Source organism: Scomber japonicus, chromosome 16, assembly GCF_027409825.1.
Source record: "Scomber japonicus isolate fScoJap1 chromosome 16, fScoJap1.pri, whole genome shotgun sequence".
Taxonomy (NCBI): Eukaryota; Metazoa; Chordata; class Actinopteri; order Scombriformes; family Scombridae; genus Scomber; species Scomber japonicus.
The window spans coordinates 8,918,623-9,035,785 of record NC_070593.1 but is presented as its reverse complement, the minus strand read 5'-3'; the positions used below and the strand labels follow the sequence as shown (position 1 = coordinate 9,035,785).

Here is a 117,163-nt window from a genome sequence, read left to right as displayed (position 1 = left end):
CAGATGTTTTCACACGATGGAACCAAGAAGAGTAGGTTCTTTGCATGCATATATTATGTGTCAAAAAAAAATATAATCTCTTACCCTTTGCATCTTTAGGTGGTTATAATAGAGAAACCCTGCGAAATTCATTTAGTATTGTTGCATGGGATGTACAGTGTGTGACTCATCAGACTATTAGTTCACCTCCAGTAATGTGGGAGCATGCTTCTCTCCATTGATACATGTATATGTGTGACACTTGAGTTTTTGAAGGATATTTAGGTTGCAGTTGAGGGCTAATCTCCAAGGAAGAGCTTTCACATAAACACTGTATTATGTTTTTGCTTCTGGGATGAGCAGAAATATCTTTATAGAGCACCATGGCCATATGATTTTTGTTGTACTGCTACCGCTTCAATCAAGAGGGAAAGCCAAAATTCCAGCTGTTGTTAGGCACAGTACTCATGCATTATTCCCCAACCACGATACAAAAATTGGCTGCATTTTTCAGGCTGCTTAGTTGATTTAGACTTAAATAACTTCACACGGTACATATCAACATGTTTACAGAAATGAAGAGCACTGCAAAATGAGTACATTCTTGGCTTTTGGCCCTGATGCTGGGAGCTCACTCTCTGGGCCGGGGACCTTGTGAGAGGGGCTCCACTTCCAAAAACAGCAGAGGGGGGAAAGAAAAGAGTGAAAAAGCCTCATATATGTTTACTGGACACACTGCATTCCTACTTATAAAACTTTTTTGTAAGGAGAAACTTTTTATTGAAAGGTCTCATCTTCTAATTGTTTCCGTTTGCAGCAATCTTTAAAAGATGCAGGATCCTCAAGAGAGGTGCTTGATAAAGCTTTTGAAAGAGCGTTTCGGTGTGAGTCGGCAACTTGCTGATGATGCTGGTGGGTTAAAGCGTTTTTGGAAATTCTCTTTCAACAGTTTTGCTTCCCTATTTCTAGGCTATGCAAGCATGGACTGAGTGTCTGCTTGTAGTCCACTTACAGCAGTGGAGGTTGCAGAAGCTTTTCACTGTTCTGTCTATAGACCCACACATTATTATGTCTGTATTATTTATACATTTCAGTCCGGTCACCATGTCAGATTCTTTGTCTAGTAAATGTTTATATCAAATATGAAAAATCATAATACAAGTGACTGTATTCTTTTATACATGTGGCATGTGTTGCACCCAAAATGAATTCTGTAGTGATTAAAATGAATAAACCATCAACAGGCTTTTTAAAAAGACACAGTCTAGCAGGAGTAGTTAATGGAAACTGATTAATACTGCTTAAAGGATGGGGTCACATTTTTTCCGACACTTTCTTAAAACAACAGTCAAGTAACCATTGCTCGCTATAATTACTTTCACAGTGGGCACTTCCTCCTAATGCACTTTCAATTTAGGGTAAGGGACAAAAATCACAGTCCTCACTCTGTGCAAAAATATATTAAAAGGTTACAGTCGTTTTAGTACAAAATCATCATCATTCAAACGCTGCTTAACAGTGAAACACAAGAGGGAATTTTACACTAAACAAGCTCAAACTTTGGAAAACATTCACTTTATCTGACTAACTCATACTTCTGGAGCCTCATTTTAACTATATTTTTGCACATGATAAGAATTGTGGATTTTGTCACCCCATCACTTATACTGAAAGTACACTAGGTCGGCATCTTATAACCACCAGTATGAATAGGGAGGAACGATTACAGTCAACAAAACCTGTTGTCAACATTCATATGGACACTTAGATGTTGTTTTAAGATAGTAAAATGTGAACTTATCCTTCAAGCACATTGTTGAATGAAGTGTTGATCTGGGTGGATGAATGGATATATCGACCAGGATGCATGAAAACACCACTCAGTTTATTGCAACAATGGTAACAATTATTTACATTCATAACAGTTCATGGCTACTGGATGAGAACTGCAGAGCATTGTTGTAAGCATTTATCCCACAGAAGTCAAACATCATCACATATAATCAGTTAAAATATTAAATCTATCAGGCTCAGAAGACTCTGGTCTCACAGAGTCAAAGTCTTCCTCTGTGGTGTCAGACTCGAGGTAAACACACAGTTAAAAAAATAGTAATGCCATATGGTTCAGTTTCTCAGATGCGGATTAAGACTAGTCCTAGATTAAAGACAATATTCTGTGAAAAGTATCCATTGAGAAAGAAGTCTTAATCCCTGTCCTGTAAATTGGCCCTGTAAGTATTAATGCATAATGTATGAATCATTAACCATATTATCAACTGCAAGCATCAAGACAGAGTTTTCACATCATTTTGGCATTTTGTACATTACAGCTATAAAATTAAAAAAAAAAAAAGAGAGAGAACAGCTGTGAAACATATGTACAATATTTTTTTAAAAACACATAAAAGTTATAATGACACACCAGACGTTGGCCATATATCTTAAAGTTGTAAATTCTGTGACTTTTGACATACAAACATCTACCTTCTGTGTTGTTTTTAACATCTACTCTGTTCACCGTCATTAGTTCTTTCAACTAATAACTTTAAAATTAGTTTTATCACCTCGAAGAGATTTGTTTTCTTTCTGAAGGATGCTGCAGAGGCTGATAATGAAGGAAATCAGTGACTTTTAGTGGCTAAATCAGTTCAGGTATTTGGAAGCTCAACATGTTTAATTTCCTGTGAATAAATGTTCTGAATCAGAGGTTTTCAAAGTGGGAGGCGGGGCTCTCCTCTGAATACACGCTGCTAATAGGAGGCACTGGTGTTGCTAGTGAGATCAGTAACTAACCCTTAAAAACATAATGAAATATCACCTTGATAAGGTAATGTACATCTGTATGCTGGTAACATATTAATACTATCACATAGGCATGGGATGATAACCATGTTCAAGGTATACAGCGATTTGAAAAAGCCACGATAACCGAAACCGCCAAATTTGCTGTCATACCGTTCCTAAGGTATGAGCTGTTTTTTGTCTAGTCAAAGACAGAAAGTGCAGGTCAGAAATCCCTCAGGTGGTGCAGCTGCAGCGTAGAGTATCACGACCCCTCACACTGTCATTACAGTGTATATTCAGGTTAAATTAACATGTCTGTCTTTATTTTTCCTCCTTTTAGGAACATTTTAGAGCTGTAATCGCACTACTGCAATACCGTGAAACCATGATATTTTTTCTTATGGTTATCATACCGCCAGAATCTCATACCGGCCCATGCCTGCTGTCACATCACATTAACAAACACATACAGTAATACTAAAATATACAGTACATGGCATACATATGATCATTATTCTCAACCCCCCTTTCTTTCTTTTTTGGGCGGCTGTAACCAGTAACATTATTTGACTCTTTTCTACTGGTATAGACAGAACTATTATATGTGTGTAATCTTGTCTGAACTTTAAATCAGTTTATCTCTCTACAGTACAACTCTCTCTCTCTCTCTCCCTTTGACACCGAGAGTATCGTACAGCTTGAGCTCCTGTGACTCAAAAATGTATTCTCAGTTTATTTTTGTGTTCAACAGGTGTTTAGTTTTACAGTCTGTGAACTGGTCGTGTCTAGATGGTAACTTAAGATTTGCATGTTGTTCGTCATAGTAAAAAATGAATATGTTTGGTGTAGGCACAAAAAACCCACTTGGTTAGGGTTCAGGAAAAATCATGGTTTAGGTTAAAATGGTCGCTCTGTATCATGATATCATTCACGAATCTAGGGTTACCATCTTGACCAGAGCAGCTTCACTCACAGATGGTTCATATTATTAACGACACTTCCTGACAGTCGGTAGTCCACTCAATTTATGTCAATGTTTACAGTTGCCTGCGGACTAGCGGTATCCGCTTGGTTTAGGCATGAGCAGTGAGATAGTTTTAGGTTAGCAGTCAGTGTGTGTGTGTCATGTAACATGGGTTAGGGTTACACTGACAACATCTTGGTTTGGGGGGCGAGGGGGTCGAGTAGTAAAGTGGGTGTGTCGGGGGCAGGTGTGCAAGTTATTAAGGAGGAGATTAATGATTATAGACCAATTTCTATCATTTGCACTACATTCAAAATATTTGAGAAGTTCATTTTTAATCTATTATCAAAGTAAATTAATGATATCAATATTGTATCTCTATTTCAGTCCAGTTAGGTTTTTCTTACCAGTGATGTAATTTCATCTTTCGACAGAGGTCAATTTACAGGTGTGATTTTAATTGATTTAACCATTAATTTTGATTTGGGTGACTATTATCTTCTTCTTGATAAACTTCATGCTGGTTGGTGTTTCTCAGCAGGCATTATTTTTGGTTGAATTCTTACCCTCATAACTATAGCCAGTGTGTTTCTTTTCATCACAATTAAACCACACCACACGGATCTATTTTAGGACCTTTAAAAATGAGATGCTGCAATTTGGTATAAAAACACCCGAACAGTCCAAATAAGTTTCAGCTGATAACAGTGCTATTAAGAGACATTGTGTTCCTGGTGACTAACAAACCATTTAGACTGAAAAAAGTAAAAAAAACCTGTATGATAGCAACATATCAATATCATTACACAAGCATTATTTCTGTCTCATAATACTGTCACAAACTTATTGGCTGCCAACAAACTGACATTAACAAGCATTAATTCACACACACACACACACACACACACATACAATAATATTAAAATATACAGTAACTGTGCACATAAACATCACCTCTTTAGGTTTCTTTCACTGGAGATCACTTTAAACATCTTCATCTCCTGTCTGACTCCGGACTCTTTCTGGATCCTGAAGCTGATGGATTTTGATAAGACTGGTTTTGGGAAGATGACTGAAAGACACAAAAACCCAAAGTAACATTCAATCAGTCGTTGAACATTAAAGACACATTTTTAAAAAAAAGAGAAGATAGAAAATAAACAACAAAAAGAAAAGAGAATAAAAGAAGAATACAGCTGCTGCAGAATGGCACTAATAACTAAAAATATGTTTTGTAAATAAAAATAAAATTTAAGTATTTATCAAATTTTCTTTTACATCATGGAATTTAAAACTATTAGTGAAGGACAAAACACACAAATTTAATTATCTATAATGACAAGAAGATTCAAAAGCCCTTTTGCATTTTTATTCAAATGCAAAGGTAATTAATAACTTCATACATTTATTTACAAATGAATTAATTACTTTTTAAATTAGTTGAATAATGCATTATAATTAAAAGCTAAAAACTATTTGTAATCAATGTGATGGCACATTACATCCTCGATGCCCGAAGCAAAGATGTAAAGGTTAAAGAAACGTGTGGAGAGAGCAGCGTGTAAACACTGAGGTGAGCGTCACCTTGTGGTCAGGGGCGTGATGAAGACAAACTGTCGAAGGTGCTGCCGCTCTGACAGCTCCAGGAGCAGATCCAGAGAGATTCTCCGGCTGTGCATGTCCTACGCAGAAAATTGACTCATTAACGAAAGCAAACCAAAGTCACGGTTGAGCGAAGCAACAAATTATGCGTGTTCCAGATGAAACTGCGTGTCTGATGTCTTTGTGCACTCACCATGTAGACGTCGAACTCATCGAGGCATCTGAAGGGTGACTCTGTGATCTCCCACAGGGAGAGCATGAAGCAAACAGTGGAGAAGGAGCGCTCGCCACCAGAGAGGGACCTCATGTCACTCACGTCATCATCCTCTCTGCCAGGAGGATTTACCTTTACGTGTGCCAGAAGAGGATTGAGTATTACTTGTATTGAGTTTTTCTTTTCAATCAATAATCAATGGTCCAGTGTGTGTATTTAGTGGCATCAAACATGTTTTCATTAGTGTATAATCGCCTGAAAATAAGAATTGTAATTGTAATTGTAAGTTTTCATCTCCTCAGAATGAGCCCTTTGTATCTATGTTGGGAGCAGCTTCCATGGAGGCTGTCATGTTTCTACGGTAGCTAGCCCAGAAAGGACAAACCAAGCACTGCCTCTAGAGAGGGTGTTTTTTTTGTAAGTTTTACGGCTACCATACGTTCACCTACACACTTGGAAGGGGAGTGGGGGGGTGGGGGGGGGGGGGTTCAGTTGATCCGCAACGTCACTGCTTGATGCCACTACATCCTAAACACTGGACCTTTAAGATCATCACCGTCCAGTGCTTTCACCAATCTTTTACATTCAGTATGATGTAATGTGGTATAACTGTGCTCAGTAATTCTTTCTATTATGATTTCTCCTAACAACAAAACACAATGATCATGCTACACGAGAGAAATGCTGCAAAACAAACCTTCAATGCATTTCATAAATATAACTGATAAACAGACGTACTGAGATTGTGAGTGTTTCATTGTTGTGATCAAAAATCATTGAGCCGCAGCAGTTCATCTTTATCAGGAAGTTATTGAAGTACAACTTGCATCTGACAGAGAGAGACCTTTAGGAGGAAGAGGAAGAAAGCGTCAGACAAAAGCAGCACTTGTCTAAACACTGTTATCGTGTGTTTATGATTCGTTCTTCAATCTCACTCGACTGTTATTTACCTACGCATTATTTTGTATCTGTTCTGCCTGTCTGACATGATGTTATCGAGTCGATCGATGAATCTCCGCAGGTCTCTCACTTGGTTGGTCTTCTCTCTGTAGAGAGCCAGTGCCTCTGCGTACTCCCTAATGAGGGCAGAGGGAAGAAATTGGCACAGCTTAAATGTTTCTGATTCCTGCCTTCAGTGTGCACATGTAAAACGAGGACAGAGGATGATTTAGTGATGGCCAAAGGGCAGATCGGATGGAGGTATCTTTTAAAAATATCAGTAATCTCATTGGATGAGTTGAACCGCACTGGCAAGAAACACCAACTGACTAGTGAAGCTGAAATACAGTGAAATGAGAGAGAAGGACACTTAGTTCAATAAAGTAGAACTGCAGCTTATGTGTCAATATATTTGTCATAAATTATTGATCAATTACTTTTAGAGAAATAATAATGTAGTCTTTGGAATGATAGTGATAGAAAATAGAGAACAATGTCCATTACAAGTTCTGAGAGCTTGAGGTGCAATGTTTAGTTTATGCTTGATTAACCAATTTCAACAATTATTGAAATTGTTGCTTATCATTTTTCTGTAGATTAATTGACTAATTGTTTCTAATTGCTCCAGGAAGAAGCAGTTATTTAAAGATTACCTCCAGCTGTGTTTTAAGATATTGAATACAATCCTCTGCTAGCAGTAATGAATTGTTTTTTGAAAGGGAAAAAGTTCAATTACCACTAAAAATCCTTAAAATGACTCCTCCTCTTCTTCTTTTTCCTTCACTGAAAAATCTATGCATGTTCATTTCAAAAGTTAAACTGCTAGATAAAAGATGTCTCCTACGTTACTGAAAAGTCCAGTCCAGCTCAGTGTGTGTGCCATGGAGGCTTCATGTTTCCATATCACACTTATAATAAAATGTATACTGAACCACGATTGGCTCCAAACTAGTTGTCATGTGACCATAAGCCCAACCCCCTAAAGATGAACATGAAAACCTTCAAGTGTCAAACTCTGCATAAACATCATTCTGCACAATGAAGCCCAAACATCCAACTGAAGGAACAAGAAGAAAAACACATTTTGAAACGGAGGAAGACTTTTAAGTTTATACTTTCTCTACATATTTTGGAAAGCTTATGACTTCTCACCTGACCACCTGCTCCTGCTCACCGTAGCAGCTCTCGTATATTTTCAGCCTCTTCTTCAGCCGAGAGATTTCTGCGTCGATCCTCTTGGTGCTGCTGGTCACCTGCTGCCGTTCGGGGCTGATCTTAGTAGCTTTGGCCACATATTCCTGTCGTCACATGAAGTCTGATGAGAGGCTGGGAATTTTGCTTGAGACAGGTACAGTAGTTTTGGAGGCAGTGAATCTCCTCTTTGGTTGAGTTTACTTACTGCTGATCTGGATAGCTTAGTGTAGCTTAAGTGCTACAGCTGGTCTTAATCTATGTTATATCTCTAAAAATAAATCCCTGAGGTAAATGTAGTAGAGAAAATTTACAGCTCATATTATTGTTACCTGTAACTCTTCTTCTTTTTGGGAAAGTTCATTTTTCATAGCTTGGATGTTTCCTTCATGAATCCTCAGATTGTGTTCGAAGAGCTTAAGGGTTCGTTCATGTCTTTCACACTCTGCCTCCAGTCTCAGCTGGTCGTCCTTTGAGCCAACAAACAATGATAATCAGTATCACTATTGACACTTCTGGTGGAAAGAGTGACGTTAAAATACATCTTCACAACACCAGAGAGGATTATTCAAGAGATAACTAATGTCAGTTTATAAAGCTTTACATGGAAACAATTCACATATCAAAAGGTGTTTAAAAGCAGAGGACAGAACCGTTGTGTGAAAACCACAGAAACCTGCGAGCAGCAGCGGTGAAATGTTGTTCAGTTTTTTTGGTTTCTGAAACTATTTTTAAACTCTGAACAAAGTGACAAAAGAATGCTGTGCTGTACCTTCAATGGCTCCATATCCTCAGAGAGCTGACCAATCCTTTCTCTAACAGACGAATATTTGGAGTCTGTGTCTTCTGACATTTTTCGATGCTTGTCAAATTCTGTCTTGGCCTCATGAACAGATTGCTTTTCCGCCTCGATTTTCTGTTGGTTCTCTGCAGCGACTTCTTCCTGCAACGTTTGAAGATTTGAAAACATCACACCTTCAAAATCGACGGTGGGATTTATTTCTGTTTTGAAAGAGAACAAATAAAAAGTACATAATCACCAAAGAGCTGATGTCATCAATTTGCTCGTCTCTGAAAATCTCCAGCTCAGTTATTGCTGCTTTAACTTGATTCATAGCTGCCTGCATTGAAAACATAAAGAAAGCAAATTCATCAGACAAATATGTAGGAGTACCTCCTTTTCCTTTACTCTTAAGTTGGACCATGTTCTTCACACTTTGAAAGAGCATGGTCCACTAACCAGTGTTGCCTTCAGGGTCATGATGGTGCTGTTCAGTCCGTTCTCCATGCTCAGGATGTCTTCAGTCACAGAGGTCACCTGGAGCTGAAACTTGGACAGCTGAGCCCGGTGATTCTCCAGGTCTGACTCCAACATGCTGTGACAGGTAGGATCGATTTTTTATCTCAAATCAAAACTTCACTCAGGTGTGAATTTAACCATGAAAAAACCTATGACACTGAAAATAAAGTTTCCAAAAAAACTAATGTTAGATCACTTTTGGAAACTGCTTTTTACTAGATCCTGTTTAATGCCATGAAAAGAAGAATCTATATTAATAACCCATTTAAATTGCTTTTTAAATTCCCTAGTATATATATTTTGACTAGCCTTTTGTTGGTAATCCTATAATGACAATGAAATGAAGAAAACACAAAATCCTTCACCACTCAAAAGAAAGCAATAGATGACAAAGTACAAGATACCCAGTTGTTATTTCCATTTGACATAAAGAAAGGTATAGCAGCAAAAATGTGATACTTAAGGATTGAGTATTTCACTCAGTTTAAGTACCAAATGGCATCATTGAAGCATGGAAACAGACAAATACAGACTACTGTATACAAGATAATGTTGGTAATGTCATTGGTCTCTTTCTGCTGCAATCTGTCCTGTGTTCACAGCTGATATTTATGGCAGATTCATCGATGTGGAAGCTCATCTACCTTATTTCAGTCTCGAGATCCCCACCAAGAAATTTTGCTATGTTGAAGTCAGAGGTGTAGTAACGGTTTGGGTACACCTGATCTCCCTCGGCAGTGAAGGCCTCACGGCAGTTTTTAGGCGGCCAGCCATGCTGCATGACCTTCCTCGCTTTTTCTTTCTCCTGCACAAACACAAAGAAGAGGTTAGATTGACTGGGAGCGAAATGAAAAATAACTATGATGTCAGTCCTGCAACAATCATACCTGAAAAAAAACAACAACATGTTTTTGTGAGATACTAACTTTAATTATCAGAATCGACTCTATCCCTCTCATATCAATGAGGCAGTTGATGATGATTGGGCTCGTTGAGCTGATTATGTCCAGCAGACCTGGATACTCTGGATGACATGCCTTCCTACAAACAGCAAAGCAGAAAAACTAAATGTAACTTCAAAATGTTTCAAAAATGTGGCTCAAAAAAAGTCAACAAACCCCAAAGCTGCTGCTGACCTTCCATGAATGTTGTACATTTTTTCAGAGAAAGGACTGACGATGATCTGCGGCCTGTTGCCCCTCGGATAATATCGAGACATGAGCTCCTGAAGGACCGCCTCGTCCTTGTAGTTGTCACAGCAGAAAGCCTTCATGAAGCTCCGCAGACAGCACTCCACAGCTACAGCTAACGTGGGATCCTTCAAATTGATGCACGCCCCTGAGAGCAAACACAGACAGTCAGCTGAAATATGAATGTTCTGCTTCTCTGAAAGTCTATTAGTTTAAATTGGATTCCCAACATTTGTTTAAAACAAAAGACAAAATAATCATTTAATGCATTCAAAGTCAAAAACAACAAAATTATTGTGCATTGCAGATGTTAAAGTATAGTCAGGTCATTTAATTCCTCTGCTGATTAAATGACAGCTTTACAGATGATAAATGGACATTTTGGGAAATACATTATTTGCATTCTTGCTGAGACTTAGATGGGAAGATCAATACCACTCTCTAAAACGAGAATGGTATTGATCTTCTCATCTAACTCTTGACAGGGAAGCAAATTGTGTATTTCCCATCATTGCACTCTTCTATTAAGTACCACCATATCTCTTCTGTAAGGCCGAAGTCAGCAAAACACAAAAACATAAAGTCACCTATTGGACCAACAGGTCTCTTCACAAAGCGTCCTGTGGCGTGAGCCTCAGCGATAGCGCCCAACAGGTCGGGCACAAGATCTCCGAATCTTTTCAGTTTGTTTGATCGACTGGCGAGGAGCTGGTTCTTCCTCTTCAGTTTGGACTCGTAGGAAGCCTGGACAGTCTTTTCTTCCAGTCTAGTCAACATGAACGGAGCTTAATGACGAAACTGGGCTCTAACTCACTTTCTCCTTGACAGGATATTTATAAGAAAGAAAATATAACTGCTCATACCTCAGCTTGTCACGTTCCTCCCTTCCTTTGAAAAGAGCCTCATGGTTGTTCTTGATCTCAACATTCAGCTGTGAGCACTTATTGTCGAGCTCTGCAAGCTGCTCTTTGAGATGGGATAAGGTCCTCTGCTGTTTCATATATTGCGTCTCTCCTTCGCTGTTCAGGCTCCCACTGAAATACAAATATTGGAGGATATAAATGTTCATCGTGCATTTATATGACTTTCTTTAGGGTTTCTCTTTTTACATTGCTTCTCTCCCACCTTGTTTTTGCCTTGTTAACTTTCTCCCGGAGAAGATTTTGCTCCTGCTCTGACTGTTTGAGTTTGTTCAGAGCCCGAAAGTAAACGAGCTACGGAAGAAGATATGTCACTATAACCCATACAACTCATATGCACTTAAGATGTCAAGAAATGTGAAGAAATAAAAACCCGGCTTGTCATATTTTACGATGGGTACATTTTGTAGTACCTCCTGTTCCTTGTGAGCTTTCCTGATGACCTTCACTTGCTCTTTCAACTTGAGATTGTCTCCAAACAGTGATTCTTGTTCCTCTCTTAGACTGTTTATGGTGTTTCTGATGCACTGAAGTGTTTTCTCTACTTGTAAGAACTTAGTCTGTGTGGAAGATAAGAGAAAGAATGAGTGTACCATCGCAGGCAACGCCCAAAATAAATGATTTGCACATTAAATCCTGTTTTTTTTTCTATTACTCACCTGACAGAGCTGAAAGTTGTATTGATGTTTGTAATTAGTCTCTTCCTTTTCAATGTCCTCCTTCAACTGTTGTACAAACTGCTCCTTCTCTCTGACCTGACAGTGATTAAAAGAAGACCTTGGTCGTGTTCAAGTGCGAGATGCAACTGACTGCAAATTATAAGCTCAAGGTAAATCTCTTTCTGCTTTTTCCTCCCCTTTTCTTAAAGAAGGCTTACTAAAATGTACCATATCTAACCAAATCTTACCAAACACCATGCCATTGCTTTCTTCAGATTCTCCAAAACCTCCTTCATCTCACTGATGGATGACAAATTTTCATATCGTTCTTTCCTCTGCAGAAACTCTTGCTTCAGGTCCTTCAGACACTGAACAAAAAAATGATAGTGATATTTGAATCAAGCTGAATCCATAAACATATCAGTACTAAGAGAATAACACATGATTAAGTGGATACTATACAATGAGAACATACTAACATTAGAGCTGCAACTAATGACTCTTTTCATTATTGATCAATATTCTGAATATTTTCTCGAGTGAATAATTTTCTCATTATAATTTTCCAATTTTCAAGGTGACGTCCTCTAATATCATGTTTTGGTCCAACCCAAAGATTTTCCGGTTACGGTCATGTTTGACAGAGAAAAGCATTAAATCATCACATTTGAGGAGCAGATTAAAAAACTGATGAATTGATTATCAAAATAGTTGCTGATTAATTTGGTTGATCAAGTATTATTAGATGAATCGAACATTTAATTAGATTTTCTTGTTTGCTTACATCAATAATTTGCCAGTAAATTTAGACGTGCAGGATACAGATATGATATGGAAATACTTGAGGAGATAAATCAATAGTAAGAGGTTTGTGCATTAAATACCTCCTCTTGTCTCTCCACCTGCTGTCGTGTGACTGTTTTAGTGTGTTTGATGTGGATGTAATCCCTCTTCATCTGTTCCAGCAGAGTTGCTTTCATGAAGAACTGCAAATTAGATAAGCAGCAAAGAGGCAAGAAACCAAAACATTCAATTAAAAAATGACATTAGTTTCTTTCAGTAGAGGTGGTATCTTAACTTTCCGTGCTCACAGTGAACACAGTGTACCTTATACTTGTCTGTTTCACTTTTTGAATGCAAGAACTGTTTACTCATTTCCTGGTTGAGAATGGACACCGGGTTATCCAGCTTTAATTAAAAAACAGCAGAAAAGATTATTAGTGCATCCACTGGAAGTAAAAAGGCTGCAGAACATAAAGATCTACTTTTACTAGCTTGACAGTAAGTACCTGGATATTGAAGTGGTCCAAAATGGCCGTCAGTTCCTCCTTCTTGTTTGAGATGAGTTGTCCTAAAATACAAGTTAGAAATAATGAACTTCATATCTCAAAATCATAATACTCTTGGATCATTGGATTGGTTAATAGGGCTGGGTATTGGGTACAAAAAATACAATAAATGATGTTACTAGTACCGTTAAAGTGACACCAATACAAACAGTTCGTATTTCATCTGAAACCTTTTTCTATTTCATTTGATACACATCATGTGAATAGAAGCATTCAGTTGGAACAAATGCCACCACTCCTCCCAATGCAAATATTTTTTATACAAATACACTTTAAAGGGTGTTCACATTATCAAAAAATGTTGTGGCATCTTGGCACATTGAAACTGTTGACTCCCGCATACACAACAGGTTCGACTTCACCACCATACACATTACCAGTTGCAGCTGCTGTGGCAGTTAGCCAATCCCCCATCGCAGCGAGCGCTTCCAGTGTTGGCAGGGAGCAAAAAGATCTAAATCTAGGTACAGAAATGATTGAACACAGGTATCATTTGACTAGAGAAGTTTCAGTACTACTAGGTATGGAGTTGTTTTGGTAGTTACTTTAAAAGTATCAGGTTACGATACCCAGCCCTACATTTCTTAGACTGTCATGTTATCTTGTTGCTCAACTATAGGAGCAAACTTTTATTTAACATAACATAATCTAGTGACATTTACAACATATGGAAAACACCAGTCCTGCTGTGAATGTAAATATTAGACACTGATGGCACGATGTGAAACGGCTCCATGCATATAAAATGTACACATGTGAGTTTATAGAGGGAAATTCCTAACCAAGAGTAAAGAATGTATACAGCTTAGGCAGAGAGTTTAATTAAAGTACTTTGTCTTCACTCCCCAAGTGTGTCTAATGTATCTGCAACTCAGGGACAGTTGGGACAAACTCACCCTGGCATGAAGAATATTTGTAATTCAGCAAAGTCACCTGATTTGCTCTTCAGCCTGCAGGTCCGACATCCATCAACTGAGATGCGATGCTCGATGGAGATGCAGTCACCGAAGATTTCTCTTTTATAAGCATCTGCTCCTCTGTTCCTCAGCTTCACTGTTATATCTGCAGTACTAAAGAGAAAACTTTATTGTAATGGCATATGAGTAGAAATACCTCGCTGATGAAGAAAATTAAAGCATTGATTTGTCATCGAGGACTGGGTTTGATTGATTATGAGCTCTCACTTACTTTTCACCGGACTTCACAAAATCCTTCAGTGACACTCCTCTGTTTGTGATAGTGGCCTTTCCACCGAGGCCCACGATCAAAGCAGTCAGGATGGCACTTTTTCCACCTGAGAATTAAATTTGAAACAACATCGACGAGGGATTAAATCACTGCATGGAGAACATATCCCAGTAAGCCTGCACGGAGAACTAAAGTCTGTATGTAAATAAACACAAATCCATGACCTGCAGATATACATTAGGATGTCTCGCTTTGAATAAACAAATTCTAAGTCAACTAAGAGTGGTGTAACTTCTTTCAGTAAATTATAAATTGCTATGATCAAAAACAATTAATTGTATTTTCTATTGTTATTTTCACTCTACAGATGAATTAAGTCACGAGAACACGTCTTTTGAAGTCCCCTTCCACTCAAAATTGTGTTTTGTCACCTCAACTAGAAGGCAGTTTGTTTGTTTTTTAACATGATTTATCTCCGAAAAAGGGACAAATTATATCTCTGTGTTCACCTTCTGAGTTTAAGACGTGCATGCAACTACAGTAGTTTGGAAGCCAATCTTGGTCCAATATGTAACCTACTCAAATGTGACATGGAAACATCTTAAGTTCAGCAACTACTTAATAATAACACTATCACACTATCAGACATAAATTACTGCAAGCAGATTATTATTATGTGTGAAGTCTTGTTTGGACAAAAGTCACTCTTATTATCAAGAAATCACTAATGACCACAAACTCATTCCCAATAAACATATTATATAACAAAACTAGAGCCTGACAGTATTGGTGTATGTGCTGTCCGATATGGGCCAATATTTTCTTTTTTAAGTTATATAAGCAGCATTTTCTGTATCTTTGATCATTTTTCTTAATTCAAGTTTAATATATATGTATGTGTGTGTTTTTAATGTGTTTTATTTATTTATACTTATCTTTAATTATTAAATTCCCAGAGAAGTTTACTGTTTCAGTGCACTGATGTCATTTTATACAATAAAGTTTATTGTTGAACTGTAAAATATCAAGTGTTTAATAACCCTATTTGAGGCATCAATGCAGAAAATGAGTGTTACTTATGTATATATATATATTTTGTATAACATTATTGGCTTTAAAGGCCAGTATCAGTCAGGCCCAAGAACAAAACAATCACTAAAAAAGTCAATGTCTCATTTAGACAAATATCGAATTAATAGAATAATCTCCAAACAATATACTGAGGAGATAACCCTAATTCAGGATGGCTACACTAACAATCTTAGTTTATAAATGACACCTCTGGAGCGCCTTGATAGCAGAGTGGTTAACACGCATGCAATTTAATGGCAGCGCCTCTGGTTTGTTTCCAGTAAGGGACCTTTGCTGCAGGTCACTCTCTCACCCGGGCTTCCTGTCAGTCTTTATGCCATCTACCCTCAAAAAAGGCACCTCTGATATTAATTAATTGTTTGACATACAGAAATAGATTATCGAGTTGCCTCTTTTGGTTTTTTATAGGGAATAGATGCTGCTTAAATGGATTTGCTTGTCACCCTGGATGGGTTGTGATATGTTAAACACACGAGTCAAAGTCAACAGAAAATCACGTGAAATTTAGAAATCTGGTTCTTACTTCCATTGTTGCCAACGATGAAGTTCACATTGGGCCCAAACTGGAACGGACCGAGCAAATAGTGACACATGAAATTCTTCAGAGTGATGCTTTCAATGAGGCCAATGTCTCCCTGGAAATACATGCAGCAGATATTTTACATCTTTTAATGAGTTTCTGAGGAGTAAAGACTAATAATTTATGCTTTTAGGGAAATGACTCACCGTGGCAGACAGAGAGAGTTTGTTGGAAGATGGTCCCTGATGGTTTCTATCATCTGGTACATCTTCCAGACCCACAGCTGTCACTCTGCGGCTCTTGACAGTTGTCGCGTCACTGATCACTTTGCCTTTCCTCTTACTCATTGTGAAACAAGTCACTGAAAATAGAAAATAGAACGAACAGGAAGGTAAAAATGACACCGAACAGCAACATCAGAAATCATGCACAATTTCCAACTGTTGGCATTTATTTTCTATAAAAAAAGTCCTTCCTCCAAAACAACCCAACGAGCAAACCCCATTTTCTATTTATAATGACATAAAATAGAATAAAAAGGTTTCAAATTTGACAGACTAGTGAAATTAGATGAACTAATGAATATTTGGCCTTCATTCGGGAGGGCTTTAATTGTTCCTCAAATTAGTTGGATGATTATTTTTCTGTCGACTCATCTAATCATGAACTTTCAGCTGTACTAAGACTTTCTTAAGGCAATTTTGACAGGCTTTGCATCAGTCTAAAGGCAAGTTTTTTTGGGGGAGGGGGGGGGCAATGAAGAATTAACACACTTTTCTTTTGCAAGAATAGCTTTTATTTATGCTCACTGCTCCGTGCTGTCAAAGTATATTTTACTAGTTCCTTTTTTTGAGCAATACTTTTGAGATGCAGTCTGGGCTGTGTCTACTATTTTGAGAGACGTAGAAAGGTGACGTCAGAGCTACTGCAGGCCAGGGTAATATGTTAAGATACTGAATAGCTATAAATAATGCAATTACCAAACAAAAAAAAAGTATCCTAAAAAGTGAATGTGTGAAAACAAAAAAAGAGAGAACCTTTTGACTTCGAGCCAGGAAGTCACAGGCAGAAACCGGCAGGCTCAGCAGCAACAGGTGTTATTATGCAACACAGCTCTGCAGATAAAACATTTACTCCAGATTTTGAGTTTTCAAATGATTTCTAACTGATTCACACTAACATTAAGATTTATTAGGGATAAATACACCTATTTCAGAAAACTTTGTATATGTTGGAGGATATGGAACATGAAGGCTGCAGCTCTGAATGACTCTAAGTGAGACAATTAGTCTAAATGATAAATATCCCAAGCACATTGTGGGATATCTATCATTTAAAGTGACCTAAACATGCTGTGTTTTGACCTAACTCTGCAAAGATGTTTAGCAAACCCTCAGATCAGTGAGCAAATGCTTTTCAAGACAACACAATAAAGTCCAGAGCTACAGCACTCCTACAGCAACAAGTAAATACACTCTTTTAGCTTTTAAGGATCACAAAAATGATAAAAGCTTATTATATTATAGACTTCTCCTACCATTGTGCGATTGCCTGCGTGTGCAGCCTGCAAAAATAACATGGTCAAATAGGCAGCACCGTTTTTTTTTGTGTGTGTGACTTCCTGGTCGGAGTGTTGTGAAGTGAACTGCAGCTATGACAGTTTTATGATGTGACTTTACACTCAAACGCGGAACAGAGGACGCACTGTGTAATTGGCCCACCCCCCCACATGCGTTTGCCTAATATACAATGCTATGAATGCATTTAATAAATCAGTCATTGTGCAGCTCATAAAAGGCCTCCCATCGTCTAATATTTGCAGTCTTGAACCATTTTTCAAACTCTTATTCAATATGTTTGATCTCCTGCATGTAGGTAGACTTTATATTAAAACGCCCAAAAGGAAGACGAGCAATCAATAAGCATTAATTACACGTGTGTGTGTATGTGTAGCCGCCCCCAACTCCTACCATTCAACTACAACATGTGTCGTCTGCTTCAAACACGGTAAGAAAACACAAAGCCACTCGTGTTTTAAAATATAATCTAATCTGCAAATGTTCACAAATTTAAAGATACTTGGATAGGGACACATTTTTTTCAGGTCTGGTTTGAAATAACAGGTGCAAACATGAACATTTTAAGAGGTCTTCCTGGCTGTGTAATCTTTCCTCCTCTTCATACTGGCTATTTAAAGACACCCCCCCTTGCAAATGTGCTTTCAGTGTAAGTGATGGGAGCCAAAATCAAGTATTTAAAAAGTGTACCTGAAGCTTATATGAGGCTTCAGAAGTCTGAGTTAGTTATATCAAGTGGATATCTGCCACATTTACAGTCTTTTAGCATCCATTTCCCTCTTTGTGTTTCCTCAGTCCATGATTCACTGTTGAGCTGTGGTGAGTAACAAAGAGGAACATTTTGGCACTAAAAAACTGTAATGTTGGAAGCTACTTGATTTGACTCATTTGGACGGCTGAAGCTTTGTATTAGCCACAGATAAACTTTTAAATAGTTTTAAATACTTTAATACAGACATATCATGTGTATATCCCCTATGGATTTAAAAATTAGTCTGTTTGCTGCACAGTAAAAAAGATTTTCGACTGGAGGCCAGAAGAGACATAACTCCAAATATTTTTTATGATATCCATAAAAAACTTAAAATGTTTTATTGTGAGGCATATTTAAATATTTTATACTGTCTAATATTTAGGTTTTTGAGTCGTGCAAATGGGGTTTAGAAATATACTGTAGATAGATTCTATGTCTACAGATTTACACCTTTTTAAAAAAATATTTCAAAATGTTTTTATTGTACAGCAGGTGGAATTTCTTTTGATCCCTATAGTCAAAAGAGATGTTAAGATTCTTGAGTTAAACAACATCTGGGGTTCTGAAATATCACTTGAATTTGTCTTTCAGAAAATCAGATGAGCTCAATGACATAAGTATAAACTTTCCAGTTCAGCATTTATGTGAAAATTGTCAAGCTATTTTTTTTAGCCCAGCCAATTGGTTTTGGAATACAGCTAATTTGTTTCAAAAATGTTGTTTGGTCTGGCTGCTGGAGAGTGTATTGAGATGTGCCCTATAAAAGCTGCTTCCTTTCCTCATACCATATCCTCAAATTGTGGCCCCTTTTGTAGAGAGTTATGGTTGAAGTGGGTGTGTTTTGATGCTCACTGTCTGCAGACAACAGCCAGAGCAAACTGAGCAACTATTTATGCATTAAAAGTGTGGCATTGCCTTTTAAGTGCTTTTTAATAAATTACCTAAAGGCCTATTTTGTTACATTAATACATTTCTTTGTTCAATTTTGCAGGTATATTTGAGCTCCGAGCTTCACCATGTGTTCGATTCCTGGGCTTCCAACACCTGGATCAGATGTACCTGTTCTCATCACAAGGGTAAACCCAAACCCTAATTGTGGTCTTGTTGAACTATGGGTCCACATGGGTGATGGAGGGAAGCATGTTTATGAGAAACTGAAAGAGGAAATTCAGATTCCTAAGGGGAAGTTTTGTGGATCAGAAGGAAAACCAGGGGACCTTTGTCTGGTCTGCATCAGTGACACCTGGCATAGAGCTCGAATTTTATCGATTCAAAGTGAAACCTTCAATGTTTTTCTTATTGACCAGGGACAGCACCATAGCACCACCAGTGAAGCTTTGGCATGGGGCCAGAGTGACAGTTTTCTCCTTCCTCCTGAAATTGAATCTTGCATACTCGCAAATGTTATCTCCCTTGAGAATATTTGGCCTGAAAAAGCCACAACGTTTTTGAAGTCTCTACCTGGCAAGAAGTTTAAGGGGCTGGTTCAACATGTGCTGATGCCAGACAGGATAATCCTCCTTGACATACCAGTTGTTTCCAATCACATATGTAAGTTTGGGATCGCAAAGAAGATTCCAGTGGAAGAATTTAAATGCCTTGTACTTAAATGTCTACATTTACCCAAAGGAGATGCTTCTGAGGCCTGCCATGTAACACAGGAACAGAGTCTGAATGTCATGCTTGAGAAACATGACCAATACTTGTACCCAGAGCTGCTAACTGACACATTTGAAACTGTTACTGTGACGGAGGTTGTTGATCCACAGAAATTTTTTTGCAAACTTCACATTTTTTCCAAGACAGTGAAAATATTATCAGAACAAATCCACCAGCACTATGAAGAGACTTCAGATTTTGGAGAGGCACAACCACAGACCAACGGGGATCCATGTGCTGCTAAAGGATCAAATGGCAGATGGTGTCGCTCGTTACTAAAGCAAAACATTGTGACTAGCGATGCTGTAGAAGCTGTAGAAGTCTTGCATGTAGACGAAGGAAAAACGGAAAGTGTCCCAGTTGGAGACATCAAACCACTGCTTGGAAAATTCCTGAGAATGCCAGTTGTCACATATCTCTGTTCTCTAGATGGAGTGAATGATAATGGCACAGGATGGACTACAAACCAGACTGATTACTTGAAATCACTACTCCTGAATGAGACAGTTGTGGCTGGCTTTAACCACCACAGTAAACCTCAAGATGTCTATTCTGTCACTCTTTATGCTGCTAATGCTGAATGCATAAACAACTGCTTTTTAGTGAACGCAGAATCTTTTCCACCTTGTAAGACTGAACAAGACTCAAATGTCCAGAATCACTCCATTCCCTCATCATGTCTCAGTTCATTTGTAGATGAACTGTGTGTGGATTTGCAGAACACAGTCAGTTTAAATGTTGATGCTTTAGAGGAAACCATGCCAAGTACCAAGAACACACCAGTTAATGGCGGGGAAGATGAGACACAGACTTCTGGCCCCACTGCTCACCCTCTCAAAGTTAACTCTGAACATCCAGACCCTCTAATACATGAAAATGGGCATCTTTCAACTTGTTGCTCCTCTGAGGTGCAAGATGCTCATCGTGATATGTTTACTGAAAGAAGTTCTGCCAATGTAAAAGTGTCTTGCATTCAAAAGCTACAGAAGATCTGGTGTCAAGCAACTGAAAATGCTGACTCTCTTAGTCTCCTTATGGAAAATCTGCAAACCCACTATGCCTCTGCCCAACTTCAGCCACTTGTTCAGTCCATCTGTGTTGCCCGTAATCCAGAAACGGGCATGTGGTGTAGAGCGAGGATCATTGCAAGTCACCACTCCCCAGTAGTAGATGTTAAATTTATAGATTATGATCAAACTGAAAAGGTCCCTCTGCGAGATGTGTACCCCATTGACCCAGCTTTCTTAGATGGAGTCAATGGGCTTTTTCAGTGTTGCCTATTCAATCTGAAGAATGGTACTAATTCCAATGTTGTAACTTCAGGTGCCTCTTCAAACGGTGTATTGAAAAGTAATTTAAAGGCCAGAACATCTAATGAAGAAAGCCCATCCCTGTCCCAGAAATGTTCACAGGTTGAAAGTCAAGTCCTTTCCCTGGTCCCATCAAATGCATATAATTATTCCACACATGATATTGAGGTGGGTGGAAAAGAAAAAGTGTGCATTACCTCTTCAGAGAATGTAAATCACTTCTACTGCCAGCTAGACAGGAACTCTCACTTGCTTGACAAAGTGATGGAAAATGTTAAGCAACTAATTTGCCAGCCACAGTGCACAGATTGCCAACTTGGACTCAACAGTGTTTGCTTAGCTAGGTACACTGATAATCAGTGGTACAGAGGGCAAGTAATAGAAATGTCACCCAAACTTAAAGTACACTTTGTGGACTATGGAGATACCCTTGCAGTGAGTGAATCTGATATCTGTGCTTTTTCCTCTGAAGCATGCATTGCCATGTCTGTTCCTGTGCAGGCTGTTCCACTTGGACTGTTTGATGTCCCAGCTGCAGTACCACAGGAAGTCAACCAGTGGTTTGAAGATAATGCCATTGGCCGTAATTTTACCATTTCAGTAGTAGCTAAAGGGGAAAGAGGTAAACTAATTGTTGAACTCTTTGAGGGTTCCTTGAATGTAAATGGGAAAGTCAGAGAGTGCATAGCAAAGATGAAACAGAAGACAAATGGCCGAGTTAAGCAGACTGACCAGCAGTGCTGTAAAGGCTCACAACAGGCCAGTGCACCAGGTGTAGACGAGCTCACGAATGTGCCACCATTAGAGGATATGACAGAAAAAAGTAAAGTCTGTAGCAATGGAATTTGTTCCAGTGATGAGCTAAAGATGGATTCACAATCCACAAATCTTATCTCCATACCAAAGGTTGAACATGGAAGGACTTTGGATGAAGGAAGAAAACCAACTTTGGATGTCAAGGACAAAAAAGAAACCATGGTGGCACAGACATTCATACAAGGTCTCCAAACAGACTCAGAAATGGCACAACTTTGCCTTCCTTCGTGCCCTGACGCAATGGAGAACATCTACATGTACAAGTGGCCAAACATTTCTCAAAACAAGACAGAGGAGGTATATGCTTCCTGCATAGTTGGACCCAATTACTTCTGGTGTCAGTGTGCCAACACTGAAAACCTGGATATAGTTTCAAGAGTTGCTCAGGAGGTAGGACAGGCACAACAGGACACAAAATTCCCCAAGACTTTGGATAGTGGTAGTCCATGCCTTGCTCTCTTTTACAGTGACAACAAGTGGTATCGAGCACAGGTAATTCAGAGAACTGGAAATACACTTAATGTTCTGTTTGTGGACTATGGCAATGAGTCTGAAGTCGACATTAAGGATGTGAGAACAGTGCCTCAGAGTCTGTTGGAGCTGGCTCCTCAAGCCTTTTTGTGCACTTTGAATGGGTTTGATGAGTCTAAGGGCTCCTGGGATGACAGCACTTACGATTACTTCTACAATCTCCTGGCTGATAAGCCTCTCAGAGTCACAGTGTTACATATGAAGGACAAATCAGAGAGTGGAGTTCCTCAATATGCAGTGAAAACTGAGTGGGAAGATGTGGTTGTGAATAGCATGATACAGAAATACTGGAAACCATTTCCCACAGAACATGGTAAGAAGGAAATTGTGACCGAAATTGAAATGGCCACCTCTCTCCAAGGTATTCAAATTGAGTCCAACATGGCACAACTTAAAGAAAATGTGACTACTTCTGCCTACAAGAAGTCAAACATTTCCAAAAACAAAGAAGAGGAGGTATATGCCTCTTGTATTGTGGAACCCGGTTTCTTCTGGTGTCAGTACGCCAACACAGAGGATCTCTGCAAAGTGGTGAGGCTTGCACAGGAAGCAGGACAGGCGGAGCAGGACGTGATGTTCTCAGAGACTCTTAGTCCTGGCAGTCCATGCCTTGCTCTGTTTTCCAGTGACAACCAGTGGTATCGAGCTCAAGTCATTCACAGGAGTAGTGATACGTTTAATGTTCTGTTTGTTGACTATGGAAATGAGTCAGATGTTGACATCAAGAATGTGAGATCAGTACCTCACAGTCTGCTGGAGCTGGCTCCTCAGGCCTTTCTGTGCTCCTTGAATGGATTTGAAGAGTCCAAGGGCTCCTGGGATGACACAGTGCATGATTACTTCTATAATCTTCTGGTTGATAAACCACTAAAAGTGTCAGTGCTCAACATGGAAGATTATTCAGAGATTGCAGTATCTCAGTATGCAGTGGACATTGAGTGCCAGGGAGTAAATGTAAATGCAGCAATGCAGGTATACTGGAAACCAGTTGCCAAAGAACATGTTATGACCGAAAGCCCTGAAACAGAAACTTTCCTCCAAGATGGTAAAACCGAGTCCAACATTAAACACACTGTTTCCAAAGAAAATGTGAGCACTTGCATGTACAAGAAGCCAAATATTTCCAAAAACAAAGAAGAGGAGGTATATGCCTCTTGTATTGTGGAACCCAGTTTCTTCTGGTGTCAGTACGCCAACACAGAGGATCTCTGCAAAGTGGTGAGGCTTGCACAGGAAGCAGGACAGGCGGAGCAGGATGTGATGTTCTCAGAGACTCTTAGTCCTGGCAGTCCATGCCTTGCTCTGTTTTCCAGTGACAACCAGTGGTATCGAGCTCAAGTCATTCACAGAAGTAACAATACGTTTAATGTTCTGTTTGTTGACTATGGAAATGAGTCAGATGTTGACATCAAGAATGTGAGATCAGTGCCTCACAGTCTGCTGGAGCTGGCTCCTCAGGCCTTTCTGTGCTCCTTGAATGGATTTGAAAAGTCCAAGGGCTCCTGGGATGACAACACTTATGATCACTTCTATAATCGTCTGGTTGACAAACCACTAAAAGTGTCAGTGTTCAACATGGAAGTTCATTCAGAGATTTCATTTCCTCAGTATGCAGTAGAAATTGTGTGCGAGGGGGTGAATATAAATGCAGCAATGCAGGTATACTGGAAACCAGTTGCCAAAGAACATGTTATGACAGAAAGCCCTGAAACAGAAACTATCCTCCAAGATGGTAAAACCGAGTCCAACATTAAACACACAGTTTCCAAAGAAAATGTGAATACTTACAGGCACAAGAAGCCAAATATTTCCAAAAACAAAGAAGAGGAGGTATATGCCTCTTGTATTGTGGAACCCAGTTTCTTCTGGTGTCAGTACGCCAACACAGAGGATTTCTGCAAAGTGGTGAGGCTTGCACAAGAAGCAGGACAGGCGGAGCAGGACGTGATGTTCTCAGAGACTCTTAGTCCTGGCAGTCCATGCCTTGCTCTGTTTTCCAGTGACAACCAGTGGTATCGAGCTCAAGTCATTCGCAGGAGTAACGATACATTTAATGTTCTGTTTGTTGACTATGGAAATGAGTCAGATGTTGACATCAAGAATGTGAGATCAGTGCCTCACAGTCTGCTGGAGCTGGCTCCTCAGGCCTTTCTGTGCTCCTTGAATGGATTTGAGGAGTCCAAGGGCTCCTGGGATGACAAAGTTTACGATGACTTCTACAACCTTCTGGTTGACAAACCACTAAAAGTGTCAGTGCTCAACATGGAAGTTAATTCAGAGATTGCATTTCCTCAGTATGCAGTAGAAATTGAGTGTGAAGGAGTGGTTGTGAATACAGTGATGGAGAAATACTGGAAAGGATTTCCAACAGATCATACCTTCGCAGAAAGTCCAGATTCTGGTTAGTTGACTATACTTGGTGTCATGTTTTTGAGTCTTGTTTGTAACTTAGATTTTTCTTTATGGATGTCATTTTTAATTCCATTTGATCTCATCTTTAGTCAACCAGGATGAAACCAGGACCATGGACGATTGTGCTGGGGTTTAAAATCATCAAAAAGCCATCAACTATAAATGGTATGACTTAAAAGGTTCTTATCCTACAATTAGTCCTCTTTAGAACAAATGAGGGTTCTGCTACTACAGTAACAACCTTTTCAATAATAGCAAACAACTGATGGGTCAATTAACATTTAGGCATGTAATACATGTCATACAGTAATCATACAGTATATCCCCATAAATTAAAATTCATGAATTGACTTATATTTCATGTTTTCAAAATGTTATGTATTTTATTCTTCCAGGATTGGATCCATATAAACTGCTGCGGAGAAAGCCTTTTGTGACACAACAGCAACGTTTTTTGAACAGACTATGTAGTATGTTTTCCTTGTTAGACATTTTACAAAGTTAAACAAATGAAATTGAGCTTTTCTCATTGTGACACTGTATTAATAAATACCCTTGTGTGCATAAATGAATTAGTGTTAACATATCTATTTCAATGGATTGTACAACTTTAAACAGATTATTCTTGTCTTTTCAGTGGAACAGGGAATAATAGGCTTCTTTCTCTTCAGCCTTTCACAATGTTGAGTTTTAAAGTCACTGGGCTCATGTTGAGATGAAAGTGATGATATCCATTATGAGATTGAATCTAAAAACTGAAAAATACCATTGAATGTTCAAACAAAAGTTCCTTTTTTAGATTAGGAGAGATGCTATAAAGAGATTTTAGAAGTTGGGCGATGATGATTACATTTTATAACATTTCTACTGCTGATCTTTAAATATTCAATTAGCCTGTATCCCTTTCTATGTTTACTGTTGGGACAATGTTAATTTCTGGGAATGATGAAACTGTAGACAGATTGCGAGATCAGTTTTAACAAATAAAGCTAGTTTCTTTAGACATGTCACATTTATAAAATTTCCCAATCAACAAAGTTTCGGGTCCAGTAAGAGATTAATGTGGGTTTTGTGGTGAGTAGGTTACAGATATTGTGCCAGAAAGTGTGGACTGTAATGCATAATCAGTTAGTGAAAAAGGGATCGCACTTTATTCTACTTTAGAGACAGCTCTCTGATAGTTTTGGATTGCTGGAGAGGTGCTCATAAGGCAGTAATATCATTCTAGCATTAGCTGACCCACTTTCTTGACACAAATCTGGCCAAAGTTTGATCAATATTAATATTCATGTCTGATTCCCATTTCTCATCATGCAGGTATATTTGGCCCGTTCAAAGTACAATCTTGCAATGAATCTGTTTGTACATCTGTCATGAAACAAGTTAAATCCCTGTTTGTTGGTGCAATGTCATCTCAGGATGACATTGCAAGAATATTTTTATTTTCCCTTGAGCCGTGAGGGATTTATTGCCATTGCAGTTTTCTAAATATTGTATTCATTTTTCATTCTTTCCTTAGGGGGTTTAGATTACTGTCTAGAGGAAGAGGTGAAGTTTAATTGGATTTAAATGCTGTCCTGCATTTATGCAATATGTAGAGTATATTTAATACCAATGTTCAGGCATTTGAAAGGTTAGGCCAAACATAAAGGTATTGCACTGCTTTTCAGTTTAAATTGTTTTGTGTCTAATTTTTTTTCTATTTCTATTTTTATAACCTCAGGCTTTTAAAGCCTATATATATATTTCTATATATATGTTTATTAAATTCAATCTGAGTTCTGTTTATTTAGCCCACAAGAGACACACCTGGGTTTAATCCTCCTCTCACTGACAGCAGGTGGCAGCATTACTGTTTACAGATTCAGATCCAGGGTTTTTGCTACATGTTGTGTTGGTCAACTGTTGCTAGGCGACAGGTGTCACACCATGTCAGAGTTGCATCAGGCAGCAGCCGCAGGAGACTTTGATCGAGTTGAGGAGATTTTGAGGCAAAATAGATGCAACCCCAATCAGAGAGACATTGACTGGAGCTACAAGACACCACTCCACTGGGCCGCAGCCAAAGGTAGAGGTAGAAATGTACAGTATCATTTTTCCACCTGATGCAGGTTTCAAATGTCACCACTCAGATGCTGCTGTCGTTGACTTGTGTTATAGTATTGGCTTAATAAAAACCAGAATAGGTGTTTGAGACCTAAGATTGCACAGCTTCACACATTAATGGAACAAAGGAACCAAGTTAGTTATTTTTATCATGGCATGCTACATATCTTTGTGCTTTCCATAAGACTAGAACTGAGCATATTCGCCTGTTTTTTACTCCTGTGTCATGAGGTTTAAACAAAACTGAAAACATCAATACCCATTCTTCTTTTTACTAAAAGACCGCTCAGTAAATTTGCTAGTGATTTGTTCCAATTGTGTTTTTTTGAATTGATTAAAAATTGATTAGAGCTTCAACTATTAATGATTACTTTCATTATCAATTAACCTTCTGTTAACACTGTTGAATATGAGTTTATAAAATGTCAAAATCTTGAAAAATGTTCATAATAAGTTCCCAGAGCCCAAACATGTCCAAAAGCCAAAGGTATTTAATTTAAAATGATATAAAACAGAGAAAAGCATCAAATCTTCATATCAGAGAGGCTGGAATTAGGAGATGATCAGTGTTTAGTTGTAACTTGAGTTTTCTGTCAGTCGACTGATTGATTAATCAGTGTGCCTATAATGAAAAAACCCTCTCTTTTTTTTTCACAGGACATACAGAAACAGTCCGGATCCTCATTGAGCATGGAGCCAGGCCATGTCTAAGGACAGAGTATGGATGGACTTCTGCTCACTTTGCTGCAGAATCTGGCCGACTAGCTGTACTGCGGCTGCTGCACTCCCTCCATGCTCCCATAGACAAGGAGGACTGCAGTGGAGACAAGCCTCTACGGATTGCTGAAATATATGGACACCAGGACTGTGTTCAGTTCCTTAAAAAGTATGAAATGAAGCCCAATATTATTCCAGTTCTTCCACTAATCATGTTGTTATTCTTTGAATTATACTTCCATGATTTTCACACACTTTGAATTTTTATTTTAGATATACATTTTATGTTTTGAAATACACATCATAAAGCAGCCATTTTGGTCATCCGTTTAATAAGCAAATTGCCTTTCTCTGTATGCCGCAGAGCAGAGACTGAGTACCAGGCATACCGCAAGATGGCAGCCCAGAAAGGCATTTCAGTGGACGACACAGACGAGGAGTGGGCAGAGCAGGGCAAAGAAAATGAAGAAAATAGGATCTGTGAGTGACATCGCTGTAGCCTTTTAATTGCCAGGGTTATAGCATTAAAGTGCAACAATCAAAAACGTAAAATGTAATTTACTATACAGTATTGCTCAAATCGCATTTTATATTAATTAAGGTTTAATTTCAGGATTATCAAACAGTATAGTTTATAAATTTGGCCAAAACACAGATATACAAAGTTGTGCAGTTTCCGCCATCAAAAATAAACTAGAATCACATCAGAGTAAAATGTAGCTTAAGCTAATATCATTGGATTTGTTTGTAAAATGTAGTTCATCATGATTGAAGGGTACACGTTTTCACTTCTTCCATGTTGAGTCTGACTTTGTGGAACTGTCTGAGATGGATGCTACAACCTGGAGAAGAGAAGGAGAAGGTTGTGTAAGATGTATCAATACTCATTGTAGTATTTCATATGACTAAATCCAGTTGTGGTGCACTTACATCTTTTCTGAGATGTTTCATCAGTGCTTCACGTGTCTGTCAAAAAGGCATTAAAACATTTTTAATGATGCTATACTATCTGTTTGTGGTTAATACCCTTTCTATTTTCTACATAGTACCTTTTAATACATATTAAAGACCTACTAATTAACCCTCCTGTCGTCCTCCCGGGTCAAATTGACCCCATCTCTTTTGACTGTTCTTTCTTTCCTTCCTCCTTCCTTTCTTTCTTTCCTTCCTCACTTCCTTCCCTCCTTACTTCTTTACTTACTTACTTACTTACTTACTTCCTCCCTCCCTCCCTCCCTCCTCTTTTTCTCCATCACTCCCTCCTTACTCCTTTCCTCCTTCCTTTCTTCCTCTTTTCCTAAATCCCTCCCTCCTTGCTCCTTTCCTTCCTTCCTTCCTTTCCTCCTTCCTTCCTTCCTTCCTTCCTTCCTTCCTTCCTTCCTCTTTTCCTCCATCCCTCCCTCCTTACTCCTTTCTTTCCTTCCTTCCTTCCTTTCTTGACCTGAGGACAACAGGAGGGTTAAGTAATACACTACAAAACTACATAACTGATCCAGAAATGCAAGATGCATCATTATGAAGGTAGGAATTATCTTTTCATAAATAAAAGTTCCTTACCCGTTTTTCCGCCAAGCATGTGGTCAACAAAATGAACAAACCCTGCAAATTAAATTACAAAGGTTAGTGTGCAAGAAATACTTTTACTGGTCCAGATGTTTAACAGAAGATTCAATTGACCATACCTGGAGTGAATTCATCAGGGTGAAGGCGTAATTGACCACATCGGCAGGCACACCATATGAAAGGTCAAAAACTGTTACACCAAATCCAAGAACCCATGTCCCACCAAAGATTGGAGTCAGAAGGATAACGGACCTCAGGACCGTTTTGACAGCTGCTTTTTCATTCCCATTAGATTTAATTATATTCTTAGGATGTTCCAAAAGCTTCATGATTACCACCACCATGCAGAAAATGTTGACAAAAACAATTATACCAACTGGTATGATAAACGTATGGATGGACCCTTTCAGCAAGCCCTCATAAATCAGCCAACATGTCTCCTTGGAGTAGTATTCTCCTTCTTTACCAGCGTCATTGGTAAGAAACGTGATAGCAACGATAAGAAACGGGCACACATAGCCCAAGATTAAGGCGAACCTCAGGTAGTTCTTCTTGCTCACATTATGGAAAGGGAAAAGTGTTTGATGAAGAATCGTGGTGCTCAGACACAACATCCAAAAGAACATGGCCAGATAACAGAAATGCTTCAACACCACAGAAGTCTTACACCAGATTGGACTAATAGACTTCGGCGTAGAAGATGCTACAAAACAACAATCTGCAATCAGCAAACAAAGAGAGATGTTTATGTGGGCAGTGTGCCGTAAATGTAAAGCATCTGACTTAACTAAGGCACTCCAGACACTCAGTTCTATTGCGAGGCTGAGAATGAGTGACACGATCGATATAGACAGTCCAACGTAGGTTATCTCTGTTAGCCCAGCGGTTGTCAATGGTTTCACTGACATTAGAATAGCAAATGAGGACAAATGGTCGCATGTGCACTCTCCCTCATGATAAGCACCACCCCACTTGCATCCTTCTGATGACCATTCTCTGGTAGAATTGTTCCACGCAACACATTTTATCTCAAAGTTGCGAGTCCTTGGAGTGATTAATGGAAATGTAAGTTTAATTTTAAGTCCCTTCGTTTGCTTTTTGCCAGTAGTTGTTGACACAACAATGCTGTTAGTCTGGTAGTCTGTCAAGTTGGGCAAATACCTGTTCAGTTGTTGAAACCCGGCTGTTTTTACACTGTCAGGGTCTATTTCACTAAGAGAGACACTGACACCAAACACAGAGTGGCTACAGCTCCCCTGTTCGCAATTGTTGACTTTTAACTCTAGATTTGATTTACTGTAGTTATTTGTTGTATTTGTCACATCAATTAACTGCTCAACAGAACTCAGATATCTCTCAGCCAATGTCAAATTTTCTGAATTTTCATCATTTTCTTTCCATGTTTGTTCAAGAGATGAGTCCAGCATATTGCTGGATGACTGCAGAACATCCTGGAAAAAAAAAAAACATATTTTAATTCATTTTGATTTAAGTACAAGATGTTTGCTCTAAGTGAAAGAAAATTTATATCCAGGTTGCATTATTTATGAAAAAGCTGAATAAGTGGAGTTACATATATAATTTGGCCTTTTTAGATAAAGCAAAAATACATGAATAAATATATAACATATCATGGTCAAATCTGAATGGTGGTAGGTTTAATAGTCCAGCAAACACTTGTTGAGAAGCTTTGACACAGCAGAGGAGCAGCAGTAGGATATTGAGTTTGCATTAGTATTAACTAATCAGTGAGGCTGTCACATGCATGTCTTGTTTGCTGTGAATCCCTGTTATGTATGAAGGTAATTTGAACCCAACATGGGAACGGAGGACTTTGCCACTATCAGTAAGAACTACTATATAAGACGGATAATCCTTTGTGGGTATTTGGTGGTAAGCAACGGTTTTGGACAAGTAGAGCTTTTGACCTGACAATGGTGCTAAATTAAAAAGTCTTAGATAAAAGATAAAAGATTGTTTTACATTTAATTCCCTGGGGACCATAAATGCATCTACCAAATTTCAAGATATATCAATAAAAAAAAAAAGTCAATGTCACAGTAGCGCTAGAGGAAAAGTCGGGGTTCATCATCTTGGTTCTAGTCATTAATATGGCTAAAAATTGGGTATGAATTCATGACATTTTTAAGTGAGAGATAATGAGATATTAGTATCCTTTTTGCATCCATATGGATTGATCATCAGTAATAACATCAATCAAAGATTCAGTAATACTTACATTCACTGTTGTGTCATTGTTTATACTTTCACTATTTTCCTGCAGCTTGGTACTCAAACTGGTGAGTACTTCAACAGATGCATTCATATTGGAAAAAGTGTTGATAGTCTTTGTGTTATTAGTGACTCTTTCGAGACGTTTAAACACACTAGCAGCATTTTGATCTAGTAGGCCACGTCCACTGTCAGCAGTCTGTAACAACAGCGATCATTTATAGGTGATTAAATGTGTCAGTTAGGGGTGAGGATTCATTTAGCACCAGGCTATGGTCTTTCTGTTACAGTTGATTATAATTACTCTTGAATAGCAGGCTAGCATAAATTGTCACTTTTCTATTAAATAATGTGTATCTTACTTTACAATATATTGTGATTGAGAGATTAAAATGTTAGAAATGTTCAAAGTTAGGCTTACAATCGCGCTTTGCAGCACACGGTTCACTTCCAGGTCCACACACGCTGACCTCACCGCTCCCCATGTCAAATTTGCATTGCTGAAATTATTGATATTGTCAGAAAATTAATTTCATTTACATTTTGGTCAATTTTTAAGCAACAAAAAGTATTTGGTTTCAACTTTCTATGTCTTTTGGGTTTTGGACTCACATTTAGACAAAAATTAAGACATCATGTTGGGCATTTCTCACAAGTCTCAAACATAACATACAGTACTAGTAAAGAGTTTGGACACACTTTCTCTTTCAAGTGAATGGGAAGGCGTGTCCAAACTTTTGATAGGTATGCTTTAATCATTCTTCTTTTTTTTTTAAAATCAGCAGATCATTTAATTAAATAACATTTTTAGTTGCAGCCTTACCAATGCCTCTGTTTAAATCCAACTTCTTTGTCACATCTCACTATTGCAGTCACATCAGCCGGGGTGTCTTCCCATTCATTTTCAGCGTTACAGATTTTTTCATTTTCTGTTTTGTAGAAGCAAAGTTAATTACTGATTAATTAAAGACTTTATAATTAGTTCTGTTAAAAACTACAAAGGTAACTTAAATGTAACGAGGACAGTTGGAGCAGGTAAATATCATTGAAGAGAAAAATCTTTCAAATATCACACAAACATTTACTGTGTCCCTTGTTTGCTCATTCAATATTCCCGACATCCAACCTATGAGTCGGTCACAAAATAAATCTGAAGGGTCAACAGATGATCCTACTAGGTTCCTTTTTTACAGTAGGAACAAATATCTGCAGAAATATATTACACTCAGGTTTACTTACTCGTGAGTTGCTTTACTTTTTGCTTTACTTTTTACTTTTTGCTTTACTTTTTTATTCACTGTACTACATAATAAACCCTCAGTAGCTTACTATATATATATGAAGTAAGTTTGATTATTTGATTTGAGTCTCTTAGGAATCATAAGCATTGTGTATGTGTTGTAATTTATACATCTATCAGAAACAAAAAATTGTACTGTGGATTGTTTAGTTGCACTCAGTGGACACAGCAAATGTTCCTGACCTTTTAACAAATACATACCTTTTATTGTACGGACAGTAATTGTAGCATTTCTGGTTTGATTGAGCCTATTATAAAATATGCATGTTATATTTGGTGTAAATGTTTTACACTCAAATAATGTCTCAGCTTCATAAATAATGTGGTTTCCAGAAGGACCTGCAAAGATAACATATGTGTTACATGTATATCATAACAAGTTTGCACATGGTTTAACTGGATTGAACTAAATAGACTAAGAAGATGAACCAAAGAAAATATACTCACTATCTGACTGTTTTTTTCCTGACATTATATTTTTTGGCTCCCACTCCACTTTGTAACTTTCATTGCTTTTCTGTATCTCACATTTGACTTTCACAGCGGCAGACTTTTTGCAGTGTGGAAATGATGGAGATGCAGAGATGTAGATGTCTGGCAGGAGAGCCACGTCCAATTTAGTGCTTGCCTTGTGTAATATTTTTACGTTCTCTAAGTGTTGCCTGTAGGTACATGTGTACTCTCCTAAAGAAAAAATAGGGATAAGAACCAGTTAAAGTTATGAATTCCTATTCTTAATTTGTCTTTAACCTTTGTATCGTCCTCCCGGGTCAATTTGACCCTGTCTGTTTTGACTGTTCCTTCTTTCCTCCCTTCCTTCCTTCCTTCCTCCCTCGATCCCTTCCTTCCTTCCTTCCTTCCTTCCTCCCTCCTTTCCTTCCTTGTTCTTCCTTTCCTTCCTTCTTCTTTCCTTCCTTCCTTCTTCCTCCCTCCCTCCCTCCCTCCGTCCCTCCCTCCCTCCCTCATTTCCTCCTTCCTCCTCTCCTTCTTTCTTCCTCCCTTCCATCCTTCCTTCCTCCCTTCTCTCCTTCCTTCTTCCTTGACTCGAGGACAACACGAGGGTTAAACAATCTCCCCAGTATGACTTACCACTGAAACACAGGATTGTCCCAGATAATGTAATGATCCTAAAGATTTATATAATGATCACCAGTTTCAATTATTTCAACTTCCTTTTATGAATAATAACATTTTGTTTACAATTTTTTTGCATGGCAGACTGTTAAGCATACTTCATTACCCATGAGCCTCAGCCACCATTCCTATTGAGAAGCTATGGGTAAAAGTAGCATGTGCTGATAAAGTTAGTGAGGAAAACACATTTCTCAGACCACAATAACATATATATATATATATATATATATATATATATATATATATATATATATATATATATATATATATATATATATATATATATATATATATATACACATATGTTCTCAACTAATTTGTTACTACTCACAATGGCCTGTCTATTATTTGAAATAATGTCTGCTTTAATTCACTCGACTTCACTACACACAAGACAATTAAGTGAGGACAGATCAACACAGCATAAATACAGTTACACATTTAAAAAGAGGTACTAGAGGCAAGATTTTGACAGTAAAACAGTAACAGGAAAAGTCGATTGTTGATTGAATTATTATAATTTTGTTTTGGTAGAAACAACTGCTGCATATGTTTGTGTATGTATTGTTTCAGTTGACTTCGTATTGTCGAAGTTGTGAGGATGCTTTCTTATTTTGCTTTTGTTTTATTAGCCAGCTAATCGGTTAAATATGTAAACATACCTGCCCAGCGCTCTGTTACATCTCTGAGTTTGACTGTGGAATTTTTAAATGTTGATGTCACATTGGACACTGTGCCATCTGTTATTTCATCTTCTATGTTGTCCGTAGTTCTCAGAGTCCACTCCGCTGTCACTCCCAGGCTTTCCATCACTGAGCAACTCATAAATTGCTCAGAGGAGTAAGGCACAATGTGAGATGGTGCTGTTATCTGAACAGAACCTGTAAGAAATAAGAGTTCAATGAATAAGCTACACCCAGAAGGCTTGAGGTGTATGAGTCTGTCAGTAACTTCTTTACTTAACCCTCCTGTCCTCTTTCTTTGCTCCCTCCTCCTTCCATACTTCTTTCCTCACTTCCTTCCATCCTTCCTTGCTAACTTCCTTCCTCCTTTCCTTCCTTCCTTCCTCCTTTCCTCCCTCCCTTCCTCCCTCCCTCCCTCCCTCCTTACTCCTTTCCTTTCTTCTTTCCTTCCTTCCTCCCCTCCTTACTCCTTTCAATCCTTCCTTCCTTCCTCCTTTCCTTCATCCCTTCCTTCTCTTCTTACTTCCTTCCTTCCTCCTTTCCTTCCTTCCTTCCTTCCTTCCTTCCCCCCTTCCTTCTCTCCTTACTTCCTTCCTCTCGTCCTTCCTTCACCCGAGGACAACAGGAGGGTTAAAGCCATCACAAAATTATTAATTTTTTGAAAAGGCAATATATTTATTATTTTTTAAATTCAGATTTAGTTTTAGTTTTATCTGCTGAGATTTAGAAATGTATTTTACTGGGATGTGCATATAGGAAAACAACTTTATAAAATCTCGACAGTAACATCTTGATGGTAACTATGAAGTCTGTGAACTATGTTAAGTTTCTAGAAAGATACATCACACAGTCTCCATTGGTGAAAAAATAGTATCAATGCGCTGCCTCTCCTTGATGCATTTCACCAACAAGTAATAATTGAGTTAATATTTCCTCAGATTTTACTTTAATTGAACCCTGCATTAATTGATTTAGTTGCCCACTTAAACATCTAGCAGCCATACATAATAATAGATCCATTGTTACATGATATACAATTATCAGTCATGTACAGCTTTAATATGTCTGATCACAGTTCAAATTGGAATACTAATGGAGCTTTATCTGCAGTCTTTAGCTATACCCATAGTTAATGCTAACATGTTTAGCCACACACTTCATGTTTTGACCTGATGATGGCGCTAGATGAAACATCAAAACTACCAAAGTCATTCAAATTAGCTCTACAGGAAACATGACTGTTTGTACCACAACATTTGTCCCAATCCATACAGTATGAGATATTTAAATAGATAATCAAAATCTTTGGACTGCTAAAGTCAATGGGATTCATCCTGTGGGCAACATGTCAATTAAAATAAAAAAAATGTTAACCTGATGGTGGCGCTAGAGAAAAAGACAGGGATCAACTAAGTAGGGAGAGAGCAGATATTGTCTAGGAACCATGAATGACACACACTTGTTGTATAGATATGATTAATTACCTTGAGTCTCCAATTTAAACGTTGCATTCAAAATCCCAGCCAGTTGTTCAGATTTATCAACAAACTCTTTTGCATTTAATTTGGTAGCGATGGTCATTTCTAAGTCCGCAATGATATTTGACTCACCAACTCTTAAGTGAAGGAAAAAAAAGAATCCAGATTTCAGTCATATTCTGAACGTCATATAACAACAGAAATGTCAGATAGGAAAAAAAAGCACCTTTACCTGTAATTGTCAATTTTCAATTTTTCAAATCCAGTCAAAGTGCTGTACACTGTTTTCACCTGAAAGGCAACAACTCATTCACTAAGCATGTTTTAACACAATCTTATTATTGGCAAATGACAAGACAATGAATTGTATGATTCCTAAACTGATTAAGGTAATAAATAATAGTTTTTACCTTGTTCACCAGGTCTTCCCGACAAGCATCACCATCAACATATAAACAAGTCGTGTAGGATTGGTTAATCAAATGAAGCGGTCCATTGATAATAACTGTAAAGAAAAAAAATTGTACATTTTTTGAGATGCTCGATACACACAACTACACACATACACACATACACACAAGCACAGAAAAATGGCAGCATACCTGTAGATTTTGAAATACATGAGGGAATCGGCTCTTTGTTGAAGACTTGTTTGTCACAGTCATCCTGATCAGACTGACACTGACTCCATTTGTAGCCATCATCACACTCACACGTTGCTTTGTTCTCGTTAGTCTCACAAGCTTATTAGGAGAAAAAACACACAGTAGTTTTAAGCAGGCATCATCATCTTTTTTATTCTAATAACAACTTTAGCAGAACATGCAATATTAATATAAATATTAGAAAAGTGTTTACTTGTTGTGAATTTCAGGCCGTCAACATTCAGCCTGTCGTCACGCACAAATGGTGTCAGTAGCTCTTTTTCAACTCTCTCAACTGCATTTTGGTCTATGGTCAGTTTGACATAGTACATTTGGGTTGAGTATTCTGAAACATGCAGAACAGACAGATATCATCTTAAATACTACACGTTTTTAAACATCACGTACACCATATCTGTTTAAGGATAGTATTATTATTAGTCTGAAACATGTTGAAACTCAAATATCAAATTACCTGTTCCTGTAGCCTGTGAAAGTCAAAAGGAAATCATTCAGTTTAAAATAATTTGATGTTGCAGTTTTGAATTTTAAGACCTGATCCGTAGTCCTGTGACACTGACTTACCTGGAAGATGTTCAGTCCCAGGGTATAAAGAAATATAAAGGTCCACATCCTGTATCCTGCAAATCATTTATAACATCATAAGTCATTGGTATCGGACTACACTCAGCGAGCACTTTATTAGGAACAGCTCTGCCATGATTTCTACTTTTATGAAGCTTATTATGATCATAGTGGGAGGTGGTGGTAATAGGAACACTTTTCAATATGATGCACCCTAGTACACCACCACCACCACCACCAGCACTCACTACGGCCTCAATAATAAATAAACACAAGAGGTGATAGTGTCAAAAAGAAGAGAAAATGTATACACTGCTCAAAAGTAGAATTCATGGCTGTTGGATTGCATGAGATTGTGTTTCTAAAAAGTCTTTGGTGAGCAGATATACATTTTCTAACAGTGCTCCCCAAACATGACCCCTTTTTTTACTTGAGGACTAAGAAATTAGACATTTTTAGAGGTCTGGTTGCTTCCTATGTGGCTTTGTTACCTTTAAGTATTATAATATATGTAGGTTTGGTTTAAGTGTTTCAAAACAGTAACAGCTACAAACTGTCTGTGGCACATTTCCCTGGGCTTATGTTAAAATAGTATAGCATTCATAAAAGTCATTGTAGTTAGTTTTGGAGATTTTTTAACTGTATAGACACAGTTTGTTTTCTGAGTATTCATTCAGTCTCAGCAGAGAGATAATAGTAAGTAAATTCATCCTCAAAAATCTGGTTAATAACATGTCTTGTGTGGTGTTGGTATTCAAAATTAGAGATGCTACTATATCACATATTTGATATTTGAGATAGTTTTGTGATTAAAGGACGGTGTCACAATTTTTTCAAGTCTGTTTTAAAACCATTGTCAAGTACCCAAATGAACACTTGAAGTTTTTCTTTTGTTCATATTGACCATTAAGATACTGCCTCACAATGCAGTGCAAAATACATATACCTCCTCCTCCTGTGCAAAAATGTATTAAAGAGTTTTAAGTCATTTTAGAGCCAAATTCCTCCAGATATCTGCTGGATATTCACTTTATTTGACAAACTCAGGCAGCTAAAGCCTCATGTTGTCTTCAGCGCATTTCATGAGGATCTTCTAATAGTCGGTATGAACATGAGGAATGATTACAGCGAGGAAAACCTGTTTCAATGTTCATTGCAAACCCGTCCTTTAAGTTGTTTTATATCATTCAGGTTTATTCAAACTGTCCCAAGGATTTTTTTTACAGTAGAAAATATAATTTAAAAAAATCTAGATGCATCCAGGAGTCATAATATATACTGTAAGTTGAATAACTGAATAACTTGGCTAGTTTTATGATACTGTAGATATATTTCAGTTTTACTTAAAAACAGAAGTTCAGGTGATCAAATATATTTTATATATATGTACTATATATATGTACTTTTTGTAAAAATCAGTTTATTAGCAGCAGATTAGTTGGTGCAACACTGCAAACATTTATCATGACCTTATCGTAGTGTGATCAAACACTATAAATAATAATAATAATAATAATGATAATAAAAAGGTTTTAAAGAGGCTAAAATAAGCAAAACTAACTTCTTTTATACCACATATATATTATAAAAGATAATGAATAAAGAAAGTTTTAACCTGTTTTCCTCGATTCGTATCAGAGAACCATCACTGCCTCACAACCTTCGAAGAACTTGTTTAGATGAAAGTTGGCACCACACTGATGGAGCTGTTGCTGCAGTGATCTGTTAGGAAATGAAGAACACAGAGACGGGCTCCCAGCTAACTAGTGGACTTATTATTAGTATGTGATAGAGTTCACAGGAGATATATATGCAAAGCTAAAAAAAGGCTGTTATGCTGGATTAATTTGACTTTCAAATCTGAGGGCATCTTGTGTGGGCATCATGATGTCATGTCTAGAGGCTAGTTTGTTTGTGTGGTTATAAATACAAATAGTGTCTTGAGTCCATATTTCAAGTCATAAATGCATCATAAACTGCAGCCCTAACTTTCCTGAATTAGTTTAGATATTTTGGTTAACATTTGATATTTTATACGATGGTAGCAACATGATTATATTTCAAAAAGATGAAATTATTATTATCCAGTGGAAGAAATCTGACATTTTAAATGAGTGATAATAATAATAGTATTTAGTATAACACCTTTAACAGGAATATAATTCACAAAGTGCTTTGCAGAACAGAAAAAAAGAGCATAAAAACATCCAAACATTAAACAACAAAAAAAAGCAAAGGCAATAAAAACATACAATCAATGCAAAAAAAAGCAATGAAAACTAAATTAAAAAGCAAAAGACCATTAAAAAAAAAAGAAAACACATGTCAAACAGAGGACATATAAGGTGAGGGACAGCAGCCTACATCATGTCTGCTTCATCGCTGCTACACAGCTCCAGCGGGACTCCTTCATACAGAAATATTAAAATGATATTTAAATGAGGGAATTCACCTATAGTTGTGTTTTTAATGAGGGTTAGTACATTTAGTGTACATTTATTTTATGAGGGGCTCATTATGACTTTGATTTTTGACCCACAGACTCGATTGTTAAAAATAAAACATAAAGCGATAACTCCATGGCGATCCTGGTCCTGGTCTGCCCCAGTTCACGACAAAGACTGCTGTGTTCCTGCTAGATTATTGACTGAAAAGGTGACATGCCTATACTCATTATGCAAGTTGTACATTTTACACAGATACTCGATGCATGAATCCATCTCTCCTCTTTTCTGAATTGGACTTTCATGATTTGAGCATTTGAGCAGAGTACAGAGGAGCTTTGTGCAGCAGGACTTCCCTGTATGGATATTACTACACTAGGAACCGTCAGGGTCAGAGTTGATGATATTGTTAAAGTTTATGAAAGAAAATATAAAAGAAATAACAGTTTTACACCTGAACTTTTCAATAATCAATGCAGTAGGATTACATATTGTACTGTATGCAACAACTGGCTCCAATCCTTCACACTGGCACATTTTACTTTTAATGGATTTCTAGCAACTGGAGTCTGACTAGGTATCTATCAGATGTACAGTAAGGTCAGGTCGGTATATAATTTATACTTTAAGGCTTAAAGGGGCTTTTACATACAGTATAAGGTCCAGTTTACTAGTCACATTGAACAGTTGAGTAATGTCATCTGTGGCTCTCTGTAGGAGCTTTGCCAAGTCTGTAAAAAAAAAACCCTGACGTTGTCGTGGTGATGACATCATGGTTATCTCATGTTTGAGCGTCTGTGTTACCTACAGAGGTGTGGAAAAAGACACTACCAATTTGGTTTATGGGAAATTTTTTCGGGTTGGGGCTTGACTAGTATGAAGAACCAAAAGTCAGTATATCGTGGCCTGTTGCATCAGATATGAATCAACCCATCATGTTTAAATCCATCGTATGTAACACCCTTAACTTCATGGAAGTGTAAAGCAAAATTATTGTTGTAGTGCCCATTTTTAAAAATGATTTTACAGTTTGTTTTTTAATATTTTACCTGGACAAACCTCTTTTATATTAACAATCTCTTTTTCAAAAGAGTCCAAGCCAAGACACTGTGTCAAAGTAAAATAAAATCATGAATAAAACTACAACCACTGCTAGAACTGGACAGAGAGTCAGTAGCAGTTTGACATAAAATAATCTTCTAGCAACCCTGCTGACAGTGGAAGATAGAAGACATACAGACTTCCTGCATCAAAGCTTTAACCCTCGACAGAGAAACCAGTGACTGTCATTTTAACTCATTTTGTAGCAGATACCAAGTATTCACCCTGTTTCCAATTGATAATTTAAGTGTTATATCACCCAAATGCCCACTGAAAAAAAAAGAAATATTAGCATTTCAGATGGTCAGATTGAATAATACTGGGCTCTGTTACAATTTATCAACCATGCATGACTTTGATAAAGCTGTAGGAGCAAGAAATCCTGAAGACACATGTGCAAATCAATATCTTTTCAAATAAACTAAACTTAATGAGGTGATCCATTTAGATTATTATTATTTACCAAACATTAATAAAGCAAGAAAAGTTGTATATTACATGATTTAATTGAGTGTTAATTATTGACCTTTTAAACAATAGTTAGTTCAACAGTAAAAACTACTTTGATTTTCATTATTTTACCAGTTGTACAAAACTTAAGATATGACAACAAAAAAATGCAAAAAGTACCTAAAAAACCCTAAAAAGTGTTTTTGGATCAACAAAATTCACAAGTACATTCTTTAAAAAGCGAGGCACCATCATCTCATAAGAGTATGACCAACGACCATCCATACGTCTGCAGTAGTGCTAAACAGTAGTCAAATATGTAAACAGGTATAAAACATTCTCCATTAACAGGATATTCAACAGTATAGTGCAGTATTCCTTTACGTGTATACAGAAACATGCAAAACCAAACATGACTTTCTGTAAAGCATTATTAAGCTCAGCAGCATTCAGTCTTTTCATGAAGTCAGAAGGTAAAGAAAAAACCTCTAGTGCTGACTGAAGGATGTTTAGCCTTGATCTAGTTTTGAATCTGAAGTTCTTCATCACAAAACAAAAGGCAACAAAAGTAATAATAATAATAAAAAAAAAGTGTACATCTTTTATTCCAAGTGCAAAATGTTGAACCGTTATATATACAGCCTGTGATATCAAACAGCTGTTTCATGCTCCACAAAAGGTGTGTGACCGTCAGGGAGGAAACTGTCCGTCTCCTCCTGTGATGACCCGGTCAGTCCGTTGCTTTGCTTGTGTTGTGGAGGCTGCTGTTGTTGTGGTGAGAGCTTCAAAAATAAATAAATAAATAGATTTATAGAAAGACAGAGTAAGAAGCTGGTGTTTCAACTGATTATTGTTCATTTAAAAGGCATCAAACACATCAGGTTAAATAGAGAAATAAATACTGATAATAGCAAGCATAAAAATAAATTAAAAAGCAGCTCAAGTAAAAATAAACACACTCCTTCCAAATTTAACATATTTAACCAGAGACTGAAAAACCAAAAAGATGGCAACACTGCTAGATCTAATATCATGCACTACAGCAATAAATTACAAAATGAATGGAGTAAAATGCTGTGCAGTGGGTTAGGGTTAGGGTACGTAAAATATAATAAATACAATATTAAATATATATATATGGATGTGTAGGTCAAAAATGTAAGGTCAGGAAAAATCAGCCTGTCAAAAACACAAGACCGAGGAAGCAGGAAGCATGCAGTAAAATTTTAGAGGGAGCTGTTAGATGCAAATAAGTGAGAACATGTTTGTGATTGTTATCTGCATAAATAAAAGCAGCAGTGTTTTCTCTCAGGGCTGAAGGTGTTTTATATGCGGGTGCTGCAGCGTGCCAGCAGTTGTAAACAACAACAATATGTAATTCAACATTTAAGAAATAAAGGGCGTTTTCTTACAAAACAAACATTAGAACATATTTATTTGCATTTATTTATACATATAGCCACAGTTTATAGGGGCAAGTTGTAATATTTTATTTTAGGACATTCAAAAGTGAACTAAAATGACTTTGCAGGCTTTAATTGTAATTGTGAGATTTCTGTGAAAGTTTTTTTTTTTGCTTGACTTTGTTTGATCTTTTCTGAAGAGGGTCTGCGGACTGAAACGTGATCAACAGTTTGGACCTTTCCAAGATAAATCCCCAACCTGACGTATATTTCTATATTTCAGTATAAATATATTCAGAATGACAGTATATTGCATGTCATCGCATGAATCTACTTATGACCTGCTTCCTCTTTTTTACCCCCTTGTTCATTTACATAAGGTGTGGATTTTTCCTGTATTCGTGGTTTCTTTAAACCCCCCCCCCCCCCATGCAACAATCAACAATCTGCTAATTTTGGCAGGAAATAATGAAGAACACAACTTTACTTATCATTAAAACATCATTAAAATAAATACAATTTAAGTTTTAGTGTTATACCTGCAGTCATTCAGGGGAACTCAAACATCTTACTCATTCTGAGAGTGGGTTATTTTACTTACAGTCTGTCTCTGAGGAGTCACACAGCAGCACAGCTTCTTTTTGAGGCGCTCAGGTAGAAAAAACAGCAGTTTCCCCAACAAAGGATAAAGCGTGCCCGGTGCCACATCCTCTTCTTTCATAGGACCTAACACACAGAAACACATAGATTTAAACTATTAAAAAAGATGCAATACACAACATTCAGCCACTAGATATATAATCACACTGTAGCACCAACATCTCAGAACAACAGAAAAAAGAAATATATGATTGTCATTTACTCAGTGAAGTTGGGAACAAAAGTAGTTATTTTATAGATAAATAGATAAATCGTGAAACTAATCAAGATTGTGTTAGTGTGTGAAACATATTTTAGTGTACTGTTTAGCTGTAATATGAGAGAGATTGTGATGCAGCAGCCATCTCAGTAACGGACTTTAAAGGCACTCACATGCACTTATTATTTTTTTTACCTAACTTAATTTGATTCTTCTTCTTAGTCTTTTATCTGTTTTTTTTCTTTTGTAATTCACTTTTTTTTAAATTGTTTTTCAATACAAACAATTTTATCACATAGGATAAGAAATGTACCATACAAGAAATAGCACAAAGACAAAAAAGAAAAGGGGGAAAAAAACAACAACATATTATTATATTTGAAACAGACCCTACCAATAAAAGTAAGAAAAAAAAAAATAAAAATCACCAAAAACAAATAAATGAATGAAATTAAATAAAAAAAAGAAAAAGAAGTCACAGGGTAAGCAGTATCATCATCAAAAATCAGCATACATCTGTTTATGTTCATCATTATTGTTGTGTGCATCTTTTTGTCATGTGTTTGTTGAGTGCATGTGTTACTGTTGTGTGTATAAGGAGAGCAGCAAAGTAAGAATTTCATTGCATTGTCTGAACCTCTGTGTTTCTACGATGCATACAGTATGACAATACACTTCTAAAACTTAAACCTAAACTCTTAAACTAACATGAATGTGCGGCTGGACCGGCTACCAAAATCAATAACTGACAAGCTCGGATAACAAATGAAATAAATGAAGTCACTGCTCAGGTCACCGCTCCTTCACTTTATCATTTCATAGCAAATCATTGTTGGCTGACATCCAAGTGAGGCTGAATGTCAATTATTGTAACCTTTAAAGCCGGGGCGGCTGTGGCCCTGGAGGTAGAGTGGGTCGGCCACTAATTGAAAGATCGATGGTTTGATTCCCAGCTCCTCCAGTCCACATGTCAATATGTCGATGTGTCCTTGGGCTCCCGATGTCTGCCCCAACCGTGTGTGAATGTGTGTGTGAATGGGTGAATGTGACTTGTAGTGTAAAAGAAGCGCTTTGTCCATTTTACCATTTAAAAATTGATTATAAAGAACAGTGCTGGACTCGAGAACTTGCCTACCTGTGAGAAAACTGATGATCAGTCCGACTATAATGACTGTGCAGCAGTTGAATCCGCTGTACCACATGTAGGACAATGAATAAAATCTCTTCAGTCCAGACGGCGAGCTAAAGAAAGAGAAACAATTAACTTCTGATACAACAACACAAAAAACCCAACAGCTTCATATTGTGCATGTCTGATACCTCAGCGTGACGTTGCTGAGGGCGGTCTGAATGACGGCGGTCGTGTTGTCCGACAGAAGCATGGCTCTACAGTCGGGTGGCAGCAGTCTAGCGCCGGAGCTACGAGTGATGATGCTCCCGATTCCCACCCAAAAAGCCACAGCCAGACCTGCCCCCAAACCTGCCACCGCGCCCTGGAACGACAACATGGCAAAATAAACTTACTAAAGATACCGATGGGGGTGATGGTCAGTTTTAACTGTTTGTGCTTCAGGGAGGATTCAAAATCTACGTTACTGTCCTGCTAAAATCTGGAGTGAACAACATGGTGTATGGGTCAGTGACAAATAAGGGTTGGCAAGATGAGCAAGTCAATAATATCTTTAAAAAAAAAAAAAAAAAAAAAAAAAAAATCTTAAAAGCAGCAGCAGGTTTGTTAAAATGTAGAAATTTTTTTACCAAAAGACTGAATGCTCCTGAAAATGTCAAATGGTGTAACCGCATGATAAATATTAAATATTTTGTCCACATACAGTGGATTTAAGTTGACTTATATAAATAATTACTAAATTATTAATAAAAAAACTAAATGAAATTGGTTTCCTGATAACAATAGTATTCCATTACCTTTATTTAATATAAAAGTTATAATGTTAGATCATACCAAACTAGTTGATGTGGTGTTTTATTGAGAATTTGAGGGGTTTAATTATTTAGTACAAAGTTTTTATGGCATAATCCTCCTAACATAACACAGAAATTTTATGCTGAGTCCACAAAAAACGAATGTGTGGAAGTTACTCATACGTTTATTTTTAAACATTTTAAATTTGACTAAACCACATGGAAACAGAAAACCGTTGCTGACCCATATATCAAATTTTACATATGCCAGTAAAAACAAAACCAACTTTCTCAATTTAATTACTCTGCACAGCTGTTTATTTTTACAGCAGTCATAGAAGTAAATATAAATAAACACAGCCGCCAACCTTTCCATCCCTCTGCTTATTAGATTTTGTATGTATCTTTTCGGTGGCATGCACTATACTGTCCGTATTATATGTTTTTAGCAGAACCTTTGACTTTTTATGAACCTTTATGTCCTAATTATTATAATTATAATATTAATATTATTATTATCATCATTATTATTGTCATGATGTCTTATGTTTTGATGCTTTTATCTTGTAGCACTTTGAGATTTGCTTTAAGTACGTTTATTACCGTTTACCAATGAAAATTTCCAAATATTTCTTAAAATTTGAGGATTTGCTGCTAAGAAAAAAGGACGTGATGAGCATCTTTCACAGTAAGTGAAACTAATCTAACTACTAATCTAACTAATCTCCCCCAAAAACGTCAGATTAACCAATACTTAAATAATTGCTAGTCGCAGCTCAAGATGAATTATAATTCTGCCTGACTGATTTGATTCAAAGTGATATAATACCTCATTTTTATGAACTTCATGCCTGTCGTGTTAAAAACAGGATGATTATTTCCTTTTAAAGCAGATCAATGTTTAAGGTAATCCAGGTATTGAACACAATATTTTACATCATGATCATTTTAACAACAGTAAGCATAGCAACACCATATCAAGATGTTAATTATTGTCACATGCCTAACGAAGCAACTCATCCTTTTAGTCGACCAATAAGCTCCTTGATGAGGTTAAACTCACAGTGGAGTTGGCCCACGGAAAGAACATCCCGAGACAAAACACCCCGAGAATAGGACCGCCGACCATCCCGAAGATTTTCAAGGCCACCTGTAGTTAAAATAATAATAAGAGTCAGTGCATGTTAAGATAGAAATGTTGGTTATGATTTAAACTTAGGCATGAGCTTACCTGAAGAACCGAATCACCCATTAGGTGAGTTAGATAGGCCATGGCCAGACACAGAAGCCCGTAGGACATCGCTTATTGAGGAAGACAGAAGTTCAAAGTTCATTACAGGGTCAACTCTGTGTGGTGCGTTGGTGAATTTAAAGTAAAAAGCTTGGAGCGCTAACCTAAGGCTTTGGACAGCAGGGTCGCTCTGGCTTCTGTCATAGCTGGGAAGTGCGGTTTGATGAGGTCCTCCATCGTCACTGTGGCCAGAGAGTTAAAGGCAGAGGAGATGGTGCTGCACAAGTGAAACAAATTTTTTTGTTTTTTTAATTTGTTTTGTTTTTCTATTTTGTTTCTTCTTCTCTGCTTTTATTGACTGTGTTTTCATTTATTCTGTATGGTTTTTTATTGTTTTAAGTGTCTTTGATTCTGTAAAAATGTCTTTGAGCATTGTTAAAAGCACTCTATAAATAACATGTATTATCATAATTCTTCTTCTTCTTCTTCTTCTTCTTCTTCTTCTTCTTCTTCTTCTTCTTCTTCTTCTTCTTCTTCTTCTTCTTCTTCTTCTTCTTCTTCTTCTTCTTCTTCTTCTTCTTCTTCTTCTTCTTCTTCTTATTCTTATTCTTATTATTAAATAGCTTGTTGTTTGCTTCAGTTTTTGTTTTTCTAGTGCCAAATCACAGTAGAAGTTATCTCAAGGCCCTTTTCACTTAGAGCAGGTTGAAACTATACTGATTTAATTTACAGAGACCAAACATTCCCCCATTAGAAAGCAACAGCAGCGAGGAAAAACTCCCTTTAAAGAGGAAGAAACTTCAAGCAGAACAAGGCTCTAGGTGGGTGGCCTTGACTGGTTGGGTTGGCTAATAATAATAATAATAATAATAACAATAATAATAATAATTATTATTATGGTGATGGCAGGCCTGTGTGTCAAACAGGACCATGGGACCACTTCAAACCCTAAATTAAAAAGCAGCTTTTGTACACTTGTGCTGACATGCGTGCAGGAAGTGAACAGGCTATTTGACTATTTGAGCAAAAGCCTTCTCTTACAGTCCTTCTCTCCCAAACTAATCATCATACTTGTTTAAAAAGGTCACACTTACATACTGTACTTCCCGATACTTTCCAGTTTCAATTTAACCCTTACATACTGTTCATGTTCAAGCATTAACCCACTCATAACAATATATAATGTTGGTACCACAAATCATTCACGAATAAATTGGTGATTAATCCATAATGAAGCTTTCAGAGAGAAGAGAGTCTATTCTTAAGTTAACATGCTTTAAATAACATAACACTTTCAATAAATGATGATGATAAATGGTGAATAAATGATTATTTTCTTAATGGTAGTTTTTGAATTTTTTAAAAATAAATTATATCCGAACACTCAAAACGTGTATCAGCTGCACAAAAACATTTTTACAAAGTTGAAATATTTCCATCTTTGTATATTCTGGGTCATATTAAGATAAATCATCACATTTTTTAAATTTCATTTTTTAAAAAAGGTGTTTTTTCCTCCTCTCAAATGTAAAAATGGATCAAATTAAACCCTGAACAGTATGTAAGGGATAAGGAAGCTTGACAATCTCAAAATGCCACGTCATTGTGACTTTAAGCCTGATGTCTAAATTCTACAATGTAGAGCTGCAATGACTAATTTAATTTGGAGTAAATTAATAGCCAACAATTTCGACAATTTATATATAATTTCCAGTATTTTAAAAGAAAGTAGAAAGTAGCCAAAATGCTCTGGTTCCAGCTTCCCTAATGTGGATATTTTCTGTTCCTTTAGGCCTCCGACAGTAAATCAAATATGTTTGGGTTGTGGACTGTTAGTCAGGACAAAATAGAGTTGCATCTTTGGCTATGGGGAGCTTTTTCACCATTTTTCTGATTATATAATGAAAATGATCATTAGTTACAGCCCTACTACAATAATTTGCCATTGTAGTTCACGAAGGGCACCAGTGTCACCTTTTATAGTAACGTATGTCATCGCTAGATTCAAAGCAAACACACTGACGCTGAGGGAGGTCACATACCTGAGAGCTGCACTGAATAAACATGCAACAAAGAGTCCGGGCAACCCAGGCAGACCTTGTAACATATCCATCACAAAGTATATCACCATCTGTGGAAAACACAAACTTCAGTTAAGTTTGCATAATTATTATATAACTATTGTTCACATGAAGCAAGAAACAAGTATGTATGTATCAGAACCCAATACCAGCATAGACAGCATATTTACATAATAAGCCAAATGTGTTTGAGGAACGTAGTGTAAAATATGCAAATACTAATGCTGCTGCAGTTTGATGTCTCTGTGCATGCTCTGGAGTATTTACATAACTTGGGATAAACTCAATTTTTCTGCCGCTAATCTCTTTGAGATCAAGGAAATTTCATGTTTTCCTGAAACATGAAACATGAAACAAATCATTCAGTCGATAAAAAAAGGAGAAGCACCAAAATGAAATGAAAACTAAGGATCAACCAATGTTTTTATTGACCAGTGATGCCTGACTAAGCCTCCAGTTCCCAAACACATACCTGCATGTTGCTTGAGCTGCCATACTGTAGCTTTTTTAATACATATACACTATATTAGGGGAGTTCACTTGTTTGGTTTGTACAAAAATGTGTTATGTCTTAGATAACAGTGACTGTGATTCTGTTAGAGTAAAGGTCTTTTCTGAAGTATTACAGTGTCGCCTTTGCTCTGTATTATCTCTCTTGTTTTTAGCTTAAATCATCAGCTGCCACCCTGTCTGGGACAGCGCGACTCACGCCGGCAGCAGCACTGAACTCATGGAGTGGGTGTGTGCACAGCAGGAGCGATATAACTTTCCATGGATCAGAGAGAAACCACCAGCATAAAACAACCTTGGTTATGTTAGTAAGAAGAGCACTGTCATAGTAATCACACACACACACACACACACACACACACACACACACACACACACACACACACACACAAGGCAGTCTTGTGTTGGGGTTTGTATTGCTATAGATTGAATATAGGCTGCAAGTATCGGTTATCGGCCTCCTCGACTTACTAAGAAATGGTATCGGAATCGGCCCTGAAAAAAAAAACAACAACAAAATAATAACAGTCAATCCCTAATAAAAACTCACTGCATCCCTGGAAGAGGTGCCCAACTTATCGGAGTGATCCTCCCCGCAGTAACGTGCAAACATGACCAGTCCCATCACACAGCTCATAGCCAGAGCCAGCTGCAGGGAGGGAAACACCATGTAGCAAGACCTGTATGAAGACAGGCAGGAGCGTAGTTAAAGTGGTGTCAGCGTTGTACCCCGACCAACACCTCACTTTAGATATTTGACTAACTGATAAACCGCCTGATATTATCTAATCCCACATAAGCACATCTTTGATAAACATCACCTGATTGTGACCATGATATGTGGTGAGTGTAACATTTCACAGATGAAAAACAAACTGCTCACATTATATGATGGTGACACTTAATAACCTCCAACTGCGTTATCTTGTTAACCATCAAATATCCGTGGTTACGCTTCTTGTGCAGCAAGATTATGTGACATTTGATATCTAGCACAGCTGGAATGAACCGGATATGCTGTTGGTGGTGTCAGTATTCTGCTATATAAAAGCAGGTGACGCAGAAAGAGAAAGAATGGCCGATTCACAAAGGACAATGTGAGCAAATTATTAATTACAGTGTGGTAAATATTTAAGGCAGAGCATGCAGGGACTCTCATGCTAATATGTAAAGCAACAATACAGGTCATGTAAATCGAAGATACAGTCTCCATGGTGATAGAGGAGGTTATGTTGGACACTGCTCGGCATCCTCTTGATCACATTAATCATATAGATGTTATAAATCCATTATAATTTTGTCAATCTGTCCATACTGTATTTCTGTCATTTGTATTTCTTGTTCTATTCTGCACATACAACACCTACTGCATGTCTATTGTGGGAGAAGAATCTCTCATCTGTTGCCCTTCCTGAGGTTTCTTCCATTTTTAACCCATTTTAGGCAGTGTTTCCTTATCAGAATTGTGGATCTATGGACCGAGGATGTCGTATCGCTGTGCAGATTGTAGAGCTTCCAAATGTTTGATTTCTGATATTGGGCAACACAAATAAACTGACATGACAGTCAAACTGCATTTTTATTTATCTATTCTTTAAGATTTAAAAGAGGTTTAGTGGTGTTAAAATATGACTCAAAATTGGGCATTTACTCATTAAAAATGTACTTTAAGGTGCTCCTTTTCAGAGACACAAAATACAGGAGGAGCTGCTGACTTTAAATGGCTCGCAGCTGCTCCAGGCCAGTCTGATATCAGTAAAGCAGCCAGTAACACACAACAAAAATAAGATAAGATAACAGCCCATTTAATCTGTTCTATTCAAAAGAGGTTAAAAGTTTGACCAAAATATCCCACAATTATCAGTTGGTAAAGTTCAGCTGGTCTCTGTCGTACTGTGTTACTTTGCAGACATGATTAAAACAACCTGGCAACATATCTTACTTAGTGGCACTTTATGCATATCAGATGAACTGCAGCAAGGCTCATTTACATCTGCAGTATTACTAAAAGGCCAACTAAATTTTAAAAAAATGGTAGTGACACAAAATTTTGCACCCCTGGTTTCCCCCAGGAGCTGCAGACTGTAGTACCTGCTGTACCTCTTATATGGGTGACAGAGTACAATGAGCCAGATATGTGTGTCAAACAGGCTCATTCTTGTTCAAACAGTCTCTCATATTTTGTTGTTTCCTATTCAGTCAGCATTCATTGTGAAACTTTACCGTACCTGACAGCCTCTTTCTCTGTGCGGGCGCTGATGTATCTTTGGACCTGAGACTGGTTCACTCCATAAAGGGACAGCATGAGGAAGATCCCGCCAACGCCCAGAGTCCAGAAGGTATGTCTCTCTGTAGGATCTGGATTTAAGCTAAAAACAAGAAACAAAAACGACACTTTAGTATCTTCAGAAAAGACCTTTAACAGAATCACAGCCACTGTTACCTAAGACATCACACATTTTTCTACATTAATACAAACAAACAAGTGAACTACACATAATACAGTGTCTATGTATTAGCATTCACTGTATACTTGACCCAACTGGTTGCAATTAACAGCTGTAGCATCTGAATAAAAAGCTGCAGCTACTTGTTTTTATATATCATGTATTATCATTATCCTTAATATTATTATGATGAATACAAAATATGTGTGTAAAAATTGAACAAACTGAACGCAAGTCGAGACCATGTTGTTTAATATTCCTGTCCTCATGTATCTCAAGAACAATCTATGATAAACCATATGATGAATGGAGAATCAGAAAATAAATGGAGATTTGTGAGACAACCAGTTTTTCTGTGAATTGGCTTGAAGATTTGATTTTTCAGCAGCTGTTCCTGATGCTGGTGGACAAACTACGGACTCACTCGAGACCAGCGATGCGGTTTCCCTCCTGGGCTTTCCTCCAGACTTCAGACACGCCTCCAGTTTTCTGTATTCCCACCACAATGACGGCCAGCTGCCCTGCAAACATCACAACAGTCTGAAAGACGTCTGTCCAGATGACAGCCTTCAACCCACCCTGTCAGGAGCAGACGAGACACACGGGAATGAATCTGATAAATGCTAAAAATACTTATTAAAATGGTAGATATCATTTGTAGTTTACCTTCATATTATATTGCGTATTATCTCTCCAGTTTATTTGTTGTGGTAATTATCACCTTGTAAGATTTACACCTTTTACACATTAAATATATTTCATTTTTGGCAAAGCAAAGAGTAATTTTATTAGATATTGAATGGTTATGTTATAATGAGATGAAGTTATTCCTGAGGCTGCACCAAACACACAAAATGAAGAGTTGAGAGGAGTGAATCAGAGTGAACCGTAATCTATGAACAGTAAGCAATGAACATTCAAATACATCAACATCAACTTAAGCTTTATAAACCTGATTCTTAATTTCTCACCATTGTTGTGTACAATGTGCATACCAATCCAGTGGCCAGCACTGCTCCCCATAACTCAAATCCAGTAACTGGAGGAGAACAAAGATACAATGTACCACAGATCTCAACTAATCAAACATAGAGTCACATTGGCTCAAAGCTGAATATGACTTTGCATACCTGCATTCAGTGCAAAGGCAGGAGTATACACACAAACTCCCATATAGATCACCTGTAGCCAAAAAAGTAAAAACACATTAGTGACTATCTGCTTAACATTTTAAAAGGGAATAAATAGACAAATCTCTTTATTTTTAAGGCTTTATTATAGGGATTGGTATCAGGTCAATAATAACCTTATTAAAAGGAATAGTTTGACAATTGGGAAACACACTTTCTTGCTCAAATGAGAAGATTGATACCACTCTCTACAGATGTTGTGGTATCAATCTTCTCATCGAAAGCAAATAAGCATGAATGCAAAATGTAAAAAACTATGAATGCATCATTGTCAAAAGTCTGTTTTTCCTGCTGTCAGGTTCATTAATTAAGTCACAGATGGTAGCAAACCTGGCATTTAACACCACAGCAATCTTTGGCTTTGTGTTACTTTACATAAAAATGATAACAATGACTGTGATGCACTAGTATCCGATTTATACTCTATATTGCTGATAGCTGAGGTGTTGAGTTGGTTTGGTGCATTCCTAATTTATTATGTAAAAAGTTGCACATACCGTCTGAAAGATGAAGGTCAGAGTTCCACAGATGCGCACAGCTTTATTGAATCGCAGTTCAAGATACTGTGAAACAAAACATCACGAGAACTTAATGAAGGACAAAAACACTCCTCAAATATGAATTTAAATCAATCTGGACACAACTGGAGAAAAAAAAGAATCTCTGACACACCTCGTAAGCGCTGGAAAGCCGCAATCTGTAAAACACTGGAATGAAAACATGAGCTGGAATGAAGAGGCCGAGAATGTAAGCGCAGCCGATGAACCAGTACTGAGTACCGTGAGTGTAGATCTCTGCCGGTACGCCGATGATAGCCACGGCCGACTGGAATGAGGCGATGAGTGAGAGAGAAACAGGAAGACAGTGCATATTCCTGTCTGCCAACAAGAACTCCTGTGTGGTGCGCTGACGGCCACCAGACAGAGCGTAGTACAGCCCGATGCCCATCGAGGCAGCCAACAAGATGGCAAATATCACATAGTCTGCCACAGTGAAGTGCTTCTGGTTGGACGGGTCCATCCTGATTGTCTTTGAGTGCCTGCTGCAGTTGGAGAAAGTCTTGATATCGTCCCGTTGCACAATCAGACGGGTGTGAAATGTCTTTGTCCACACCCATCAGTCAGGAGGGTCCAGCAGCCTTGAAGAAAGTGAAGCAAATTGAAAACAATGAGAGATAGCATGCTTTTGCTGAAATCTAAAACTGTAGCCTGCTGCTTTTATCATAACTAAATAACTTTACCTAACGTGCAATCAAACAAACCTAAACACCCTGATTGTCCCACCTGGGCTTCTTTTACAGATTTCTGTTACTTCCCAGATAAAGGTGAAGTCACTGCCGCCTGTGTCTTCCCCTGACCTGAAATATTTGCAGCAGAAAAGCTTTGTTACACGAGGCGACCTTCAGTCTTAAGTGTATACAAAAACTGAGGTCACACAACCTCAGTGTCAACTTTCCCCTGCTTGTGCTGATCCAAAAATACTGACTGCTGGTTTGGTAAATGGGAGGTTCACTGTCGCTCTGCCATCTGCTGTCTTTGTGCATGCTTCACTAAAAAGACAAACAGCAGCAATCAGTGTCTGAAGGTCAAGGTTTTCTTTAAGGCTGCAATAACATGGCAGGACAGAAAAACTTAGTTTGAAACAGTTAGTTTTCTCAAATTATACAGCTACTGCTTTTTGTTTTTAACCACAAGAAAAATGTTTTATATTAAACTCATTATAAAACAAGAGAGACACTGATAATTAGAGGTTAAACAATTAGCTGACTGACAAAAATTTCATTGTCAACTAATAATCCTTTTGTGTCATTTTTCATATATGCCAACTATTTCATATGCCAACTATTTGCTGGTTTCAGTTTACCAAACACTGTGGCCTCTGGGAAATTGTGATCAGCACTTATTTTTTGTCATTTTATAGGCAAAATAGGAAAAAGTCCTTAGTTTGTATTAATTTACCATCACTTTAACTATTAAACTAGGGCAGCAACTAAAGATTACAATTAATCTGACAATTATTCTCTAAATGAATTGTTTTTGCTATTTTACATTTCATAACGAAAGAATATAAACACATGAACGTCTTCAAATGTCTGATTAACAGTTGAAAACCAAAAAAATACAAACAGAAAAGCAGCAGATGCTCATGTTGGAAAATCTAGACAATATTTGGCATTTCTGCTTGAAAAAATGACTTAATTACTAAAGTATTAAACAGATGGCAATTAGGGGCGTTTTGATTTACCCTTATGGTCATTATGGAGTTTGGGGTGAATTCAAAACACTTTTATTAATATTTTGTCAACCCCCTTTTATATCAATCAGGACAGACTAATCATTAGTGTCCAAAATCTTGAATCGACTCCTGCAGCCAACTTATTTCCTGTCAATCTGTGATCTGTCAGTCAACATGGACTCTACCCCATCCATGGACACTAGACGTCATATTAAACGTAAACATCTGCTAACACTGAACATCAATGGCATGTCACATAAACACAATTATTTGTATTTTCACATTGTGTATATCATTTATACCGTTGCACATGTGAACATTATTGGTCAACATCTTAAAACAAATAGCAATATTTAAAATAACTCAAAAGCTCTTCTCACTTATATGATTGGTATTTACATTATTTATATCGCATGTATTTGGTGCTTGTATTTTTTTTGCACCACAACACCAAACCAAATTCGTTGTATGTGCAAACTTACACAGCAATAAACCTGTTTCTGATTAATCATTTTATCACTTCAGCACAAAGTACATGAAGGTCACAATAAACTAACTGTTGAAGATTACTGCAAAGAACAATTCAGGAATATTAGACTTTTTTTAATAGTGATTTTTTTATACACTTGCACACACAGATTATGTAATTCTAACTATCTATATTAGTTTTGATGACTAATGCTGGTATTCATGCACTAATATGAACTGTGTAGTAAAAAGGAAGCTACTGCACCCAAGTGACCCTCAAATCTCTGAGTAAAGCTGCTTTAAACTTTGCTTATTATGACAGAATATGAACAGAAAAATAAACTCGGTCAATATACTGTTGCATATGTGAAAATGCAGTGCAGTGGTGAGGTTATATCAGGTGAAACAACATGAGAGAGGCTCACCTTTACACGCCAGGTTGACACCATGCTGACAACTGAGAGACATTCAAGAGCGCCACGTTAGTTTAAAAAATCAACAAACTATGTATTTATGCCTAAAAATAACATCTTATGTAAATGTACAGTGAGTTCATTTTCTAGAGGATTGACTTATATGTTTTCATCTCTCCTGCTGTGTTCATAAAGTGTTAAATTAACCTGTTTTCGGGCTAATCTGTAGCACGCTGCATGCTACTACCTACACATGATTACAATTTCTCAAGATCTCGCGAGAGACCCAAACTACAATCCTTCCTTAACTCTAACAAAGCGTTTTTTTGGGTCTAAATCTAAGACATTACCTCCAGTGATGGTACACCATAAAACATATTTATTTTGTGCAATGTTTTTAAAAAATAAATCAAATAATCGCGAGAGTTTCGCAAATCTAAGGTAAGCGTGTAAGCAGTTTGTTTTGAGACTTCTTCCGGGGTTGAAGCTGCGTGCGTGATGACGCAGAGCAGCCGCCAAAATTAAAAAAAAAAAGTCTGTTTTTGCTTTTAGCACAAAGAAAAGCGACATTTTAGAGAATAAAATAAGGTTATAGGTGACTTTGGGAAACATGCAGGGAGCGTCCACGAAAGGTAACTCTCATCTTTCTTAACTATCCATTAGCTCGTAAAGACATTTGTTTTGATGCTAAATGCTACTATTTGTCGCTTTGGAGTTCATGTAAGTATTTTTTGTTGTTATTCTCAGGTGTTTTGAGTCAGCTGGGTCTGCTGGAGGTTCAGGCCAGGAGCCGCAGAGCTCAGCCTCAGCAGCAGCAGAGTCATGTGAAGGAGCTGAAGGTTAAAGTGGAGCAGCTGATCCTGCAGAGAGACCAACTGAGAGCAGAGATACAGGCACACCAGGTAAGATCAGTGCAGCACAGCAGGGTTATCTAAGTGGAGTCCACAGCAAAAAGAGGCATCATAGTGTTTCCCACAAAATGTTGAGAGACTATGGTGGCTGGATCTCAGTCCCATCCTCCAGGCCAGGGATGTCAAACTCTATTTATTCTATTTAATTCTATTGATTTTATGAAGTGCAATACCCTCCTACTACTGTATGTCATCTTTTTTTAGCTGCGTGTGTGTCTCGTTTTTATCTGGTTTTCTTGCTTTTATTGTCTTAAAAGTACAAATGGAGTGGCACCAGTAATCTCATTATATGTTAAATATAATGACAATAAAGTTTTCTTTTTCTTTCTATTTCTAAATTCATGATTTTAGTTCGGGGGCCACATGCAGCCCAGTTTGATCTAAAGTGGGCCGGACCAGTAAAACCATTGCATAACAACCTTCAAATAATATATACTGTCTATATTATAACTTTACTATAATAAACCATCCATATACTTAAGAAAATGTTTTGCTTTAGTAATTTAACTTCTGGTTGTATTAGCTAATGAATGGTTTTGCTCGGCCATTTTATTGTGTTGAACTGACAATCATTTCTAATATGTTTATATATAGTGAGAATAGACTAAAAATAAAAAGTCAGAAATGACGATAAAGCTAAATTAACACCTCTGAATTTTTCATCACTGCCCCACAATGATTTATATTAAATATTTGGATCTAAAATTGAGTATACTGTGATAAAAGGATTTTGGATATCACCCACTTCTTCAACAGCAATGAAAGAAACAAATCACGACTATATGTATTAAACGTCACCCTGTGTGTCACTAACTTTGTCTTCAGTGCTGCACTTCTTGTTTTTTTGATTTCTTTGTTGACAAATGACGTGTATGTTGTTTACATCGCCCTGCCACAGAATCTCCAGAAACTGCGGATGTCTCTGGATAAACCATGTGCACGCGAAGAAGACGAGGAAATGGACGACGACTCTGAGGACTCACAACTTTTGCAGCTGATGGCCAGACACACACAGCTGAGAGACCTTCTGCACGCTCATCACCTCGTTGGTACTGTTTCATCGTTGTCATGCGTTCTTTAACTCCTTCTAAGTTAGAAAATAGTGATCAGTTTGGTTAAATGTCTCAAATTCTTTATCAGTCTGATTTAACCCACTCTCTCTCTTCATTCAATGGTGTCATCAGGTGGATACGACATCGTAAAGACTAGTCAAGGTAAAGGAGTGTGCGTGTCTCTGGCCACAGCCTATGAGGGAACTTACTTAGAGACGTACAACCTGGAGATTGACCTGAAGCCAACTCTGAGGATCAGTCGCCATAACATCCCTCCGTTCATCCTCCTGAACGACATCGCCGAGCAGAGCCACATGCAGACAGACATAAAGGCTTTTCTGAACACCCTCAGCCAACATCTCAACGCCTTTTCTAGTCGCAAGCAGCAGCTCAAGCTTGTTAAGGTGCCAAACTTTTGCTTTTTTTCCCTCAGTTGAGAGATGTTTGTCAGTAGCTGTGTTGGTGACTGTGCTGTGAAATGACCCTCTTAATATGAGGGTGGGCTCCATTTTGTCTTGAAATGATTCAAAGGGTCATTGTTTAATGCTGATCCTAATATCAGTATATAAGAGTTTAAACTAAATTAGACTTTATCAGCGGTTTGAACATATATAATACTGTTATATAATACATTGACAAATATACCTCAAATTCCCTCAAATTTGGGTATCATGATTTATACTTTTCCAGTGTCACATAATCTTTAACTGTTTGGGGTCTAAGTTATATTTTAAATTGTGTTGATAGTGCAGGAATACTTTTTCATAACTAAACTACTTCTACAATATCAAGACATTTCAGTTTTGCATGATAAATCATAAATCATAGTCATTTCTTTATTGTAGTGTGGCAAAACCACTTCACATTAAATACTGAGAGTATGGACACTTGTATCAGATACTGGGGCTGATCCAAGCTGTAGGATTTTACATCATGACATCATGAGTTAGATTAAATCCAAATTTAACAGCTGTTTGTTGCCAACATGAGAAAATACTGTTTATATAATTTGTTTTTGGACAATTATCCTTCATATTTGGATGTTAAGATATTGTGCCAAAAAAAATGTACGAAGGCTATAAATGTGTCTGAACAATTAACTTTATTGTCAAAGCTGAAACAGTAAATACAACCGTACAACTTACATTTTTAATACTTCAACACTTCATAGTAAATTACTGAAATAATTTGAAATATATTCATTATTAATAATTACATAAAATAAATGCAACAAAACTTTATTTAACTTGAATGAAGGAATTAAAGGGTCAAATAATATCTGTAGCATGTAAAACATTTATGTACTGCAGTTTCTTGGTTCAATTTTACCAAAGAATAAAATCAAAATACTTATAAATATTTCTGAATCTTACTTAACAATCATTATTTTTTACATGTTTTTTACACAATTTGTCACAATTTTTTAAAGACACAGACATGCTCAGTTTTTCTTTATATACTATTTAAGGGTTTGCGAGCCCAGAAATGCTTGACTATTTTAATAGTATATAATATAACAGTATAATAGTATTTAATATAACTGTAATATAGCTGGAAGATGACATGCATGTAGCTTGTTTTTTGGAGAATAAACACACTGATTTTGTCCTCCTGTTGTTTGTAGGAGCTGTTTCATAAGTCCGTGGAGGTGCTGGAGAGTAATGTTTTATGTTCGATACTGGTGCTGATGGTCACTGTGCCGAGAGAAAACACTGCAGTACTCTGCAAGCTGGACTACATGGACCACACCAGATGCCTTCCCACACGAGTCAGCTTTGAATGCGAAGGTAGGTTTCTTATACCACATGTATATGTACTTGGGCTCAGCATCGTTTAAAACTATTTACAATACCAGCACCTTTATAAAGTGATGCTGATAGCAATAGAGTACTTCATTTGATACCTTCTGCTAGACAGACGTTTCATTTTGTTAAATTATATAAGAAACCGGAAAAAGTGATAAAAAACAAGAAAGTAGTGCAACAATCAACAAAGTGCTTAAAGGTTTAAGGGGCTCAGGTGTTGAGGTGTTCATGGAGCAGCTTCCAGGCAGTTTTCGGGTATTTCTTGAATGAACGAAGGAGGTCAACAGACTTTTGGGAGATAGTCGATATTAAACAAGTCTTTACAGCTCACCAGTGCTTTTCAGGATTGTTCACAAATATATGAATAAAATAAAAATAGCCCAAAATAAAGGCTCAGGCAAAGTCCAAAACTGTACCTCTCTCATATCTGTAACACCTGCAGCTGACTTTCCTAAGTACAGCTCTGAATAATCCAAAACAAGGAAGCGCCACCTGGTGGTCGAAGTGTAAAAATAATTCTTCTGTTCATTATTTTCTCAATTAATCAATTTGTTGTTTGTTCCATCAAATGTGAGAAAATGGTGATAAATGTTAATCATTGTTTCTCAAAGCTCAAGATGACGATTTCAAATGTCTTATTTGGCTCGACCAACAGTCCAAAGATATTCAGTTAATGTCACAGAAGACTAAAGAAACCAGGAAACATAACTTTACAAGCTGGAATCAGAGAATTTGGAAACGTTCTCTTTAAAAAAAAAAGACTCAAAATTATTTGATTGTCAAAATTGTTGATGAATAATTAAATAGTACTGACAACCTAACAAATTGTTGCAGCTCTAATACAGTAAGTACATATAACTAATAATAATAACTCCTGCATTGTAAGTTAAACAACTTTGTGTTTTAGACTAAACAAGCAGTTTGGGAAATCATGTCAGACATTTTTCACTTTGTGGACAGATTACCAATAATATAAATGAATGTAAACACAGCTATAAATCAGTAAAACAATAAATAAAATCATTCAGTATACAAGAAGAACTTAAATATGAGAATATTATTAACGTGACACAGATATGCTTTACATATTGAATATATGAATTGAATATTTCTCTCTCTCTCTCATGTTTCCTCCTGTTATTCTCTCACATTTCACTCCAACTCTTAATGTTTCTTGCAGACGAGAAGCTTCCTGATTCTCCTCAGTGGAAGAAAAACTGCAGCCTTCTGATGGAGACTCCTGTCCACAAAGCTTTGATAACCATGAAGGAGATGGGGAATATTGCTTAATTTATTCACAAACGAGCCCTTGCATGTGTATAAAACTCAGCGTTGTTTAATGTACATACTTACTTTGTGTTGTTTATAATAAAACATTATCAATTAAATGTTTTTTAGGTGTTGGAATTCAAGTTTTTCCCAACTTCCTCTATGGAGGTTGCTCAAGTAATTCAATCTGACTTTTGTCCTTGGGCTTTTCAATAAATGCTGCCACCCTCTTGTGTAAAGCTTCCCTCTGAAACTGTCTCTGCTGCTCCACTTCCTCTCGGGCTTTCTGCTGTTGCCTAGCCAGCTCTTTTTCTGATATTGAGTCAATAGTTGCGATATTTTTCATCTGCATGAGAGACAGGTTGCTCTGGACGTTTCCTCTGTGTCTCACCGAACTCTTGACTGATGGTGGTGGTGCCGATATCGACCGACTCGGCTCCATCGGTTCACATCCGTGGTCGTCAGACTGGTTCTTGCTGGAAAACAGTCTCCTGCCATCAGATGTGTGAACGCCCCTGAAATATGTCTCTGCATTCTGGTGTTCGCCTATTTCTTTCATGGCGATGCCGATTGTAGCTTTATCCTCACAAACTTTTACTACTGCCACTTTTCTCACCTCTTTTATCAGCAGGTCTCTTCTTTGCTGAAGCATTTTACGAGTGTACCTGTGCTGTTTGTCCAGCATGTCTAGTTTACGCTGGAGATCTCTGTCCTCCTTTTGGTTCAACACTCTCAGCTCTCTCTGCAGCACAGGCCTTCTGTAGATTCGATCCATTATAAAACAAGATACTAGAGGGATAAATACATGTTTTTGAGTCCATTTATTCCCAAAGTACAGTCACTCTTACATTAAATCAGATGATGTCCATTTTCTTACCTGATATGTGTGAACCTTCCCCCACAGTGTTGTGTCATACAGGTGTGTTTGCTGCTATGGCTGCCTCAGTATGTGTAAAAGAATAGCCCATTGTATTTAAAGGAAAGTGGATGGATGGGGTTGTTGGTTATTGTACATTGATACATTCCTCAAGAGATCACATTTTCAGGATTCCTGCAGAGTGCAGTCACGGGGCTTTACAATACACTAACAACGACTAATCCTGTGTAAAGTAATTCATCAAAATGTCTCCTTGTGCAGCTGAAGGGTTTTGAGGAATAATACTGTTCTGGTCTCACATGATCTGTTAATGGTTGGGGTCTTAAGTTATAATTTAGGTTGTGGACATATATTTCCAAGCAATATGACAAGTAAATCTTTAAGTGTTTTTTTTTTTTGTAATCTCCTATGATTGAACTGAATTTATGGACAAAACCAGAATTTTAAGACATGGATGTTGTTTTGGGTTATGGGAACATTATTGCACTGCACTAAATGGAACCAATAAAGGATTCATGAAGAAAATAATTGCTTATCAATCATGTTAATTCTGCTTAGCTTCAGACATATTCTCTACACTCCCAGGAATGTAGCTGGTGGAGAACAGATACCTCTTTTTACTTGTATTTAACTAGTTTTGCATAAAAGCTTCACATCTAAAGATATTTACACAAAGCTTAAAACACCATGTGATACGTTTTCTGTAACTTCCTCTTAAAATGACCTACATTTCCCAAAATAAAAGCTGAGGAAAATCTTCCAATAAATGCTTTTGGTGATGATGATAAAAATGTTTATTATGGAGCAGCACTATCCCTTTAACACTCCCTATCATGTGCCATAAAGCCTGCCCCTCTGGTAGTTTGATCCCTCCCGCGGCAAAAGGAGAAACAGCTGGATCATGGTCAAACAAAACTTCCCAAAAAGTCATGCAGTCGTCTGAAAGTCGGTGACCTCTTGACATCCTTGTCTGGTAAGTACTTTTGATTTGGTAATGCTTGAGTATAATTAACCGATAACAGTGATTTACCGCCAAATTAGCCTTTATGCATCCTTAATCGCAAACTGCTGCATGTAATCAATCAAATCTTATTGCTGTATTACATTTACATTAATCAGTTATATCAATTCAGAGACTTAAATCAATGACTCTTGATCTCTTCAACTTTCTGTACAGTAGACATATGCATTACTGCGCATGCGTATTGCGTAACTGGGGCACATCACGTAATAGTGGAATTTCTCTGACCTCCTGTCAAATCAACCTACTGACCATCAGCTTTCATATGATTACAACTTCTGTTTTCTGCTCTCCTCTTCCCCTTTTTTCTTCTTCACCTTCTCCCAAATATTTTCTTTTTTGACCACTGTGCTGGCAGCATGTTTCCCACAGGCTATAGCCTATTTGGAGAGCCAAACTGGTCATAATTATTCTGTTTACATGTTGTTTTTTCCATGTTAATGCTTAAAAGGCTGGTTCATCGTAGATAACATAAGAAAAAAGTAGGACCGTAAGAGTGAAGAGTGATAAAATAAAATGTTATACAGTAAACAATCTCTGTGTAAATAAATCTTCAATATATAAATGTGCAATATGCAGAAATATCCAAGATTATATACATGTGTACTGTGCAATGCTCCTGGGATTAACATAGTAAAGACAGCATCAGTGTTTTTTAGTGGGAGTGGGAGGCACTGGGAGCTGTGGTGCTGTGCAGGCTGATGGCTGATGGTATGAAAGTGCATGTACCTGGATGAGTCTGTGGTTGAACGTTCTCCTCAGCTCAGCATAAAGAGGATGAGAGGGATTATCCATGATAGCTTCCAGTTTTCCTGTCATCCTCTTCATCACTGCTTCCACACTGTCAACTTCCATCCCCACGACAAGTAATAACAGTGATAACATTTTTTTCTCACCCATTTTTTAGTTGTATTTAGATATCAATCCATCTACTTTCTTTTCCACTTAAGGGGAGCTGGAGCCAATCTCAGCTGTCTTTATCAAAGGTCACTGGTCAATCACAGAACTAACATATATAAAGACAGACAACCATTGACACTTACATTCACACCAATTTGGGCAATTTAGAGTCACCAGTTAACGTAACCTGCATGTTTTTGGTCTTTGGGAGGAAGCTAGAGTAGTTGAAGGGAACCCATTTAGATATTTTTGGTTTTTATTTGGCTTTGTTAGAGGTATTTTACTGTAGAAAATAATCATGGAGAATAAACTCTGTATGAAGATCCATGCAGGGACACTAATAAAGCAAACCTCCTTTGATTCTGAGGGTTTTATGTTGAGATGTTGGTTTTTTTTTAGATTGTTTTTTAAGTCTTTTATTGAGTGTGTTATGACATTCAGCATCCTCTGTTGGTATGCTTATAGTTAAGCTGCCCAGAAGAATTTGACTTATCAATATCGCCAGGAAAATAATAGTAAGACACTTTTAGCAACATCTACAAAAACCTGTGCCCTCTCAAAAATTGAAAACTTGCTGCTTCGCCCACAACAACAACAACTCTGTTTTAATGAGCTTCAGCCTCGATGTCTTCAGGCCTCCAGCTGCAAAAGAAATAGAGCAAGAAATTCCTTTATATCATCAGCCGTAGCACTATAAAACACACACACACACACACACACACACACACACACACAGACCGATGGGGATGAGTGTGTATATATAAAACTCATAGCAGTACTACAGTTACTACCACACAATGGAAAGTAACAGATTGTGTATATTTCTGGTCTGCTTTGTGTCTTCTCTCACATTGCATACAAGGATGTTTGCCATGTGTGGATTAGCTCTATTATAGCTTTCATTGCTACTGATTGCTTCTCTTTCTATCTTAGTGTGCATGCTCTTAGTTGTTTTTTAAACTTCTTTTTAGTGTGTATGTTGCTTTTATGGTGTATGTTAAGTTTTATGCGCATGCTGCAAACCAATTTCCCTCTGGTACAGTAATAAAATGACTCTATTATTGCACATAGACCATCTGTGCATTTGCCTATAGATAAAGGTATAATTTAGTTTCTGCATGAACTGGTTCTCTCTTAATTTGTGCATGTGTTTCTCTTTTATTTCAAACAAACCACAGTATAGCTTCTGCTGGAACTATCAAATGCATCACATCCTGAATACTGGAAAACTTTTAGTGGGAAAGACCCACCACATAGTGAGTGTTCAAAACTAAAGTAAAGTAGAAACTGAAAGTGTATATATAAAGTTGCTACAGACATTTGATTCCTGACTTAATTTGAACATTTTAAACATGTTTTTCTTTATTTTTTTAAATAGGTGAGGCACAAGAGTTGCTCTAGCTGTGTAAAGATGATGCAAGCAGTGTGTGTTGACGTACCAGGAGGACCGGAGAATTTGCTGCTGAAGACTGTACCCAGACCTCAACCCAAAAATGGAGAAGTCCTAATTAAAATTCATGCAACTGCCCTCAACAGGGCAGACTTATTACAGGTTCAGTACAATATACATTCTCACAAAGCTTAAGCACAGTCTAATCTCCTAGGAAACATACCTGCTGTTGCTGAGTGTGGATATTTAAGTTCGACTTTTCACATATGACAAGTTTCTAGGCATTTCTTGTCATTTATAAATCAAAATGTGGTGATCTTGATTCCAAAATACATCTCCGCTCATGTAATTCCTGTGTAATAATATGTAGTCTGTTTTCCATAGAGGCGAGGCTTGTACCCCCCTCCCCCAGGTGAGAGTGACATCATAGGCTTGGAGGTGGCTGGTACCGTGGATACTCTGGGCCTAGGGTTGAAAAGAAACTGGAAGCCAGATGACAGGGTAATGGCTTTACTCTGCGGAGGAGGATATGCAGAATATGTGTCTGTGCCCGAGGAGCTCCTCATGCCCGTACCCCCTCACCTCACACTCTCCCAGGCTGCTGCAATCCCAGAGGCCTGGCTCACTGCTTTTCAGCTGCTGGTTCTCGTAGGTATGACATTGAATTTTGATCTTGATTTTTAACAGTTTGAGATAAAATATGGTAACATGAGAAACCATTTAGAGGCCAATACAAGCTGTTAAGTTAAAATTTAAAGACAACAAATCAACAGCAAATGATAGAAGTGTAATGCCAGAAACAAGCATATTCCCACTTCACAAAGCATAGATAAAGATTAATATAGATTAGATAATGATCATCATTACATGATAACTAGTGGAGCAAAACTGTAATTATTGCATCCCCTCTTGTTTTTAAAAAATATAATATTCATATTTCATAAAAATATTGTTATTTTTAAGTTAAATAAAGTAGAACACCGCCCACCCCAAATGTAAGAGGCATACTACCACAGCAGAGTGTTTCAGCTTTAATTTAATGGTCATGGATCTGTAAAAAAAACTAATATTGCTCACTGTGATCCATTTATCCATTTCTACAAGTATGAGATTATAAGACAGTTTAAATAAATGGAAACACAATGATTTAGTCAAACATGGTTGAAGACAGTTCTTTTTTAACACCCATTATTACCCCCCCCCCCCCCCCCCTTCTTCTTTCTCTCTGTAATTAACAACGGGTCAAAATTGGATTCTGTTTTTGTGTCTTGTGAACATCTGTCTTTACAGCTCAGGTGAAGGAGGGCGAGGTAGTGCTGGCTCACGCTGGAGCCAGTGGAGTGGGAACAGCTGCTGTTCAGCTGGTTCGTCTGTTTGGTGCCGTGCCCGTCGTTACTGCGGGGAGCCCAGAAAAACTGAAGATGGCCGAGAAACTGGGAGCAGCAGCTGGGTTTAACTACAAAGAGGAAAGCTTCGCGCAGGGAGTTCATGACTTCACAGGAGGTGAATTATGTATTTGTAAAGAGTTCACTGTACTGCACCAGATAGATGCTGTCTTTACTGATAATCAGTCAGCACTGTGATGCTTTTACATTGTTCTTCCCGTTGCAGTATTATGGAGCCCTGTCCTTATATTTTCTTCATCTCTGCAGCCGTGGTAGCAATTCTGGTCACGATAACTTCTTAGTTTTTCTGTTTGTTCAAAACTTATTTAATGGACCAAAGACATGCTTAAAATGCTAGAATGGAAATTTGGAGTTTTTGGCAGTTAGTTATTTCTGGCACAACTTCGCCTTCTTCCAAAGTGCGTGGAGAAGGGAAAGAATCCGAAGACAGCTCTTCAAGATATATGGAGTGGTCACTGATGTGTTTTTGGACAATAATGGGCTGTGGTACAGAATAATATATTGTTTATCAGGCTTTGGCTACACAGACAATATTTATTAGTAGGATCTTATGTTTACTTTTTCATGAGATTTATCTTCAGTAAATATATAAATGTATCCATATTTGTTATCATTATTATTATTATTATTTTAAATAGTTCATACACCAAACAGCAATATCACTGATGAGGATAAAAATATGAGGTCAACAGGTTCAACGTCTGGTTTAAGTTAAATAACTGTACTGTGTCTTGACAGGCAAGGGAGCAAATATCATCCTCGACTGCATTGGTGGGTGCAACTGGGAGCCAAATGTAAACTGCTTAGCCACCGACGGCAGGTGGGTGCTGTATGGCACCATGGGAGGCAGGGGAGTAGAGGGGGATCTGCTGGGCAAACTGCTCTCCAAGCGAGGCCACTTGCTCACCAGCCTCCTCCGCTCTCGCAGCCTGCAGGTGAGAATTCAAGCCAAACAGATGACACACGAGCTGTGGTTCATCGTCTGTGCAATGTCAACATGCAGCTTAAATTCATTGTTGAACCTGTTTTTGTTAACTTTGACACATCTCTTGTATTTACATGTCTGCAACTGAGAGTAATTTTCACTTTTCATTTTGCCTGTACAGTACAAAGCAGACCTGGTAGAAGCTTTCTCTCAGAAAGTGTTACCGTACTTCTCGGAGCAGCCTTCCTCCCTGAGGCCAGTGATTGACAGCACATTCAACCTGAAGGACATCGCTGAAGCTCATAGACACATGGAGGCCAACAGGAACATGGGAAAGATTGTTGTTAATGTAATTCAGTAGTCTCAGTCTTCAATCAGTATTATTTACAGCCATATAATAATATATGGCTCTGAAATGAACATTCCATTAATGAATCTTACAACAGGATGTTATTTGTCTCACAAAGATGTTGATTATGATTTTAAATATGCACCATCCACCAATAAAATGATGATTTTTACTGTGCACTTACTATTCTTACTGTTCCGTAGTGTTATAATAAATATAAATGACCTATTACTTAAATCTATTATGATTATTATCAATATTGTGTTTAAGGTGGAGACAAAAAGAAGCTGTGTATCGTACCAACTCCTCTGATCATGGGAGATCTACACTGACAGTCCTCTCCACAGATAGCATGTAAAATACTAAAACTACTACTTTACAAAATATTATAGAAACCTTCAAAGTAACCTGTAGTAGAGTGGAGGTTATTCTGCTGTCAAATATATTCAGATTTAAATGGACTAATTTAATGAAAGCACACTGTACTTTGTGCAATTGTATTGTATGTAAAAATATAAAGAACAAAGCTATAATAAAACTATGTATGGTATTCTATTTAAGTGACATAAAGATAAGATAAGAATTTCACTTTCAGTTTGTTGATACAGTCAACAACGTAGGACAAAGGTTAAAAAATAACAGATAAGGGAGGCAATCAGATTTTTAAATTCTTTGAACATACTAAACGTATATGCACATTTCTTATTGTTTATATTATAGCATCAGATGAAAGGAAGGCCATGAAACTTGACTTCACTCTTAACAAAAGATTTATTTCAATAATCAGGATTGTATCGGTGTGGCAGTAAGTGAAAGGCAGAAAAAAGATACATGGGTCTCAAAGTCTGACAGAAAAATAAAAGATTGAATTAACACAAATTCAATTATACCCTTGTCTTAAAAGGGTAAATGAAGTACATAAATATATGTACATGGGATAAAATGTAAAATAAAGAAGATAAAACCTCTTACCAGGTCTGCTGCCCCTGTAAAGGTGAAAGAGAATGAGTAAGGAGGCTACTACTACTGATAATAATAATAATAATAATAATAATTATTATTATTATAATTATAATAATGATAATAATAATTTGTCACCCACTGGATTAAAAAAACTAAAATCTAAACAAAAAAAGTCTTTGTTGAACAGAATATACAACAGAATAAACCAAGATTATACAAGCAACCAGCCATTCCAGTTCATAAATAAAAGATAAAGTAAAAGAAAGGTATACATAAGATGTCATAATTCCAATAGGAAGAAGGAAAAATAAATAAATAAAAAGTGATATATATAATTGGATAACTTTTCATATTTTTTCAATATTGTAGAGACTCAATATTTTATGTCGAAAAGAGTGACAGTATGATATATCTGAATAGATTTTGATAACAGATAATATATATATAATTTGATAACAATAAAGCTATAACAAAATAATAATAATAATAATAATAATAATAATAATAATAATAATAATAATAATAATAATATTCCAATTAGCAATAATAATAATATTAATAATAATAATAATAATCTAATAGCCTACTACTAATAATAATAATAATAATATTCCATCATCATCATCATTGTCACTTGTCTCCCACGGGAGCGCGCACGTAATCCTCCCCCACCTGACGTCACAGCCTCTCTTCCTGTGCCGCGCTTCCTGCTTCTTCTCCTTCGGCGGCTGTGAACTTTTCTCTCAGCTGTCAGGCAGCAAAATCTGCACTTTAACAAGTCAGAAACGGCGTGTCGGCTTCTCTTCACGGGTCACACCTGGAGGTAGCCAGCAGGACAGACTTTCGGACTCTATGATTCGACCCCAAAAACAGCGATATTTATTTGTTTTCCGGTGAGTAAGATCCAAATCTTTGTAGCTACTCTGCTAAAGTTGGCTACGTCTGCTAGCAGTCTGTCGGTAGTTGAAGTAAAGTTAAACATTTGACGTCTTTTCTTCTTTCCTAACAAGTTGAATATCAGTAATGAGGACTGTCAAAGCTCTAAATAACCTTTTCTCTGGTTTATTGACTTCCTTAGTTCAACTTCTACACGCTCTGAAGTTGTTTTTCAGGTTTGTCCTCCTCTGTTTGATTTGTAGTGTTCTGTTTTTGTCTTTTTGTGTGTGACAGCCGCCAAATCCTGCAACATGGAGGACCCAAACAGACCTCAGCGCAAAATGTCAACAGCAGGAGACAGCCTGTATAAAATGCTGGGCCTGGAGAAAGGAGCATCACAAGACGAAATAAAAAGGGCGTACAGGTGAGTTCACCTTTGCTTTCCTTAAAGGTGCAGTGTTGGAGAGTTTAGCACACTGGGCAGAAATGCAGTATAATGTTCATAAGTGTGTTTTTGGTAGTGTGAAATCCATTAAAATGAGAGTAGTTGTGTTTAATTAAAAGTAGAATAAGCCCTTTATACAGTCACTGACCTCTTCATTAGGTACACCTGTGCAATCTAATGTAATCCAATAAAACTATAAATTGTACTTTTATTATTGATGTTGTACTAAGTGGTGGTGTACTTGGGTGCATTATATTAACTTTTGTTGTGTTTGCTAATATTTAGCCCCCCCCCCCCCCCCTTATGTATGTTAATAGGGTGGACAAAATATTAGGAACACCATGTAATGCACCATAATACATCACCATCACCCACTATGACCTCAATTATAAAGTAGCATTATCAATAAAAACTGAAAATGTATAAATTTAAATGTAGAATTTAAAGCAGAGTTGCTGTATTGGATTGAATTAGACTGCACATGTGTTCCTAATGAAGAGGCCAGTGAGTCTATCTACACAGGGAATAAGTTACCAATACCTTTTTTAAAGGTATCGACTGAAATAAATTGATACCAAGTAGTATCAAAATGTCTCCCATCAAGCGATACCTGCAAACGATTGTTTTTACACCCAGACCTAAAAAATATGACTATTTGTATGGACATGCTCACAGCTAAACAACAAGTGTTTTTCAATTTAACATGACATGTGATTGGCCCACTGCCACAGCAGCTACAACCTGACTGTGGTGGTGAAGTTGCGGTTAATTTGAGTTAACGCTCTTCAAGGTTCAGCAGCCAAGCCTGCAGCCTGTTATGCCGGATAAAAGCAAGTGCACTAAAAGTGTAATGGGTATCGAATGAAGTACTCAGTTGGTATCAGAATCACTTTAAAGGTTCTTGGATGGACACTAAAGTGTCAGTACTATAGTGTAAAAATTCTGATTTACAAGTAAAGTCTGTCAGTTCTTGTGGTGTGTATTGTTAGTAATATTGTCAGCAGCATTTAAACACCTGATGGAATAGTGTCACATAAGTCTTACCTTTTTCTTGGTTGTTGTTTTTTTTTTGTTTTCAGGAAGTTGGCATTGCGGCATCACCCCGATAAGAACCCCGACAACCCGGAAGCTGCTGAGAAATTCAAGGAAATCAACAACGCCAACTCCATCCTCAGCGACGAGAACAAGAGAAAGATCTACGACGAGTATGGATCCATGGGCCTCTACGTGTCGGACCAGTTTGGGGACGAGAGCGTTAAATATTACTTCCTCATGTCCAAGTGCTGGTTCAAGGTGAGAGGCACGAAGGGATCGTGTGGTCAATCATCCTGTCAATCTTATATAACAAGGCGAAAGTCGAAGACAATAAAACACAATAAGGAGGTGATAGAAAGTATTTACCTCCTGAGATCAGGGCTTTAGTTTGGTATGCATTTTTAATTTCTCCTAGATATTTGGGATTAGTCGGACCCGATAAGTACAAAAACTAAGCATTGTCTTTGAACGTGAAGTAGTTTTTGAATGAAAAATATAATCCTCATATATGGGGATGATTTACGTAATGATTTTACACTGTATTGTACTTTTAGTGCCACAAGGTGGCACAGAAAGGCGTGTACGAACAGGTCAGAGATAAGCAGAATTAAGTGTAAAGTCTATTAAACCTAAAATGTAATGTACCCATATGAGTATGCAGGGTCACAGGAGGTTACAATATAAAAAAAGATGATAACATTGATCAAATAACATCACATAAAAGCTAGTCTGTAGAAATGAGTCTTAACAAGTGATTCAAAAGAAGTTACCGATTCTGTGAGGCTTATTTCCTCCAAAGCCCTGATGGCAAAAGCGTGATCACCTCTAGAGTTCAGCCTCGACTCGGATCTAAGGCTGCGGACATACCGGGTCAACATTTCTGTTATATAGCTTGGAACTAGACCCAGACATGCTGTGAAAGTGCTCAGTAAAACCTTAAAATCAATTTAAAATCAAACAGGGAGCCAGTGGAGAGAAACCAGGATTTAGGAGGGTGATGTGATGCCGTCTGTTAAAACGTCTCTTCTTCTTTTTTTAGGCGCTTGTGATGTGCTGCAGTATTTTTACCTGCTGTTGCTGTTTCTGCTGCTGCTGTTTCTGCTGCGGGAAGTGCAAGGCGCCAGAAGAGGAGGAATTCGCCTATATGAACCCCGACGACCTGGAGGCGGAAATTAGAGAGCAAGAAGAGATGAGAGCAGGTGAGTGACTTTACTCGAGAGGAGAGTAAAAGAATCTAAACATCCAAAGTGTAATGTAAGATCAAGCCAAACTAGTTGATGTGGTGTTTTATTGAGAATTTAGTGTTTTAAGTTTAATTATTTGGTACAAAGTTTTTATGGTTACACCACTTAGACATTTTTACCATAATCCTCTAATATATTATCTCAAAATGGATTAAAAGCATAAATTTTAGTTATTCATATGTTTATTCTCTAATTTTTCAATTTGACTAAACTACATGGACACAAAAACCCCGTCATTGACCTATATATGTTCTTAACATAATTAGATGTGAAACTCAGCAATGCAACAGTTAATTGTGTTGTAAACAGAAAAAACATGAAGCTTAGCAGAAAAACAGGGACATGAAACTGACCATTTTTGGAACAAGCTGAAATGGTCAGTTTGGTGAACAGCAGCTTATTATCTGAATTTTAAGGGTTTGGCGTTTGTCTGCATGGTAGAAATAATTAAAATAGAGGTCTGGTCTGTTCAATAACCAAAGTAGGAGCTTAATTAACACTTGGAGATGCGCGGAGAAAGAGCGTGTGCATGTGTCCGCTGTCTGCTCAGAGGGCAGGAAGGACGTCGTTAAAGGTAACACATGGAATAAAAGGAGAATTCAGCTGAATATCAGAATGGAAACCAGAGTTAAATCCAGCTCAGATCCTGGTTCTCTGCACTGACTCCAGTCCTTTTTTTAAAGAAGCTCAGTGTTGAATTTTGTTTCACAGCAGGAGATCCTGTAATAGTTATTCAGCCGAGCCCCGCTGCCGCCACTTCAGTCACATCTTCAGGTAAAGTCCACCTGTCCTCGGCTGGCTGCTGCGCTGTGTTAGAGGTTCATGTTGTGGCTGCTGGCGTTGGACTGTGTCGCTGCCAAATAACAATGATTAACATTTTACATAACAATGATTAACATTAATTAATATCGTCTTGAAGAAATCCTAATGGAAACTAAACAGAGGTGGCTTTTACTGACCTGTGTCTCTTACTACTTATTAATAACTTTGCTTGCTTACACTTCCTAAAACTGAACATCTGGAGCAGTGGTTCTCAGCCTGGGAGACTCATGGCTCCAAGAATAAAACAAAATATCTTCTGTGGTATCGTCCCTGTTTTTCAGATTTTCTCAATTTTGGGAAGTAGCCGTCAGTCTCCTGGTTTCTGTTCATTTAACATTAAATAAATCAATTTAACCCCTTACATACTGTTCATATTCTCACTTATAATTAGTGTTGACACTAATTCACATTCATAAATCCCCTATTAGTCATTAATACATGTTTGATTAATCCTCTTTATGGAAAAAAGACATGTACAATCACTACTTTGTGGTCCAGGAACATTTTTATAGAATATGAAGAATACAAAAACACTAATTAAATTAATTAAACACAGGTCTAATTTGTACATTTGCATATATATAAAAATGTGTATTGGCTGCACAAAAAAAAACATTATGCATTTTATTTCCATGTTTGTATACCATATATATGCTTTCAAATGTAAAACAAAAAAGTCAAATTTGCCCCTGAACAGTATGTAAGAGTTAAACTTTTCTAAAGGCCTTCAAAACCAAATCCTTTGAGAACCACTGATCTCAAGTGTCTTTTATTGTTTTTTTATGGACGCTATAAAAAACAACAACTGTGCTAACAAAGTTGCAAAAGGTATGTAGGTCCATTGTCCTGCTTCACTGTGCCGTAACCTCTTTACAGCTTTATACTGACATGGAGGAAGACAGTAGCAGTATAGTAGCTTAGTATATGTCTGGATCAGGTGACCATTTCTTACATGTTATACCTTTTTAATTGTAGGAACTTAAAAAAAAAAGTTCTAGTTTGGGAACCATTGTTTTACATACAAAAAACATATATACATAGGAACAGGAAACAATAAAATTTAAAAAATACATTCAAGTAATTCGGTTGATAATTTCATAGGCTTGTCTCTGTTTTATTTTCAAGCTTAACAGAATACTTGTTATATATCATATTATAAACCGTGTAAAGTTCATTTTCTACTGGTCCATTTAATTACACATAATAGGGAAGTTGCTAAAAATTAAAAACTGATTATTAACTAGATTAGTGTTGTGTACACAGACACATGAAACAGAACATGAAAGCTGCATAAAGTAATAAATGTAATAAAACTTCAGTAATAAATGGAGATAAGCTAAATAGTATGTACTCTACTTTATTACCAGTAGATGGAGCTGTGTTTAAAATCATTTCTTCCTTTTGGAGACTCAGCTGTTTTGCTGCTTTTGCTGAAAAATGAATCAAAGTATAAAAATAAAAAAATGTCGCTTTCAATAAAATAAATCACAGTTTTTTAATGTTTTTTTTTTTTTTTACACGTGCGTCTGTGTTTCCTGCTGCAGGTGAGAACGTCCCGATCGTGACTCAGCCTCACGCGACCAACGGCACTTCGGGTCCCGCAGTCATCGCGCTGGGAGAGAAGTGAAGGAGCGCGCGGTGGCTTCAGACTCCGGACTGCGTCATTAAACCACATCGCTGTCGTCGTCTTCATCAGTATTGATCCTTGGTTGGCGATGAGTATAATAAATGCAGTTTCTGAGTGAATGTGGCGAAAACACGCAGGACCACATTCATCTCAGAGAGGGTTTTTGTTTACATGAGCGATTTGATTGTGCCATAGTTTGTTTATTTTTAAGTGCCAACGGGTTTGTCTTTGATCCAATCATATATTTATTTCTTAAACACTTCTTTTTTTTCTTTTTTTTTTTTTAAATATAATGAGCAGTATCTGGACTGCAGTGACAAATGACAAAGCCGTGCAGATCAAAGCCTCTCGATGAGATTTTTTTCATGTTGCACTTTAAAACTGTCAAAGTTCATGTTAGAAACCTTAAAGCTGCCACGATGGTCTGACGGTGACTCGAGCTGAATCTTGAGTCAGAATGTAATGTTTTAGTTTTTTATTTTAATTAATTTTATAATTTTGAATGCAACAAAAAAAAGCTGATTCAGGTTCTTCAGATTGTTCAGAGGCCAACCACTTGGACACGTCAGAGGTGTTCAGTCAAACTGTACTGTATATAGATACTATACCTTTATTATATTATAGAAACATAACTAATGAACTTCCTTACATGTATGCACCAGGTTTGCAGCTAACAAACACCTTCATTATTAATGCATCTGCTGAATACACATTTTTCTCCAAACCCAAGTTGCCATCTTAAAATTGCTTTTTTTCTTCTTTTTTTTGTCCCAACAGTCCAAAATATAAGATTATGAGGTGAGAGCCGCGATAAACTCGTTAGTTGATCAACAGAACATTAATCTGCAACTACTTTAAAGCATTTCAGGCATTGATGCCAAAACATTTAATGGGGTTCAGCCACTCGAATGTGAACTTTTTGCTGCTTATATTATATATTTAAATATCTTTTGGACTGTTTGTTTGGGGGGGGAGAAGCAATTTTCTAACGTTGAATATTTTTCACATTCACATGACTATTTTACAGACCAAGAGATTAAAATAATATAAAATGCTTTAAAATGTCCTCAGTTGCAGCCCTGATTCAGTTTATTGTATTAGAAGAAAAACTCACATTTAAGTCAAAGTCAGTCGCTGGTTAGTTTTTGTTTGAATTAATCGATTAAAAGCTCAGATGTACAGTATACAGTATTTAAAAAGATAGGATGTGAAGTGTTTCTATCGTTGTATATTTGGCTGAAAAAAAAGCCCAGTGAGAATTAATCTACATAGTGAGAGGAGTCGTAGTGTACCTGCTCGTAAAGGTGTCAAGAATACAAACAACGGGTTGAATTATTTTAAGACTCGCACTTATTCTGAGATATTTTCCTGAAAAGCACTCGTCTTTAACTTTACACTAAAACTAAATCAACAGCAAAACTTTGATTTATCGCCACATGTTTCGATGAGATCCAGATGTTTTCTTCTGTGTAATATACTAAATATACTATACTAAATACAGGAAATCATGTTTTTTAAATGTAAATTCAGAGATATTATATTTTTGATTGGAAGTTTTATGACACATTAAGAGTATATAAATATAAAAAAAGCCTCAAATGATGTAATGACTTCTTCTTCATGCTGTGTGTTTAGAAATGTTGTTTTTGTTTGTGTATGTTTTTTACAGTTTGATCTGTAAACAGCAAGATGAGACAATCCCAGAAATGTATTAGAAGTCTGGTTTTGTAAACTTAAAAAAAAACAGTTTTTAACATAAACAAATGTGCCTTATAATACATTTAACTGGAATAAAGTCTTTTCTTTTGATTTGTTTTATTTTATTTCAGGTTTTTGAATGTTTTGATCAAAGATGAAAGATTATATATATATATATATGTAGTTTCATCATCTCAACATTCCTGGGGTATTTTATTTTATTTTTCTCTTTTGAACTTTTACATGTTTTCAAACTGTTGCTGTAAGATATTTTTTCGTCTGATCAAATAAAGTCGGGTGATACTGGTACAGTCATGAAGTTTGTTTGTTGTCTTGTCTGCTTCTTATTACTGCTTTACACCTGTGAGCTCAGCGACCCGCCATTGGCTGCCGCTGTGCTCCACCCGTCACAGATAACACGTGTGTGGGCAGCAGGTGTCGAGTCGTTGTGCTTCACCTTTTCCCACGAGTTAAACTTTGCATTTAGGGAGTTCCTTCAGTGGATTTATGGAGTTATCGACAGATTCAGAGAAACAACATCTGATTGAGACTCATTTGGAGCATCTTGGATGGTACGTCTTCATGTTTTCTATCTTCTCAACACAGATGTTCTTTTTTTAATTTATTGACAGATGTTTCATTTCTCTAAAATTAACCTAAGTGCATTTTTTGAGAGAGAGAGAGATTGTCATTTTTCTTCAGATTGTGTGTGTGTGTGTGTTTTTTTTTTAAATCTTAGGTTAAACTCTCCATCTCCAGAGGACGGATATTCAGACTCGGAGGTCTGTGATGATGCCTCCAGTGTGGACGGCTTGTTGCGGCCGGAGCGACTCTGCCAAGAGACAGATGTGATGTCGAAGGCTGAAGGCGACGAGAAACGTTTGGCCAGAAGGAAACTCATCGTCGCCTGCGTTATCAGCCTCGTCTTCATGACCGGAGAGGTGATCGGTAAGAAGAAAGGTCAAAATTAATCTCACCTGCAGCAGTGTGGAAATGTTCTAACAAGGCAAATGGGGTACGGTGGCCCTGAAGTACAAATCACAACAGCAAATCAGAAAACACAACAGCATATATATATATATATATATATATATATATATATATATATATATATATATTAATAATAATAATATATAATATTATATTATTATTATTGCATATATATATATATACGCAAAATCCGTGTTATATTAGCAATGTGTGTGTGAAGTGTTGATGTACTGTACTCCGATGCCGATAACTTGACAGCAGCGATCCATGGTAACCATGGTAACCGGCAAACAAAGAAAAAAAAGTTAAACTCCGGGAAATTTCGAGGCGTGTCATTGGACAATAACTGTAATGACGTCATACATGTCGGACCACGAGTATAGCTGCCCGCTCGGTTTGCCGGAACCGGTAACTCAGACAGTTACCGGTTCCGGCAGTTACCGATAAACAAAAAATGTGCAAGAGGTAAGAGTGCCAACATTTTTTGTTTAATTTGTTGGAAAATGAAGATGTTGTACACAGAAAATGTGGTCCTCCCTCTGTGGGGATCGTCTAAATACACGTAATCTCCCCTTGGCCCACCGCCTATTAGTCGCAGACTGACAGACAGTACATCCAATCAGGACGAGGCATCATTGTCCAATGACCTTTTCCGGTGTGAGTCTCTCTAATGCTGTTGTGTTTTGTGATTTGCTGTTTTGTTTTCTTATTTGCTGTTGTGATTTGCACTTCAGGGCCACCGTACAAATGTATTTATTATTGCACAACAAGGTGATTTAAAGTGATTAAAACATAAAATACATCAACACAGAATAGACAGTTTATAATTTTATCATAAATTGTCTCATATTTTTATAAAATCTTAAACTTCAGTGTTGCAATTTTATACATTTATAGGTTTAATTTATAGGTATTTTCTCTATGTATTACTCTGCATTTAAGATGGACGTAATAATAATAGTGGCAATAACTTAATTTGTATAGCACCTTACATACAAGAAATTCAGCTCAGAGTGCTTCACATTAAAAGGACATTAAATGAGCATAAAGCAATGTTTAAATAAGAACAAAGAAAGAAAGAAAAAGAAACATTAATGTAATATAAGATGGAACATAAAAACAGTAATAATTGAAAACAGTAAAACTAATTTAACACACACCTGTTTTGTTTCGGCAGGTGGATACGCTGCTCACAGTCTGGCCATCATGACGGACGCGGCTCATCTCTTGACTGATTTTGGAAGCATCCTGATCAGCATCTTCTCTCTGTGGATCTCAACCCGGCCTCGCACACACACCATGACCTTCGGCTGGCATCGAGCAGGTGAGATGAAAATAACTCCAAAAGATACTCCAAAGATAGAAATGTAGATACCTTTTATATTTATATCTATGTTGATAGATTTTAGGATTTCTCTCAACATTTGAATGTAAATAAACATCTTTATATACAAAAGGCAGGAATCACAGTGTTTTTAGCACTCTTACTCTCTTTCTATATAAATAACAATGTTTTGACTGTCAGTTCATGTTTTAAACAGAGATTTTGGGCATGCTGCTGTCGGTCGTGTCTATCTGGGCTGTGACAGGAGTGCTTGTCTTATCGGCCATACAGAGGATCTCTGACGGAGACTACGACATCGACAGTCAGATCATGCTCATAACATCAGGCTGCGCTGTGGGCGTCAACGTCCTGTGAGTTTTTATTATTTATTAATTATCTTTTATTTTATTATTTATTAATTATCTTTTATTTTATTATTTATTAATTATCTTTTATTTTATTTGGGTATTGCTTGCTGTGATGTTTCCTTATTGCAGATTCATGAGAGTTATGATAGCGTTTGGTCACTTCCTGTTTTTATTTATTTCTTGTTTTATTTTGTCTCGTTTTCTTTGTTTGTGTTTGTTTTGTTTTATTTTGTTATCATGTAAAGCACTTTGTGTTACATCACTATTCATGGGTCAATGAAAAATAAGTGTTGACAAGATGAGCAATTCAAAAATATCTTAAAAATTGTCTTAAAAGCAGCATCAGGTTTGTTGTTGGTTTTATGTCATGTCAAATGACATTTGCAACCTTTTTTTTTCTCAAAAGACTGAATGCTCCTGAAAATGTCAAATGGTGTAACCACAAAATAATGATAAATATTAAATATTTTATCCACCTACAGTGTATTTAAGTGTACTTATATAAATAATTACTTTATTTAGAAGTTATTCGAATGTCTATTTTAACATTTTAACCCCTTTTTAAATTCGACTAAACCACATGGACACAATAAACATCATTGACCCATATTTGAAAAGTACCATGTAAATAAAGTCTGTTTGATTGACTGTGATGAGCTCAGTATTTGTGTTTGTCAGGATTATTATTGTTCAGCTCTTCTAAAATCAGTTTTAACTCTTTGTGACTATTTTTAATTTTTTTTTTAGCATGGTCCTGATCCTCCATCAGTCCGGCGCCTCACACGGCCACAGCCACGGGTTACCTAGCAACCAGCTGCAGAGCGACAAAGACCACCGCCACACTCACAGCCACGGCAACGCCAGCGTGAAAGCTGCCTTCATCCACGTGGTGGGAGACCTGCTGCAGAGCGTCGGAGTCCTGCTGTCAGCCACCATCATCCACCTCCGGGTCGGTGTGATTTATCTTTGTCCTCCATGATTGTCCAAAAAAAGATTAAAAACAACTCACACACAACATCCTGCTGACGAGCACTCACCAGGACCTCGATTTTCAAATGTGGTTTCACTAAACTAACTAAACAAATCCTGTTAATTCTCATCCGGCTAATTTGGATCTTTGAATGCAGTCTGAGGCTTTATTTGTTAATCCTGGTTGAAACCAACGGCCAGCATTCATATGATTGACTGAGTGCTGATTGTGTATCTCCTCGAAGTCGATGCAAACCATACATTTCAGTGGAAGCAGGACGGGATGCTTTATTGGCATGTGTGCAGTATCAGCAGGTGGCGTTACTGCAGCCTTAAACACACCTTCGACCTCTATTGTGTGTTTTATTATTTTGTTTTTAACTTTATTTCCTCACAGCCTGAATATAAAATAGCAGATCCGATTTGCACCTTCCTGTTCTCGATCCTGGTTGTTGTGACGACACTTCCGGTCACCAAGGATGTTTTCAGGATACTGATGGAGGGTAAAAACACTTCTTCCATGTCTGCAAGTCAAATTATAATGCGTTTTTTGTTTTAATTAAATGAATTATGAGTTATTGGTGTTTATTTTCCGCAGGCACTCCTCAGGACATAAACCTCAGCGGCGTGAGAGAGCTGCTGCTGTCGGTGAGAGGAGTCGTAGGCGCTCACAGTCTGAACATGTGGAGCCTCAACATGACTCATTCTTTACTCTCCGTCCACGTGGTCGCAGGTAAAATCAACAGGGCTAATCTCTACCACACACAACTCCACCGACGTCCAGTCTGAGTGGAGAGGATGTCGGTGCGCTGCAGGGAATAAATATCCTGAAGTTTTAATAGTTTTGTAGATCAGAGGCAACAGAGATGAGAAAGAAAAAGGAAATTTAATTGATAAATGTATCTGGCACATTCCAAGACTTAAGAATTATAAATGATCTTTGTTGTGTCTGTTTTTTAATATTGTTTTAGCTGATCTATTTTTTTTCCACTTGATTTTATATTTTTTATCTGCAGCTTTTTTATGCTGCCGACTTACATTTACTCAGTTATATTGAACATAATCAATTTTGTCAAATTAAATGTCAGACAATAGTGAAAAAATTACCTTTTTATAATTTCTTCCCAGCTCATGTTGACGTCTTTAAATGTCCAAAATCCAAAGATACTCAATTTACAATCATGTATGATGCAGAAAAACATCTAATTCTCTCACGTTTGAGGAGCTGCAAACCAACACATTTTTACACATTTCCACTTTAAAAAATGACAAAAACGATTTCTAGACATCGAAATAGGTGCAGATTAATATTCTGTCAATTGTATATTTGATTAATTGACTATTGTTGAAGCTTTAAACAAACAGAGCTAACAGAACAAACAGTGTTAAGAAGTTTGAGGTCCATTGTTAATGCTAAGGTAAATAAAAAAGCCTGAATAGAGTCAGTAGGTTTTAAAGAACATGGTGTGGGAATCAGACAAAGTACTACTGTTTACAAATGACACCTGTGTGATCAATATAATGTAAACTATAACTTATTAAAAGTATTTGTGATGTGTGTCCTCAGAGGAAGACGCCGATCCGCAGATCGTCCTCACGAAGGCGACAAAGCTTCTGCGCTCTGAGTTCAGTTTCACCGGCATCACGATCCAGGTGGAGACTGACGGGCTGGACGCTCACGACGTCACAGACTGAACGATGACCACGGAAAGAGACGTTAAAGGAAAGGTTTACACTTTGAATATAAGGAGGGGGACTGAAGGACTACAGCTGTTACATTTCAGGAGTTTGGGACACCAGTTGCGGTAGATTTAGCAACTGTTGTCATGACGATTACTTTGGATTCACTGAATATGAATGAATCTCTGGTTTCAGCTTTATTTAATTATTATAAACCCATTTCATTCATAAATCAAAGCAAATCTTACAGTTGATTGTCCGTATCAAACAATATATTTCTTCTATATCTGAATGTACGAACAAAAAAAAGCTGTTAAACTCCTTCACCAAGTTTTACAAGATATTTATTTAACTATTTATTTTGTGTTTTATTACGGCCTCTAGTCCCCTGATGTGTATATATAACCACTAGTTGTATAAACAACTGGTGTCTGTACGCTGTTAAGTAACCAGCATGTTACAGGATGTTACGTAGCTTTGTAATACGTCAATATTGAACCGTGATGTACAACTTTAAAGATAAACTATGCAGGATTTTCCTAAAAAAAAAAATCAATAAACTAATCCCTGTCAATGATCTCTTTTACATAACTAATGATTTTGTTTGGGGCTTCTCTTCTGTGTCAGCCTCTATTTATTACATTAGTGTATTCATGCTGTTACATTCATTATTAAATTGGTTGAAAACTGCCCTGCTGGATAAATTTGTCTAAATGTTCACAGAATTAGTCCGCACGTGAAAATAGTCCCTAAAAAGAATGTGATCCTAATGTAGGAAATTATTTATCCTTTCTTTAAAAATTAAACTTTTATTTTAAGAATTTTGGTTTTGGTTGCTCTTCACGGTTTTAAAAGGAGACAATTAAGAGAGAAATCTATAAAGTTATAAATGAGCTACAATAAATTAGTCTACATGTGAAAAGAGTCCCTGATATAAGAAATGATTTAGCCTTACTTTAAAAAATTAAACTACTTTTTTTTTTTTTTTTTTTTTACTTGTTTTTTGTTCTTGGTTGAAACAAAATTGAAATTTGATGTTGGTAATAAAACTGAAGATTAACGCCAGCCTGATCCTTTAAATGCTCTTCACTCAGTTACAGAGAGAAATTTATATCTGCGATAATGTAAACTTCCCCAAAATCAGACTAATAAAGGAATAAAGTTATAAGGAGCTACGATAAATTTGTCTTAATGTCAAAAAACAAAAATCCTTTCAGTCTGAAATTCAGTGAACTTTGTAACTTAACTCTGAACCTAAAAAAGCAACAACAGAAAAGTCAGATGTTTCTCTTCAAAAGTATTTTTATTGCTGGAGACGTACGTACAAATACAGTATCCAAAAGTAACAAATATCTCCACGTTTCATATAACGATAAACTGTTGTTGCCCTCGTGTTGTGTCATCCTCCTCTGCACAGAAAACAATCACTTATGTTTTTGCACATGCGTAAATAAAGAGTTTCATACGACTTGACAACATATTTAACAAACAGGTTGATAAGAATATTTTTTGGCAGCACTGAATTCACACCTAACTAAAATATTTTCTTAAGTCCTTTCTTCTACTGTTGTAGCTTTAAAATAATAAGAAATACGGTTTATAAATCCTTGGTGCTCAGTAGAAGACATTTAGAAGTTTTTTTTTTAGTAGTTTTTTTTGCAGCATCAGTATAAATGTATTAAACTGGCAGTCCTGGGCTGATGGAGTACAGATCTTCAGACCTTAACAGGCACATAATAATAATAATACAATATGGCACAACAAATCTCATTTAAACGTACAAATACGTACAAATACTGTTCACACATTACCCTGAAAAGCAGAGCGCAGGTGGACTATAAAGCACAGTCGTTATTCTCAAAGTACTTATAAGTTAACTGGATGATGAGTCGGAGGAGTAGTCGCAGCAGACGGCCGTAACAAACATAGAACTAGGTAACATCTGGACATTATATGGTCAAAGTTCCCCTTATGTGTCTTCACAGATAAGAATGTGTAAGTTCAATTGTTCAACATACCAAAAAAAGTTCAAACATGCTTTTCAACACAAGTCTCTTCCGCTAGTGTGTCGACTCGGGGCGTCCGTCCTTCCAGTAGTTGGCGTACGCCTCCTGGAACATGTTTTTGCACGAGATCTGAGCTTTGAGTTTGGAGCAGATGAGGAAGGAGCCGCCCATCTTTCGGTGGAGGGAGTAGGTCTCCTCGGGCGGAGGCGTGAGTCGCTCCCTCAGCATCACTGGGATGAGGCTGTGGATGCGCTCGGTGGTGCTCTGCGCTCCGAAGTTGAAGGGCTCCACGGAGGAGAAGGCCTCGCCGAGGATCATCACCGCGTCCACGTGGGCGTTCTCCATCGACTTTATGACAGGACAGCAGCGGTTAATCAACAGGCTTTAAAGGAGCAGCACGTATGGCTTCAACCACTACACATCTGTCTGATTTATCTCTCATCAGCTCCCTCTGGAGGATTAACACAACTTAGACACACACTTTAAGTAGCAGCTCTCCGAGGCCTGTAAACTTACTTTGGAGTGTAAAATAGGTGGAATTCCCCTTTAATAACATTTCCAACCACACATGCTATAAATGCAGAGGTGGAAGAAGTACACAGATCCTTTTCTTAAGTGAAAGTAGAGTATTATATTATTATATTATTTAATTATTAGTGTTGAGGCATTAATGTGTTGTAACTGGTCATGGTGGTGATATTGTTTTACTACTTTATATACTGCTGGCTAATTTTGTTTCTATAAAAGCATCATCTCTTAAAAGCTGATTGTATATTTAGACTGTAAAAACTAGGACTCAGTACCAATCCAAGTACCCTTAAAGCGATACCGACACTAACTGAGTACTTCATTTGATACCCATTACACATTTTGTGCATTAAAGAGAAGAAGGCTTGTGTTGATTGGCTGTGAGCAAGTCCATACAAATAGTCATATCTTCTAGCATCGATTCCAGGTATTGTTTCATAAGAGATGTTTGATGCTACTTGGTATCGAGTACCGATACCCAGCTCTTGAAAAAAACCCACATCTATGAAGTAACCACAACTGTCAAATATTTGAGTAAAAAACTACAATATTAAAGCTCCCTGGTGGTCGAGTGGTTAGAGCGCATGCCACATAATTGCTATGCTGCAGGTCATTCCTACCTCTTCCTGTTACTGACTGAATACTGACTGACTAACTAACTGACTGAGTACTGACTGACTAACCCTAACCCATGTAGTGAAACAGAAAGGTAAAGAAGTATCAAATGGAAATAATCAACTACAGTAAAGTATAAGTGCCTCCTATGTGTACTAAATATACTTAGTTACTTTCCACCACTGTGAGTTTTAGTGATCAGTAGTGCAGTGATGGAAATTTCTGTAAGGATAAATAAGAGAGTGTCTTCCTGGATCTTTAAAAGGAACCCTGACTATTAAGACTGTGTACGCCCTAATATACTATAATTACCCTCTCTTATTAAAATACATTGTTAGAAACACATGAAATATTATTTAACGTTTTATACAACCAGTCACACGCTCCAGTTAAGGAAAGACTTCTCTCTCTTTAGCTGCTCCTTATATAGACGAGTATCTCTCTCTGTCTGTCACATGTCAGATCAATCATTCGACTCAAAGCACAGATTAAAAAAACGTCCTGGAGACAAGAAGGAGTCAGCTGTTTTCTTATCTTTACACATTGTAACAGAAGGAAGTCTCATCTAAGAATCACATGAGCGATATCCCTCGTTACCACACCGACCTTTCATCTCATTTCAGTTACAGCTTAAAGGTTTGTGTACTCTAACGGCTATTTTACAGTTTATGTTTTTTTTGTTTATAAGCAGTTCTCCTTGAATAAAAGACTATTAAACTACCAATTAATTTAAATTACTTAACTATAAGTATATCAATTGATAACTGATCTTATAACTGATTTTATTTATAATTAAAAGCAAAATTATTCTTTACAGGAAACTATTAGAAATTTAAAACCCAACAATAAATAAAAATGCAAATGACTGAACAATAAGTTCATCACTACCTTAAACTTGCTCTTGTATTTTTATATTCCATTACAGACTTAATTATTTTGTTTTTTAAAAGGTGAAAAGACGAGAGACTCACATCGGAGGAAATTCAAATTGCAATTCTGTCTAGTTAATAAAGGTTATAGAACTATGCCACTTAATAATAAATACATTTAATTGAAGTGATTTGACACTTTGTTAGTTATTTTCTGATTTAATAATTATTCATTTAATCTGTGATCATTATATACATTATATATTTTTTGCCAGTGATAACCGCCATACAATGCTGAGTTTGCAGATGTATTCCTCCTCTCTGTCTGAATATACACTAATTAATAAAATAATGCAGGTTAAATAAATAAACATGATAATACACGACTGCTACTGACTCATTTCTCTGTTTTTACATGAAGAGAGCGTTAATGTTAATGTTTGTGTTTATTCACCTTTGACTCGAACCCGGTGAGGAACTTCATGTCTCTGGACTTCTGCAGGACTCCTTCTCTGTCCTGATGAGCAGCTGCTTTAATAATCTGCAGAGTGAATAAAACACATTGAGGGTCAATAATGTGCAAAACACTTCAACATTTTTACATTTCATAGCATATTTTTGAAACACTGGCTTGAATGTGATAAAACTGTTTTCTTTAGTTTCTTATTATAAAGTTTGTTATTTGAATGAAACCTTTTGACATTTTTTCTTGTTATGAATTATTTAGTTTTTACAAGTAACGTTTCCTGTAAACCTATCATATGTTGGATGGATGATACTTTTGCCATGACTCATCCCGAGCATAAATTAAAACCACATTTTCATATTTTTTTAAGCATTTTTCCCCCAATGTAGTTTAATTTTTATTTCAAACATATTAGAGATATTAAAGAACAATAACAAAATAAAAAATATAAGCAGTGTTGTCTGTTTTAAGGTATTATTTAGATCTTATTCTTTTATTAACAACAAATGCAAGTTTCTTGTTTTAATTCAATTTAATGAGCTTCATTTTGTAATATGAATAGATTAAATTATGTATTTTTATTACAAGAGAAGTTTATTGTACAGTTTGATGTGTGATAATGAGAAAATATATTATAACAACAACTGAGAAACTGTTTAGTCATATTTTCTTTTACTATCTCTGCTATTTCTTACCTCAATGTAAGTATCAGTGAAACTTTTATCAAATCCTCGTGTTGCTCCGAAATCTAACAAAGCAACCTGAAGACAAAGAAACATCAGACCTCAGTGAAAAGAGAGAAAACATTAAATGTATCAGAGTTCAGTGACTGAGTGAGACAAACTGACCTTGTGAGTCTGAGGATCAAAGAAGAAGTTGGACCAGTTGGGATCAGTCTGCATGTATCTGAACTCAAAGACCTCCCTCAAGCATAAAATCAAGATCTGTTCACAAATCTGAGGAAAGAACAAAAGGAGGTAAAGAGATAAAGTTGATACACAGTTTCAGTGATGAGCACAAATGATCTCTGTGATGTATCGTCATGACTCGGCAGATTTAAAAGGTTACATGTTTTATTTTTTTGGCGCATCACCTTGAACACCTCGAGAGCCAGCGACATTTTGGCAAAGCGCAGGTGCAAATTTTACTGTGAGGAATTCAGGGCGGCGTGAATGAAACTCTGAAGCGGGCATTACCTCGTTCCTGAGTTCCTGAGGGAGGTCAGTGGCCTGGTCCAGAGGGAAACCGGGCACCAGCGTCGTGGTGAGGACGTGCTGGCTGCTCAGCTCGTCAATCACATCGGGGACGTAGAAGTACGGGTGATCCTTCAGCAGCTCCCTGGGACACAAAGTCAAAGTTTAAAAAATAAAGAAAATGAAATGAAACATGTAACTGTAACTCAAAAGAGTGTCTGGTCCGCCTCTTCACTGCCAAATATCCAATAAAGCCAAACTAAGCCAAAGAATTGTTAAAAGCAAGGAACTATTTTGGGATTGTGGCTTTCTGGAGGATTGGACTCCACCCATCGCTACATTTGAGCGCTAAGTCTTTAAGTTCTTGGTAACTACAAGCTAGTTTCAAATATGGATTTACTAAATCAGGTTTGCACCATTAAAACTTCAGAATGTCAGTTATGTGTAGATTGGTTGCTAGGAAACACACATGTAAGCACTGTCCAATAAGAAGCAGCCATCTACAGTATGTCAAACAAAGTCACTGTTAGCATCACAAACACTGTTAGCATCGTAACTTAACTTCTAAAAATTAAAGTTTTAAAAGGAGAAAAGATAAAATAATATGAACTGCTCATCTTTTGTGAATGTAGCTTTGACTTTTTTTTTAAAAATTTCTATCTGCAAAACCGAAGAAATATGTGTGTTTTGGTCTTTAGTAGTATCCGATAACGCTAACTTAGCTAAGGTTATTTGGTCATTTAACATTATTGGAATAAGGTTTAGTAATGGTATTATTATTTAACTAATTCAAATGTGTTTGTTACTGTTTTTAATATAAAACTGTGGCCGTAAAGCTGAAAAAAAGGATTTAAAGATCAGAACGTCTGATTTTAACTATATTTTTAATGCTATAAATATGTGTATTTAAAGTTTTGAAATTTGCTTTGGAGACAGCACAATTATTTCAGACACTCAAACCACATGTTCAAGTCTTTGAATCCTGTTTATCCCGTTTTACAATCACAGTTTCAACCTTTTAAATCTTAGTTTTAATGTTGTGGATTATGACACTAATACAGTTTTAGGTCTAAAGTCGTCGTTATTTTTGTATTAATTTTTGGTGTAAACTGATGTAGTCAGATTGTAACACTGACGGTGACCTGTTACATATGGTGTTATAATAAAGAGTTTGAACAACTCACTGGAATTTTTTGGCACATTTGGCCTCTCTTATGTAATCGCACTCAAGCGCCAGCTCCCGGCTCATGACCTCAATAAGGTGCTCAGGAAACAGACCTGTGTGTGGAGGACAAATGAGAAAAAAACTGAAAACCATGACTTTCAAACAGCGGGTTCAGGTTGGTATATTGACTGTAGTGGAGGTTACCAACATGAGACAATAGCAGCTGTTATCACAAAAATGACCAAACAAACCCCTCCAACAATGTTACCTTCAGGCAGCGCGTTGCTTAAACTCAGAGCAGTCATGATATTGTTCACGTCACTGTCGATACTCTTGGCAACTCCAGGATACTGAAAGGAAAGATTTGATTATTATGTGTGTGATTTTTAATTTGCTGGATTTTGTCACAGTTATTAACTCTCCAAGTCCTCTCACCTGGATCTTCATGGCGACCTCTCTGCCGTCCTTCAGCCTCGCTAAATGCACCTGACCAATGGATGCGGCTGCAAACGGCTTCTCCTCAAAGTACTCCACCTTGTCCCTCCAGTTTGGGCCGAGGTCGCTGCTGACCACTTTCTGCAGAGAAGAAGCAGAGACACTGTTGTATCTATCTATGAAGCCTACTGAGTCTGTGTTGTTCACTTCACAGCTCTCCATACTGTACCATCATCTGTTTAGTGGGCATGAAGTCCGCACTCTGTCGAACACGCTCGAAGATTTTGGCCAGCTGGGGGTTGATAAAGACGTCATCTAAGAGAGAGAAGAAGGGAGAAGAGGAGCGGAGTTAAATATGATGGTTTCTAATGTAGCTTCAGCGGGTTTTTTAAAGTTTTATTCATCTAGCTCTCTGCTGCATCAATTTACATGTCAACTTTTCTGTCCCTTACAAGTCCCACAATTTTATGGAAGTACAATACTGAACTGCTTGAGAACCCCTTTTAGAATTTTAAAGGATGAGCTCATAATTTAAGTGTTTTAAAACAAGTCAGGTACCCAAATGAACATTGAATGCAAGTTTTTTCTTCCTGTAATCATTCCTCGTGTTCTTACTGACCATTAGAAGATCCCTTCATAATCCAGTCCTCCTGTGCAAAAATGTATTTAGAAGTGTATCTGAAGCCAACGTTACAGTCTTTTTAGTGCCAAAGTTCCTCTTTTTGTTACTATACTTCCACTGCAGCTCAACAGGGAAACACAAAGAGGGAATTTGATGCTAAAAAGACTTTAAATGTGTCAGATATCCATTTGATATGACAAACTCAGACTGCTGAAGCCTCATATAAGCTTCAGGTCAACTTTTAAATGCACTTTGGTCCCCATCACTTACATTGAAAGCACATCTGAAGGGATTTTTTTAATAGTCAGTATGAACAGGAGGAATGATTACAACGATGAAAACCTCTTCCACTGTTCATATGAGCACCTGACTGTTGTTTTAAGACAGACTTGAACAACTGTTAATCCGTCCTTGATCACTTAAAAACTCTGCTTCATCAAATCCTGCACAAACTACGCAACATCACCTTCTTCTGACTGACCCCTGCTCACGTCAAACCGGAGAACGCACACACATATTACAGACATTTCTTGGGTAAAATGGCCAAATTTCTTTATAATTTTCAAAATAATGTGCGTAACAAAGTATCAAATGACTCAATTACTCTTAGTAAGAAACTTTCACTGTTGCTGCTTCACTTCAAGTAACAAAAGGAACAACTGTGAAAAAAACTGTTCTGCAACACCAAGGTGACTAACCGGAGGGATATTCTTTATTTCACCATCATGTTTCAGTTCATGGTCTAGTTTATCCGTCATCAGGGTGATTAAAGTGCTCAGAAATAAATGGGAAATTTGAACATCTGCAATAACGGTTATTTTCATTAACAATGAATCTTCTTGTTTGTTCAATCAAATGTGTGAAGATTACGAAAATCACAATGGCTTTCATCTAAAATAGTCCAAAACTCAAAGATATTCAGTTTAATATAATTATTTTCCCATCAGACAAAGAAATTCAGAACAGATTAATAACTTAGAGGCTGAAATGAGGTAAAATTGCCTTATTTTGCAAGAAAGAAATACTTAAATGCAAATAGTTGCGGATTCATTTTATGTTTGATCACATAATCAATTTAAAGACTAAATGTTTCAGCTCTTATCAATCTGCTGATGAAGACTATGTGATATGATCAAAAGCCCAGGAACAGCTTTTAAATGAACCTTGAGATTGGGTTGTTTTGTTAACTGCTGTTTTTCCTCCAAGGTCAATAGTTAACTTTGGAAACTCAGCACTGATACAGATATCTGATCATGAAACATTTAGGAATTAGAAAGAAACACAAGTGATACTAAGATTATCTTCACTGAGCAGTATAAGAACTACAATTTGATTCAGATTGACTAAAAAGGCTTTGAAGATTGTGAACCTTAAAATAGCTCTAACTGTTATTAAATGACCTTCTGGGTTTTTGAACGATCGCCAGAGATTTATCCTCCAGAAGAAAAAAAAAAAAAACAAGTGCTGAGCTCCGTTGGACTTGACTGTAATGATCAAACACGAGAGGCACAAACTGGGGCTGCTGGGATCTGGCAGTAAAACAACACCGTAAGTGTTCGGGTTTAAAGTCAACAGACCTCACTGTCAGTTTCATCCCTGCTGCCAACAATAGCTCGACTGGAATGGCACTTATTGTGTTCAGCTGGCCCGGGGTTTATTTTAGGTGATGACATTTCCCTGTTGGTAAAAGGATCTTGTTTGTTTGGAAGCGACTCTGATACAGAAACATGATGAAGTGTTTGTGGGGAAGTTGCAGCACCAGTTTACCATCTGTGTTTGATCTCTACTGAGAGGCTGAAGCTTTATTTGCAACACTGATGCCGGAGGGTTTACTGTATGTTACGTTCCTCAGCAGTGAGTCTGAGCTCCTCATGTCCTTGTATCATGTCATCTCACTTTGTGCTGCATCACTGAAGATGAATTCATTAATGATATTTAGATTCATTTGATCGACATCACCTTGGATACTGAGCATCTGTCCCAGTTTTAGTGCGGCGCCTCGAACTTTGCAGAGCGTCCGGACGATTCTTTGAGCGTTGGCTTCAGACAGGAAGGCGCTAGAATCCAGTATGGATTTCTTTTCACCTGAAGAACAAACAAATCATTCAGTGCAAACATAAGATAAGATAAACGTGAGAGTAGTAATGACAGATCACATTAACGACTATCAGAAAGAACAGGATCTTCCTCTATCTTCATTATCTCCTCCATGAATGCATTAAGTGGCAATTATCTGGCTCAGAAATCTTTTGGTTAAACTTCATTTCAAGTTGCCCAAAATGAATGATCTATAGGGTTGAAAATCACCAGCTGACTGCATGTTAAGTCATCTCCTTTTTTCTTCCTCTTGAATTTAAGTTTTTCTTTTGATTATAAATGTCATAAATATGTAAAATACATTTTGAATAGAACGATCATGTAGTCTAGACTCTGAATAAGGCTGGGTATCATCTCATTTTAATATTGGGCTCGTTTCCACCAGCTCTTCATAAATCCATCAGCAGGTTTGCATGTTAAGTTCTTACTAAACACAAACTGGTTCAAAAACTAGTGAAAATACTGAATCATGTTGCACCTTTATAACTTTATACCATCACGAGCTGTAACATAAACCTCCAATAAAAGTTTTAAGGGCCAGAAGACTCTTTCTGAATGTAGTACTTGTTTATTTATATATCAGCACATCTATGTTTGAACTTATGATCAGCTCGTGTAACCGACACCCGATGCCAATATGAAACCAGACTTTCAGTATTGATACCGAATTAAAACATTTTCAATGCCTCAAATTGAGGAATATAAGATTGTATTTCTATAACCTTTTTTCCAACATGCATCAGGTTTTAAAAAAAAAAGTTTAAAGTTTGACATATTTATACTGTGTATTAACTATTCTATATCTAATCGCAGACCTGATTACTGAAGCTAATGAGGATCCTTTTGAATATGTTCATAATTTAAAGCTAATTCCTTTGTCAAATGATATTTAAAGCTAAAATGTAAACTTTAGATCACACACACACATATGAAACCACATTAGTCTTCATACTGTAGTAAACTCCATCGACCCTTTAAACCACCAATAAAACTAAAATCCTCCTCTTATCACCTTGTTGAGGTTTTAAACTCTTCTTGGCCACTTCAGCGATCGCTCCGATGCCGAGTCCAACAGCCAGACCTGCAGAGAGAGAAATTAATAATATATAAAAAAGATAAAATTTCACACATTTCCTCTATCTGGAAAAGGCTGGCCCCTGTTTGACAAGTAAAGTTAACATTTATCAGCCTGCAGAGTGAAGCAGTGGCAATTGTTACTTCATGAATGCCCTCACAGCCTTACCCTTACTGATGCCCTACTTTACATCTGATAACAGCAGCAACGGCAAAGCAAACCATGATAACAGCAATCAGAGACCTGAGGTGGGTCTTAATGTTTCAGGGGCAAATTTAGGTCAAGATAGAAGTGAATAAATCTGATACTCCTGTACAGTAAGTGTGCTGCCCTTTCCTTTGATGACACAGTTGCTGACATGTTTTATACAGCAGGGTTGGACTCTTGGGCAAGACTCTGGTGTGTTCCTGAAACGTTTCCTCAGCTATTCATACTCACGTCACACACTTCCCACAGTCTGACCTCCGCTCTGAAAAACTGGTAACCCAAGTCATTAACCCTCCACAACCTTTACTGCTCAAACACTTCAATGTAAAAGAGAAGAAATAAGAATAAACACTTGGAAAACAAACTAAAATCTGAAGGTAAATGTTCTGACTTCTTGTTTTTTAGCAGCTTGGACTGTTTACCACATTACATAAACTCTACGGTGGTGAAATCCTGCAGGGCGACTTGTTAGGCGCACACAAGTCCTTGCCGCCCTGCAGGAAGTGCCAACACTGTCAATGTCATTTGCACAACTTGTTTACACAACTCATGTTGAAAATAGTTGTGAGTTAGCTGAGAAAATGCCAGAGACCGTTTAAGATTATTGAGATTTTCTGGAGCTAATATTGAACATGCTTGAAATTCAGAATCCGGGTCACCGCACCTCGGCTCTGTTCAGACACACAGACAGCAGGACCGCAACTAATCATTATTTTATTAGTGGTTGATCTGCTTATTGTCTTCCAGGTTAATATCAGAAAATTATGATGACAATCAAATGTGTTTCTTTTCCTTTGATGTTTTAAATGAAGTAATTATTTATATAAGTGCACTTAATTACACTGTAGATGGATAAAATATTTAATATTTATCATTCTTTTGTAGTTACACCATTTGACATGTTCAGGAGCATTCAGTCTTTCGTTGCAAATGTCATTTCAAATGCCATAAAACCTGATGCTGCTTTAAAACTATTTTTTAAGATATTTTTGAATTGCTCATCTTGCCAACTCTTATTTGTCATTGACTCATGTAAAGAGTTTACTGTCATAGACAACAAGACAAAAAAAATCACATTTAAGAAGTTAAAACCAGTTCATTATTAGTGTTTTTGTTTAAACTTCATTTCATTCATTAGATCATCTAACAAAATATTTCAATACTACATTACGTTACCATGTCTCTGCAGCATAACATGAACACATTTTGATTTGCAAACAGCTGTAATCCATAAATTAGGGCTCGGCGATACGGCCAAAATCTTATATCCTGATAAAGCACAACTCAATAAAAAAAAAATATATTTTGATCTCTGCAATGGAGTGTTAAGGACAACTAAACTCACAGCGTTATGATATTTACAGCTAAATATTTCTGTTAAGAGTGAAATTTGTCGATAGAGCATGATATGAAACGATGTTCTTCTATCATCATGTGATATATGGGTCAAACACGTGTTTTTCAAAGTAGTAAAAATAAAGCAGTAAGTTCAGTTCCCTGTTACCCATTATCATATATATTATTGCAAACACTTACACAATTATGCCATGGGTGTTCATTTACATTTTAGAGGAGGATTTTCTACATTTTAAAAACGTTTTTCATTCATTAGGATTTTAAATCGGGACAGTCACACTGAAGGACATTTTGACTCTTTAGGACTCAATAACTCATTTAATTTAGTAGTTTGACACACACACGTACTTCTGGGTGAAATGAAGGGTAAGAGTTGAGTGTTTTTAATATTATATTTATCTTTTTATTTTAAGTTAATGGCCTTCAGACACTAAATTTACACGTCTCCTCTTTGACTCGTGTATATATCATCACACAGACGACTTTAAATGACTCTAAAAGCTAAATGAAATCAGAAAAGTTGAAATAAAAATAAAAACCCTGTTGTCCCTGATCAGTCACTCATGAGTTGAAGAATATGTTTGATAGTTTTAACTTTTCTTTTTTAGCCCCGCTCTGCTTCACATTCATTGAACATCACAGAAGCTTCGCAGCTGCTCAATAAACTAATCTTGGACACGCAGCACTGCTACCAAAGCACCTATCAAACACCTTGCTGAAGGGCACATCGGTGGCTTTTATATATTAAATATTAACTTTGGAGGTGTAGCTTTCTGCTTCAGATCTGAGGAATCTAACTCTCTCTAATAATAATGATGTTACTCAGCTGCTTCTTCAGCTAAGATCTAAAACAGGAAGAGGAACCTACCTCCAAAATTCACCAGTCGTCCTATCCGTGTGACGGGAACCTTCCTCTCTCTGGATCTCTCACTGAGCTGAAACACAAAAACTCACTCAATACACTCATCACTCAATACTCTTCATTAGTAATCTTCACACATAAAAAAGCTCTTTTACCACTTGCTTGTGTGGCTTGAAGTCTGTTTTCTTTGTGGTTCTTGCTTTATCGATGTCCTCCGATGTCAGCCGCCCCACTGTGGAGTTGTCCTGGTTGAACAGCCTCGTTTGTGCACAGAACATCTGGCTGGACCTGAGCCTCTTCGTTCCAGTTCTCCCGCCGCACGGCCCATCGCCACCATTCACACTTCCGGCGAAACAGGGGCCGAAACGAGCTCCTACTGTTGAATATCTGTGAAACGGTGCTGCTGAAGCTCCGTGGACGCAGGCTTGTTGCTGCTTGTTGAACGTCTCCTGAATGAACAAAGCATAAGACTCAAAGCTGGATCCTCTACTAGGACCCCCTCCAAGACCCTATAAACCCCATTTCACCTCATATCAAGGGATTATACATACTGTAGTTTGATTCATTTTACATTTATTTAGAAATGTGCTTCACTAAATGACAATATAGGATAAAACATGTCCCTCATTAACTAATCTTGTAGAATGACGCTGTGTTGAAAACTTGAGCAAATTTAACTTTTCATGTCTATCATTCGTCCAAACTACGAATATATTGAGTTTCAATGAGTCATTGGTTGAGATGCCTGATAGTGTCTAATCTCCATTTACCAGTGCATTATTAGTTCTAGTGTGACTGAAAAAATAGAGGCAACACCCTTTTACTATTTGTTTTTCACTGCTTTTTGAACAAAACAAATTTTCTGCTGCATTTCTTTCATTCTATGTTTGTTTTCTGCAAGAATCTCTGAAACAGGTCTGCAACTTAATCAATCTGCATTTCACTTTCTGGATGAATCCATTATTTATTTGGTCTAAAAATGTAAGAAAATGTCCAGTTTTTTCTGACTACTGATCACAAACACAAAGATTCAGTCTGCCACAGAACACCAGATGAAAACCAGCTGATATCAACATCTGAGACATAAACTGTTTAACAGTCCAAAACACAAACTATATTTAGTTGGCTGTCATTAAATATGAAATAAACAACACTGTTTAGATAATATGGACACAGTTTACCAGAAAATATGTGATTTTAGAGGCATTTTAGTTTCCTATGAGTCTAAATCAGTGGTTGGGACTCCAGTGGATCACAACATGAGTAAAAAAACATTGTTCAGCCACCAAATCTTTGTCTAATCTTTGTCTTTTTTTGTGACACATGGGATAGTTTTAACTTTTCTGGCTTTTAAGAATTATTCAAATAACAAATCTTAATTTTTAAAAGGGGTCAAAAGCCAGAATAAGTTGAGAACTACTGGTCTAAATGTTGATTAGGAGGATTTACTTCCCAGCAAAGAAGAAAACTCAGAGGGAAAGACTCCACAAGTGTCCTGAGTCTAACTCAGTGGTTGGGACACATCGAGTGGATCACAGGATGATTAATGGAAAATAAATGAGTGAAAAAACATTGTTCAGCTACAAAATCTTTCTCTAATCTTTGCTTTTTTTATGAAACATTGCAAAGTTTGACCTTTTCTGGCTTTTAACAATTAATCAAATAAGAAAAAGATGAGTTTCAAGAGTAAAATCACTCACAAGTAGAAAGATCTTCATTTTTAAAGGGTTCAAAAAGCCAGAAAAGGTTGAGAACTACTGGTCTAAATGTTGATTCAGAGGATTTACTTCCCAGCAAAGACAAAAACTCAGAGGGAAAGACCCCACACATGTTATTTAGGAGCATTAAAATGTGACTATCAGTCATAGAAAATCTTCTGAGCTGAATCCTTCTCTCCCTGCAGTTTCTATTCCAGCATCATCCACTCATTGGTCACTATTGTTGTGGTGTTGATGGGGGTGACGGTGCTGCTGAAGGTATCTGGGTTACATGCTTATGAAACTCTATCTGTCTCTGCTCTGCTGCAGCACACGGCGGCCACATCACGGCTGACTTGCTCACCCTTGCTGATCCGGCAGTATGATGGAAGTTTGCCAGCAGTCTCTGGCCTCCGGAGCCGGGCAGACCGCCTGCTGCTGGGGCTCTGCTGGCCGCCTGCTTCATCCAGGCCAGACTCCTCCAGACCACCAAGTCACCAGTCATGATGTTTCCTCTCTCTGTTTGGACCTGCACAGACAAGAATAACAACAGTACACAACAGGTTGATTTTTTTTGATTTAGTGCTCTGAGCTGAGACTGGATGAATGAAAAAGGGGTAAAAAAGTTGAGGAGCTGGTTTGTGTTTGACCATCAGCTTCTGTTCCCATGCTTGTGGGATAAAGCTTTAGGAAAAAAACAACCTAATCAAACACAAACTGATAAAAGTGTAATATTAACTAAGCTGGCTGAGTGATAAGAAAGCAGAAAGAGCCAAAAAAACAAAACATGAACACTGAAAAGTTTTAAAAGCAACACAAAGAAAATATTATTGAAAGGAGTTTTTACAGCTGATTAGACTCACTCAATGAATCGTATGAATGTAAGTGACAAGAGAGGGAAATTCAACTTGTAACTCACCAACTGAAGCTTTAAAGTCCTCTCAGCTGCGGCAGCGTGCACTCAGTGAGCATTTTAAGCAGACTGAGGCTCAAGCAGACGTTCACCTTGATTTGACTTGACACAATTCCTTGTAAACACCTCAACTCCATGCGACAAGGCGGACGACACGCTGAAGGACATGCAGCTTTTTTTTTTTTTTTTCCCCCAGAGGCAACACCGGGGGGGTAGAAGTTTACCAGACGCAGGGCCAATGAGGCAAAGTTCAGCCACGGCTCTGAGTATCAACAAAGCTCCGCATTGGACGGATTAGCTGTCAGTCGCTTCACGGTGGGTGTGTGAGGTCTGACGTTGTCCGTTTATGAAGGCGGTCCGTGAAGTGGACACATGTTGCATTCACGAGCTACACCCACAATCAGGAATTTGCAGTGAAGAGACAAGCTTGTTTCTAGATTGTACTAAGAGGTTGAAAAATAAATATGTTTTTCATAATGAAGTAAAAGTGAAATCATTTTATTATAATAGTACTTAAAAGTTATTAGTAAACAGCACTTCGACAAAGTTGAAAATATTAAGCAAAACATTAAAGATAGTAAAGTCTAAATAAATCAAATTATAATGTATTCAAAATATTTAAGTTATAGATACATTTTAAAGCTAAAAGTCATATAATAGACAGGCATTACAGAACGTTCTTCTTATTGTACATTAATATGTCAGTCAGTGTGACAGTGTGAAAAACAAAAGTCAGATTTTTAACTTTATAATTTTTAAAAATGATTTAACATTTGTACATCAAACTCTCTAAAAATGCAATTGTACACTTTATATTGAATTTTGCAACAAGTTGAAAATGATGGATGAGGGAAATTGAAACACAATAAAAGTAACTTTAAAAGTTTTAAAAATCCAAAGCCATTGCCTTTGAGTATTAAATAATTGGATTTTAAATAATCCTAAAATTATTCTTTAAATAAATCATGTATTACTGCGCCATCCTCTTTATTACTTTTAGAGGTTTTAAAGCTGATACCAGTATATTTTAAGATTATTGCTGCCAGTTCACAGCCTCTGTTCACTGACTTTACTGTTCGCCTCCAAAATGAATTTGCATTTCCACCTTGTAAGGCTGGAAAAGCCTCAGAGACACTATTTAGATGTTCATGTGACTATAAAACCCTTTACTGACACAATGAAAATGCTTAACAGCTTCTAGAGGCAGAGGAAATGTTTAACAGTGAGATGAAACACTAAAACACTTAATGAATGGTTTCACATAACTTCAGAATTCAAAAGTCGGAGTTTATGAGGAGCACTTGAAAGCAGCAATACCCCATATGGCTGTGAACTGAGTAATCGGTACCATTTAGAGTTTGGACACCGCAGCGGATGTTAGAAGTGATGAATCACCTTTTCATTTGGGGGAAAGAGCTGTATCACTGGAATAAATAGTTCATATGTTGAGAAATGACTTAAGTGTGATGCTGCTGTTCTGCTCAGATCAGTAACAATGTGTGTGTGTGTGTGTGTGTGTGTGTGTGTGGCAGATGCCAGTAAGCTGCTCCATTTGCTACGTGACAAAGTCAGTGTTTATGAAAAGTTGGATGTTTCAGATGCATCACACACATGAAAAAAATACAAGCTGTGTGTTAAATGAGCTCATCTTCCTTTATTTGAGAATATCATGAATAAAGATGAACACAGGAAACAGCTGTTAGCAGTAAAGTGAAAGTATATAATGATTTATGTTGTTTTTATAAATATATTTTTAATTTATTTACATGTCAGAGCAACTTGGTCTTACACTTTTAAGTACCTGTCTACTCAAAAATGGTTTTTTTTTTAATTCTTTTTACTTCAGTTGGATGTCTAAGTTTCTCTGAGCTCAGCTTAAATCTGAGTTTAACACTTGTACCTAAGAGCATGATCTGTGACATTACTAGTTTGGTAGCCAATCGTGGTCCAGTATACAACAAGTGTGATGTGAAAACTTGACTTATCAGTGAAGTAGAAGACATCTTTTTCCCAGAAGCTTTTAAAAAAGGGAAATAATCACAGATTTTGATTCTTCAATGAGGCAGAAGGAGAAGATGTAAGAATTTTTAGTGAGATAATTTAGCTTATTTATGGGAGAAAGAAAAACAGACACAAATGATTAAGGAGAGAGTATTTTTATATGCCATAAAACGTATCTGCAAGGGAACTTTAAACAGAAAATTGTGGGCATATACTTAAAGATACTTCTTGATTAATGAAATTAACTTTTTAGGGGGTGTCAGGGTCGGATTGCGGCCTTCAACTTTGGGAAGAGTCTGAGTGCGTTCTGCGTCGTCACCTCCATCACCTTCTCCAGAGACACTCCTTTAATCTTACTGATGTACTCGGCAGAGACGCTGATGTTTTTTGGCTCATTTCTCACCTGCATTTCAGGACAAGCATATTAAAGACATCAGTGTTTTAGATGAGCGGAAAATACAATACAGAGTGTGACATTTACAAATATGAATGTAACAGAAAAGCCAATGAGATTTTGCAAACAACCTAAAATACTGCTTTACACACAGGAAAGAAGAGAGAATTTTATAGCCATGATATCCTGAGATTGAGAATATCCTGAGATTAGATTAATAAGCACTTTTTTATTTCAATCTGAGAGGAAAAAAATGATTTTACCTGTTTTTCTGGACCAAGAGCAGGTGAGTCAGTTTCCAGACAGATGTTCTCTAACGGCAGCTGTTTGACGAGTTTCTGCTTCTTGGTGGAAAATACACAAATAAACCATCATCAATCATTAACATTTAATGTGGTAATGCCAACCAATGAGAACAAAGTCAACATGTCAGTGCCGTCTGAAGACAGATATTTAAAGTATTTGCTACTGTATTAGTAAAATAAAGTGTTTTTTTTATTTTTTATGTGTAAGAATATCACACATTTCAAACATGGTTTATAATACAGTTTAAGTTTTAAGCAATCAGCTGCTCTACCTGTTCACTCCGTATTATAGACGGGGGGATAGAGAAGAAATATCCAGCCTTCACTCCCTCCATGGCAACAGAGGGTTTCCCATCAAAAGCATGAAGCAGGACTTTTTCAACACCTAGTGAAATTTCAGAGGAACTGCAGCTCACTTCTCTAATATTCAAATCAATGATCTGCAAACATTAGCATTTATAAACTGTATGTAAACATTTAATAAATGATTTATAACACAATATAATGTAGTTGAACGCATATATAAGGACATATTTTTTGGCCTTTTTTGCCGTTATTGGATAGTGGTAAAGAGGCTGACAGGAACAAGGGTAGAGAGAAAAGTGTGACATGCAACAAAGGTCCCTTGTTAGAGCTGAAGCAGGGACGTTGCTGGTACGTAGCTTGCTCTGTAACCACTCGTCTACCAGAGCGCTCTATTGTTAGGTGTTTATTAATGTACAGTACAGAATCTGTCAACAATATATAACAATTATAACCTCTATGTGGTTATATTTGATAATATTACACAAGATGAGTTATGTTGACAAATGCATTAATAAACACTAACAACTACATTATAATGCATTATAAACTATTCATTAGATGTTTGTATGCTGCTTTTAGATTCTAAATAGAAGGACTAACAATTTATGTAGAGTGTAAAGAATATAAACTGAGCTGTGTACCTTGCTCCTTCAGTAGGTGGATGGTGGGTCTTCCTGCTGAACGTGAATGAACATTTCTAAAAGTATGAATAACAAACTCTGTAAGGCGAGGCTTCATGTTATCTGCTTCATGTTTGGGATTAAAAATATCATGAAAACAACATATCAACATATATTTTCTTCTTAAAATCTAAAAGACACTAAATTGATGTACTCTACAGTATTGATGTGTGACTCACAGAGGGAGATCCAGTTCCTTGGCTATCTGTGACTGACGAATGAGAACCTGCCGCTGACTGTCTTTATCGGTTTCATTCTTCACATATCTGGGTGTAAAATCCAAACCAACCTGTGCGGACAGATGGGAAAAGGTATTAACAGGAATTACACTATTATGCAAAAGAAAACCAGAACACTAACTAATGTTTAATCAAATCACATACGAGATACTGAATTTTTACCTCCCCAACAGCTACAAGGTGATCTTTGTATTTCTCTATGAGAGGTAGAGCAGCATCCAGATCCTACATACAAGACAGAAAACACATCATTTACTCCTCTGTCTTAACCGCAGAAACCATTACTGTTATTTGTGAAGCTAAATAACAACAACATAATATAATTTCTTGGCAATTATACAGATATATCATGTGATTTTATTTGACCAAGTTTCTAAATATCTGTCAATTCAAAACAGTGTATGGTAGTACAACTGTATTTATAGTGCTCACAGAAATGACAAGTTACATCAAAAACAGTCAACAGCAACCTGTTTTGTCTAGAAACAATGCCTCTGTTAAATACACTTTACTGGTAACAGTTTTTTATTGACACTACTTCAATCCTTACAAAGACGTGTGTTTTGTGAATAATCCAATATGTCCAAGTATGAACACTTTCCATCCTAAGTTTCCAAATTCAGAAAAGTTAAACTCCTCAGAAATCTCAGGAAAAGCAAAACAACAGGTTGGTTAGATTTCCAATTGAGGACATACATGTTTAGAAAAGCAATGAGAAAAGCTGAACAACAGTGTATTTGCTTGATAAAATGCAAACAAGCACAATTAGGAACTGGACCACCTCCATTGTATTGGGGTGGTGGCAGAAATCTCAGAGCGAGATATCTAAAAACCTACAATAATCAAACCAAACCTACCTGCACAGCTTGTTCCACTACAGGTAAGAGGCAAAGTGTGTGTTTTTTTATTTAGGTGAACTGACTCTTTACATTCCAGCATCCTTACCTGGAGAGTAGCACCTCTCTGTTGGTCTGGGGAAACTTCTTGAACAGGGTGAACTCCTAAACAAGGGAAAATAAAACCGGGAAACCTAAAAAAAAAAAAAAAAAAAAAGTTAAAAAACAAAAAGTTAAATTTTAAGCACACATAGAACACAGTACATTTAAACAATTTCATAATAGTAGTTGGTTACAAGTGGTGGAAGAAGTATTCAGATCATTTACGTTCATACGTTTGAGCAGTAAATTGTAGTTAAAGCATTGCAGTACAAGTAGTGGTTTGGTCCCTCTGACTGATTTATTATTATATATGACATCATTAGATTATTAAGACATCAAAAAAACAAAAATGTTGAAAACCACTGATGTGTTGTATTTTAAAAGCTTGTTATAATTATCCATTGTGTCAAATCTTCATGTGAAAAGTAACTAATGCTGTCAAATAAATGTAGTGGAGTAGAAAGTACAATATTTCCCTCTGAAATGTAGGAGTGGAAGTATAAAGTAGCATCAAATGTAAGTATTCAGGTAATATGAAAGTACCTCAAAACTGAACTTAAGTACAGTACTGTAGTAATGTACTCAGTGCCTTTCCACCACTGCTTTGTTAACAGTTACCTGTGTGACAGCTCAATGATCTTGTCAAATTCTCCAGCATGCTCGGCCACAGCTAATAGAGCCACCAAACCAGCCTGGAAATAAAGTGCATGTGAATGAGTAGATTGATCACCCACAATAAAAAAAACTATTCTGAATGAATGTCTCTGAGCTGAGACGGCTCACCTTCTTTGAATTCTCAATCACCTCTTCTATGTCCTGACAATGGAAAGAGCAAAACAGTTAACACGTCGGATGTTTTTAAGAGATAAAACACTTCATTAGTATCCTTAAAAGTTCGGTCTTACCTTGTCAAAATCCCCCGCAGAGATATGACAGTGACAGTCAACGTAACCCTGCATGTGTACATAACAATGTAGCGTTCATTACTATCATAATAAACACATGCAACGAGTTCCTGAAACAGAGGAAGACTGCGCATGCGTACACACAGGAGCGCGAGATGTAGAACGTAGCGTTTTTTTTATTTTTTATTTTTTATTAAGACAATAAGACAAACAACAAAATACAACACACCAGACAAAAAAACAAAAACAAAACACAAACATAAGACAGTCAGAGGTTTTTACAAATCATTTGCACAAAATTTCTCCATAATAAAGTACGTTTTGGCAGCTTTCTTATTACTGATATCCTTGATTGTGGCAGTATAACGGTGCAGTTCATGTTTAAAGAGTACAATGTTCGGTTTAGATTTGGCCCATTTGTTTTTGTGGATGTGGAATTTCCCCAAACTCAAGACTAACTGACAGAAAAAGCACAGGTCTTTGTCTTGGTCATCATAATAAATAAAAAATATGTTTTTCCTGGAAATGAATCATTCTTCCTGTTTTCTCTTGCACAAAGTGTTGAACATCATTCCAAAAAGTTTTACTGTAGGTGCAATGATAAAAAAGTGAGAAATGGTTTCATCTTCAAGTCCACAAAAATCACATACATATTCAATGTCTAATTTAAATCTTTCAAGGGTTTTCTTTGCAGGGTAGATTTGATGTAAAATTTTAAACGAGATTTCTTTCACCTTATTATTGAAACAGAATTTTTCACCAACCAATCATGCTTTATTCCAGTTAATTTCTCCAAATTGTGCAGCCCATTTAGTTTGACCTCAAGGTAGAGTCTTGGTTTGTAAGCAGCTTTTCAAAAATCTGTTAGAGCAGGGTCTTTTTGTAATATCTACTCCGCCCACAAAAATATCACAAGTATAATTTTGTGGAACAGCAGTAATTCTTTCAGTCCCTTTAAGAAGCTGAAGCACACCCTGAGGTAAAGCATCAAAAACCACAGCATATTGTTTCGGTGTGATTGGGAATTGAAATTTTAACAAAAATTCTTCATAAGAAAGTAAGAAGCCATGATGATTAATAAGTTGGTCTACTAATAAAATGTTATGTTCCATCCAGTCCTAGTAAAACAAAGATCGGTTTTTGTACAGGATGTCTTCATTGTTCCAAATATAATAACTGATCTGTCAGAACTGAATGATATTCCCATCAAACAAACTGTGACATATTTGGGTGTTGTGCTTGACAAAAATGAGAACAGACGCTCTGAGATAAACTTTGAACCAATAACTCAACAGATACAAAGAAAATTCAATATGTGGCTAATGAGAGATCTATCTTTACATGGTCGGACTCTGTTATCTAAAGCTGAAGGAATATCAAGATCTGTATATTTAGCACTAGCACTAGAAATGCCTGCAGTAGTCTCTAAGAAATTAGATCAAATTTTATTCAACTTTATCTGGAAGAATAGATGCCATTACTTAAAAAAAGATATCTTGTGTAACTCCAAGAGGGATGGTGGTCTGGATGTGTTAACCTTTGAAATGTTGAATCACTCTTTCAAGATCGACTGGTTAAGTAAATTATGTAGACAAAAGAACAACTTCTGGAATTCCTTTGCTACACATGTATTTAATTCATTAGGTGGTATACGCTTTATGATGAAATGTAACTATAAAATTGAAAAACTTCCTGTCAAACTCTCAAATTTTCACAAACAAGCTTTGCTGTCCTGGAAACTGATCTACAAACATAATTTCTCACCAACCAGTTATTATATCTAGAACGTAGCGTATGTCACTACCCGATCTGAGTCCCTACCCGATTTGAGTCTGTCATGCGCAGTAGCGTTCTCGATCATCCGCCATCTTGGACGGCTATGTACGGCAACACCGCTTGGACAAACTACTGTTACCATAGGTTACCATAGGTAACAGTAGTGTTTTTTGACCGTTGCGTTTCTCGCGCATGCGCCATGACGCAACCTGACGTCAGTCTGCCGCGCATGCGCTTTGTCTTACCCGATGTGAGTCTGTAGCGCATGCGCTTTGTATCTATCCGTGCTGTTACCATAGACGTATATATGTCTATGGCTGTTACCCATAGACTTTCGGCTCAGCTCTCTCTTCACCACGATGGATCTGTGCAGAGTCTGCATTACTGCAGACGCCGCACCGATCCGCCTGTCGATCTCACGCTCCATCCTTCCCTCACTCGTGAACAAGACCCTGAGGTACTTGAACTCCTCCACTTGGGGCAGGATCTCACCCCCGACCCGAAGAGTGCACTCCACCCTTTTCCGGTTGAGGACCATGGACTCGGATTTGGAGGTGCTGATTCTCATCCCGGCCGCTTCACACTCGGCTGCGAAACGATCCAGTGAGAGTTGGAGGTCACGGTCTGATGAAGCCAACAGGACCACATCATCATGTTTAGCAGTGTGAAGATCTCTTTGTTGAGCTGTAAATATGTATACAAGAGCAATACAACAAAGTCTGTAAGAATGATCTGCAGCTATGAAGATGATCATGGTTTATCTAATATTGTATTTATCATACCTCATTCACAAACTCCCTCCCCTGGTCAGTTACGATTTTGTTGACCATGCCAAACATGTAAAACTTGGCAGTTACTGCGGCTGAAATCTCCACAGCTGACTTTGACTGTAGCGGTTCAGCGGATCAGTCATTGTCAGAATGTATTTGTTCTTTTGTGCACTCTCCTTTAATGGGCCAATTAGATCCATGCCAAGCACACTCCAATTTTCTTTCACCTGCAAATATAAATGTCAGCGCCTGACCTGAAACAGAGGTCAATGCACTTGAATAGATATCTCATGTTAGTTAGTTTTTCTTGAAATAAAAATATAGTTGGAAGTTCTATCGTCCAGATAACAAACTTTGCCTTACCCAGTCAGTAACATCCTCCATGATGGTGGGCCAGTAGTATCCTGAACCAAACGGTTTCTGGTGCCTGTGCCTTGCTGGTTGTGGCACTCTTTCAGAGCAGCGCTCTTTTCCTCCTCAGACATAACCACCAGCCGCATGTAAAGTTTGTTTGGGCCAGTGTAGAACAGTCTGCCATCTGTGTAGAAAACAATTCTTGAATTACAATTGTGTGTCTGTCTCTCTGTGTGTGTCTATCTCTGTGTGTCTTCTATCTGTCTTGCTATATTCATGTTTTTCATTAAAATAATGTTGATTACAAAATGTATTGATTTATGACATTTTTTGTCACTAATGAGCCATGTGTAACACTTTTTATCATTACCAAATTACCATGATAGCCACATTACCTTTCAAGATGTAATTACTCAAAGAACGAGTAATCTTCCACTTCTCAGCTTTTCCCAAACTGACTGAAAACTTTTTACTGACTGAAAAAGAGACTGGTAGCGTCATGGCGCATGCGCGAGAAACGCAACGTACAAAAAACCACAGTCTAACCTATGGTAGCAGTAGTTTGTCCAAGCGGTGTTGCCGTAGATAACCGTCCAAGATGGCGGACGATCGAGAACGCTACTGCGCATGTCAGACTCAAATCGCGTTTCGACAAGGGATTCAGATCGTGTAGTGACACCCATAGTGACACCCCCCACAGTCTATGGTTCCCCCGAGAGTTCAGAAGCTGCGTGCCACGCGCAAGCCAATCAAATAAAGTATATCTACGGAACAGCCAATCAAAAAGTAGCATTGCTGTATTTTGATATTCCGCGGTTAGGCAACAGAAGGAGACGGACTAAACACATACAGACACTCGCCGAAGTGAAGCAGGACAGAAAGACCCAATGATTACAGTAAGTCACGTCATCATTTATTCGTTGCTGTGGAATAGTCTCTTTTATACTGTCTATGAATATTTTGTCCAGGCAGAGCAGGAGTGGGAGCGAGTGTATGTGTGTGTGTGTCAGGGATGGAAGTTAGCAGTTAGCAGCTAGCAGTTAGCAGTAAGCAGTTTAGCGGGAGCGTACCTATGTCGGCGGCTAACTCGGTTGCTAGCTCGGCGGCTAACTCGGTTGCTAGCTCGGCGCGTAGCTCATCTGCTAACTCAGCGGCTAACTCGGCGGCTAACACAGCTAACTGGCTAACTGTAGACGGGATCATCCCTATGTTCCCCGGTCACATACAAAGCGGGGAACATAGGACCCGGGGAACATAGGGATGATCCCCAGCTCTTAGCAGCAGATTGGGTTAACTTATTCCACTCAGATCTGAATCAATTAATATCAGCTATATAACCGTGCACTTTCTGCAAATCTATTTAGATCCAGTCAAAGTATTTTTCTGGTGCAAGAAGAAAGGTAGGCAGGAGCTAGTTTTTTGTCGGAGTTTACATGAACTAAAGTCAAGGCAAGATTAAGATCCCTCTAGCCTTATTGGTTTGGCATAATAATGAGCTAACGTTATGGTAACAAGTACTGATGGGGGAATACTATGTTCATGTCTTGCACAAGAAAAATATGTTTCTAGGTTGTTGTGCACACATCGATGCTTGAGTATAAAAGTGGCTGGTAGTGGAAGGTTGATTTTTAAATTTACAAAAAAGTTCATTTCCATCTCTGGTGTGTGTGTGACAAATATTTCATTGTATTTTATCCAGACAATGCATAGTAGTAATTATTGCATTTGCCTTCAAAGATGTCAGGAAAGAGGCAAAAAAGCCATCCTTTCATGCTTCTCCCAGCTCCCTAAAAAGGTGGCCAGATTAGGCCAAGAAAAGGAGACTGTGGAGAGGGCAGTAGTGGAGGACACTGTAGAAGAGGCTGTAGAGGAGGCAGTGAAGAAGACAGCTATGGTGTCAGTGGAGGAAACTGTGGAGGACACTGTAGAAGAGGCTGTAGAGGAGGCAGTGAAGAAGACAGCTATGGTGCCAGTAGAGAATGAGTCAGTGGAAGAAACTGTGGAGGACACCATAGATGAGACAGTGGAAAAGCCACTGGAAACAAGAAAGAACAGAGGATTAAGTGGAGCAGCCACCTATAGGTGTACCCTTAAGAAGGAATGGTCAACCTGATGGCCATTCATCACAATGGGAACCACTAGCTCCTTCTACTGGTGATCAGTCTGTAGACAAGAGAACTCCTGTGCCCATCAAGGCGTGAGGGACATAACCAGGCATGTAGAAGGCAAGGGACATCATGCCAAAGAACAGGCTCTAAATTCAGCCAGCAGTGTTGCACAGTTCTGCACACCAGCAACTTCTGTTGGAGGCATGAGTGTACAAGAGGCCAAGGTAGGTAGCACAGGAAAACCAAGTGGCTGATGTTTGGTTAATTGCAGTGTCCATCAAATTGTTGTGTTTCCATAAAAACATATCTAATGTTTATGATTATTAATCAGTTGTTTCTATTGCAGATAAGGAGAGCTGAGGTGAAGGTTGCTGTTGCAATGGTGAAGCACAATATTCCATTTTCTGTTGCTGACCATTTCAGCCCCTTGAACAAGGAATGTTTTGGAGACTCCCCCATGGCTCAGAGATTTAAGAGCGTAAGTACCAAAACAACGTGCATCATAAATGAAGCAGTGGCACCACATTTGAAGAAGGAACTGGTGATGAAGATGAGAGAGATTCCTTTCACACTTGTCACAGATGGCTCAAACGATACTGGTAAGAGTTTAACAACTAGCAGTAATTTAAGTTTGTATCAATTTCTTCATGCACACTCATAAGTTTCGAACAAGATGTAAGTTTAGTTATGCACGTTATTGTTACAGGTCTAGAGAAGATGAATCCCCTCACAGTGAGAATATTTGACAACAACAACGTTGTGCACAGATTCCTGGATATGTGCACCACCAGTGGAAAGAGCTGTGGCACTGCAGAAGTGATTTATAAAAAAATCAATGACACCTTGCAGGAAAATAATATCCCTTGGATAAATTGTGTAGGTCTCTCCATCGACAATGCTCCTGTACAATACAGGTGCCAAAAATTCAATTGCAGCCCGAATGCTGAGAGAAAATGGCAGCATTTACATACATGGATGCCCCTGTCATATTGTACACAACACTGCCAAGCATGCAGGGCAGAAGTTTTTGGAAGTAAGTTCAAATATGTACTCTTTACATTCCCAGTCTGTGCCAAGCCCAATGCCAAGTGGAACTGTTTGCTGTATAGTGTTGTAATAAATCTTTAATATATTGCAGACATCCGGATTTGATCCAGAAGATCTGATTGTGGATGTGGGGTACTGGTTTAAGGGAAGCACCAACCGTAAAGGTTACCTTGCAGGTTTGTGATTCAACCAGCTCTATTGTTGTAAAACAAATACAAACATTTTTTTATTTCTTTGCTATTGATGTTATGTATATATATCTTATCTATTCCAGAATTTTGTGACTTCCATGGGAGCGAGTATGGAGATTCTGCTGCACATTTCAGTGCAATGGTTAAACCTAGAGATGTGCATCACACGAATTCTGCAGCAGTTTGGGCCACTTACCAGCTATTTTAAGTCTTTAAGTATGTTGTTTATTTCATTGACAATAGTGCAACTGCATTACACCAGACTAAATACATAATTTTATAAGTATAACCTCTTTTTATTTACAGATCAGAATCAACCAAGGTTTAGAAGGCTGGTGGATGCATTTTCCAACCCGATGACAGAAGTCTACCTCCTCTTCTTTCAAGCAGTGCTTCCAGTGTTCTCCACACTGAACCTCCTTCTCCAGAGAGAAAGATCTTCCATCTTCCTGCTCCACGGAGAGGTAAAATGTAAGGGTTGGCCTACTCTGCTGCCAAATATGTCTGCTTATTTTTGATTGGCTGATAAGTCCCCTTTTCAGTAATTCATGTAAGTCTTTTATTAACTACAAATTTGCAGATGACAAATTTCATCAAAAACTGTGTGCAACAGACATGAAAATCACTCACCTTTCGGCGAAATTCGCCGTTTTGAAACCAAAATAGATGACCTACGTGAATCATGCAGATCCGATGAGAATTTTTTTTTTTTTTTTTTGGGGGGGGGGGGGGGGGGGGGGGGTCAAGAAATATGAGGATATGGACTGTGTGGAAAATAGCCGAGGCAAGAATCGAGTTATCCGGTCTTCCCGCGGGACAGATGCATACTCAAGAAGAATGAAAATCAGCTGGTCAAATATTGAGCAATGTAGCGGTGATAATAAACACATAAAAACAAGGGTTTATTGCACAGATGTGCTCCGGTCCGGTAACGACTGACTCTTCTTTTCACTCAATAGCTTGTTATTAATATAATTTGCCTACTATGAAAGGAAATACCTTTGAAAAAAATATAAAAATAAAAAATAAAAACCGCTAGAAATAAAAGATTTATAAATTAGAAATCCGTGTGTCCACCACGAAAGAGGATTCCCATTGACTTTACTGAAAGAGGATTCCCATTGACTTTACTGTGGTATTGTTTCCGTGATTGGGACACGTAAATTTGACACATTACGTGTCCCCATCACGGAATTCAGTGTTAACAGGTCGTGCCCCTGTCACGTATTTCTGTGAGATCTTGTTGGGTCAAGTGGCTAATGATTGTGATTTGGAGGTATACAGGAGCCTTGAATTGGGAAGAGAGAAAAAAAGAAGAAGAAGAAGAAAAAAATACCCAGAGGCCTCCGTCACTTGGTGTTTTTTTTTTCTTCTTGTAAGTAGACCTCATTAATACCATAGATAGAATTTTTTTTTTTTTTTTGGTGGGGGGGGGTGTCAAGTGGCCTCCGTCACTTGGTGTTTTTTTATGTGAGTAGACCTCATTAATACCATAGATAGACGATTAATACACGCACCTATTGTCATCCACGTTGTCGTCGGTCACATGTCCTCATTGGCTTTGGAGACATGTGCTGCCTCATCCTAAGCACTGATTGGCTGGTGTGTGGTGTCGTATGAAACAGTCACGTGTCCCACAGATGCACGCGTGAGTCAGGAAATGACGTAAAAGGGACCGTATATGGTTTGTTCCGCGTGTATTACGTTACGTGTTGGACTAAATACATGGACATATTGAGGAAAGTATTTCTGTTAGAAGGAAACGGATTTCATATTTCAGCAGAATGGATATTTGGCGAGCTGTACAGAAAGTCCTGAGCCATAAGATGATCGTTGTGGATAAAGAGAAGACTTTGAAGGTATGTAGCATTATAGCTTTTCTCACTTAGCTGAGTGGCTAGCCGAGCTAATCGCTAATACTATTACGGCTGTGAGCAACCATATAATTCGTGAGTGGTCTTGAATGAATCAGGAGAAAGCTTTCCAACAATGTATGGCATGAATATATATGTTTAAGGGTCGGTGTTTAAAACATTCAGAGGAACTTGTGGCTACCTCCCAACTTCCGGTCGGTCCCGTAGGCGGAACAGCGTGTTTTACGTGTCTGCAGTTCCGGTCCTTCATGTTGGCTGAAACAGACAAGTCACCCTCAAACATGCTGAAAACCATATTGAAGTTTGGCCTGCAGTTAGTCTTCCCTAATGTTTATGTGGCTTTGAGGATGTTCCTCACGTTGCCGGTGACAAACTGAATCAAAAATGAGCCTGAAGTCCTTCTCATTACTGGCAACAGAGTCTGAACCTGTCAGAGACCTGGACTTTAGCGATGTTGTGGAGGAGTTTGCTAGGAAAAAGGTAATTGCATAAGGGAACTACTCCAATGTGTGTGTGTGTGTGTGTGTGTGTGTGTGTGTGTGTGTGTGTGTGTGTGTGTGTGTTGTTAATGTGCATTGTGTTTTTTTTATGACTCTGAAAACATTTGTTGTTGGGATGTTTTGATATTGTGGAGATTCTAAAAACAGGTTGTTTGCTATTCTTTGAAGTGTTTCTGCATATCTGAGTGTAGACTGTTTTGATCACACACACACACACACACACACACACACACACACACACACACACACAGCATGTGCTGAGAGTCTTGTGTTGAATTTATCAGTCAGTGTGAATCCTGTGCAAGTACAGGAGTTTCCAACAACTACTACATCCACACTTGTGCGCTAGTAAACTAGTTGTATGTTGTGTTGGTGTTCAATTTACATTGAACATGTTTCTTTTAATCTTTGCACTTTCATCAAACTGTACTGTCCTCCGTCCATCCGTCTTCTCCCGCTTATACGGGGTCGGGTTGTAGTTCTGCTTGAATTTCCTCTCAAAATGCAGATTGATGCTTTCAAGCCCTAAACTCCCTAGAGGGGTCGTATCCTTCTCACCTTTTTCACCCATGACCCGTTTTCATGTCTGGTGCAAGGTTCATGAAGCCATCAGCACTCCAGGGCCGAGAAATCCACGACATCGCCTACCAAGACCCACAAAACCAACTACCAGGTAATACTATTAAGTCTCAAATTAGGAGATAAATGTCTCATTGACCTCAAATACTTTTTGGGAAGACTGTTGTTATGAGTTGGGTGATATATCTGATGTGATGGAAAAGCCATAAAATGTATATGTAGTCTATGGGTAAAATAGCATGCTTACAGAGGAATCACTTGCACTTATTGTGCATATCTTGCTGAATCTGTGCCCTCACTGTATGTCTGTCTAGTCTTGCATTAAAATGCTGATTGCTTGTCAAATTCCTTTGTGTCTACCCTGATGCATTTAGTGAATAAAATGTGATTTTGTTTCGGGGATATTGTTTTATGGACTTACTTATCTTTATCTCTTTCTGTTTTCTGTCTGGTAGGAGAAAAGCTAAATGTTGGCTTCACAACTAGAGGTACCCTCTGTCAAAGGAGGCAGAGGAGTAGCTAAACATGTGACACACCGAGCAAGACAGAGCAGGAGAGTGAGAGAGAGAGAAGCCATGGCTAACCGCTAACCGCGATTAGCTGTAGAGCTAACAGGGGAGCAAAAGCAGCAGATGTTAAGCAGTAGGTTGCTAAAAGATCAAAAAAGCAAGGGCGCTTTAAAACAGAATACAGCAAACTACAGACTAGCGTGTGCTTAAGTGTACAATGGATAAGTATTCACTGGAATAAAGAATATATCAAAATTAGCTAAGTAGAGAGCAGACACGCTATCAGTAACACAGTCGGAAACCGGAAGTGATGGAATACGCTTACAGCAGTAATTAATACTATTAATTTATTTCAGTGTTTCCCACACATAGACTAATTCGTGGCGGTGCGCCACAGATTCAACACCGGCCGCCACATATTGCGTTTCGTTATTTTTTTAACGCTATTTTAAAAAATACGCATTGTATTCGTTAAGCTGCATTTCCTTTCCCTGCTCTCCCTGCGTCTCTCTGTCACTCACGTGTCTCTCTCACATAGCCTCTACACACACAGCCCCTCCCCTCCCCTCCGTGCACACCACGTGTGTCTCCATCAGCGAGATCATCCCTAGAAGCGTGGAAGCTGTGCCTTAGTGCAGAGAAGACGGCTGGTGAAATTCAAGAAAGGTTGGTATCACGTGCACCTTTATAAAATCACACATTAAAAAGTCTTATAAAATATTTTATATTTTGAATACAATATTGTCCCGTCCCGACCCGACTCTTACACCTTCTTAATAAAGTTAATTAGTCGCAAGTTTGCGGTAAAATGTAGTTGGGTTGTCGAGGTCAAAACACTAGCAGCTGTGAATCAAATAAAGTTGTTATGAGTACTGTTATGTAGTTTTTTTACCCTTACACTGAATGTTTGCTGCTTCAATCCAGATGAGTATTGAAAAATATATTTTCCGCGATTGAAAAAGAGACGTGTTGAGGATGAGGACCAGCCTGAACCGGAGGTATCAGTCTGAAACCGAGCTGAACAGTCCGACCAGTGTAATTAGCTATGTTATTAATGAAGGAATCAGTAGGCGGTTTACAAAATGTAGCATAATAGGTGTTGTGAAGGTGTGAATATTAATACAATAAAGTTGGGTGTGTTATTAACGAAGGAATTATTATTATTATTATTATTATTTTTAACCCCCCCCCCCCCCCCCCCCGGCCTACCACCACACATTGCCTTCAGATCTGTGGGAAACACTGTATTTATTTGATTGTTCTTTATATATTTACTGCCTTATCAGTAATAATATTTGAAATGATGGAAAATCCAAAATGGTGGACTCAATAGGTCGTTGTGACAAATTTATTTTCCACGAGGAGCTGTATATTTGGGTTTTGTCACTGTATGAATAACAGGTAAGGAGACTGCCACATAATGCGCACTAATGCTGCGGCCAATTTGAAAACATTGTCATGAGAAAACTATTTGCACGAAGAGGAAGGATTTGCTGATACAATGGTGGGGGAATCCATACCTACAGGGATATAATAATAATTTTTATAACTAATTTAAATAAATTAAATTAGTTGAATTTTATGTTTAATGGTCAAATGATGATATATTAGTAACACATCATCATGTGAATAACTACCATTTCTAATATATGTTCTATTTGAATATTTTGACAGTATGGACGTGGAAGAATGGTTGATGGGTGGACACGGGAAAAGTGGGTGTTTGGAATGCTGGGTGTGAAGCACAGAGGACAGAAGACAATGTCTGAGTCGATCCCACGAGTTCTGCACCATGTTCTGCACAATACTGACTGATGAGTGGCGGCCCTACCGTCAGGCTCTGCCTGAATTTGGATGCAAGCATTATACAGTCAACCACAGTGTCACTAACTTCTATTCATCTTAGCAAGTTTTGGGACAATCCCCCACCCTTCCTATTTTTGACTTTTTCGACACTACCGGCCCTGTCATTTTTTTCAATTTTTGGCCGCTTTGGAAAATCCTTCACAATTTTCACACAATGCCTTCACAGTGCTTGATTTTACACATTTTTCATTCAGGCCGCCCCTCTGGCCCCTTGTAGCAAGTTTTGGGACAATCCCCCACCTTTCCTATTTTTGACTTTTTCGACACTACCGGCCCTGTCATTTTTTTCAATTTTTGCCCGCTTTGGAAAATCCTTCACAATTTTCACACAATGCCCTCACGGTGCTTGATTTTACACATTTTTCATTCAGGCCGCCCCTCTGGCCCCTTGTAGCAAGTTTTGGGACAATCCCCCACCCTTCCCATTTTTGACTTTTTCGACACTACCGGCCCTGTTATTTTTTTCAATTTTTGCCCCCTATGGAAAATCCTTCACAATTTTCACACAATGTCTTCACGGTGCTTGATTTTACACATTTTTCATTCAGGCCGCCCCTCTGGCCCCTTGTAGCAAGTTTTGGGACAATCCCCCACCTTTCCTATTTTTGACTTTTTCGATACTACCGACCCTGTCATTTTTTTCAATTTTTGCCTGCTTAGGAAAATCCTTGACAATTTTCACACAATGCCTTCACGGTGCTTGATTTTACACATTTTTCATTCAGGCCGCCCCTCTGGCCCCTTGTAGCAAGTTTTGGGACAATCCCCCACCCTTCCTATTTTTGACTTTTTCGACACTACCAGCCCTGTCATTTTTTTCAATTTTTGCCCGCTTAGGAAAATCCTTCACAATTTTCACACAATGCCTTCACGGTGCTTGATTTTACACATTTTTCATTCAGGCCGCCCCTCTGGCCCCTTGTAGCAAGTTTTGGGACAATCCCCCACCCTTCCCATTTTTGACTTTTTCGACACTACCGGCCCTGTCATTTTTTTCAATTTTTGCCCCCTATGGAAAATCCTTCACAATTTTCACACAATGTCTTCACGGTGCTTGATTTTACACATTTTTCATTCAGGCCGCCCCTCTGGCCCCTTGTAGCAAGTTTTGGGACAATCCCCCACCCTTCCCATTTTTGACTTTTTCGATACTACCAGCCCTGTCATTTTTTTCAATTTTTGCCCGCTTAGGAAAATCCTTGACAATTTTCACACAATGCCTTCACGGTGCTTGATTTTACACATTTTTCATTCAGGCCGCCCCTCTGGCCCCTTGTAGCAAGTTTTGGGACAATCCCCCACCCTTCCCATTTTTGACTTTTTCGACACTACCGGCCCTGTCATTTTTTTCCATTTTTGGCCGCTTTGGAAAATCCTTCACAATTTTCACACAATGCCCTCACGGTGCTTGATTTTACACATTTTTCATTCAGGCCGCCCCTCTGGCCCCTTGTAGCAAGTTTTGGGACAATCCCCCACCCTTCCCATTTTTGACTTTTTCGACACTACCGGCCCTGTCATTTTTTTCAATTTTTGGCCGCTTTGGAAAATCCTTCACAATTTTCACAGAATGCCCTCACGGTGCGTGATTTTACACATTTTTCATTCAGGCCGCCCCTCTG

General features: G+C 37.5%; 11 protein-coding genes across 13 annotated transcripts; 6 read left to right on the top strand and 5 right to left on the bottom strand.

Moving 5' to 3' along the window:
- Positions 1 to 4,634: 4,634 nt before the first annotated feature.
- Positions 4,635 to 17,564, bottom strand: smc6 (structural maintenance of chromosomes 6). Its single transcript, XM_053336084.1, has 27 exons — positions 17,429 to 17,564; positions 16,098 to 16,252; positions 15,895 to 16,006; positions 14,280 to 14,385; positions 14,025 to 14,161; positions 13,032 to 13,093; positions 12,850 to 12,930; positions 12,627 to 12,728; positions 11,991 to 12,110; positions 11,743 to 11,838; positions 11,497 to 11,643; positions 11,289 to 11,377; positions 11,027 to 11,197; positions 10,751 to 10,929; positions 10,110 to 10,311; positions 9,900 to 10,014; positions 9,618 to 9,778; positions 8,914 to 9,049; positions 8,714 to 8,794; positions 8,446 to 8,616; positions 8,006 to 8,143; positions 7,635 to 7,780; positions 6,494 to 6,619; positions 6,282 to 6,387; positions 5,523 to 5,675; positions 5,312 to 5,409; positions 4,635 to 4,799 (listed from the first exon to the last, which is right to left on the bottom strand). Exons 2-27 carry the CDS (start codon positions 16,236 to 16,238, stop codon positions 4,712 to 4,714), a joined length of 3,264 nt encoding a protein of 1,087 aa, XP_053192059.1. The 5' UTR covers positions 16,239 to 16,252; positions 17,429 to 17,564; the 3' UTR covers positions 4,635 to 4,711.
- Positions 17,565 to 19,238: 1,674 nt separating this feature from the next.
- Positions 19,239 to 24,944, top strand: LOC128375849 (tudor domain-containing 6). The gene has a single exon (XM_053336267.1). It carries the CDS (start codon positions 19,239 to 19,241, stop codon positions 24,942 to 24,944), a length of 5,706 nt encoding a protein of 1,901 aa, XP_053192242.1.
- Positions 24,945 to 26,879: 1,935 nt separating this feature from the next.
- On the top strand, positions 26,880 to 28,866 carry LOC128375688 (ankyrin repeat domain-containing protein 66). The gene is made up of 4 exons (XM_053336085.1): positions 26,880 to 27,018; positions 27,714 to 27,942; positions 28,138 to 28,253; positions 28,532 to 28,866. The coding sequence occupies exons 1-4, from the start codon at positions 26,880 to 26,882 to the stop codon at positions 28,543 to 28,545; spliced, it is 498 nt and encodes a 165-aa protein (XP_053192060.1). The 3' UTR covers positions 28,546 to 28,866.
- adgrf3a (adhesion G protein-coupled receptor F3a) lies at positions 28,671 to 37,440 on the bottom strand. The gene is made up of 13 exons (XM_053336266.1): positions 37,393 to 37,440; positions 37,283 to 37,295; positions 37,022 to 37,153; positions 36,766 to 36,906; positions 36,574 to 36,668; positions 34,665 to 34,872; positions 33,316 to 33,552; positions 32,392 to 32,497; positions 31,990 to 32,068; positions 31,576 to 31,767; positions 29,456 to 30,787; positions 29,331 to 29,372; positions 28,671 to 28,739 (listed from the first exon to the last, which is right to left on the bottom strand). Exons 1-13 carry the CDS (start codon positions 37,438 to 37,440, stop codon positions 28,671 to 28,673), a joined length of 2,694 nt encoding a protein of 897 aa, XP_053192241.1.
- A 3,996-nt stretch (positions 37,441 to 41,436) lies between these two features.
- Positions 41,437 to 54,505, bottom strand: slc5a6b (solute carrier family 5 member 6). The gene is made up of 16 exons (XM_053335903.1): positions 54,315 to 54,505; positions 53,704 to 54,169; positions 53,529 to 53,594; positions 52,972 to 53,023; positions 52,813 to 52,880; positions 52,266 to 52,420; positions 51,623 to 51,763; positions 49,945 to 50,074; positions 48,846 to 48,934; positions 46,968 to 47,080; positions 46,804 to 46,874; positions 46,636 to 46,722; positions 44,970 to 45,142; positions 44,785 to 44,891; positions 43,392 to 43,516; positions 41,437 to 42,169 (listed from the first exon to the last, which is right to left on the bottom strand). The coding sequence occupies exons 2-16, from the start codon at positions 54,049 to 54,051 to the stop codon at positions 42,038 to 42,040; spliced, it is 1,857 nt and encodes a 618-aa protein (XP_053191878.1). The 5' UTR covers positions 54,052 to 54,169; positions 54,315 to 54,505; the 3' UTR covers positions 41,437 to 42,037.
- Positions 54,506 to 56,655: 2,150 nt separating this feature from the next.
- cenpo (centromere protein O) lies at positions 56,656 to 61,221 on the top strand. The gene is made up of 6 exons (XM_053335904.1): positions 56,656 to 56,779; positions 56,895 to 57,049; positions 57,957 to 58,107; positions 58,243 to 58,514; positions 59,735 to 59,897; positions 61,096 to 61,221. Exons 1-6 carry the CDS (start codon positions 56,758 to 56,760, stop codon positions 61,203 to 61,205), a joined length of 873 nt encoding a protein of 290 aa, XP_053191879.1. The 5' UTR covers positions 56,656 to 56,757; the 3' UTR covers positions 61,206 to 61,221.
- Positions 61,222 to 62,939: 1,718 nt separating this feature from the next.
- On the top strand, positions 62,940 to 68,223 carry tp53i3 (tumor protein p53 inducible protein 3). Of its 2 annotated transcripts, XM_053335627.1 has the most exons (7): positions 62,948 to 63,034; positions 65,161 to 65,238; positions 65,361 to 65,534; positions 65,757 to 66,024; positions 66,663 to 66,875; positions 67,517 to 67,713; positions 67,885 to 68,223. In XM_053335627.1, exons 2-7 carry the CDS (start codon positions 65,185 to 65,187, stop codon positions 68,062 to 68,064), a joined length of 1,086 nt encoding a protein of 361 aa, XP_053191602.1. In that variant the 5' UTR covers positions 62,948 to 63,034; positions 65,161 to 65,184; the 3' UTR covers positions 68,065 to 68,223. The 2 variants fall into 2 exon arrangements, with proteins under 2 accessions (XP_053191603.1, XP_053191602.1); XM_053335628.1 differs by lacking the exon at positions 65,161 to 65,238 and having other exon boundaries at positions 62,940 to 63,034.
- A 1,501-nt stretch (positions 68,224 to 69,724) lies between these two features.
- Positions 69,725 to 77,071, top strand: dnajc5gb (DnaJ (Hsp40) homolog, subfamily C, member 5 gamma b). Its single transcript, XM_053336076.1, has 6 exons — positions 69,725 to 69,908; positions 70,186 to 70,315; positions 71,416 to 71,629; positions 72,411 to 72,570; positions 73,327 to 73,389; positions 74,982 to 77,071. The coding sequence occupies exons 2-6, from the start codon at positions 70,203 to 70,205 to the stop codon at positions 75,062 to 75,064; spliced, it is 633 nt and encodes a 210-aa protein (XP_053192051.1). The 5' UTR covers positions 69,725 to 69,908; positions 70,186 to 70,202; the 3' UTR covers positions 75,065 to 77,071.
- Positions 77,072 to 77,269: 198 nt separating this feature from the next.
- LOC128375847 (proton-coupled zinc antiporter SLC30A2-like) lies at positions 77,270 to 82,108 on the top strand. The gene is made up of 8 exons (XM_053336265.1): positions 77,270 to 77,334; positions 77,502 to 77,710; positions 78,930 to 79,076; positions 79,294 to 79,447; positions 80,192 to 80,393; positions 80,811 to 80,916; positions 81,012 to 81,146; positions 81,981 to 82,108. Exons 1-8 carry the CDS (start codon positions 77,270 to 77,272, stop codon positions 82,106 to 82,108), a joined length of 1,146 nt encoding a protein of 381 aa, XP_053192240.1.
- A 1,659-nt stretch (positions 82,109 to 83,767) lies between these two features.
- coq8ab (coenzyme Q8A, genome duplicate b) lies at positions 83,768 to 98,353 on the bottom strand. Its single transcript, XM_053335518.1, has 15 exons — positions 98,206 to 98,353; positions 97,651 to 97,815; positions 95,745 to 96,038; positions 95,596 to 95,662; positions 93,102 to 93,170; positions 91,952 to 92,077; positions 89,600 to 89,685; positions 89,371 to 89,511; positions 89,204 to 89,285; positions 88,955 to 89,048; positions 87,774 to 87,915; positions 87,426 to 87,533; positions 87,273 to 87,338; positions 86,566 to 86,652; positions 83,768 to 84,447 (listed from the first exon to the last, which is right to left on the bottom strand). The coding sequence occupies exons 2-15, from the start codon at positions 97,789 to 97,791 to the stop codon at positions 84,154 to 84,156; spliced, it is 1,797 nt and encodes a 598-aa protein (XP_053191493.1). The 5' UTR covers positions 97,792 to 97,815; positions 98,206 to 98,353; the 3' UTR covers positions 83,768 to 84,153.
- Positions 98,354 to 100,342: 1,989 nt separating this feature from the next.
- On the bottom strand, positions 100,343 to 104,082 carry LOC128375311 (putative deoxyribonuclease TATDN3). Of its 2 annotated transcripts, none has more exons than XM_053335630.1 (10): positions 103,968 to 104,082; positions 103,846 to 103,878; positions 103,681 to 103,754; positions 103,070 to 103,154; positions 102,287 to 102,349; positions 102,065 to 102,174; positions 101,847 to 101,902; positions 101,172 to 101,284; positions 100,858 to 100,938; positions 100,343 to 100,603 (listed from the first exon to the last, which is right to left on the bottom strand). In XM_053335630.1, exons 1-10 carry the CDS (start codon positions 104,019 to 104,021, stop codon positions 100,460 to 100,462), a joined length of 813 nt encoding a protein of 270 aa, XP_053191605.1. In that variant the 5' UTR covers positions 104,022 to 104,082; the 3' UTR covers positions 100,343 to 100,459. The 2 variants fall into 2 exon arrangements, with proteins under 2 accessions (XP_053191605.1, XP_053191607.1); XM_053335632.1 differs by having other exon boundaries at positions 100,858 to 100,935.
- Positions 104,083 to 117,163: the final 13,081 nt, after the last annotated feature.

Coding starts and splice junctions, on each gene's coding strand:
- dnajc5gb (XM_053336076.1), top strand. CDS start 70,203: ATGGAGGACCCAAACAGACCTCAGCGCAAAATGTCAACAGCAGGAGAC. Junction 70,316..71,415: donor GAAATAAAAAGGGCGTACAG/GTGAGTTCACCT, acceptor TTTTGTTTTCAG/GAAGTTGGCATTGCGGCATC. Junction 73,390..74,981: donor CACTTCAGTCACATCTTCAG/GTAAAGTCCACC, acceptor TTCCTGCTGCAG/GTGAGAACGTCCCGATCGTG.
- coq8ab (XM_053335518.1), bottom strand. CDS start 97,791: ATGACTGGTGACTTGGTGGTCTGGAGGAGTCTGGCCTGGATGAAGCAG. Junction 86,653..87,272: donor TCACTGATACTTACATTGAG/GTAAGAAATAGC, acceptor TTCACTCTGCAG/ATTATTAAAGCAGCTGCTCA. Junction 84,448..86,565: donor TCACCGGGTTCGAGTCAAAG/GTGAATAAACAC, acceptor CCTGTCATAAAG/TCGATGGAGAACGCCCACGT.
- slc5a6b (XM_053335903.1), bottom strand. CDS start 54,051: ATGGACCCGTCCAACCAGAAGCACTTCACTGTGGCAGACTATGTGATA. Junction 53,595..53,703: donor GGCTTTCCAGCGCTTACGAG/GTGTGTCAGAGA, acceptor TTTGTTTCACAG/TATCTTGAACTGCGATTCAA. Junction 43,517..44,784: donor GATCATCAGTTTTCTCACAG/GTAGGCAAGTTC, acceptor TCTGTGTGTTAG/GTCCTATGAAAGAAGAGGAT.
- LOC128375847 (XM_053336265.1), top strand. CDS start 77,270: ATGGAGTTATCGACAGATTCAGAGAAACAACATCTGATTGAGACTCAT. Junction 77,335..77,501: donor CATTTGGAGCATCTTGGATG/GTACGTCTTCAT, acceptor TTTAAATCTTAG/GTTAAACTCTCCATCTCCAG. Junction 80,394..80,810: donor CCACCATCATCCACCTCCGG/GTCGGTGTGATT, acceptor ATTTCCTCACAG/CCTGAATATAAAATAGCAGA.
- smc6 (XM_053336084.1), bottom strand. CDS start 16,238: ATGAGTAAGAGGAAAGGCAAAGTGATCAGTGACGCGACAACTGTCAAG. Junction 12,111..12,626: donor AGGTGGAGAGACAAGAGGAG/GTATTTAATGCA, acceptor TTTTTTGTTCAG/TGTCTGAAGGACCTGAAGCA. Junction 5,676..6,281: donor ATGAAACACTCACAATCTCA/GTACGTCTGTTT, acceptor GCACACGTAAAG/GTAAATCCTCCTGGCAGAGA.
- adgrf3a (XM_053336266.1), bottom strand. CDS start 37,440: ATGTGGACCTTTATATTTCTTTATACCCTGGGACTGAACATCTTCCAG. Junction 36,669..36,765: donor ATGTATTTCAAAATCTACAG/GTATGCTGCCAT, acceptor TTTTCTTTACAG/TTATTATCAATGGACCGCTT. Junction 29,373..29,455: donor CCCTGATGAATTCACTCCAG/GTATGGTCAATT, acceptor TTTAATTTGCAG/GGTTTGTTCATTTTGTTGAC.
- LOC128375849 (XM_053336267.1), top strand. CDS start 19,239: ATGTGTTCGATTCCTGGGCTTCCAACACCTGGATCAGATGTACCTGTT.
- tp53i3 (XM_053335627.1), top strand. CDS start 65,185: ATGCATCACATCCTGAATACTGGAAAACTTTTAGTGGGAAAGACCCAC. Junction 65,535..65,756: donor ACAGGGCAGACTTATTACAG/GTTCAGTACAAT, acceptor TGTTTTCCATAG/AGGCGAGGCTTGTACCCCCC. Junction 67,714..67,884: donor TCCGCTCTCGCAGCCTGCAG/GTGAGAATTCAA, acceptor TTGCCTGTACAG/TACAAAGCAGACCTGGTAGA.
- LOC128375311 (XM_053335630.1), bottom strand. CDS start 104,021: ATGCAGGGTTACGTTGACTGTCACTGTCATATCTCTGCGGGGGATTTT. Junction 103,755..103,845: donor TGATTGAGAATTCAAAGAAG/GTGAGCCGTCTC, acceptor CTTTATTTCCAG/GCTGGTTTGGTGGCTCTATT. Junction 101,285..101,846: donor CCACCTACTGAAGGAGCAAG/GTACACAGCTCA, acceptor AAATTTCACTAG/GTGTTGAAAAAGTCCTGCTT.
- LOC128375688 (XM_053336085.1), top strand. CDS start 26,880: ATGTCAGAGTTGCATCAGGCAGCAGCCGCAGGAGACTTTGATCGAGTT. Junction 27,019..27,713: donor CCACTGGGCCGCAGCCAAAG/GTAGAGGTAGAA, acceptor TTTTTTTCACAG/GACATACAGAAACAGTCCGG. Junction 27,943..28,137: donor TGTGTTCAGTTCCTTAAAAA/GTATGAAATGAA, acceptor TGTATGCCGCAG/AGCAGAGACTGAGTACCAGG.
- cenpo (XM_053335904.1), top strand. CDS start 56,758: ATGCAGGGAGCGTCCACGAAAG. Junction 57,050..57,956: donor CAGAGATACAGGCACACCAG/GTAAGATCAGTG, acceptor GCCCTGCCACAG/AATCTCCAGAAACTGCGGAT. Junction 58,108..58,242: donor GCACGCTCATCACCTCGTTG/GTACTGTTTCAT, acceptor TGGTGTCATCAG/GTGGATACGACATCGTAAAG.